The 121896-nt window shown below is 30.5% G+C and overlaps 1 protein-coding gene and 1 long non-coding RNA gene across 13 annotated transcripts; both read left to right on the top strand.

The window, feature by feature from the left end:
- Nucleotides 1-426: 426 nt before the first annotated feature.
- On the top strand, nucleotides 427-74944 carry LOC121130241 (uncharacterized). 12 transcript variants are annotated; one of them, XR_011783803.1, is made up of 5 exons: nucleotides 2672-2818; nucleotides 24155-24778; nucleotides 49051-49126; nucleotides 72821-73761; nucleotides 74540-74944. XR_011783803.1 is itself a non-coding variant. In XM_071893677.1 (4 exons), exons 3-4 carry the CDS (start codon nucleotides 49088-49090, stop codon nucleotides 73361-73363), a joined length of 582 nt encoding a protein of 193 aa, XP_071749778.1. In that variant the 5' UTR covers nucleotides 2656-2818; nucleotides 24155-24778; nucleotides 49051-49087; the 3' UTR covers nucleotides 73364-74944. The 12 variants fall into 12 exon arrangements, 9 of the variants coding, with proteins under 9 accessions (XP_040581938.1, XP_040581933.1, XP_071749778.1 ...); XR_011783802.1 differs by lacking the exons at nucleotides 2672-2818; nucleotides 24155-24778 and adding an exon at nucleotides 432-645; XM_071893677.1 differs by having other exon boundaries at nucleotides 2656-2818; nucleotides 72821-74944.
- LOC139907309 (uncharacterized) lies at nucleotides 49133-55233 on the top strand. Its single transcript, XR_011783804.1, has 2 exons — nucleotides 49133-50503; nucleotides 50563-55233. It is a non-coding gene; the product is annotated as an uncharacterized lncRNA (long non-coding RNA).
- Nucleotides 74945-121896: the final 46952 nt, after the last annotated feature.

Here is a 121896-nt window from a genome sequence, read left to right as displayed (position 1 = left end):
AGAACACTGATTTGGAGAAAAGAAGCAGAAACATCGACAACTGACAATAAAATATACTGTCTCTTTTTTTTGTGTGTGTGTTAGCGACTTAATGGGGGAAGCCTTCAATATTTTTGGACCACTACATTCCTATTAATGAGATTATAATCTATTTATAAGCAAATCGGAACTTTAAATTAAAAAAGTCGCAAAACCTACTTCACACATCACAAACTTTGAAAAGCTTTGTAAGTACTTAACATATTATCTTGTTCCTAGGTATTTTATTATTTGAATATTCTTGTTGAGTTGTTCATGGATTCTGAACTCGTTCTACTTACTTAATAATGTCAAAGACGCTCACTCCCCCCTTTTCTTTTCTTTTTTTTAGTCATCAGGAAGTGTATATATTTTTAATTTGCTGTTACGGCTGGCAGCCTTCTTTCTTCTTCCTCCTATGTAGTAGACTCAACTGTAGTTAGTTTTAATCCGTGCCGGTGTAAGAAAAAAAAAGAAGAAAAATTAAGAAAACACTTTCTTAGTGAGCTTTTTCTTTCTAACTACTAAGGGAATTGTGTTGTTTTTTCTTTTGTGTGTGTATGTGAGTTAAAGTGAAGAAAGCCAATAATAACTATGAAATCATTGTTCCAATCGACTTTATTAGAGGTAAGAATTCACAATTTGTTTATTAATTATAATTACCTTCATGATTGCATCATAATACTCTGACCTTTATATTTATTAGTTTAGCTAAAGGTGAATCTGCACCTTTTGCTGTTTATTTGTATACATATGACGTCACACTATCCATGACAAACCTCTTCGTCTTTTAATTGAAATAATTAATAGCATAGAGGGCGCTTCAAATACTTTCTTTTGGTAAGGAGAGGGAAATTTGTTCTATAAGTTTAAATTGCTTTATTCTTTGAAATTGCCCTACATACTAAAATGTTGTAATACTCATTCGACTCAATTCCATGAAGGTGACCATAACGATCCATGAGATATTGTATCCTGAAAAATCATACGTTAGAAAAGGAAATATGTGATGTTTCAATCATAAAAACAATTCTGAACAAAAATCAATTTATTTGTTTACATTGTATGTCGATACAGACCAATATTTCTTAGAGACATTTGAGTAAGTGATGTGGTAATTATTCAAATTTGGGGGATGAGACAAGATACTAAATAGTTTCAGCTATAGTTTAAACCTTTATTTTTTATAAGAAACTTATATTGACAACAATATGATCTCTATAAAAAATGAATCAATATCATTATTTCATTGTAGGCCCTTTCTGACATAATCAAAGGGTTAATAATTACAATTTGTAGATATAAATTCACGATAGCTCGTCGTTGTAGAATATAATTGAAATCCACACTCAACTTTGAAAAAATCGTTCGAGCTTGCCCTTGTATTGACCTACCACGTACATACATCCCTCTCCATTTTAAAGAGCCGTGAATTAAAGGTGAAAATGTAATTTAACCTTTTTCCCTGTGCAATTATGTACATATGTTGTTTCTTGAACATAAGAAAAAATCTTGAATAAAAATCTTTTTTTTTTATTTACTTCATATATCAGGGGCGTCCGCAGGATTATATATATTTTTTTTGGGGGGGAGGAGGAGGGATTGGCTTTTCAAGTTTTTTTGAAAAATTAAATGTTTCAGAAAAAAAATGAAAAATTCAAATTTTTTGTAAAAAAATTAAAAACATTTTTGGAATTTTTTTTTAATAACCGTAGATATTAAAAATAAATTCAATTTTTGGAAAAATCTTTTAAAAACCATTGCTTTTCTGAAAAACGGAATTTTTTTGGGAAAAAATTTCAAAAATCCAAAGTTCACAAAAAAATTCTAAATTTAATTTGAAATTTAAAATTTTTGTATGAAAAATTTCACAAATCTTTAGACATTCACAGACAACTCAATTCTTTGGAAAACAAATTTAGAAAATTTAATTATATTTTCAAGTAAACATCAAAAATTCATAATTTTTTTTTTTTTTTTTGGGGGGGTCTAAAGCCCCTCCAGCTAATTCTAATATAAGTCTTTTATTCAGAGATGTGGTATGATGCAAGATACTTAAGAGTTTTAGCTACAGTTTAAAACTTTTTTTCATATAAGATACTTATATTGGCCCTGATATGGTCCTTTAAAAAAATATTCAGATTCTCATACTTTTATTGTGAGGATCAATTGAGGCTAGTTTCAGGTCATTTTGAGGCCCTTCCAAAAGTTTAAAAATAATTATTTGAAGATAGAAATTAACGAATACTCGTACACTGAAATTTGGGGGAAATCCTTTTAGCTTACTTTTGTGTTGACGAGCCACATATAAGAAATATTAAAGGACTTAATTATTGTCTTCAAATTTAAAAAGAATGTAATTATTATTACAACACAGGCTTACCAACTACTTGTCTTTCCCTCTCTACCTCATAGTGATGGAACTTTATCTAGCTAGCTCCTAAAGAAATTTCTTTTCTTAAAATAACGCCCTCTATGTATAATTATTACTAATTAAGAACTTTCATCTGAACGTCTCACACACACAAATTAATGGCACTAGAGCGACTCTCTTTCTCTTTTACCCTTCTTCAGCTTCCTTCCTTCTTTCTTTTCATGTTCGTACAGGGTCGATTTTCTTAAGAACTACAACAGTAACTATTATTTTTACACACCAATCTACTACTACTACTACTACGATATAATAAGTTGCTTTCAAAATGGCGGAGAGTGTAAACATTAATGAATTTGTTTTGTAATTTTGTGTTTAAAAAGAACTTCATTGTACATGTGAAATTAAAGGAAATTTATGGAAATCAAGGTAATGTTTAGCAAATCAAAACAAATTGAATTATTTATGGGTCCCAGTTCGGTGATTTCAAATACTCCCTATATATTTTTGTTTTTCAATGAATGCGAATTCAATCTTTAAAAGGGGAATATTATTATCTTTTTTTATTATTATTATTTAAAAACCATTTATTTAAAGAGTTGAGACGTTTCAATAATATTTTCTTAAATATCATCATTCATTCACTGATCAAATTACAAAAATGTTTTAGCCTTTTATGTCTATATATATATGAATACTCTTTGTTCATTCAGGAATTTGACATTCACTTGCTTTTAAAAAAGATTATGTGACGTCATCAACTGCATTTTTTACTATGTATAGCATGTATGTAGTGTTTTAACACACAAACAATATTAAACAAAAATCAAGAAACAGCCAAACACCCATTATATTTATTTATTATCTTATTGACATGCCTCTTTCGGTCAATAATAGGCATTTTTTCAAATTTCTAGGATGTGTTGAGATACCCAAGAATGTATAACATAGTTTAAAGTCTTCATTTGGCTTATATTACTTTATTTGGCCCCGATATGATCTTACAAATAAAATATATCTATGATTTGATTGCGATGATTAATTTTTCCTAATACTAAAGTACAATTTATGTTAATTAATTATAATAATTTGTAAATAATAATTGATCATAAGTAATTATTTGTCGAATAATACAAATGTAATTCAGGGTATATTTTGAGAAAAATTATTCTAACTTGCCTTATTGTTGACAAGCCACTTATAGAAAATCTTCTCATGATTGAAAAAACTATAATGCAATAATTAAATATTCTGTGGTTGTCCTATCAATATGGAAAAATGTACGTCGGCATGGTTCTGCTGACGTTAGAGCTTTGATCAGTTTTGCATGGGTAATCGATATATTAATGTTTTAATTATTGTCTATTTTAATACAAATTACTAAAAAGTTAGTATTCTGTGGGACACATAATAAAATTAAAATGCCCACAGTTATATTACTCATAAATACAATATTAGGTGTGTCCGCAGGGTTATATATAAATATATATTTCTTGTTGTAGTTTTTGAAAGAAAATCAATAATTAAAAACTTTTCGGAAAAAAATTTCAAATATTAAATATTTGAAAAAAAATAAATCAAAAATTCACAGCATTACAGAAAAAAATCAAATTTCTTTGATAATATATTCAAAAATTCATAGATTTTCTTTAAAAATTAAATTTTTTGGAAAAAATTTCAAAAATCCATAGCTATTCTCAGAAAATTATAAGTAACCATTCTTTTGGAAAAACTTCCAAACTTGACATTTTTCAAATTATTTTTTTTTGTAAATAAATTTAAAAAATCAACAGTTCTGAAAAAGTTATATTTAAAAAAAAATCAAATTAAATTTTCTAGTATAAAGCAAAAATTCTTTAATTTTTGTGGCTTTTACAGTCCACCCCCTGCCTTCATACCTGATAATAAAATATTAATGTAATCTGGAGCCTTTTTGGATAAAAAATCATCTTAGCTTGCTTTTGTTTTGATTGGTCACATATGTCGAACAGAAGTAATTTCCATCAACATACAATTTACAAATGGACCCTAAAATTTGATGGGATTTTCTGTTTGATACTCTTATAGTATAATTCATATTTATATATTTGTAAGATCTGCGAGGAACCATATCCCTCCCTCTATATACCATATTATATGAAAATAATATTAATTAAAATAGACACATTGGAAAATAAAAGAAAGCTTAGTATTACTAGTAGAATAAGAAAGGATCACAAAGAAATAATGGTGGAGGGGGAGTAGATAAGTAGCCCTCTCATCCTCATCTCTCTTTGATATTCATTCTTCAGAAAATGTAGTAAAAAATCCGGTAGTAGTAGCTACTAGTGTATAAAACCGGCTTCCCCGGGTATTTAATCGGATTTTAGCGCTGGTAAAAGTTCCATGGGACCTGTTTTCCAGCCTAAAAAACTGATAATGATCTGCAGATAATTCAGTCACAGGGCCGTTCTCAGGATTTTTTTTTGTGCGGAAATTTCAATTTTTTTGAAAAGAAATCCAAAAATTTAAATTTTTTGGATAAAAATTTAAAAAATTATTATAATTTTTTTTTTTTAAATTTCATATATTGAATTTTCTTGTAAAAAGAAAATTCATTATTATTCCTTTTGTGTGTGTGGGGGCACTTCCAACCCACATCTACACACACACAATCCTTTGTTAAAAGGATATGCACTTTTCGAGTATATCAAAGTTTGCTATGAATATCTGCAGCTACGTTGTGTCAGTCCTTATTTATTTACTCCAGTTCAGTCCAGTCTTAGAACCAATCCTAATGGTCTTCGTAGCTGGTTCTTAGGAGTGTCAGTACTAGAATTAATTCGGCAAAGAAGAAATAAAGTTGAGTAATGTCATCAAAGACAGAACTTAATAAGTTTTTAGGACTGATAAGCAGGAATAAATTTGACTGGACCGAGCTTGAACTTGAAGGGACTACAGTTAATCACTAACATAACATTGAAAAAAAAAAGTAGTAAGTAACAGTTTTTAAGGCTGGCGTCTCTGGGAGTTCAAGTAGAATTTCTGCCCATGAAAGCATATACTGGTCTACATGGATGATCTGCAGAGAATACTGTCAAAAGAATTGGCGCATTTTGAGTATTTCAAAGTTTGCTATAAATATATACAACGTCTTTACCTTGCTCTTGCAACAATTCAACCCATTTTCGTTGAAACAGAACGCGCTTTTTGTGATTGTGACTTTTTTGAAATATTAAGTTATTGAGTTAAATTTTAAAATATGACTTTTATTAAAACCAATAGGAAATAAATCTACCCAAATATATTAGAATTAGAGGAACAATATGGAGTTTTATATATTTTATCAATTTCTTAATGATTATTTACTGAATAAGATTATATATAAATCTGTATTGCAGCTGAACTAGACCTTCTAGAGCGAAATAATCTTTTGTAAATGAAATCCTAATTATTTATGCTGAAAGTAAGTTCATTTACCGTAAAGCAATTGAAAAATTAAGACATTATATCTATTCAAACCAAACTCTTAAAATATGCTGTTTTTTTGGCCTTTAAATTATATTTTCTTAGGATGAAATGATCACATATAAAATACACATAAGCACATATTTGAAATCAACATACAATTTTGCAAAAAACAAAGTAATGTTTATGTGAGTTATTGAAATGATTCATTGCCAAAAGTTTACTAAAATCTATAAAAAACCTAAATATACCCGAAAAGTTACCATTTTCTAAAGCCAGATTTTATTTAAAAACACTAATTATAGATACGTAATCAACGTGTCAAGTACTTATAGCTTTGAACATTGAATTTGAAATATTTTTTAATTAACTTGTGCAATTATCTCCGACAACAAAGATGAACAGAGATTATGTTTTCGTCTCAGTTTGTTTCTACGCAGTAGTACTGAAAAATTTAGAAATCAATTTTAGTGAAACTTTGTAGGAATAAAAAAATGTTCATAGTACCCCCATTAAATTTGGAGAGGTCACCGTCGCACAATCTTTTTTTTATTTATTACTTTTAAAGCAGGATTACGGAAGTTACAAATCGATTTTTATGAAACATTGTAGGAAGGTTATGATAAGTGCCTCAAATAGAAATCCATTACTTTTGATGGATTTAAAAAAGAAAATAAGTATCATTAATATTTATCTTCTTGGCAATTAAAACTGTATTGATATGGATTTCGTACCGGACGATTTCCATTATTTTATTCAGATTTTGAAATGCATCCTTGACATCAAAATTAACTCAACAGAATTGATGAAACCAAAATACTAATTGATTGACTATTACAGTAATAGAACCATAAACACTATTCACATTTTCAGCGAACTGGCTTTTGTTTTCTTATTGTTTGTAGAAAAACTGTATAATATTGCATATTTTCTCTTTACTGGTATCCATTTTAGACACACGCTCAAATAAACCTTAGTCCACCATTAACACAAAACTAAGTTTTTTTGTACGAAATCTTATCTTTCAAACACAATCTACCTTAAACAGATTGTGCTTATAGAACGCGGATATACCCATTACTAAAACCATTTTTCTATATTTTACTCTATTTCTTTCAACAATTTAATATTTTATTTTGGTTGAGACTCTAATATATGTTTGAATTTACACCATAGTATAATTAACCTTATTCTATTCCTAATTTATTATTTGTAAATACAATTTGGAGGGCTTTTTATTACACCTGAACTCCCAGAAATTTGAATATGGGGATTTTTGGGAGAAATCTGAAATACTTTAAGGTACGTATAATAGAAATTAAACCTGTTCCAAACATCGATGCAAATGTTCCTGCTATAATTTTTTTTATCTCCCTCTCAAAAACTATATTAACCAAAAAAATAAAATAATAACCATCATTCAAGTAAGGTGCAATCATTCTTTCTGACATATTGCCCCCTCCCCGCCCCCTCATTTTTCGAGAAGCAATTGCATAAAATCATTAAAGCAAATTACAATGATAAAATATGCATTACATTAATATGTTATTTCCATTTGTATTTACATATTATTATTATTAATGTTGACAAGTCACTAACAAATCATCCTCCAATCAGCCATATGGGAGTGCATTAAGTTAATTAATGATGAAGAATTGAGTCTAATGAGAAAAATTGTAAATTATTTGGTAAATCAGGAAAATGTTTCTGAATTCCTATTGATTCCAATGATTTGTAACTATTTCTTTATACACAATTATTATATAATTTAAAAGTCGGAAAAGATTGGAATTTCAAGACATATTTTGAATAAGTTAATGAGTTAATATTACCATTTTTATTTACGTAAAAAAAGGAATTTTATCCAAAAAACTGTATACACTTAGGTCATAAGATCATTTGCCTTAATTTTGTTAGATAAAACAAATTATTTTCCATAAATGGACTATTGTATATATAGTCAGAAATGGACTAATGGATACATACTTCAAATTGCAATAATTGAAAGTAATTGCTAATTATAATTTCAATAATTTTCATTAAATTTAGTGGTTCCATATAATTCTTCAATTAAATGAATCATGGTCCTAATATTTTAAAACAACAAACACGTGGCATAAATAAGGTGTGTTTATATTTACCATTCCATTTTATTTTCTTATATACTAGCGTTGAGACTCGGTCCAGCACCTATTTTTTTTTTTTTTTTTGTTCGGTCTTCAGTGACTTTTCTAGATCATTTTTGACCGACTCTTCGGTCCAAAACGCAGTCTCATACCATATACAAATTTTTTGTCGGTCTCATTTAGTGGACCGATTTTTTCTATCTCATATGTTATGAAAGACCAAATTTCTTTTTTTTTTAGATGAACTAATTCATTTAAAAAAAAAAAAAAAAAAAAATCTCATAACCACACGATATTCTCAAAAACAAATACTGTATAAAATAAATTAAATATTCATTCGATTATAAAGGCAAATCAGTTGAGTTTTACGTAATAAGTCGTATAAGAAATAAGAATCCGTTTCCTCACACATTTGTTTGGATTTCTATATTCTCCAGGAGTTAGTACCAAAGGAGGATAGAGGGAATCCTACTACAAATAGTAAGCTCAAAACAGCATTTAAAGTTATATTAAGAATAAAGTAATTTATATAAAATAGTCATTTGTGGAGTGAAAGTAAGATACCTCTAACTTGATCATCTATTTCAAGAGATGCTCTAATTTAGAATTCTGTATTCTACGAGAGAGGACGGGATTAAAATTCATCCGAGTTATCTCTGTTTAAACTTCGTATGACGTCATTTTACATGAAAATATATACGATATCATATTATAAACAATTTATCTATAAAATTGGTCTTCACCAATTTTTTTGGCATCAAACTAGACCGAATTAGTTCGGTCCACCAAAAAATATAACAGTCTCAAACCATTTATTGTATTAGTAATAATATATATATTTTAGAATGTAAATAAGATATAATATCATACTCAAAGTATACCAAACTTCTCTCTCTTGGGCCACAACGTAGTTCTAATTTTGGCCTTTTGGGAGTTTGCATTTGGTACCCTTTCTTTTCTCCATGACGTCAAAGTCTCCCTCTCTTGCCCAGCATAACCTTGTAATTCTATTAACCTTGCTCCACTCTCTTAATTAATTGCCACATGGACGTACATAGCTAGAAAAAGTGCTCAGAATTTTCAATCGCCTAGGCACAGAAAGTGCCGTATTTATTCATCACTGCTGATTTGTTAGTGTAGAGTGAGCTATTCGATATTGGAACCCCTTTTGTTCATAAAAAGTAAAAGGTTTCCAAAACTATTTTCAGATCTCTGTTAAAGCCTAAGATCCCGACTCTACTACAGCGCTCCCTAACAATTGATGCACCATTGTCCAACCTCTGAGCTATTGCCATTCATAATGCGTCTCTCATTGTTTGTTGAGGTCATTATTGAATGATTTTTCTTCAAATTAATCTTGGAAATCATTTATATTTGTTGATTAAGTATCAATAAATCATTTTGATAAATCTTTTGGAGGCTCCGTAAAGTGTACTTATAGTATTCAAAACTCATCGTCTCAATGATAAAAAAGTATAAGTTAATAGATTCTATATGAAAGGCCATATCATATGATCGAGGTCAAACTAAGTCTCAATTTTTTTTTTTGATATTTTAACTCATCCCGGAAGTGTATTCCATTTCTTTCAACTAAAATTCTTGCGTTATTTTTAATAGATTGAAATCTCGTTCGTCTTATATTTTATGTAGGTAGACAGTTTCAAATATACAAAAAGTGTTTAAGCAGACTACAATTGGCGAGGAAGTATTAGGCGTAGGGATTGATCTAAATCAATTTGTTTTTCCAAAAATCCATTTGATATTTTTATATTTTATACGTTTTATAAAAGTTAATCCCGTTTCTAACAAATTTCCCATCATTGAATTATTATTTTTTATCTAAAGGACAAAATTAAATTATTTGTTTATTACTAAAGGAGACTTTGGATACTTGCTACACTGGAATAACTGATTTTGAAGGATAAAAATAATTTTTTAGAGAAACAATATTTTTCTAATAATACAGTCAATTTGTAATTTTTTAATATACAACTTATAAAGTTGTAATTATTGACTCAAGGATAGATGGTATATGGTATTGAACAAGGGGTACAATTTTTCACTTATTATAAGTTCTTCCTTGTTGTTTGTATATTAAAGCTTCAGAATATACAGAACAGGCCTCTGAAGAGGTTTGTGAGAGGTAATTTCATCGATCTGTAACTCTAATAATTGATTTAAAATATAAATCTCATTATGTAGGGCATTATAAAAAAAAATCAATTATTTTTTAAAACTTTGTAGTTTATTTTCTATTAATGTTTTTCTCCTTGGCAATCAAAACAATGCTTAAATGTCGTTCGTACTCGACGATTTTTAACATCTTTAACATCAACGAACTCGACAATACCAAAATTTCACGTGATTCGCTGTTACAGTATCAAGACAATAAACACAATTTACAATTTTAACCACCTGGCTTGCGTTTTAGCATTGTTAAGAAAAAAACTGTTAAATATGGCGTATTTTCTCTTTCCTGCTCTCTATTTTTGACTCTCACTCAAATAATACTGAGTCAAACAATCACAAAAATAAGTTTTTTAAGTACGAAATCTTATCTTTCTAACATCATTAGTGTAAACTGATCACACTTATACAATGTGAGATACAAATGGCTAAAGTCTTGAAATTTAATTATTCAAAATCTAAAAACGCCTACTTATTTATTTTTCAAAAAGTATTATTATCTAAATTTCTTCATTTCTGACACAAATACACCGACAATTGCAACATTGAACTGTTCGCATTTAAATGCAATTTATAAAAAAACTAAGGCCTATATAATCTTTAACTGGATTCATATGTCTGTAAATTTCGGCTTTTCAGTACAGTAATTATGGGGAAAGAAGCAGAAAATGCAGGAATGAGGGATCTCCATGAGAGCAGTTCTAACAAAATTGGAAAAGGGTGTTTCCTTATTTGTTTGTTGCTCGAAACAGGATCTCTGCGCTATCTTGTGGCTATTAATAACACATGGGATAAAAAGTCTTGTGCCTAACAAAGAAAATACGTTTTCCCCCCGTTCAAAATAGGGTTTTTAAAAAATATTATGATAATTTTTTTTATCCACTATATGGAGCAGAGTACCCATAAAACTCTAAAATTAAAACACAAATTTTTGTATCCTTACTTTTGGCATACAAACTAAAGTTACGTCACACTTAGCACAATAACTATCAAACTAAAGAACATATTGTTATGGACTATTGAGGGAGCCGTTCTTTTGAAGGTTGTTTCTAACTAGAAATGATGTAAATTGATAAAAAAAATCTATGTGTGAAGCCTGGGAGTTCCTAGCACATGTGTTATATTGTTAGCTTGTTCATGTTCTATGCAGCGATCCAATAAGGACTTCAAAACGAACCTTTAGACGCTTTTTATTGAGACCCCTACGTTTTTTTTATCCCCGTAGAATATACTAGTGGACCCTTTGCGTGTAGTGGGTTATGCACATTGACCATTAAATATTGTAAATAATATTGATTTAATATCATGTTATATTACTATTAAAAATTGTATTCTAATGTATTCATAGTTCAAAAGTTGAGAGTTTTCTTTGTACAGACAAATAGCTTCGGAAAATGTGTTCATTTTTCTTTCCTGAAGGGTTAATATTCTGTTTTGTACATAAATACTGTAATGGAAAAAAATAAAAGTTTTGCCGAATGTCTTATTCTAAATATTCACAAAAAAAAAAAGAAGAAGGAAAGTAGACTCAATTTCTTTTTATTTAAATTGAACTCTCTGATTCTCAATGTATACAGAGGTTTGTTATAGGTGTCACCTCTCGGGATTTAAAAAAATGAAGCATTATATTTAGTTGGTTATCTGGTTAATTGGAAGAATGTTTGGGAGGAGATCAGCGCAGCTGTCATGCCGTTTCATTAGATTATCTGCAAATGGCTATGAGAGGGCAAGGAAGGAAATAAACACAAATCACGCTAACTACCTAGTAAGGAGATCCGGAGAGTAGTAAAGCTTTAAGCCAATTGGTGAAACGAGGACCAACGTGATCAATAGCTTAAAAATGTCAGTGATGCATATAAACTTTTGTTCTTTGGTAGAGGTACTATTTAGTAATTAATTGGAGATATAAATAGGAGTTATGATGTTATCTAATATTGGCAATTCTTTTTAGAAAATACTCATTCGAGGTCAAGAAGTCAGACTTTTCTCAGCTAAAGAAGATTTTTATAAAATAGAATTTTGTTAAACCTCTAATTTGCTTATTCAAGTTCAAAGAGGATGAGGTTTATTCTGTGTTATTTTTTCACTTATAATTTATATAAAAAAAATATTTTTTATTATTAAACATGGAGTTCACGTCAAGTCTCGAGTCCAATTTTCCACTTCTGACAATAATTGACCATTGTATCTTAAATTGTACATTTATGATTATGCTATTAATGATTATAATAATAATCAATAAATCATATATGTATTATTAAAAATTCCTCTTCTCTTTGGTGGGATATTCAAAAAAGGAAAAATCCTACATTGAATAATTATAATTTATGTGTGTGATGTACGTCCCGTTTTGAAAAATAATGATAAAAATCTATTTACTTCAAAAAAGGAGACAGATACAGAATTTAGACATAAAATAAAAGTTGTTCAAGATTTTGAGTTACGTACGTAGGGATATGTTTAGTTCTGAACAAACCAGATTCCCGTGCTCTGGAGGGAAAGTTAGATTTTTTTCATAAAACAAGATAGTGTCCCAAAGTTTTTTAAAAGTATGTGTTGTCGATTCGAAAATGTACCAAAAAAATTAAAAATCCAAAAATCGAATTTTTGTACTAACATAAAAAGGCAAGTTAGCAATGACAATAAATAAATTACAGAATCATACATTTGATAAAAAAGCCTTATATTTACCAAAATCAGTATTTTCATATGGCCAATTATATGTTGCATTTTGAAGAGTTTCAAAAGGAGGTACAAGTTTGATTATATTACCATTGGACAGAAACAACATAAATTCTTATATACAAGGAGGGTTGACAATATAAATTTACCTATTATATAATTATAGTTTATATTAAATCGTTTTAGTTTAGAACTTTAAGATAAATATAAATAATTTTAAGATAGCGTTAATCTTTAAGATAGTGTGTTTGTTCTAATCAAAGAATAAAATAGTTTCTTCTTTCCCAAAACCAATTTTAGAGTGTGAGACGTGATTCATCAATCATCTTCTTTATTATATCCCAGAGACTTTCAGTAAGAAAAATAACAGACTGACTTCGTATAAGAAGTAACATCTTGCGAAACAGTGTTAGAGATTGCACCATTATACGGTTAACGCTTGCGGTTTTTGTAACTTGGCTTAAAGATTTAATAAGGAGATACTCCGATGTCGAGAATCAATTATACTCTGAGTTAACACGAAAATATAATTTTAACTAATGTCGTGTCAGTCCTTATTTATTCCATCTAGTCCAGTTCATTCATAGCATCGGTCCTTCGGACTTTCAATACTAGAACTAATTTAAGAAAATCAATGGACAGCGCCGCCTTCTTTTTAAATTATTCTCATGAACTCAATGTACGTAGGTTTGCCTCTCTGTCAATCCTAAAGAAAGAAATATATTTTATGTACTCTTATATGGACTTTAAAAAATTTTAAATGATGATGTGGGAAGCATTAGAGAAAACGATGTTACTTTTATTGTGCCTTGCAGACTTAAATATAAATTTAAAAAAAAAAAAGGCCAGAAATCAGTTGGCAGTTAGGCAATGCAGCCAAACTATAGAAATATGATTATACAATTGTAAGGAAATATTCACATACTTAACAAGAACAAATTATAATTCCACTAATCAACGTTTCGAACATTGATTAGGAGAAAAGAATAAGAATTAAACACATTTAAAAAAATATATACATTACATTTTGGGTTACTAAGGTTATGCCGTGTGCAATAACCTCCGGCACCGGTACTTAAGACTGTCGTTCAGAATGTTCAGAACATTGATTAGGGTTGGGTTAGAAGAACAATCGACAGCTGACAACAATATATGTAGATCGTAATTTTTTGTGTTTGTATGGTATGTCTACCATATCATTTTCATTCCAAGTACATTTGCTGTCCAATAATTTACTTATTAGCTTTCTTTAACACTAGAACGACGGATGATTACGACCCCTCTAAAACGACGGTGGATATCAAAAATGATACCCTTTTTTTTATGTTTTTAACGGTTAGTTGTTCCTAAAATTGATACTAACTTGTTACCAGTCACTTCTCTGTACAAGATAACATCATCAAAATCCACATTATTATAAAAAATTTGTAAAAAATATGGGTGAAAAGAGTTTTTGGTTGATTAAAGTCTTGCCATTGGATCTAGAATTTCAACTCCATATTTAATTTCAATATAATTTTAAATTGATTTTGGTAACCTTTTTTATCCATTTGAAACTTTCATATTTTTGTGAACAGAGCTCAAAATTGAAACAGGTTTTTTTTTCCTTGATAAGAAGTCAATTTTTGGCACTATTTACAAATTTTGCTTGAGTTAAGAGCTTGTTCGGTTGTGTTTTGTTGAGGAGGTGGTCCCCATTTTTCTTGACCAAATGACTTCAGTCGGTTGCCCTTTGGCTAAGATTCCTTCCGCATCCATTATAGCAATTTGTTGGAGTATTTCTCGTTTGGTGGTTGCATCATTCTAAAGCTTGGAAAGAACCTCAACTATTGTACATTTTATTATGTAATCGATAATATAATTATCGATCAAGAGTTCAAAAGCTGATAATATTTTATCTGTAATGATGTTAGGTTTGGAAAATAATGATGGACATTGGACTTCCTTCAAAATCTTTTTTTGCTTAAAAAGGGTTGAACTCTATCGATTTCCTTTTTGTTTGTACCAAATTGTGTTATCCTTGCCGACATACATTGGCTCTCATAATAAGTCGGTTGATTTATAATTCTTAGAAGAAGGGAATTGAGTGACTTGACTGCATCCTGCCCATTTTTAAAAATACTACATATACCAATTAGTTGTAAATAAATACATATAGCATCTACTAAAACTATCATCAGAATCAGAAGTACTTGATTGAGGTGGTTGGACATATTTTACAACTTGTTCTAATGTGAAATCATCCCCTTCTGGATCTTAGTACTATGTGGAAACAAGATAATGTTTTATTTGTACAATTAATAATTTTTTCTTGGATATCTTTACACTATAACAGGAAGAATCAGAATGGCTAGTTCATAAAATCTATGTTTATAATTATACAAGGAATGTAAACGATTCCTTTCTAGAGTTATTAATTAATTTATGAACTTACTTGAGCCTGTTCATACCCAGTTTTAGAACAAAAAATATTGGAAATGATCGGATATCAAATAGGATACCCACGTCTTTCTAGGTAGTATTTTCTACATTCAATTGTCTTTTGTATAAAAACAAATTTCGAAAAATCTTTTTAAATTCGGGCCGTGAAGGATTTTTTCTAAGAGAATCATCATTACATAATATATGAATGGGTGAAAAATAAAGCAAATTCTTAAATAGTTTTTAATTAAAGATAATATATTGAAATTTTTCAAAATACAAATTGTAGATGGTTTTTAAGTTCTTCATTCATACTTATCGAAAATTGATTTTCCTTTAACAATTCTATAGCACATTTTATGTGTTTCATCAAAACAATTACAAATTATTTAATTTCGGGAACTAAAATATAAAAGTCAACTCACGCAACTTACAATAATCAATGTTACACTTTTTGTAAAGGTATGAGACAAATGCAACATCTCATACTGCTTCAAAAACACGGATTATATTCAAAATATGGCAAATAGTTTATTTGATACATTAATAACGTTTTTTAGGGTGGATTCATACTCCATATTTTCTTTTTATAAGTATGAACATACATTGGTCGATAAACTTGTTTGTATCAATGTGCCATATTTAAATATGGTTTATTACGTATAGGACATAAAAAGATTTAAAAAAAAGAAATAAAGTCGGGTTACTACATCTATCGTGCGTGTACACGTATTGGTTTATATATATATTTTTGTAAAAATGATATCCCCAAAAACATCATATATACGCGTATTTATCAGGCTTGTGTACAGAAAGCAAAATTAAATGGTGTTCTATGCAACGTGCGTTCAATGAACGGAACTAATTATTATTTTTTGAACGTCGAAGCCTAAAAATGATATTTTAGTGTTCCATCCCAAAGTACTAACAAAAAATTCAAGAAATCAAAGTTTATAATTTGTTTTACTTTAGTAAATTTGATTTAAAGGACTGATAAAGAAAGACAAATGCTTGGGAGACTTAATTTATCGTATTGGGACATGGATGGTAGTGGTCAGGTTTAGTATATTTCATACCTATACCATATAAAGTTTAGTCCTTGATGACGTCACTCAACTTTATTTCTTCTTTTTTAATCACTTCTATTAATGTCAGTCCGAAGGACCGACTGTCTGTAAGATCAGTTTCCAAGTATCCTACAGTGGAGTGATTGTTTAATGTGTATTTAACCTTTAACTAATGAGTTATGTAATTAATTGAAGCTTACATTATTGAATAATTAAAAACGAGATTTCCATTAAAATACTGATAGATATATTTATAAAGAATACCGAAAAAACGGGATCCCGGGAAATATAACCCTGTACATACAAGGGGAGTTACAAAATACTCGGCCGGAGAAAAGAGATGGCGGTAGTTGTTTTAAGTAAAATCATAATAAGAAATTATACAATCTATAAAACATATGTTTATAGTTGGAAGTCACTATAGTTTTTAGTTTTTGTTTTACAACCATCAATAGTCAACATTATCAGTAATTTTGTGAAAATGCAGGAAATTGGCCATGGTTATGCGATACAATACTTTTCTTTGAAAGGCCACTACCCAACCAATATAAAAAAGATGAACTGGATTATGCTGCAGTGACGAGTATTGCAGTCGTCGACTAAATGAAGTGACGATTTCAGAAATGGTAAAGAAAACCCACAAAGTGTCACTGATTGATCGTAGACCGAAAAGTTGTGAGCTAGGAGATATTGTAGCTTTTCAAAAAGAAAGGTATATCGGATATTACAGTGTCTGGATGTTATTCAAAAACAAACTTTGAGCTCATGAGCAGATAGGACTTTTTTTTGTGGTTAGCTTTAAGTGTTTGGCGTCAATAAAAAAAATGGAATCAATCAACGAAATTTTTATTCCACGATCGTGGAAATGGGAGAGTGCCCTTGTTGCAATCCACGCCAAATAAAACAATTTGGAGATTGTAACTGCTTAACCCTAGAGAAATCCTTTGTCTGAAGAGTCAGGAAAGAAATGGAAGAGTCTGGAGCTGATTAGGAGATTATACTCCATGATTTTTTTTACATTGTTGAACCCTATGTTTGGCCTCCAAACTCACAGGATCTCAATCCCATGGGTTCCTTTATATGAAGTGCAGTTGAACGACACAGCAAGAGATCCTTCCGTAACAAAAAAATGTCCAGAATCTGGGAGGAATTTTATTATTTGCTAAAAAAAAGAAGATTGTCAGCAGGACCTGCTCCTACTTTCGTCTCGAATCGAGGCCGTTACCAACGCCAAACGCGATTATATTGAATAATATTTTTTTTTATTCAACCTTCATTTGACATTGGTGAGCAAAAACCGTGTTGTAAATAAGTTTCAATGGAGTGTTTAGTAAAGTTAGAAGAAATCCCATTTATCAAGGGCTGAAAACAGATTACCTTGAAAAATAAATCTATTTTGATTTTTTTTTGTGTTTTCTTTGTTTTGTGGAGAACTAGAGAAACTGCCTCTTATTTACTACAAACCTATTTATATAAAATGAAAGTTGTTTTATCACATGAATTCTATTTTTTAAGATGTTGTCTTTATTTTGATTTAATATACATACAAATAAATTTATACAACATGAAAATATTTGCTTCGCATGTTATTTTTACAAATTTATCAAAAGAAATGTTACATATTCTCTTGATACGAATTGACATTCAATTAAATGAATTGAGACAATTTATAAATGACATAATTATATTCTACATTGTACAGTATAAATGTACATATATTTTGTATTAGTGCCATATGCATCAAAGTTTTTTTTTTTAAAGAAGGGGTTAGATGTTGAGTACATATTGCATTTATAATACTCAAATCAAATAAATTGTTTTCCCTTAAAAAAGGTGTCAAAGTTGAACTAGACTCTTACTTTACCATCAATTTCATTTTGCTAGTGTTATATCCCTATATCTAGTGTCATATCATTCCTTATTTAGAACTGAAGAAGACTACAGTCCCGTCCAGTTCACGGTCCAGTTCAATCCTGCACATAACTCCTAAAACATATAAAGTTCGGTCCTTGATGACATCACTCAACTTTTTTATTTATAAATCAGTTCTTGTAACGACAGTCCGAAAGAACCACATTCTTAAGGACCGGCCCCCAGGACTTGTAGGACCACTTTAAAGACTGGATTGTCTACATAAGTAAGTACTGGGACAACATTACCCTTATCTCTGGAACTAAGGAACTAATTAGGAACTTATGCACGAACATATATTTCGGGGGAGACTTAAATGGAAGGGGAGAAAATCAAAATAATCCACTTTTTTGGAAAAAAAATTCTCAAATAAATACCCATTGAAAAAATATTATAAAATAACTAGTTTTTCAAAGAAAATTAAATTTTACAGGTTTATTTTTTTTCAAAAATTCATAGCCATTCACAGAAAATTAAATTTTTTCATAAACATTTCAAATATTTTATTTTTTGAAGAAAAACAAATTGAAAATCCACAGCTATTCAAAAAAATTTCAAATATTAATTTTTTTCGGAAAAAAAAAAATGAAAAATTCATATCTATAGAAAAAAAAATCCAATGATTAATTTTTTGCTTTGCCCCATAATTTGCCCCAAAGACAAAAAAAATTCTAGTAAAAAGCTAAATATTTTAAACTGCAGCCCCTCCAGCCCACCTCATGGGAAAGCCCTTAACTTTATTAGTGAATTATAAATCGCGGAACCTCTTACTTATTATAAAAAAACTATGATGTAATTTATTCTGTGTACCAATGAGTACACTACTGTTTATTTAAATACATACAATCGTTGATAGAAGGGTGAATAAGCGGTGCAATGTAGAGAGGGGGAAGGGGATCAAACTTTGTTGTTTTCATGCATGTATACACGCATACATTACATATATTGTGGATCCTTTTTATATCTGTACATATACGCCCCCTTATACTTTAAATAAGGATCTAGTATATATTATGTGTACTATATGTATATATTTGTGATGAGACGGTTTGAAAAAAATTCTGGATGCCGATTCCGATTCTTTAATGTTTTTAATTATAGTTAAAAAATACGATTTTGCTATCAAGGGTTATTTGGGACGAGAACCCAGGCTTGGTTTTTGGAATTTTTTGAACAACAATACAAAATATTCAAAATTGAATTTCAAATATTACTTTTTTTGGAAAAAAATAAATTAAACAATTTGATATTAAATTTTTTTTTTTTAAATCCACAACTGATATTAATTTTTTTGGAAAAACATTTCAAATTTTAAATTTTTTAAGAGACAATTTCAAAAAATAAAATTTTTGAAAATAAATTTTACAAATCTCCAGCTGTTTTGAAAAAAAATATTTTTTTTCTGGGCAAAAAATTTCAAAAATCCAATTTTTCTTAAATTTTTTCTAAAAAAATCAAATAATTAATTTCTTGGAGAAAAATTTATAGAGCTATAGATATTGAGAGAAAATTAAATTTTTGGGAAATAAAATTTGAAATTTTTAATTAAAAATCGAATTTTCTAGTAAAAGCAAAAATTTCTTATTTTTGGTTTTTTTATATACATAACATAGAAAAGTAAAAAAATATTTAAATGCCTGTACTAAATAAGAACTGGAATTGCAATTCAGCATGATTTTCCGGATTCCGATTCCAGAAGAAACACTTGAGTCTCCGATTCAACTAATCACCCCATCACTAATATGTATAGTAATATTCCAACATTCAGAGTAGTGATGTCATGTATCTCGGGTCAAATCGGTTTGTAACCCAATAAACTGAGATAAGCAAGTATCCCAAAACTGTTTTTCAATTTGCGTAACAAAACGAGTTCATGAAGCACAAATTTGTAGTAATTAACCCAAAAGAATAAAGTGTCATCATCAGGGTAGTAAATCTTAAAAATTGTGTAACGTACAATTTTTTGACAAACTGAGCAATATTTTTTATTTCCTGAATCTCAATATTCTTCAATCGTCGAGTAAAGAATATTATAGTAGAATAAGCGTATGTTCATGAAAGCCAGAGACTAACACTAAGTATTTTGCAGAAGTTATAAGTGCAAGTCCTTGTTTGGCTCGGTGTAGAATTGAGGATCGACATCTGAGACATTCCTTGTTATATTTGTATGTATTTCCGTCCTCTCAGTGTATCATGCAGCTAATATAATGAGACTTCATGACAGTTAAAATGCTCTCATATCAAAAATTTATCAAATTACCACTGTTAACATGTTGATTTTTTGTTTCTTTTTTACTTATACACCAAAAACGCTTATGATTTCCAAAACTTCGTTATCATTCATATACTGCATGCTCTCCTTCTTTCCTACTTATAGGATAAAAGTAGTTGAAGCCCGTGGCTTTTTACCCAACACCCCCTCCTCCCTGCTAATCAAATTATAAAATTCACTATCCTAAAATGAGAATTACTTAATTTAAAGGGATTTCATTGCCACGCCTCTGGAGTTCTAGCGTAGGTTGCCAACTAACTCACTTATAATAATATGGCGGACCTGTATCTACCCCTTCTTTATCGTCCCTGGTAGTACGTAGATCTATTTATAAAGAAAATTGGTTAAGAAAGAGACAAATCTCCAGCTTAATAGAGGAACCTACTCAGAAAATTTAGATTATGAAGCGTTAAGAACAGGGAACCGTTAGAAGACACAATGTTACCTGGTATATTTAACACAACCTTTTTTCAAAAAGAAATAGGATAAAAAAGGCCACAAATCAGTTAGTAGTTAGCCAATTCTTGGAAATTATAGAATAAACACTTTAATAAGTGTTGAGGAGTGTTCACAGATTAAAAAAATTATTATAACTCAACCAATCAATGTTCAGAACATTAATAATGAGAAAAAATGGAGAAATATCAACTGTTGACAACAAATTTCAGGCAATTGCCCTACACCCAGTAATAAAATTGGATATTCATTGTTTCGTAATCAATAATCAGTAAAAATGTAGACGTAATCCGGATCCTATTTTATAAAGGGACGAAGTTTTGTGAGACAAGTATCAATCTAATTTTGTTTTCGGATCTGGATCCGAAAGTTCCCAAAGTAACCGAAAAGTACTAGAATATTTACGTCTAAATATTCAAACTGACCAAAATCCAAGAAAGGGAGATATGTCCTATCTATACGTAGAACCCGGAACTACAATTTAAGGGATCCGTTTATCACTAATTCAGACGTCATACATACAATTCATTTAAAGAATTGAGGGGCTGTACAATGTACATAATATATACTACACATAAACATAAATATATTTGAGGAGAGGGGAACAGAGATTCAATCTTTCTCTGACTATACTTATATATATTATATTATATAATTAATAGATGTTATTATTTAATGTATATATTTATAAATTTCACGCTAGTCTGGTTTTAATCTAATGTATAAGTATATGTAATACTCTTCATGGCCGCAATGTACGTAAGGTAGTAGTTTCTCATGATCATGTTGATGATATACTCCATGTAGTCACGACTTTAATCCTCTTCTTCCCATTACCTATTATATAGATAAATACACGTTAGGCTGTCTCGTTTTCGGCTATATGTTTTCTTCCCTTGTACAAATACCTTTTTTGCTGAGTACAATAAAAAAAATACGTTGCCAAAGTGACAGGCCTCTCAAATCATCTGTGGTGTGGTCATTTTAATTTTGGAAAACAAATGGATAGGATATTTAAACGAGAGGTTTTCTGAGGACATTTATTTAGCAAAATCATATAAAAATAGTGCTCAGCACAACTTTTATTCAATATGTGAGCCCTCCACTAATAAATCCCTCAATAAGAGGACTTAACCCTTTGAAGGCCTTGACTATATAGTTAGACTCGACCTTGGTCCAATCATTCTGGATGTAAGACTGTAGAGACTAGAAACTCCTTTGAGAAATAGGACACACCATCTCCTCTAGAAGTGCATACCTATAGTAGTCCAAGGGGTTCGTGTCTGGAGAGGCGGCGGCTACATGTTGAGGTTCCTCTAGTCCAGAAAGTTGTCTCTCAGGAATGCCTTAACCTCAGCGGTGAGATTACAAGGAGCTCCATTTTGAGTGAAAACAAAGTTGTCCTGAATTTTTCCCCGGCCCAAGGTAGCACATTTTTCAAATAACCGTCTCTTTCAAATATTGTCTTAATTTACCCCAGTTACCTATATTAAAAGTTATAAAAGTTAAAATTTTTGACTCATAGTATCATAATCGGTGTAGTAAAAAGAAAAATATTTTCTTTAAAAAGGGTATATTTTTTCCATTAATGAAAACATTGCTTACATGACGGTTCGACTCCACGATTTCCATTACTTTATCCACATTCTCAACAATTGGCCTTCCAGAACATGGCGCATCTTTGACATCAGAATTACCGAAACGGAATTTTACTAAACCAAAATATCATGTGATTGCCTGTTACAGCATCAGGACAACAAACACTATTCACATTTTTAATTGACTGTCCTGCGTTCTCGCCTTCTTCAAAGAGAAACCCTAATATATGGTGTATTTCTATATGCTGGTATCCACTTTTGACTCGCCCTCAAACAATGACGAGTCATATTATTACAAATCTGTCCCAGAAGTATTTAGTGCGAAATCTATTCTTTCTTACGCCATCTAATGTAAACCGATTACACTTATAGAACAAAAGATACACATTACTAAAGACACCGACTGCTAAAATAATAGATTTATTTTTATTAAAGGTATTATTTGAGACGTTATATGAGGTCTCAAAATACCCTTTTTCTCAAACTTTGCCAGATAAGTTTTTTTACTGCCCTAACAGAAAAGGTTTTTTATGCCGGGTGATAATACAAAATACTAATAAAATACGAAAGCTATTATTTGCCACGCTATATGAGGGCTCAAAATACAAGTATTTCAAAATATAGTGGCTTTTATCATGCCAAAAACTGCATAAAAATCCTCAAACTTAGTTAGAGTAATTTTTTTTATTGTGTCTAGTAGAAGATGCCTTTGTATAAAGGAAAACATATTAAGCCCGAAACGGGACAGCCTAATAGATAAAATTTTAAGGTTTATCTGATCATCCTTAAAGTCAGGCACTGACGAATGAATTTCTCTTTATGTGGATGTGTTTTTTTTTGTTTTGACTCATTGTAATATTAATATTATCTTAAATCCTCTTATTTATATTTTATTAAACGATTTAATGTAATCCTTGGGAAATTGACATTAGGAAATGAAATCTCCGGATACATGTACGTACAAAGAAATGTATAATATCTATTGATCCTTTTATGTGTAGAACTATCTACCATGTACTATTAGATTAAATTACGTTGCTAAGGCTTCTTATTTGTTAAGGGAGTTAGGGATCAAAATCATTCATCAGGGTTGACCTGTCTTCTAAATGCATATTACAGTAATACCTTGAAAAATTTTAAGGGAAAATAAATATTGAATTAATTTTTGTTTGTAACCTATTCATTACGATAAATTTTTAATTTTTTTTTTTTTCATATACATAGAGGTAGTTTATATTTTTTACAAATCTATAAATACTGTATATCTACATGTTAGAAATGGGTTACCCTTCATGTACTTTGCTTCAAAAGATTGATAACAAACTTTTCAAGATAATAGATTTACAGATATTTTAATGTCCACTATACCTTTTGTTTGATCCATTAAAAACCATCGGTAATTTTGAAGGTTTTTTTGTGATGACTTATTTTCGAAGAATATTCATAAGTATTGAGTAGCTACGTGTGAGTATGCTCATGAAAAAAGGAGAGTAATATTGAGGATTTTTTGGGGAGTTATCTTGTATATTATTAAATTAAGATTTGTCTTTCAGCCGACGCCTAATTATTCATGAGCGCACGCATTTTATACTTACCAGGTATGTGCGTATGAAAAGATACTTTTTAAAACATTTTTGGACGTTTATTGTGAAAAAATGGTCACAATTTAATTTTTAAAGTATGCACCATCGTTAGCCATACATTTCCCCCATCTTTCAGGGAATTTATGGATGCCTTTCCAAAAAAAAAATTGCTTGTCTTTGGCTGCAAACCAGCCAATCGATCCATTTTTTGGCTTCAACGTGAGAATAGAAGCTTAAATCATTGAGTGCTTGGCCCATCGATGCAAACAAGTGATAATCGGAAGGCACCAGGTCAGGTGAGTAAGCCGCATGAGCAAGAGGCTCCCAATTGTGCGATTCAACAAGCTGGTGTGTGGCTACAGAGCTATGCGGTGGTGCGTTGTCATCAAGGAAAATTACCTTGTGTTGCCTGGCTTCATATTTTGGGTCTTTTTGGCGGGTTGTACAAGGGCATACCATATGACACCACACTTGGCCGTGAACACACCCAGTGTTAATTTCTTTCATCTTCATTTCTCACGTCAAAATGACAATTTTGGAATTTTTCAAACCACCTGAAGCACTGTGCTCTGCTTGGAGCATGTCCACGGTAAGCTTCCACAAGGATTTGATGTGCTTGAGAAGTGTTTTCTTCAATTGGTAAGTGAATATCAATGATGTACGTACATACTACTTTGTAGGCACAAAATTAAACATTTTTACGAGCGAAAAAAGTGCGTTGATGAATGAAACTATACAAACAATGATTTAAATACCGTTGACACATGTTGAAATAAGCATTTAGATTTTTGGACCTATATATAATGTCTAAATGGCGACACCTAGGGACCAATAGCCGAAAGTTTCATTTCATAGGCGCATACCTAGTAGATGTTCCCTCCTTAATAATAATGTTAACATCTTTAGAAAATAAAAATATTTATTTTTGTTGTAACCTTTTGTTGTAACCAGGTTGTAACCAGGTCTGTGTATTCAGTACATAAAATATCCGACTCAAACTCCAGTATTTTGAATGTCAACGGTTACGACTCCAATATATAATTTTTTAATAATATGTTTTATAGCCAATATAAGTACTATTGACTCATTTAAGTCTACCTTATACTTTAAATATAGATTTAATTTATAAGTATAGCTAGTTATTAGTTAATAATTGTGCTATGTATAAAGAAAATATTTGGAATATAAGATATTTAACTAAATGAACAAGAAATAAAATGGATCAAAATTTATCTATTGTTTCTACATACATTTATAAGATTTGGATAATATACAATAAACACAACATCTTACTGGAATGTTACACTTTTCTCTGATGACACAAGTCTAATTAATGAACTAATACGGCTAGTGGCTATGCTCTACCCAAAATAATAATTTAGACTTTAGAAGTGTTTGAGAATTGTGATTGTTTGGACTATAAAGCATGTTAGAAATTTGTGAAGTAGATTTATAAATTATTTAACTTTATAAGTTTTAAAATTTGTATTGCTTAATATCTATAGTTTATAACCACTTAGAAAATAACTATACGAATACTCTATATAAGCCTTAGATTATAAATAAGTTTTGTTTATATACATTATAATAATTTTTGGAGCTTGAGTCGATACAAATTTTCCAACTCCACCAAAAATGGGTCGACGCTGACTCTGCAGCCCTGGTTTTAACTAAAAAAAGTATCAGACTCGTTACAAGTAATATTTTCTATATATATGCGTATTCTTTAATTGGATAGACTAAATGTATTAATTAACTCCTCTTAATCCTGCCATATGGTATATATAACATCCAATTGGAAAAATAAATATATTAGATTCGTGTTTCACTCATAAGAACTAACTAGTGCTCAATGTACCTAGTATATCTGTTTTTATATCTCCGAAATATTAATAACAGATAAATATTAGTTTAATACTTAGAGCAGTGCTTCTCAAATCGTGAAATGTATTGCCGAGAGTGGAAATCTATTGGCCAATATGAACAAAGACAAAAAAAAAAAAAAATAGATGAAGAGTAGAATCAGCTATTCAAATATGTACTTATTAATAGCTTTTATCGTTATAATGGCAAAAAGTTCATAACTAAAAAGTTGATATTTAGATACCGAATGACATATATATAATTTTTTGATAAAATTTCAAAATATAATTATTCTACAGTGTGCGAGGTAAAATCGTGGACTTGACTTTAAATCAAATTTGAATTACTTTAGGATGAATATTTTAAAATATTAATTTTATCATTAAAAGTAGGGACTATTCTGGTTATTAATAAACAATAAATTAACTTCAAAAATCAACAGTTGTTAGCATGGAGGCGAAAATGTAAAGGGTGTCTGATTTGCCACATGCCCAAGTGAGTACGGCCTATTAGGCTGTAGTCGAGAAGAGAGCCTGTGCTATCCTCATACGAAATTCGGATGACCTCAAGGCCTCTGTCGACCAGCAGTGGACGCTGATGCCTTCATAAAGAAGAGCTGGGGTGCCTTAAGGCCTAGCTTGGAGGTAGTGGTAGTAGACAAAGGAAATCATTTTCAAAGATGGAAAGATATAACATTAATAAAGCCTCAAATTCATTTTTGGAATGGTTTACCCTGTTTGTGTACTACTAAAATGTCCACGATTTTATATCGCACACTCTACCTTAATTATTCATTTTGAAGCCTTTTAATCATTTCTATTCATTATCTTTTATCCGTTGTATCACTTAGTTTTTTGCCATTATCTCACAGCAAGCTCAATTTCTGACATACTAAACATAATGGGTAATGGTCATTTAACGCATTCTGTCATAATTTTGGGAGAGTCCGTTCTATATATTAGATTATATTGAAGTGGGATATAATCCAGTATTAAAGGTTGTTGGATTTTAGGAGTAGAAATGCGCAAAATTTAGCCGAAAACATCCTTTTTGTGATCAGAAAAAAACTCGGTTTCTTCTATATATATAAACTCATTCTCGAATCAATCGTCGTTATGTTAATATCTCGCTCTTAATGATGAATTTCCGCCTTCTATTGGTGTTATTTATTTGAATTTCATTATAAAATAATCGTATAAATAAATACTAATTTTAATTTTAGATTTGATTCATACCTATATTTGTATATATATATTTTTTTTTTTGGGGGAGAAGAGGCTTTGTTTGTTTCATGGTATAAAAAAAGAAACTAATTAAGAAATTATTTATAATTTGAAAAAAAATAGAAAATTTTTCGAAAAAAATTTCAAAAATTTTCAGCTAGTCACAAAAATTAAATTTTTTCAACAAAATTTTGAGAAATTAAATTATATTTCAAATATAAAATTTTCTAGGAAAAATAAAATTTCCTTAATTTGGGGAAGGGGATACAGCTCCTCCAGTCCATCCCCTGCGGACGCCCCTGATTAATCCTTTGAGAGCGAAATCTTAATATTTTATGCATATTACAATTACTCAAGTGGGAAATGTAATTTTGTTTCCTCAATTTATTTTTATTTCCGCATGTCGTCATAATCGTATTGTACATATTTCTTATTAGAGTGTGTTAGGGGTAAAAAGAAAAAAGATGGATCGATAGCTAGCAGTAGAAGAACACTATCATACAAGATAGATTGGCATCATTTTCATTCTTTATAAAAGGTATAAAAAATTTACTACATATATGAAGACGATTTTTTTTTACTCCCTCCTCTGTTGTGTTTATTATGAAAAATTTGATTTTGATGAATCACGTCGGTATAATAGACTTGAAATGATGATTATGAAGAAGAAAGAAGCGATGCCTTATCAAACAAATTATATTTGAATAATAATTGGATAGGATATTACACTTCCCCCTATCTCCTTACTTTACTCTATGACAAGTTGACTGAGAGCTCCATTCGCAAGTTTATAATTAGTGTTCATAGGTGGCCCTTTAAATTAGTTATACAAAGCTATATCTCCCTGTGTTTCAGGGTTTCTTTATGTGTGTGGTATGTCACTAAACAATCTTTTCTATTAAAAATTATGCGAGTCTTATATACAATTAGTTACAAAACGAAACAAGCCTGAGCTCTTTAGCTTACGTACAAGTCGAGATTATGACACTTGAACAAGTTCAACAAATTTCAATTCGCACCTTAGAAGCAGTTGGGCGTTTAGGACCACCACCTACGCCGTCAGCAAGTCCGAAATGTTGCAGAGGAAAAGTGAAAGAAAACAGCCCAGGCCAATCCCCTCAAGTCCATGAGGGCCCATGCAAGAGATTTTGGAGTTTCACACCAGACTGTAGAGAGAACTTTTAAAAAAAAGCTGGATGAAAGAGCCTTGTGAGGGGTAACATCCAAATGTTGACATTAACAATGAAAAAAACCCATCTCCTTTGTTTCAAGACTCTTTTGAATGAGTCTTTTGAACTGTTTTTTGACACTTTTGCCCCCCCCCCAACTCCCCTTTTATGTGTATATCAAATGGAAGGCCTGCAATGTCCGTCATCCAAACACTGTTATTGTTTGGAAACCTTCATTGCCGGTGAGAGGAGCTAAATTAATGATTAAGAGGTTTCCTGTATTAATGGTATTAATTTTGTTGAAAATATATTGTTAATTAATCAATTATATACCTTGTGGAAGTTCAAAATTCAAAGTGTTCATATTTTAATGGACAATTTACTACGAGGCACCATGCATCAGGGGCTAGCCCACAGGAGAATGACCCCGCACTTTTTGAGAATTTACAATTATCATCAGAAAGTTCCTTACAGTTATTGCTCGAACGGTGCGCTGAGCTTGCTCAAAAAGGACTCAATGAATTTAAAACTATTAAGGTAGGATTACAGATACTCTAAGGAGAGAAGCCACAAAACAGAGGAATTAATAACACAGGCCATATAATTTTCAGCAGAAATAATTTTGTGTGTATCCTATGTTATTTTTAAGGTTAATTCTATATCTTTCTTTATATTTCTTCTAGTACTTACAGTTTTTAAGATTAAGCTAATTTTTTTTTATAAGTTTGCTTATTTATTTGTGATAAATCAATAATTCGATAATTTTGATAAAGCATCTTTATATTTAAGTGATTAAAAAAAAAAAAAAATGGATCTACGAGTCTCAAATAAATTCTGTTATTCTTTTAAAATATTTTGTTCTTCTGCATAATAGCAATAAAATGACACTCATTCCCATTGCTCATTTTTCCATTTAAAAGAAATATATGACAATATGGAAATACTGCTAAAAGCAATTAAATATGACAGTTATCAATAGAACATCTGTGGATATCTCAAAGCTATAGGAATGCTTATGGGTATACAATCAGGATTAACATTTTTTTTTGTTTCTTATGTCTTTTGGAAATTAAACCAGAAGTGACTTGCGTCTTAGGTCTACATATGTCTCAGGGACAAGCAATGACCAGTCAGTCTTTCTAGTGGATCTCAAAAATATATTTATATTTCTTCTCAGCATACAACTTGGTTTAGCGCATAATTTTGTAAAAGTATTGTGTAAAGTCAATTCTGAAAGGTCCAATACCTTTTGAGTAAATTTTCGAAGGTTAGTGCAGCAAAATTGGAGGAGTGAATTTTTGTTGGATCACAAATAAGGGAGGATTTTAATGATACTGAATTGTTGTGACCTCTCTCTACGTGCTACAAAGAAAAATCGTATTTTTTACTGAGCGCAAAAAAGTGTTTTAGAAAAATGCTATATAATTCGTAATTAGAAAAAAGTTTAATTTTGTTGGCCTGTTTAATAAAATAAATTAATATATTTTACCAAATTATTTCTCATCCACTTTATATTGTATAGGGTTGTAAATAATAGGCATTTTTTGAAGTTTTTTTGTTGATGAAAGGGTTTTTTTTTTCTAAATTCTTTAAGGCCATTATAATCATTCCTTTATTTTTGAAGAGAGACCATCCAAGTACAAAGTCAGATTAATTGTATATATGCTCATAAATGACGGAGAGTAACGCTAAGGTGTTATAAGTCCAAGTCACTGTTGCTTTCAAAGTAAAACTGATGATCGAAAATGATGTAATTACTGCTTATGTGAGGTTTGTGGTTATTTCCTTTATCTAGCAGGCAGACGAGGCTAATTTAATAAAACGTTTTGGTATCTAAGCTCCTCTAATACACTCTTCAAATTTTCAAGGTTTCTTTTGTATTTCCATAATGAAAATTATTACTGAGGAGCAACTATGGAATTATTATGCTGAGTAAAAAGTTCTGAGCTTTTTTTTCTAGATGTCTTTGGTGAGCTGTATCTCATGAGTAATATATGGTATCAAAAAAAGCTTAAAGTATGCTTGAAAGTTAAGTTGTCACTTTAAAAAATATTATTGAGAGTTTAGTGCTTCGTGAAGCAAGTTGTGTGCTACAGTGTTCCAAAATGGAAGTAAAAAAAGAGAAAATTCGATACATTCTTCATTATTAGCTGAGTAGGCAGGCAAAAAATATGAGCTGTTTTTGAGTACAAAACAATATTGAATGCAACAGCAAAGCGGTGGATCAAACGATTTGGTTCTGGTAATATGATGTCAAAGATGTCGATAAAATAATGCAAATCATCGTGTTGGAGCAGTAATTGAGCACAGAGTGGAACTTGACTTTATTTCCTTCATCTTTCGGCTGTTTTTAGCTATTATTTTTGTTTGTCCCTTTAATTGGTTAGAGGGAGTTGAATTGATTTTATTTAAGTAAACATTATAGTATTACATTTACTCTGTCTAACTTAGAATTCTTGTGTGAAGTCCCTATATATTAAGTATATTTCTTCCTTTAGAAATGACAGGGCTGCGAACCTTGAGTTCAAGAGAATAATTTCTCCAGAGTCCATGAACTGTGTTGATTCCAGTCTGTAACTAATTTTATGAAACGTCATGACAGCCAAGCTCCTCTCCTCTCAAACATTTTTCAAATTGGGGGGTTACCATTTCAATTTTCCGTTTCTTTTGTTTTTCCTAACAAAAAAGGATTGCGATTTAAAACTCTAACGATAATGTCTAACCACGAGTGCGTGTTTCCTCATGAATGACGTAGAGTAACGCTCTGTATCTAGGGGGGAGTTATAGAGAATCAGCGTAGAATTGAGCATCGAAAACGGAGTCATTGCTGCCTATATCCATGCTTCATACATAGTGGGGGTTAGTATTTATTTAACTTTCCTCATAGCTGCTCTCATCTGACACATTCTTCAAATTGTCTGGGTTGCAATGTTAATTTTGTTTTTTTTCTTTTTTTTCATACCAAAAATGCTTATGATTTACAATCCTTTATATCTATGACAACACAGAAGCAAAATAAAACCCTGTCAAATTTACATATCAAACAAAGAAGAAAAAAACATATATAAAAACAACAAACATAACCCAAGCCACCTCAGCGCTTAAATGTTTTCAATAACAATACTCCTAAAAGAATATGTATATTATCTTCGACTTTCTCAATATTCTTCTCACCGGTGATTACATGGCATCATAGGTAGAGAGATACAAGCAACAACCTACAAGGAGATATATTTTTTTCACTTTGTATAGGTATGTATAATGTACATATTGTACATATCACGGTTCTCTCGTAAAGGATGTGTTTTTAATGATGACTAGCGCTATGGCTCTCTATGAGAATGAAACTTTTTTTTTTATCCACAGTCAAACTTCCATTTAATAGTTATTCTATTTATATATGTATGTATTAGACTGTTCTGTTTTTGAGTAATATTTGACTTCCCCTGCACAAAAAAAACTTTTACTTGGGAAAATTAAAAAAAATGGCTCTGCCAAAGATTAAAACCGCCCAAGACATTTTTAAAGTGGTTCAAGCCATTTTAGTTAGAAAAAAAACAACTTAAATCATCTTGTACCGTTCCAAATGACATATTATAAGTCAAAAATTGCATTTTTTATAACTTTAAGTGTTCGGTGTATCAGTTAAGTATATGGAGCATCTTGTTCTAATCATTTAAGGGGTCTTAGATGTGCTCAATAATAGGGCAATATTTGTTACCTCATATAATTTTATAAGTTTTCTTGTACCGTCTGAAATATGAATCAAAAGTTTAACTTTTATATCGTTTAGTGTTTGGTGTGAGGGGCGTTTTTTGTTGTTGTTGTTGCTAATGATACTCAATGATTGAGCACGAGTTGGGTTTGCTCATAATTGTATTAGTTTGTAAGCAAACCAACAAATAGTGGCGCCGTCTTGCGGTAAAATAATATACCTCCCTGAAATATAATATTATTGAAATAGAAGTTCCCACATAGAAGGCGCTGCGAAAGTTCTTGTCAGTATAGAGGATTTTTATAAATCAGCTAGTTTCAAGAACAAGCTGCAAACTGTCAGAGCACCTTGCAGATAATATATTTGCTTTAGTTTGCTAATTTCCTATTTGTGGATTCCTTATTTTATTAAACACTAGACGGTAGTACCCGGCATTGCACGGAGTAATTGAGTTTCAGCTAAAAGACAAATTGAGCTGCAACGATATAGAAGATAACTCTCAAAGAAATCATCAGTCTCACTCTCACTTTTTCATGAGTACAGGTAACTACTCAATACATATATAAATTCATATAACGTGTTCTCCCATCAACATTGAAATAGTTATAATAAGTGTTTGAGAAAAAAATTATAATATGTTTTTGGATGATGGATGAGTACTTTAGTCTTAAGAGCGTTCACTAATAAAAACAATCAAAATTCATTAAAACATAACAGTGTTTATATTTGGTTCAAATCTTAAGAGATACGTGCATTAATTATAAGAAAAAGGAAACGGCTGAAATATTTTATAAATACGAGTACATTGTTATTTCTTTCATCAAAATATATTCTTGACGTACATCATGTAGCATTCGGGTACTTGTTTAATATGTTTAGACATTAGGACAAACAGAGCAACAAACTTAGCTATAACAATATCTTCTATAATATAATATTATAGTTTTATGTTATTACGCATATAAAAACGAATAACAACGGTATTTATTTCAAAAACAGAGACAGATGCAGTCCTTGGAATTAACATAAAAGTTATTCAAAATTCTAAGTTACGGACCTGAGGCTATGTATAATTCTATGGAGACAAGATTCCTGGGCTCTGGAAGGGAAGTTTTTTTAAGCTAATAATTTGATTTTTTTTCTATAAAACAAAATCGATTCCCACGTCATAATTTTTTTTTAAAGGTATATGTTGTTGATTCCAAGATTAACAGGTTATACCATAAAGTGCGTACGACTGATTTTGACTTCCACCACGCTTTTAATATTGACGTCATAGTAGATGAGTGATTGCGTGTTTTGTCAAAATCTGCCTGTCTTGCCCAGCAGTCGGTACAATACATCAGATTGAAAATTCTAGCAAGCCCGATTATATGGCGGTCTAACCTTGTATTTCTATTAACCTTAGTTTATGCAAAAAAAGAATTATTGTACAAACGGAAAAAGCGAGAACGAATATTGAATACAAACGGAAAAAGGGAATTTAAAAGAGAATTAGCGATGTTGTTTTTGTAAGTATTAATAAAATAATTCGAAACAAAATCTATAAAGCGTGAGCATCCAAGTACAATATAAAATATTAGTACATGTTACTCACATATAGGACACTATTAAAACTCTTTTCATGATGCGCCATTTTCTTAAATCAACTACTTTAAACAACAAGCGACAGCCTATAACACCACAATGAAGAAAATATATTTTAGGTTTCTTTTGCCCTATTTGCAGGATTCCTTTTTGGTCAAGCATCACATATAATAATTAAATTCTTATTGATTATTGTCTTATGTTTTATAAAACAGGGAAACCTACAGTCATTGAGTTCTTTTAATTTTGGACTTAAAGAAAGGCCTAAGGATAAAAAATATCTTCTTTTTTTCAAAAGAAAAGGGCTTAAAAGGCTTCATAATTTGCCAAAGTTTGTTTTTTTATTGTTCTAAACAAAAAAAGTGTTGGTATTGTGTAAGAAAAATAGTATCCCAAAAACGGGACAGGCTAATATTGTACGACCATATTTATGTATAGAAGGGAGTCCATATATATATAATCATCAGGGTGACCATATAGCATGGAAAAAAATAATAAAAGAATAGACTATCAGCAGCAGCCCATATATGGGAATGACGTTGTAAATTTTAACTAATAATGAGGCATTTAAACATCTCGTACCTGTTGGGGACTATTAATAATGTACTTCTTTTTTCATCTTTTCCATAAAAAACCCTCTAACATAAATCATATATATATATATTTTTTTTTTTTTTGGAAAATGGAAAAGATAGGTGTGATTACTTCTTGCCTTGTAAGATTTAAAAAAGAAAAGAAGAAACCATCTTGTAATTGCTCTGTTTATTCACCCTTCAAAAAAATATATTTATCTAAACTATTGTAAAGAGCAGCGCACAGGAGTACCATATTAATCATAATTTATCTTTAAAAAAACAAGATTAAAGAGGCAAAAAAGTAAATTACTTTGCCACCTTATCTGATTGGTTTCCATTGTAGTAGAACATATTAAAAATGGAAGCAATGAGGATATACGATACATAGTTATATTGACTGTAACGAAGTAAGGAATTCGTGTTTCATTATCAATGTGTGTTCCTCAACGGGTGTGTTTGCGGAGAGCTGATCAAAAATGATAATCAATAGTTTATAATTTGTATTTTTGGGACTCAAAAGAAGAAAGAAAAAATAAAGTTTGAAGTGTTGAGAATCACACTAAATATATTTTATATCTAATTATACTGATAGACGTAAAAAGTCATCATTGTCTGGGCTGATCGAACGTCGATCGAACTCAAAAGGAAATTTGGTAAATAAGTGTCGTGAAGGACAAATTGTAGAAAATGAGAATAAGAAAGTGGAGACCTGAGTGCTAGACCACCACAGTTGAGAGCCCCTGTTGAAGACTTTTGTCAGGGGGGAGGTTAAATCAAAAAACTACTAAAAATTTTAAGAGGTCCAAAATATATAAAATATGGGTATTTTTCCATAAAAAACCCTCTAACATAAATAATTGTTTATTTTTTTTTGGAAAATGAACTTACTTTACGGACTTAACACGTAAATGGCGCTATTTTTTCTATTAACCTCATTTTCAGTTAGTACCAAATTAAAAAAGACAGCTGTCAAAATTTCATGACAAATGTTCTCTTGTTTGTGAGTTATTGTGCTAAGTGTGACGGTACTTTTGTTATTTTCTAAACAATGTTTCCAAGCAATTTCGTGTTTTAATCTTACATTTCTTATTGATGGGGAAAATATACTTTTCTAGCTAAGCCATGTCTTGAAAAGTGTTATGGATACCCTGCTCTATAAAGCAAATAAATAAATAATAATAACTTAAAAAAGTACAATTTGGAAGAAAAAAAACGTGTTTTCTTTGTTATTCCCGGGACTTTTAACCCATGTCTTAATAAAAACACTTTGTTATTTGGGAAACTTTATAACATATTCATCAATTTTATTACGGATTAGTTGGTCAACATTCTAACACCGTAAACTATTTTTCTTTGATCTATTTGAGGAAAGTGAACAAAATATATATATTTAATTTCAAATCCAATGAAGATCACAAAGGTAGAATATGAATAGGATTATTCTTTTAGAGATGGAGCTATTTAGTAATCATGTTTTTATATTAGATATTTGAATTATAGTTTATTGCACACCTTCCTACTTCAATTACACTAAAATATTGTTTTTATAATTAATAGCAGCAAAATCTAAATTAATATTAGAGGTGATACAAAATTATATACAGTATAAACATGGTTCGACTGACATTAAAATTAGCCACTAACCAACAGCCAATTTTTTTTATAGCAATGTAAAAAAATGACTAGTCCAAAATACCAAATGTATCATTTTTTTTACTAGTATAGAGGTACTTTTCTTTAAAAATAAAGTACGTTTCGGGAGTACAAAATGAAAGTAATATATTTTCTGTAAAATACAATTTATATTTCATAAAAGTACAATTAAAAATTGAATTTGTAATATAACAAATATTATTCATGTTTGATAGAAAGTAAGTCTTTTTTCAAACTAGCACAAGCTTCAATTTCTTCATTTATAAGTAAGTAAGCTGCTCTATTTACCTCCTTTTCCTCAGAATAGTAATCCAAATTCTCTCGAACTGGTCTATTTGACGTTGACAGAAGGTAATACTTATGATTTGAAGTCAAAATTGCTTGTTTAAATGCAGTATTTAAGGTACTACATAACGTAGCCATACGGGTAAGATACATCCTACTTTGCACAAACCCGACTGATTTTTAAATATAGCCACGGGCAAGTGTGGCTGACAAGCCCTGATTATAAACCACTAACATAAAAAGAAACACTCTGTATAAAAATAATTTTTCGTTTTCATTGATATTCTAGTTGCTTTGGTCTTTTTTTTTGTGTTCAAGATCAATACACTCATTTTTTTTTGTCTCAAGACTTAGGTAAATATCGATTTTGAGAACTGCATAAATATTGAGGGGGATTACCAGCTCCTTTGTAAAACTTTGCAAGTATTTGGTTGAAAACTACTTTTAGCTCATTATAAGTTTAAAAATTAATAAAAAGACAAGTGATTGACATTTTTTTTGTAAAGGATTCTACAAATTACTCCTTTATGTCATTATAAAAGTGACTCTAAAAATGGTAAATTGATAAATAGGAAAAATCTACTAATAATGGAATGAGACATTGTCGCATGTTCATATGCAGAACATATATTTCTACACGCAAAAGACTGAATCAATTAAGTTGTCCATTTCAACAACTCGTGGATTATGTCACGAATAACACGCGGTGCTAGCAAGTTCTCTTAAGGTTGACATGAGTGAGCTTCATAAACATGTAGGGAATTATGTTACTGAGACAGGGGCCCTTATTTGAAAGTCAATTAGTCCTTAATGTTCATTATAGGTACTAAATACTTGGTCTATCAATTCTTACATTAATATAATGGTGAGAAATTTGCCGAACTATCAAAAATATAAAATCATGTTAGTAGTGAGGTAACTCCAATACGTGTTCTCTAAACATGAAAGATTTTGTGTACCAAATGTCAAAATATGACGTCATAAATAATCAGGCGAACTACTTTGTTGAACTTTGAAACCTTGATCTTTTTTATACACGACTAGTTAATAAGTTTCAGCTTTTACCTTTGTATAGACTCAGATATCGGTTCCCCCGAGAGACAAGGGCATCTTCTTCCTTTGTAGAGATACAGCTGTAAAATCAATCTTCATTTTTTGTAAACGAATTTTCCGAACTGAAATATGATTTTCTTATATTTTTATGTAGTAAATTAACATAAAATCTAAAAATATCACGGAAGCATTAGTTCACAAGATAAATCAACCTTTATTTAAGCTCAAGCTAATTATCAGGCTTAACTGGATGATATTGCACGAAACCTCGTAAAAAATGAACCCTAAGACAGTAGTTCCAAAACTTTTTTGAGCACTAAGCCCACCAAAAGACAAATTAAAATTGTACGGCTCACAAATTTTAATTAAAACAATCATTTTGGATTATTATAATCTTTTGCAAATAACGTATGGTTTTCAAAAATATAGTACTACTGAATTAAAGCTCTTGTTAATATCAGGTGCCTGTTATATGTTTGGGGGAAGAAATTGAATTACTGCCTTCTTCATTTAAAATAGCATTAGAGTAGGTAAAATATTGTAATTATATTTAATTTATTTTATTAACTATTTTAAAAGTAATTTACACCAAAGGTAAGGGGAAATGTTCAGAGAATTAGAAGTACTTCAGCGTACAATTAAGTAACGTACGTTAAGTAAACCTTAAAATATTTTATGGTAAGATAATAGTTTTGCATTTTTTTAATTTAGGCATAATAAAGTCATTTATTATTCTTATAAACAATGGAACATTGTTCGTAAAGAATTATTAATGATGACGTCATTGGATGATATCCAAATTTTGGGAACACTGCAACCCTAGCAATTATTCAAATTATTGGATGCGAATAAAAGAGGTTTGAAATTCAAACTTTGTCTTTTCACAGCCGCATTAAAACTTATTCAAATTTATATTTATAGGGAAGCCCACTCTTTATGACAAAATTTTGATTTGTTCCAGTTCTTTTAATAAGAACATGTGAAGTTGTATTAAATTTATCAATATTAGTGATGGGTTTCGGTCTGAAAATCCTAGACTTGTCATAGTTCCTTATAATTTTTGTAAAATTGTACTACTTTGCTGCCCCAAGTTTGGTCGCCTAGTAATATGTGATCTACACTAAAAATCAATCTTGATCCGTCCCACAAGAAGAAAAAAAAGAAAAATTATGTAATTATGTTCTATGAAATAGTACAGCTTGTTTTTTGTTTATATAAGCTGATTTTTTATATACACACGTGTATGGCGAAAATTTCAAAAAAATTTAAGAACATTAATCGGCATACTCGAACAAGATAGGAGTTGGACCTTCTGTCAAATCCGGATATCTCAATTTGGGAAATCGGTAAGAGGTTGCAGTAGCAGAAACCGACGGTGGTGATGGTCCTCAAATATCTTAGGGAGACTTGTACTCTTGAGGACAAGCCCAGAGGGAACATAACAAAGACGCTGATACACATCAAGTGCATCAGAGCAAAGATCCGATGAGACCCTAACCGTAGTATGTAACCGATGGCCAAGGACCATTGTTTTCACCGGGAGGATATGTGAAGTATTCTCAAATTTGGGTTTAAATAATGCAGACTCCTCCTCCTCATATCCGGAATACCATGAATTTAGTCGTGTAGGATATTTTAGATGGGGAGGTGTACTAAAAAATTGGATAAAATCACTGAGGAAGACATCCTTTTTATTTGCAAAGCGATACATTGTAGTATCAGGGGTGTGCTAGCCAACAAAGACGACTACGTGGGAAAAAATATGTATATTATTTCTAGTCAATATAATCAAAAATATTTATTAGAAAATGAGTTCTGCCATGAGTATTTATGATAAATACGTCATTTGAGTTTCTAACTGATCCATTCAATAGGAACAACCCTCCTGGCCATTTTTGTGGAGAAGGAAATTTGGCTCCAACAATTCAGACTACAGTCTGAATCGAAAAAGGTTGATCGACGGAATACCATCACTAATAGAGACTATTTTTCTAATTCTCCAGATTGTTGCGTGTTACACTTTAAATATCATGATGATGGGTACATATGAAGAATTTGTTATAATATTCATTTTTTTCCTCTCAAAAATAAATACTTTTACCATGTGTTATTGAACTAATAAATCTTCATGTTCTTATGCAATATTATTTTTACTTCTCTCTTAAAACAGATGCTACGGCTCATTTCATAAGTCATTTATATGAGGATTTAATCCATGATTATTAAGAGGGGGAAGGGGTAGTCGTTTTGCACCTTACATAAAAATCCTTTCATGATTTATTTGAAACCCCATTTGAACCAAACTTTGCAACATTTTTTACTATTGTTTTTATTCCCCTCAACACAGAATTTAAAAAAAAAAAAAACATTTAAAAACTTGTTTTCTTCTTTTTAAACATAAATCATTTTTTTTTCTTTTTGTTAAAGAAACGAGTCTTTTTTTACATTGTAAATTTTTAGTGAAATTTTTATACATTCAGGATGGGGCCAAATAGAGGAAAAGCTTTAAAAAAAATCTTTATTTTATATTTTTCTTCTTCCAAGTATATCTCACACACACAAATACACACACGATACAAGTATCTCTTTTACGCGCCTATAACAATAAAATTCATGTTCTCGCGTAGAGAAAAAGTTTTGTTCTCACGCTGAGATACGAAGGTTGTTTTTTTTTTCTTTTCATTTTCGTTTTTTTAAATTTTTCTTGACGTCTGATGAAAATGTATGATAAAGTATAATAAAAATATATATAATCATTGTCCGGTACATCACTAAAAGAAAGAAAAAAAAGAGATAAAAAGTAGTGACCATCTTTTTTTCTTTGTTGTTAAAAGGAACAATGTTGTAAACAAGTTATTAATAAAAATAAAAAAAGACTTCCAGAAGGGCTTCATCAAGAATTAAGATTTCTTCTTCAAGAATTTAAAGGGTTTTAATTACCGTATCTTTTTATGTTAACATGAAAAAAGTATGTGTTTGCTCATTTTTTTTTAAAGTGTTTTTGGAGGAGTTGAATTCGAGACCAATTTTTATGCGTCTTCATGATCTCTAGTTCAATAACTCACTGTCCAGAGGTTTTGCTAAACAGATAAACTACTCGTAACTGTGAACAAAATGACATGCCTCTTTTGTTCCACAAGCATTTCAAATACATCGACAGCCATGTTAGCCTGTAGTTAGCAGCCGAATTAGTGTAGTGTACACTTTATCTAGTCAGTTTGGCTGCGTAATGTCATACCTTAACTAACATATATAAAAAGGTAGTTTTGGGTTCAAATCATCAGTATTACCTTGTCCTCATACGTCGAATAGCCATTGAAAATAAATATTAGGGATTATTTTAAAGTAAAATATATTTTTATATGAGAAATTTCGCAATGTTTTAATTTTGGTATTCTGTGCTAGTTATTTTGTTTTGTTTTTTTATCACAGGACTAACTGTTTTACTAGACCTGTTGAATAGTAATTAATTTTAACAAACGTCGAAAACTGTATATTAAGGTGGAAAAAGTACACCAGCTATTGAATTAGATAAACTCTGATCTTGAGTTGTAGAAAATATGGAACAACTGTATGCTAAAAAATGAAATTGCACATGAACATAGTAAATCTCTCAATTTGAAGAATGTTGTGGAGGAGAGCTGCTGTCATGACGTTTCATTTCATTAAATGCGAGAAGCTATGATATCAAATCCCACTCTGTATCTTCCAAAGACAAAGGCAGGAATTAGGGACGTATGCAGAATTATATGTTGGGGGGGGAAGGTAATTTTTTTTTTTTTAAATTAAAATTTTTTCACCGTCCCTTCAATTTTTTATACCAGTCACCCATTACAATTTTTTCCACAATACAATAAATTTTCCTTATCAATACAAAAACTCCTTTTTTGGGAGGGGGGTATAGCCCCTCCCCCTACTGCAGATGCCCCTGGGAGTTACCCCGATATCGATTTTACTCTGAATCCAACAAGGACTTACACTTATGACTCCCCAATAAATCTTGAGTGTTTCTCTTTGTATTTCACCTACTAGTGATTACTTAATACTTATATGCTCTCTGTTCAAGAGTAAAATAAATATGATCACAGCTTTGGAAAAAACACCATTGAGATTGCAACAAAAAGTCTCGAGTATTATTAAATATTTCGATGTATAAAAATTTGATAATGAGCTGCAATGTATCATTTTTAAATGTTCAATATTAATATATTGCATTTTAGGCACTGTGATGCAAAGTTCCTTGAGTGGGGCAGCTACTTATGCATATATGTAAATACATACTTCTTAAATAACCTTTTGAAATATTTTTATTATGTATATGTAAACTCACTTTTACATATTTGGATTCCTTCTTTTTCTATTCTTGCAGAAGGAATGTCTCTTAAAATATGTTTTATGTTATGTATGTAGTTATATGCCTTATCTGATTCCTACTCCATTCTAAAATCATTTGAATATAAAAATGTACATGTATTTTTCATAAGATATTTTTATTTATTTTTGAATTACGAGTCATATTCGTCACTTGCCTATTTAAAACGACATACTTATGAAGGCCAAAAATAGATTCGATTACGATTAACAAATCTTATACCAATAACAAAGATCAAAGAACTGTAGCGTTACATATCTACTCTGAAGCATGATCATATCTATGGCTGTATAAATTTTGTAGTTGACAACTTGAACAATACTTTTTATTTTCAGAAGCTGTTATCGTTATCCTTATATGCTAGTACGTGGCACTGGCAATCAAGAAAGTCTGGATTTAGACAGTCTGGTATATTTAGGGAAGTAGTAGTCTTGACTTTACAAGGCAATTTGCTATTTTTTTTTTTTTCTAAAGTTGCTTTCAATTACTGTTGTATCAGTCTTTATTTTAGACAGAAAACTGCAGTTCCGTCACGTTTAGTCCTGCATATCTGTCCTAAAACTTAAAAATTTCGGTATTTGATGAAGTCATTCAACTTTATCTCTAACTTTTTTTAAATCAGTTTTAGTACGAAGGATCGACATTCTTAAGGACCGGTTCTAAGGCTGGACTTGACCGAATAAATAAGAACTAACACACCACAAAGACTATATACCGTTACCAAGTGTAGCTATATATTGCCTTTCTTGACTGTTATTGTTAAAATACCCTATTATACTCTATGACGTCAAAATTTGTCCGTCTTGACCAGCAGTCGGTACGGTACATCAAATTAAAAATTATGGCAACCCAGATAACAACGTAACCTTGTATTTCTATTAGTGATGGGACGGTTAATCGGAATTGTAGAATTGGGTGTTTTTTGTGGAATTGAGTTCGGTATCGGGAAAATAATGTTTCATTTGCGATACCGATTCTTATATATGATTATTTATCACTGGTATTTAGTTAATTATCACTTTTCTAAGTGATGAAAAAAAAAAAATAGCCCCAAAAATTTTAGAATTTTTGCTTTTGTGAACAGCTGTGGATCTAAAAAAAAAAATCCAAAAATTAATTTTATTTTTCTTAAATATAGTGGACTGTTGAAGAAGTTTTAAGTGTCATTTTTAATTTCTTTTCAAAAAATTTAATTTTTCATTTTTTTTATAAATTTCTATAAGCCTTGTTATCAGTATTCTTTCATCCTTAAGGTAATCAAATTTAAGTATAAATTAACCAGGTGTGTGCAAGCTCGAAAACTCTGAATATATGTTGGAAACATAAAGGGTAGAGGATGTTGGGGGCGTAGTTGCGTCACTTAATATGGATAATAGCTAAATTGTCGTTGATGTAATTATATGGTAACATTAAGAGACAGTGATATCTATGAATAGGGTTGTAGATCCTGATAAATTTTTAGCTTGCGAGTTTTTTTGTTTTTGCAACACGAGTGTTTTTTATTTTTTAGAGCGTTATTCCTTATTTTTTAGAGCGTTATTCTTTCATTGTTGATGAGAAAACATCTAAGTATAAAGTATAAATACGAGGGTGTATACTCATTAATTATGGAAAGAAACGCTGAAGGTTTGTTCAGGAGTAACAACTGTTGTCCCTGTTGGCCTCCTAGTAAAATTGAGGATCTAAAACGGAGTACAATCCTAGTTATGTCCTTGCTTGATACGAAGAAGAAAATTATACTTGATAAAACAAATAAGAAGTTAAATTGTCTTTTATATCGGTATCAAATTTCTGAGCTAGTATCCCAAACAAGCTCCTTTGAACGCCCTAGAAGTACACATGCATAGCCATTAACAACATTTTGGGTTCATATTTCTAGTAGAATAAGTCCAAAAATCGGGAAAACCAGTTTCAAAATTACGAAGAACTAATTACAGATTCATAATCCCAGCGCCAATTACTATGGTATTTTACTACATATGGAATTTAAAGGATGAATTACATATATAATCCTGTAATGAATATTTCCTTTACTTCATAACTTCCCGCAGCTAATCTAATAAAATGTAATAAATTTTATGCTGCTCTCCTCTCAAACATTATGGTGGTACTCACTTTGGAAATCCTAAACCAGTATACGGCCAAACTAATTCGATCCAAGTTCGGTCTGGACCGTTCTGGTGTCAATGAATTTTATATTTGTTCCTCCCATATTACTGGTTAGGGAAAGAGATCGGTCCACCTTTTGGAAACTGCAGTCTGGATCCATATTTTGTATGAAGAAAAATCACTTCATACTTAAGCAAAAAAATATTCGATATCGGACCGAATCTCAATTCTTGATACAACCCTAAATGTAATAAGGAGAATATAATATACCTATAGATCTTATCTGGGATTTGATACCGATTAGTATATATGATTGCTGGTCTTAGTGTAGTTTTATCATTTAATCAGTCTTAGTGTAGTTTCATCATTTAATCTTGTCTCATTTCTTCTGTAGATGATAAGTGTATCTAGGATTAATATACCGATCAGCATATAGGTGGTAATAGTTGCTGGTCTAAATGAAGTTTTATCACTTAATTAGGTGGATATTTCCTCTATCTACAAGTGGTTATTTTTGGGTCCTTTGAATTCTTTTGAAGGTTGTTAAAAACTCCATGTTAATTTGTCTATAGAACAATTTATTCACGTATTTTTTTGTTATATAAAAATAATGATTTCAATTTGTCCATCTGAACAAATTATGATTCTTTGATGATGATCCCCACTAGTCTAGAAATATGGCCTCATTTGAATAGTATCATTCCTGTAGTTTCCTTCTTGTTATTATTTTTATTCGTCAGATTGGAGATGTCAGGTTAGATCTTGATATGAGTGAATTGATGAATACGAACAAAAAAACCTTTTATTACGAAACAACTATGTACATAGCGGGTGCGACACTGAAATCTGAACTCTAGAATTGAGAGGTTCTATTGAGCTTTTTAGAAACGGGCATATATTAAGTTAGGCACGTTGAACATTTGATAATCCTCTGTAGAAATTTTATTAGATGTCTTTTCTAAGTTATCAAGAAAATGGCATTAGAACGTGATACTCGCGTGAAGATCCGTGCATTTTCTGATGCAGGAAATAAAATCTTGACGAAACAAGACAGCGCTCCTACTCACTCTGCCAAAGATGGTTCAGTAATACCACCATTAATTTAAAGGCAAAAAATATATGGCCCCCGTATTCGCTCTACGCCCACTTTGGACTACGCCTTCCGGTTGCGGCGAGAGTCACAGGTCTGTTCCTTTTAGACGGAAAAACATTATGGTAATGAATGCCACCTTAAACGAACGCCGGGCGAATATGTCTAAAGAATACATAAGAAAGAAGTGCCAATCTTCAGGAAGTGTCTTGAGGCCATTGTGGAAACCAGAGGGATATTATCGAAGATTAAAAGAGATGATATAGCGTTATATTCAGTCTCCAAATATTTTTTTGTCGATATCTAGTAGCTACGGAAATGTATCTCCTTAAAGTTAATAGTTATTCAGATATTCAAAATTGCACCCGGTAAAGAGGAAAGAAGAACTTTATAATGTATATCAAAAATAATAATAACTCAAGTCTGTATAACACACATGTATACATATGTATACAATATTCATAATAAAAAAACACACAACTCAACAATGAGATATTTCCATGTGGATGAATATCTCTCCTTCGTCTTTTGACCTGGTTGCTGTTCTTTTAATATATATATAAAAGTATATATTATTTAAAAAGTTCAATCTCAACATCCTTCATTCTGATCTCTCGACACCCCATGATGTTTCCTTGACGTTTCACCATCAGCAAGGGGATGAAAAATCTTTTGCATGAGTTTATGCCTATGTGTAGAAAATGTCAGTATTCTTGGAAGAGTCATTGAAGAGTTTTGTTGAATATATATTCATGTCTTAAGAAAAAATATGTACCTGTATTATAATGGCATTTCCATAGTGTCCAAATGGAACACATTTTAGGAATGATGTAATGAATTGCATTCATTATGACCCTGCAATAGTGTTGCACCGGTCTAAAATAGGTAAAAATACTGGAGTACCTCTAGTCCGGTCCTAATAAAATTTTTCAGTCATAAAACCGTTCCTTATTGGTCTTTAATGGTAACTACAACAACTGAAATGACCTAGTTACTAACTATGTCCTCTCAGCTGTTCAACTTAAACTCTTTGAAGAGCAAAATACCTTAGGTTTAAAGTAGGAAGTGTGTGGCTAGAACTTACTATTATTTTCTTTATTTAATATTATGAGTGAAGAATAACTATAAATATAGCTAGAGTCGTACGTCTGAAGAACTGAAGTATGTATAATCAGTTACTTATAGGACTAATCCTACACTACCCTAAAATAATTGGAAACGAATGTGAGAAAGTCCAAGTCCTTTATCTCACATCGAATCCAGTTTGAGAACTTTAATGTCTTTATTAATTCAGGTTTGAGTTCTCATATTCCTGTAGAGCTCTTTTCAAGTTTATAATCATAATATATAGTACATAGTAAGTTTTAAGGCTTTTCTTGAGTTCAGTATAAATAACTTTCGAGTCCATGTGGAGTCATGTGGTGTAGTTCTAGTAGTCTAAGTCAGTCAAGTGGTGAGGTTTAAATGTGGCCCAAATCTATTCGGGGTTCTTTGATTGTGAGATCATCAAGTCGAGTAGCAAATCTGGAATCCAAGTCATCACCTCTCTTTTGGAATTATGTATAGGCGGATAAAAATATCAATAAAGGTAGTTTATAAGAAAAGGGTTTTGCAAAAAAATGCATATAAAAAATATGTCATTAATCTGTGATTAATATTTGGACAAAGTTGAAGTCGTCTCCTACAACATGCTTGGAGTAATATACTTTTTATTTCCGTTTATCTTACGAAGAGTCTATATTCAAAATAAAATAGTACAAAAATATTTAACGTAACTAATGAGAAATGAATCATAGGCCATGCTGTAGGAGTTCCCTTACTCTACAGTGATACGATGAGACAATGTTTTATGTTATTACAGTAATATCTTGAGATATGAGTGTCTCAACATACGAGTTTTAAGAGATGCAAAATGTATTTCGAGCAACAATTTGCTTTTACATATGTCTATTTAATGAGATACGAGCTGGAGTTTGCGACGGCACGCAAGATCCCCTTCAATCGACACTTTTTTTAAGTTATTTATTATGGGATAAATAGTTTTGAATAACAAGGTTTTTTACTAATGAGCTCGGTTCCAGAACAAATTAAATTCGTATGTGAAACTATTACTGTACATACTTCCTTGTTCACTAAGAGTAGAGTGACCAATCGTTTTCTTTTTCTTACACCCGTCATCTTTTTACATCCTCAACATAAATTCAATATATGCTCAGTTGATGAATTATTTGGTGCATCCATTTTCCTTCAACATAAAATAAAAGTCAAAATTAAATTTTGGAAATACAAAACTTTAAAATTAAAAAATCAAGATCTACATAAAATAAACAAGTATCCAAATGTATTAATATCTTAGGTATGTATTCATAAATTTGATTAATGCCAAAATATTAATATTCTCCATTCCCAAGCCCTAAAATTGTTTTTATTTCCTGTTGTATGAAATCAAAATATAACCATATTAACAATCAGTTAATTACATGTTATTTAAATTACTATAACTTTATTCAAATTAGTAGAATATCTGTCCATATTAGAAGAAATTTAGCCTAAATTAAAAAATAATATTTTTACTTGAGATAAGTAAATTTAAATTTTCCGTAAAGAGGAACATTTAATGTTACCACGTATATAATAAAGTTAATCTGGTTCACGTATATATATTTAATAGTTATATTTTAGAACATACTCCTAACATAACATTATCTTATTACGCCCATGATATAGCCTTTAGAAATGTGAAAATGGTCCAAATCTTTAAGAGTGTACATTTATGTTGAAAATTCAAACGTTTTAGCGAGCAAGGAGCCTATAACTTGCATAATGCTCTCTGTCAGTACTCTGTAAACATGACATCCTTCAAAGTTACCAACATATGCTCTAAGGATTTCGACCATTTCCACATCTTTAATAATCATATCATATCCACGAACATGAAACTTCATAATTTGATCGTTAGGAGTAAAATTTACATTTAAATGCATTAGCAAAAACAAAGAACATTAACTTATTTTATAGACTATTAATATGCCCTCAATTCATTTATGAATTGATCATTAAACTATTTAAGTGTTCACTTAAAAAAATAATTCCAAAGTTATGATCGGAAACGAAGTATTAGTCTTATTTGCAATGGACTATATGAACAACTGAAGTTTCAATACAGGCCCTACTTCAAATCCGAATAAAGAAGTAGAACCCTCCTGCTATTGGTGCGATAAAGTGTTAATATCTATGACGTCATTCGCTCAAAATAGTGATGCAATGAGAGGTGGTATCATCTAGTAACGCTATTGGCCAAGTTTTTTCTTATAAGTTTATAGCAACTTATATGTATATGATTCTAAGAAGCTTTTCTCTTTCTTGCGGGGATTTTTTGAACACTAGAGAGCGTTTTAAAAACAATCTCCTATTTCGAATGTTTATAATACATCTAATATTATAGAACACTCATTTTACGTAATACAAAAATATGTACTTGTTTAGTTAAAAGTTTCTTGACTAACAAATTCATCATCGCATGGGAATAAGTTTTTTAAAACATTGTTTGTCTGGTTTTGATGACATAATATAACATATATTTGGCGGCACTGTTTGTTCGTATATTTATATTAATAAAGCCTGAGGTTATTTTAATATAATGAAATAATTAACGTTGCAACATTGTTGCGATTTTTTTATCAAATAAATTTTAATTGCTTTGTTGATTTTCCCCTGCATTTTATATATTTATATACTGATGGGTGACATTCAGCAAGTACCTATGTACATACTAAAGAGATAGAAAGAGAGAGAGGGAGAGAAGTAGCCATACATGACTTGTGTACATATGTAAAATACTTGTGCCGCCTTGCTTGAACTGCGGCGCTTTTTTCGCTAGCTCGCTCAGTTCCTCTCTCATTTATAATAACATATGTATACGCCGTTAAACGATGATGATATTTAATACAGACAGAGACGTGGATTGTTGTTTTATATTCTATTATTATTAAATCTTGGATACCTCAATGCTGTTGTGAAATATACCTGTGCAAAAAAAAAAAAAAATCACAAAAAAAATACACTCACAAAATAACAAAAATTTAATTGTTGATCATATATAAGTTTTCCCATGAGAAAGACAGGAGTGAATGTAGATTTTTTTTGTGATTAGTGCCTGATAAAAGTGTGTTCGTCTGACGACTGATCTTATTTATTATTCATTATTCTATTTATAGTAGGAATGAAGTGATGATCCGTGACATATGAAACAAAATGGGCAGCACAGCGTCATCTTTTTTGCATCGAGATAAGGTAAGAAGGAGTATCTACTTATGAGAAAGGTGTCGTTTTGAAATCGAATATATGTATAGTTCATAGCAACAAATTGAATAACAATATATATGCCGTGCACAGCTTGCAATTTAAAAAAATATAACTTGTATAAGGAGATTGATCAAGCTGTAATCCAAAAATGAGCAAAATTAATTATGATAATTTTTAAAGTCCTACTTATATTGACAATAATAACATTATGAATCGGCCTGGATTTATTTATGATGTAATTTTTGAGTATTTAAATGAAAATGTCTAATTTATTATAAGTATTATCTGGTATATTATGAAGTTATTTCCTAAACGTTTATACATAATTAATACCTAATTTTAATAAATGAAATAAATACATCAATGAATATAGTTGATATAATTAAAATGATTGATTTCGAATTAAATAAGGCGTTGTGAGACGTAGAAATGGGTAACTTGTACAATATTCTTCTGAGCTTGTACAAATGTTGCAACCTGTACAGAGTATATACATTACGGTTTTGTTTGGGGACTGTTGGAGTGACTATGGTTGATTCGCCATCAATAGGACGATTAATACCCCAATCCCCAGGTGATTGTAATTCGCACACACCATATCCATTGCCCCAATCACGGTTTTGTAAAGGGACAGGGGACTATTGGAGTGATTATTGGTTGATTAACTATTCATAGGGTAGATAAATACCCCTTTCCTCCGCTGATTGCAACTTGTATATGACATATAAATTGCCACAATTACGGTTTTGTGAATGGGCGAGGGACGTTTGGAGTAACTATGGATGACTCATCATTAATAGGGATGATATATATCCCTCGCCCCTGTTGATTATAGGCCTCATGTATAATTGCAATCAATTAATTCCATTATTTCCCTTAAAAATATACAAATGCAGAATATTTATCTATATATTAACCGATGCAGTTCACAGGTGATGGGGGATAGATTTTTTGATTACTTGCCTATAAGACATATATCATATATGTATATAAATATGATATACTCACCTGCTACTATAAAAGGAAAGCAAGGTAAGTATACTAGAGCCATCATTAATTTGTACAGACACATACAATATCTCTCATTTACTTACAAATGAAAAAATACAGCTTTGATATTTAACATATGTTGGTGAAAAATACAACGGATCGTATGTAGAGAATCTTTTGTTTGATTGCATCCACTACAATAATGAGAAGGGGGCCCTTCTCCGTCATCTGTCGTTCGTTACTTCCACCTTGTTCTCTTGTAGGGAGTTCATATCTACAAAAACTAATTTGGATAAAATAATATTCATTATTATAAATAATATGTAATAGCTGATTTGGCCAGTTGGGAAATGTGACTCATTTCATAGGAATAAAGTAAATATTTTTGTAAAATTGTGTATATTTTTTGGACATGTTTTTTTTTTAAATTTTAGATCGTGACATATGCAGTATGCATATGTATTTGTGTCAAATCAGTCATGACTTTGGTTTTTCTTAGTTATTTATGAATAATGATTAACTATCACTTTGGTTTATTTATTCAAAATGGGGATTGTGTGGAGATGATTTCGAGAACTCTTGACAACATTTTTTTTGTAGATATTGATTGTTGTATTGTAAAATCTGTTTGGTACTTGAAAAACGTTCCAAATTATAAAGCGTCCTCTACAAGGCAACCATTTCACAAAGATCATAGTGAAGTATCTCATTTTAACAATTAAATTAATTTATTAAAACTTTAAATATCTTTCATTTACGAGAATGGTCTGCCATTATTTTAAATTTAGGCACAATGAAAGTATTAATTATTCATACAAAAATTTGTAAACTTTGATAACTAAGAATTGATTGGACTCTTAAGTTATTCGAGTGATGCAAAAATTATGAATACTTTATGTTTTGTGTCTTTATTTCAAGCCTTTTATACTTCTTTCATAATAAGTTATTTATTAATTTAAAATACATATTTTTGTTAATTAATTTGGAAAATATGGATGAAATATACAGTTTCAAAAATTTATACAGAGTTAAAGTTTCTATAAGATAATAATAATATATTCATAGTTGTTCTAAATCCTTTTCGAGATCATTGTGGATATCTAGTTATCCGTAATAACGACTTATAGAATAACTAACTATAGACGTTTCTCTGTATTTTTAGATAGGTTGGAGGTCTTGCAAAATTTCAAAATCCCTAATAAACCTTCGGACAAGCAATCTTCAAGTTTTGGTTGCCTGAAATAAAATGAACTTGGCTATTTTTTGCTTTTAATGTTTTAATGCAATGGATTACACATTTAAACTAATGCATATTTTTAGATATCGGCTATATTTTTAAGTAGTCGCTTAGGAAAGGATTGCCAATTTTTAGTTGTCAGAGTAAAAAAAGTAAATTGATCCAACTGGATTAGTGATTTTGCGAGCGCTGAGTTCTGTCGGCATACAGTATTGACTTTCAGAATAAGAAAATTTACTTATTTAATAATGTTATTACTTCATTTTTGTAAGTTTAAAAGATGTTTTTTAATATTATATATTCACCTCTTACAAAAAAGAAACTTTTATTTTCCATTTCTGAATTCAATTTTCGTTCGATTCCCAAATCAAATTTTTATTAAGTTGCTAAGCATACCCACAATATATGTTGATAACATCATCCCTTTTGCATAGTTACGTTTGTTTTTGACGAATAAAAAGAAGTGACGTCTTTTGGGGATTTTCTCTTATTCAAAAAAATAGAAAAAAAAAACAATTTAAAAAAAAATTCTTTAAAAACTTTTGAAAGATTGTTTAATCTTCTAAAATAGTTATTCTTTACATAAGTCTAATTTTGTAGGAGTAAACAATCTTTCAATAGTTTTTAAAGAACTTTCATTATTTTTTCTTTCCGTTTTTATCATAGTATAAAATAGCGGAGCACAACAAAAGATGTCTAATATTTTGATTGGTCAAAAACAAAGCAATCAATGTAAACGTTGTGCAAATGATATTTTCCTCTTCAAAAGTTTTAAACCTTCCGAATCTCCTGCAATGATAGGCATTGTTCATCCAGTTAGTCATACGCCATATCTTTTTGAATTTTTAAAAGCACAATTTTTGTAAATTTCCTCTTCTTTCCTCGCATTTTGTTGCATTACATTTCATTCTGTCTTTGCCACATTTAGTATCGTCTATATTTCGTCAAAAAAATAAATTAATAGATTTTTTCAGACAAAACAGTTGTTTCATATGTCTCGTAATTGCGATACAAAAAAAACAAAAAAAACATTTGTTGACGAATACATTTCGTCATGTTATTGCATATGACTAGTGAAAAACTACTTTTGACAGACATACATAATTTCAGCCTATTTCCTAATAGACTCTGTTACTCATTTTGTCTTCATAACTGAATGATTATTCATTAAAAACAACGACCTTGAATACATGTGTGTTATTCCTTCAGTGACAGTAAAGTTCACACAGCATTAATCGACGTTTTACTTAGGATTCAACTATGTACATACTATTATCAATACATACACATTAGGGTGTTCTCAGTCCTATAAAGTAATTCTTTTTGTTCCTTTAAAATCTGACATGTCATATTTGATCTCAGCTATACAGGATTATATAACTGGAAAACGTCGAATCTTGAGTCCCTTGGCTTTTATGACTCCTGTTAGAAGGTAATATCTGTTCTTAGTGCATGAAGAAAATTCTAAGTCGCCCTTCACATCCCTCTTGATGATCCTAGTAGTCACGGATAATTCGTTGCCGATGAGATTCATCGATTTGCTGGGGGACTCCTTGATGTTTTTCTCCCAGTTGAACAGGAACTCTGAATCCCTCTTTAAATTTTGCCCTCCACTTCCTCCATTCCTGGAGAGGTATTCAACATAATTGTTGTTCATCTTGGCCACCTTGAAAACCAGGCTCCTCTAGCACTTCACAAGGTCCATAATCCTTGTCACTTCAACTTCAGCATCTAGGATTGCTATATTTTGGTTGGCTTTTAGCTCACTCATGATGACGATATGACGTAATGTTTAGTATAGTTTGTTTATGCACAAACGATGGTTGAACAAGAATGTCAAAAAATAATCACTAAAGCTTTACATATGAATAAGGAAATTAACATTTATTAACAATCACGTTTCGTTGCTCAAAACTGTACAAATGTGAAAAAGATATTACTTTAGCACAAGCTATAGCGCTTACACTTTAAATTATGAATTGAGCGTAGGGATGATCGGAATTACAAATTACAGAAAAACAACAATAAAAAGTGTGTTTTATTTAGATTACCTTTTTGTAAAAAGACATAAATCTGTTGTATAAAAATTTGGTATTTCGAGTCCGAATCATATTTGAGAGTGTAATTGAACAAAACGTGAAGAGTTCTGTATCTGACCTTCTCTATAGCATAATAAAAAATAATTTTGGGTTGATCATATTTTATTACAAGTCTTTAATTACAAAAACTATTCAAAGATAGGTGATCCATGATTCGAATACGCTTCTTTTGAACACATTAATACTTTATCATTAATTAATTAGATTTAATATATTGCTAATTGTTAGATTTATCTTTGAAAACGGTTAATCTTGTTCTACAGGCTCTTGCACGACAATTGGAACACACTTTGACCTCATCCAGATCCAGAACAAATGCATTGTGACAAATTTTGTGGTTCTATTTAATAGCATATTAATTTTCAATAGGACCTCTATGAGCCTCGATTCTCCCACGGAGTAACCTCTTTACTTCACAAAGAAAATAGTTATCTTTCATTAACGGTCCTAGATTTTTAACATTTTATCTTATTTCAACTTTTACATGCCAATATTTGCATTTATTAGGGGCATCCGCAGTGTTATATATATATTTGGGTTAGCAATTTTTTGAAATTTTTCCTATTCTTAAATTTTTTTTTAATAAAAATTTGAAAATCTACAGTTTTTCATAAAATATTTAATTTTTTGGGAAAAAAAAACCAAAAATTCAATTTCAAATATAAAATTTTTTGGAAAGAAAATTAGAAAAATTAAAATTAAACTTCAAATTTCAAATTTTCATAAAAAAAATGTTGAAATTGGTGTTCCAATTACTTGATCTGAAACAACTGCACCAAGTCTTGAACAAAAGGAAATCAGAGGATACTAATTATATCACTTTAAAATAAATATTTCTGAAGGTTTTTGCGCTTAAAAAATTAGGAGAATTTCAAATTAGCAAAACATGTATATAAATGATTTTTGATATTAGTGTAGCTGAAATTAAATAAGAGACAAATATGTAGTTATACATTGTAAAAAGTGACTTTAGTTTTTTGGGGAACACCCTAATATAGATAATTACGTCATATCTGGGCTATTTTATTTTTCAAAAATACGTACATACTTGCAATAAGTGTTAACCCCTCCCCCAGCTAAATCAACACGTTATCATTTCATAAATATATGTGTATAAAAATTACTCATTATTTGAACAGCTATTATTAAACTTTTAATATTTTATCAGTATCATGAGGCTATACTTAAAAATAATGTACACAGGTAGATATGAGTGTTGGGTTTTGCTCTGAAACTGTTGTATTTTGACTTGGACCGAACTCATTTAGTTCTTTGAAGAAGTTATGTTTAGACCCGTAATATAGAAAAAAAGAGCAACTCATTCACGACTAGTTCTAAATATTATTTTATAAATGAATTATTGATGACGTCATGGGATTGAAAGTGCACATAAATTTAACAATGATATCTGGCACTTTTGATCTATCTATTTTAGATTAAAATAAAATGTTCATTTTTAAGATGTACTCTAAAAAAACAAGAACAATCATTGAGAATATATGTATATAGTACAATGTAGCCTCTGTTGGCCTCTTTAACAGTCTCGATTCGGATTCTGAACGACTGCAGGTCCTGGAAACTAGAACTTGATCTAAATTCTTGCATTGTATAACGATGGAGTCGACCCAGGACTTCTTGGTGGTTTGAGGACCTTGGACTTTGAATCAAGGTAGCTCCGGGCAAAATAATCTATCGGATTCAGGTAAATGAAGCTAGGAGTCAACAATTATTAGTACAGCACACCTGGATTCCAACAATGAAAAATAAAATAGCTTAAAAAATTATGTGAAATATTTGATACACAAATTTAAAACGACTCCATCTTCAACAGCTAAAATGACATAGTTACTAACTATGTATTTTCGGTTGTTCAAAATAAATCCTTTCTCGAAACAAAATACCTTATGTTTAAAGTATGAGTTGTGTGGCTTGAACTTATTATTAATTTCTTCATTTTTATATTACTCAATCCTAGCTATAAGTGAAGAATATATATAATGATAACTGAGAATGTAGGACGGAAGGACTTACATATCGTCCATTTGAGCCGTTGAATAGTAAAAAATATCGGACCGATAAAAAAAAAGACGGAAAAGTGTGCAAAATTGTTTAAATTGAACCTATTAAAAAGTTACTTAATTATTTATTCCAAATCGTTCCAGAAAAAAAAAAACTCTGACGACCGAACTGGAGAAAAAATCGGCCTCGGACAAAGTATCAATACTAACAGGACGTCGTTTACCTTTAGTGCATCTCTCAACCTTTCCTCTAACAAGGGAAAGAAAATAAGAACGCTAAATCCGTTGGTAGTTCCCAACTATGGGGTTGCTATTTTATAATTTTTCACATGAGCTGATTTGAATTCAACCAATCAACGTTCAGACTTCTGATAAGGCTATAAGAACGACACATATCGACAGCCGACAACAAATACACACGTTAATGTGATGTAAAGCCATGTATAAAGAAGATTTGAAAAAATTGCAGAAGATTTCTCGTCAAATGAGATTCCTTCGTCATTTTATTTTTTATTGAAGCATCATCATCCCTTTAAATTACTCCATTAAGTAGATGAAGTTGTTTTTTTAAGTGGTTTAAAAAATAGGAAAAAGAGGGGGGGAAGGGGGTTATTTATTGAATGAGAAAACGCTTTTCAAATCGATTTTCTCATGGTCCCTTCTGCTTATATTATTATTAGGTAGGTTCTTACCTATTCATTCACTCAAAAGGAAAAGAACTTCTATAATCGTGATTTACTTTTTATTCTTCTTCTTTGGGGGATCTATTTTTGAGCGAGCATATACATATTGTTATTACTTACTCCCCTCTTCAAGAAACTACAAAATATCTAAGATAAAGAAGAAACGATTTCCAAATATTATATAGTAAAAACCATCAGTCACGCATTAAACCGCCAAGTCTTTATCATCTTTACATAGATAGATATTAGTGTTGGATTCGAGCTGTTGAATATTGAATCGAGTAGAGTTCAAATTTTTGATCATGGAGTCTGGCTTGAGTAACGGAATTAGGAAAATAAAAATGTGTTTCACAAGGGCGTTCCCAGGATTATATATATATATATATTTTAGAGGGTGGGGGGAATTCTAGGAAGTATATTTGAAACATTAAATTTTTAGGGAAAATAATTCAAAAATTCACAAATATATACAAAAAAGGAAATCCCCCCCCCCAAAAAAAAAAAAATCCACAGCTATTCACAATTTTTTTTTCTGTCTTCTCCATGATAAAGTCAAAAATCTGCAATGTTGAGTCTAATAAAATTTAATTATTGATTGTATTCATACTTTAAAATGAGCCATATATTTTTGTGTGCCACAAAGATATGATTTTAGTTTTGTATTTCAGTTTCTTCAAAAATGATTGTCTTATTACGTTATTGACCTTTAATCTTGATCTTGTATTTTTTGTTGTATGAAGCATCTTTATTAAACCTACATAATGAAACCAATTTGAAGGCGCAACCTCAATAATTTTTAAAGATATTGTCGATTTTGTATTTTTAACGTTTTGTGTTGCCTTGACCTCTCAAAGTACATGACCTCTTGCTGTGGCCCTATAGGTGTAATTTTTGTATAAGTTAGATCAAAATCGATCTGTACTTTTGGCCTAATCGTGGTGACCAAAAGACAAATAGTGGTAAAACATAACCTCAATTCACATTCGTGGAAGGAGCTAACATACAAACGGAGACAAATACATAAAGACATGATTGATCTACATTTACTCGAACATTTCGAGTTCAAGTATTTTGTTTTTTTTCATAATCAAAAATTTATTATCAAATCAAAAAATATTATAGACCAAAGTATAATTGTACTTAAAACGCCAGTATAGTTTTTTAAATATTTATCAGACACACGTCAAGCTTCCTTCATGGCGTAGATGCAGAATTGAATTTTCACTCTCATTGCGTGATGATATATTATTTCATTAGAAATTAGTGTGAAATAGTATTTTCTGTTCACTGAGTCCCCGAAGTGTTCCTTCAACATCTATACCATAGTAGACATAACTAGTTTTAAAACTGGACACTTCTCCAGAAGGGGTGAAGATGTCTCCTTTCTGTATAGTAGATATAACATTGGGGATTATATGATGGATAGCCTGATACCTCCATCTTTCCTGTCCATACTTGACATATACACCATTCATGTGATGATGTAAGGCAGTGGTTCCTAAGCCGAGGGTCTCTACCCCAATGCAATGGGGTTCGTTAATTGATTTTGAGACGAATCAGTATATTATATAAGACACGGTGAAAAAGCATATTAAGAAATTTTTAAAAATTCAAGCTATGAGATTAAATGTAGCAGTTTCGTAAGTCACTCAACAAGACGTCTGGGCAAGTATTGAATATATTTGGTTTCTGTTTTGTTATGGTCACTCCAACGCCGTTGTCCTCCCACCAGTATTGCCGAATTAGCTTATGCATATGGGCGATTTTTTTTTTGTAAGAATAGTATAAGTATATCCATGGCCGAATTTACAAAAGAAGAAGACTCTAGACAGTTATACCTTATTATCAATGGTGGTCAAGACTACTGGGCAGAAGTCAAAGTGGTTTGAGGAAAATACATTCTTTACTCAAAAGAACACATGTATTAATCAACAGATATTTTAGGATCTGGGGTCACTTCTCGATTGTTTTTTTTTTTTAAATAGGTATTTTTATTTGAAAGCATCGAAGTCATTGGTGTAAGGAAATGATTTCCCTAGCTCATACAGCCTTTAGGAGCGAGAACATTGACGTTTCTGTAATTGAATAATGATTTTATATTATCCAAAGAGGAGTTTGTGTATTATGTAGTTTTCCTAATAATATATTTCGGGCTATTCGGAATTATTGTCAGAAAATGTTCGATTTGAGAAAAATAGAGTGTTTTTTTTTCTTTCGAGTTGTAGTAACACTCCACTCCATCACCAATAAACTTATATTTTTGAGCATGACTATCGTTATTACCTACCAATTCCAAATATCAAAAATGTATTATAATAAACCTACCTACTACTTATGGGTATATCATTGTTCATGGTCTTCTTGTAATGCTTCTCTTTTAGGTATTGATCTTTCAAACCATGGAAATTATAGCAAATCCGGAAAGTATCTCTTCCTTGAGTATTGCTTCCTAATCACTATTATTCTTATAGCTCCTAATTTCCCATATATGGAATTCCCTATGGAACATCCTATTTTACCTCATACCTTAGTATGGTGTATACCTTTTTTATGTTGTTAGATGATATAGTCTGATAAAAGTAGCACACACACACACAAAAAAAAAGAAGTTTTTATTGAATTAAATATTATATAGTCAAACAAAAAAAGAAGAGTGTTTTATTGAATATTTCTAGGAAATAAAACAGGGCAAAATACCATGTATTTGCCCTGGATTTCATGCTATTGAGAGAGCATCATCTCATATTTTTTAGTAAAGCATTTTATTCCTTGAAGAAAAATAAAGAATATTTATGTAAATAAATATAGTAATAATGCCTATGGCTTTTAGAAAATGAGACTCATTGCTTCTTTTTTTGCATAGCTGATTTGTATTATATGGGATATGCGTGATATCCTTGACTCTTTCAGAAGCTCATTTATACATACTTTTTGGTTTTCTACTCAAATACACATGTAGTTTTTATTAGGTTTAACTAAACGTAGACTGATGTATGGGATTGAAATCGGAGATCTGATACATTGAGTAAAATTTTCCTATCGTATCGGTAAGTGATTTTTTAGAAAAACTTACAGGTATTTTTATGTTGCAAATTAGTAAAAAATAGAACATATTTTTTATTCATTATCAAGTTTGGTCATGGTTTTATACTATTTATTAAACACTAAAGGTAGTGCCTAACATTGCCTGGAGTTATTAGGCGTTGACAAACAAACGAATTTGCCTTTAATATACATATAAATATAAATAAGAAGATAACTCCCCAGATATTGATGATAAGTGTACTTATTTTGAGTATATTAAAAAGAGGACTCGAAAATCAATATGGCAACCTTGCCAATTTGAACAATGTTTTCGAGGAGAGCAGCGTAGCTGTCATGACGTTCCATTATATCAGCTACAATCAGCTGGGGGAAACGGAAATAAAAAAAGGACATTAGCAAGGATCACTCCGATTTCGATCCTCAACTCTACTCTGAGTCCAACAAGGACTTATAAATATAGCTACTCAACAAATCTTCAAGATTACTCACCGTCTATTATGAGCGCAATCGAATGTTTAATTAGGGTTTGGATATAATTTAATATAGCAGGAAAGGAAGTTCACTCTCATGAGTTAAATAATCATGACAATAGCTAAGGAAAATGAAATTTATTCTTCGGATTACCAATTCTAAAAAAGGGAGCAATTAAAAAATATACATGATTGACATCACTTCCCCAAAACATCCTCAGTGTTACTTACCTTTCTCCATGAACACACACACATAGTTATTCGAGGGAGTTTATGCTTTTGTTGACACCACAAACAGTGTTTTTATTCTATAAAGCTTTATTGTTAAGGAGAGAACATCTAAGTATAATGTAATCACTAGTGCGCGTACTCATTAAAGATGGAGAGTAACGCTGTGGATTTGCTGGGGAGTTTTAAGCAGTACTGCAAATCTGTAGTAATTTGGGTATGCTAAAAAAAAGGAAACGAATATAAATCCTTACCATTGAAGAATGTTTGGAAGGAGAGAAAAGCTTGACTGTATTGATGTTTCATAAGATATTCTAAAAGTAGCTGTGATGAGGAGAGAAGGAAATAAATAAGACACAGCCAAGAACTACTCCCATGATATCGGTCATTAATCCTACTATATGTAAGTCCAACAAAGCCTTAAAATGATAACTTCGCAACAAATCATCAGTGTTACTCTCCGTCTTTTATGATATTTATCAATGATAGCTAGTACGTAGTAGTACAAGAAATTCATTCTTTAAGAATTAAATCATAATGATAGCATCTTAGAAAAAGATTCTTCACTTTTCAGTTTTTCAAGTAAAAAAACACTAGGCAAGCTAAAAAAATTCAACTAATTAGCATCATTAATCGTTAATAATGTAATTCTCTATTGAACTCAGAATATAATTGAGGATTGGAAACGGAGTAACTTTATGGCTGATGTGGAGTGGGAATTGTGTTGATTTCCAATTTAGAACCCTAATTATGTCATGTAACAAAGAGTGTGTATGTGCTTCTAGGTATAAAAAGAGTAACGCTGGCAAATAGTTGCGGAGACATACGTGTGGGTCAGACTCAGAGGTAAATTGTGGATGGAAAAAGAAGTTATTCCTACGTATTTCCTTACTTGATACAGACTTGGATTTATCTTAATTATCTCATAACTGGATGGAAGTCACCAAATAAAACGGCAGGGCAACTCAGCTGTTCTCTTCCAAAACTTTCTCTTAATTTGTATACCAAAAATATGTAACATTTCCAAACCTACATATAAAATTAGTATAGCGAATTTTTAAGATTACTATAAGTATTTTTTTTTTTTTTCATTTTGACAAATGAGTGATGTTATATTTAGGCTGCATTTTCTAGTTATTATTGTTATGCTATTTGCGTAAATAGTTAGTGAACAATCATTTATTTCTTCAATAAAGAACGAAAAATTACATTTTGTAAGTGGTTTGTTCTTTCTTTATATAAAAAGGTTTGAATCTCCCTTTGGTGCCCTCCTACATCTGTATAAATACATCCTATTATGAATGCCCATTTATAATGTTTGTTATAATATATGAGTAGGTAAAATATATCTCTTGGTGTTTTACTGTGAACAGAACAAATGCCAATTCTCATTTATCATGGGATCGTTATGAGTGCGAGAAGAGAAAAAAGAAAGAAATGAGACTTTCTATGTATATAACACTTGCATCCCCCTCCCAATCTTCGTGTGTGTGTGTGAAGTTCTTAATGATAATGACGATGTACTTATGTTAATCCATGTTTTGGCAACTCTTTCTCTTTTCACTCCTCTTCTTCTTAAGAAGAAGAAAGAGGTGTATGTGTGGTCCAACTATCTATTTATCTTATAAGTTATATGATTGAGCAAGTCTCTTTCTAACAAGAAAATGATGTGTATATGTATATGTGGGCACTAAATCAAGAAAGAATGATTTCCCCTCAAAATTGAGTCGAGAGTACATTTGTATTTTTCAACTAATTATCTTTTATTTTTGTTTTAAAAAACCATTCTAATTAATCCGTTGGCTCGGCCTTACCTTGCATACACAAAAATACATCATGGATTGACTTGTCAGCTGTTGATTCCCACGTCTCACTTGATACGTACTGATTATTTCATTTTATAATGTAATTAGTTACAATTCGTTATGGCCTACATTTATAACGCTGCAACCAATCCCCAAGGTACGCTCTGTCTTTTATGAGCACGGGCGAATGTTCAATCAGGTTTGTAATATAACTGAATGTAAAAGAAAAGGAAACTCACAAATCAGGGGTTAAATTATTATGGCAACAGCAGAGAAAAAGAAAATTCATTCTTTTGATTACTAATTAAAACAAAATAAAAAATGGCAAACTAAAAAATACATTAATTTTTATAACTAGATATAATAAACTTTTGGTTTGTCTCCAAAAGGACAGGATTACAATTTGTTGTTGATCCACCGTAGTATGTATATGCTGGGCATAAGTTGCGATGTCTGTACCAGCTATAACTTATATAAGAAATTATTCAAGTTGCAATTTTTTCGTTTTTAAATGCATTGGTAATCATAATCACCAACTATTCATTTATACTATCATTTCATTTTGATATATTCCAATTATATGGATATTATGTATTTATGAATAACTTTTTAAATTTGATTACACGTTATTTGGAGCGTAATAGCATCTTTAATGGCACAGAGTCAAGTTTTTTGATTTTGCATGGATATTTTTCTTTATCTCCCAATGAAGGAAAAATCGATACAAATCTAACTTGTACATTTTCCAGAGACTTAATCAAATAGTTTCTGGAATCTCATCCGCGCATTTAGATCAAGACATAACATTTGTAAAGTTTTACAATGCACAAAGGCTTACGTGTTTTGAAACTTCTTTTTTTATTATTCCCAAGTTTTATAATGTAGTGTACATGCTTCATAAATCTCAAATCATGACAGATGTAAGTTCATAAGTCAATGTAATAATCTACCACCTTAAGACTTGGGTGAATGAATTTTCTTGTATAGAAGAGAAGCATGACGCATTTATTAATACTTCAGTTAAGAAATCTATTATAAACATCACGGACAGAGTTAAAATCAGAGCAGATGATTTTCGTATCATCAACTTATAAAAATATGTCTCCAGTAAAATTATTATACTAAACCTTTTATGCAAACCTCAAAGAGCATGGATTTAAGAAAACTTAATCGCGCTTCAGGAAATATTTTGCTCAAAATCTGGGGCAGTCTTTCAAGGCACTGGTTCTTTTTAATGAGCCGAGCCGAAAGGGCCGGTTCTCTAAAAAGACCCGGAATTCCCATCACTAGTCCGAAGAGCTGACAGAACCAAGTCTAAGATAGAACTAGAACGAATAAATAAGGTCTGACACGACATTAAATCATGTATATGATTATATATATGATTGAATCTCTCATTAGTTGATGGATCTTTGTTACAGGTATATTGTACATAAATAGATACACTCAATAATTTAATGCTTTACATTAATACATACATAAGTTAACAGCTTTAGAAAAGAAAACAAAGGGTTTATTTTGTCTCTTTAGGAGAATTGATTGTGTACAAACATACACACATATGACATATATTATGTAGAAATCTCCTTTTACGGAGAAGACCTTTTTTGTTTCCAGAAAAAGCAAAGATAAAACTGGTGGAAGGAATATAAATCGGTAAAGATACCTTGTGTATTGTGTAAGCACAAAGAAAATCAATTCATTGTTGAAGAGTTTATATTGTATTACCTATTATAGGTAGTCGTAGTAGTGGGTATGTTCAGTCTCACACACACAAATAAATAGTTTCTTTTCAAGGAATTCTTCTTATTTTATACTGTACGCACAAGTATTTTCAAATACCCTTGAGGGGAAACTTGAACAAATTGTAACTATAAACAAGGAAAAGAGTGGATTTAGAGTCCTTATTATACATATACAATATAGATACTAATGATTATACCCTGTACACATAATAAACTAGTGTTGCGTCGGTCCTTACTTATTGGGTCCAGTCCAGTCCAGTCCAGTCTTAGAACCATATGATATTGTTACTTAGTCATATAATTTATATTGTTATATAATGGAATAATTAAAAAAGGGGAAAAACACCCTCATTGATGTAACGAAGGATCCATTTTACCGTCTCTAAGGACCAACAAGTGGACTGGACTGGATCGAATCTGACTGGACTAACCCACGGTCTTCGGTCCTAAATAAGGCCCCACAAAACTCTGCAATAGACTGCCAGTTTTCAGTTTAATATTGTTTTTCCTTGCATAAAGATATGCTCAATGATTTGAAAGTTATTCATTGTATCAAAGAATAGCAGGCAGGGGCATCTGCAGGGGTGTGCTGAAGGAGATGTAGCCCCCCCCAAAAAAAAAAGGGATCTTTGATTTTCACTACAAAATTTAATATTTGAAATTTAATATAATTTTTGAAATTTTTTCCCAAAAAATTTAATTTTCTGTTAATAACTACGGATTAATTTTTTTGTGAACAAGTGGCAATTTTGAATTTTTTTTTCCAAAAATATAATATTTGAAATATTTTTTTTCTTCATCACCGTAGCAATACAGATCTTAGGTCGACATTTTGTGTAATTATGTTCTAGAAATGGTTTTCTGATCATTTTTAAAATCCTGGAGTCAGTTGATGTTAATTGATACTCGGTATTTTGATACATTAGTTTTTATTAAAAGGACGTCACCATTCTTAAATTATATTAATTTTCAGGATAAACATAGTGAAATAATTTTAAACAATGACCGTAGTGAATTTGTAGTCCTATTTGGCATTTTAATGATTGAGTAATTAAATACATATATTGTCATTTCTTTTTTGTTGCAAATAATAATTATATCGATATTTTTATGTTAATAAAATTGGATCCCATGTTTGTTGGGATATAATTTAAAACTCTAATACGTCTTATTTAATCCGTCGCTACATGTATTTTTGATATTGATTAATATGAGGTCATAATCCTATCGGGAATTATTATTATCTAATGATCTCTTTCCCTCTTACTCGACATTTAATTAAATTAATTGTAATAACAATAATTAAAAGTCTTTTTCGCTATGATTAAAAAAATTGCACATACTCATTCATTCATTCATCCATCTATTCTTGTCTCCACTCTAATTCCCTTTGGACTCTCCCCTATAACGTGGCTAACCCCTTGTTTTTTTTTAAAGAAGGGGTAAGTAAAATTATAGTCGTAATCATGTGCATATGTGGGTCAAGGAAAAAGTATATCAGATTTCAAGTCATACAATACCTAGGATTCTACAAACTCCACCACCACCATTCTTTGTGTGAATAAGAGGAACAGGAAATCTTCAGAATGATTTAAAGAAAGGATGTCCTACTCCGTAATGCGGGCTGCTTAATGTTTACATGCGGTCTATTACTCATTCTCACTTAAAGTAGTATTTATTATTCATGGAAAAATATTTCCCAAACCAAGGAATTTTTGACAAGGTTATTGGTTAAAATTTTTTTTGGATCTCTTTCCTAAATAAAAGTAATTAGATCATATTATGCATTGGAGCAGGACTTTTTTTGAAAACTTAGATATATTGCCTAAAGAGTCATTAAAATGATGTTCCGATGATAGTTTCAAAACACTGTTTCATCCCAGTCGTCCACATATTTAAAAAGTGTTTTTACTCCATTTCAGTATGAGCTTTTACCACTTAACAATTCCAATCTATTTACACAAAAACTTCCACTTAAGAGTTACATGTTGCCCCTGAGCTACATGTTGTAGAACACTTTTGGACTATGGCTCTTTGGAACTTGCTACTAATCCATATAAATTGAAAAGTACACCACTCACTTTTAAGTTATTCACGAACCAAGTAGCTTCGTAATCCGAGATAAACTTATTTAGAACTGAAGACTAGTGTCCCGTCCAGTTCAGTCCTGCATATCAGTCATAAAAAATATAAAGTTCAGTCCTTGATTATGTCACTCTATATTATTTCTTCTTTTTCACGTCGTTACTTTAATTTTATCATGCAACCTTTTCGCCAAAAATAATATTACTAAGTAATATTTTATGAAAAGCCCAGCTATACATTTGTATTTTTATATGATACCCAAAGCTTCTTCATAGAAATATTAAAGTTGCCAATATTTTAGGAGGTCCCCACTTATTGCAGTTTTTGGGAGCAAGAAATATCCGCGTTCTACGGAGACTTTTTTCGTACTACGAAAATTGTTGTTTACTTCAATATATAGTTTTTTGTAATTCATTATCATAATATAAAGAACTTCCATATGAGGGGAATATACCAAACTATACGGGGAGTCAGAATAATTCCAACCACTGTGTTACGTGATATCCTCGGTGTTTGAAACAATGTATTGCGGGTATTTATTTATGACGAGAAATTGTATTCTTGTCCTTTTGAGAATAAAAGTATTAAAACTTATTTATCAAAAAGAATAAATTATTAAACTTATTAAGTGACATGAAGTAATCGACAGCTGAAAACAAAATACATTGAGTAATTTTGCGTTAGCAAGGTAACACCGTGTTTTTAATCAGTTCTAGTACTAACAGTGCTTTTGACTGTCTGTCAGTCTTAAGGACCGGTCCAAAGAATGTACTGGACCTAAAAAATAAGGCCTGACACAACACATACATCATTTTTTTTAAATACCCACTTGAAAGGTTAGATTTCATTTAATAAATAATGAACTAATTAACTATTTCACTCCTTATATAGAGAGTATCATATTGAAGAGAGACGCAAAGTTAATTGATTAAACTTTTAAAGCTATAACCATTTATAAACTGTCCAGTCCCATATATATATATGTATAAAGATAATGTCTATATTACATATATAAATCTACCTAGTCATACATAGCAGTAATAAACTTGGATATGTAAATACCCCACTGGCAATAGTAAGTAAGTATTTAAGTAGAAGGTATAAATAAAATAGACACAATTAAGCAATTAGGGGTTTATTTTAAATAGTATGTATCTTTGTTTTAAGACATTTATGAGTTGGTTGAACGGAAGATAATAATATGTACATATATATATATATGGATGAGGCAAATGGGAAAATAATACTTGGTTTTTGTTATATTAAATGATAAGGATAGCTTGAGTAGAGCCATAATTTAAACATAAAAAAAGTTATATTCTATCTACGATAGCAGAAAATTAAGTCATTTATGGTTGTATATATATATATATACATAAATGACCATAGCGTATGCTAAAAATAATGGTTCAATGGAAGAAAAGGGATCTATGTGCAGTATACCAAAAGTAATGTATTTAAACCCCTTTTCAATTTAATAAAGCGTATTTTTTTACAAATTAAAATCATTATTTTCATTTGTTAAGTTGTTAAAGTTCATAAATAGATAACTGTATCCTTTTCAATTTGTGAACGACTGTACTGCAACAAAAGGGCTCAAGTGACGTTTTGGTAGTTTTGAGTTATTGAAGGAAATGTGATTTGTAGAAGCCTTTAAAAGTATTTCAACCAATGTTGTTATCTTGTTAGGTGTCTCTTACATTACCAAAACTTGACATGTGTGAAGTTTATCAATTAAAAGATTTAAGCAATTGGGTCCTTTTGTCATTGACTATGTAGTTGGTTCCTTTTGGCTTACTAATCACTCAGTAATTAGAGTTTTCTAAACATGATTCTACGTTTCATATATGCAACATGGTGCGCTTTATTTAGTCCTTTGTGTTGTGGTAAGGAGGTGTGTTGCAACATTGTTGTAAAACTATAATCAGAGCATCATTTAAAGAACTCTTTCTCTAATGAATCATTTTCCATTACAATAATCCTTCTTTATTAAAAAAGAGTTTGGGTATGGGCAAAAATGAATGTTATTGAATTTCTTAACCTACAGAATAACAGAAGAAAAGAACCTAAAATTATTTGGTAGTAGTCAATTAAGTCATTCTCAAAACTTTTGTGACTATTCTTTATTTTATAAGAGGGATACATTCACAGCGAAGTTTAGTAAATCAATGATCGGTTATTAATAATTTTGGACTGGGAATTGCAGTCCCGTGCAATCTTCAGTCTGGGTCTGTTCCAGTTGAAACCTTCATATCCATCTTAAAACTGATAAAGTTCGTTCCTTGGAGACGACACTCAACTTTGTTTCATCTTTTATAAAATCAAGGTTCCAGTTCTGAAAGTTCAAAGGACCGGTCCTAAGACCAAATATATATGAAGACTGACAACACTACTAATAAGAGCAGAAGTATCAACAGCTGACAAAAATTTAAACAATAACGCTTCGTTAGTTAACTAGGATTTTCTGTACCTCAAATTTTATAAGACTATCTTTAATTCCTTTTAAATTACATTTGATCAACGTGCAACACTTTTTAGGTTATTCCTGAACGTCTAATCAGAAAGAAGAAAAATCATCTATTTTTTTTTGTTTTTAACATTGGATTTTCATATAATTACTTGGAATAGCTATGAATTAATATAACTTGCTCACACGCAACCTCATTAAATTAAAGTCCCATAAACGTGCACATAACACTCCTGACTCCTTGTGGGCTTCTATTCTCGAGGTAGTACCAAACATGTTCCTCATCCAGGGTTGTTCCAGGTTCAAAGCCAGGTTCAAGGCTGTTGTGGAAGCTGGAGGTGGTTGGTTCGAGGGATTTACTTCACTATGGACCCCGTCATGTAAAACAAAAGATTTTTGAATAACGAAAGGTTTATTATTTTATCAGCTGGTGATCTCTCTGGTCTTATTAGTGCTCTGATCTATGCACTATAGTATGTACTGAAAATTCGTTCAAAATATCGAATATTTTATAGAATTTCCTATTAAAAATGAAACTAAAATATTTTAACTATGATGATAAGAAATTATATCTTCTTGATATCCCAAAATAAGACTATTGAGATTAACTTTTTGTATTTAGGATATATTTTTCAGCAATTCTTTAATCTTATACAAGTATTTTTATGAATTTCACGAGAACTTGAATATTTCATACTAAAATATTGTAAAATGGAGTCTATAGCTATTGTGGATAGTGTAATTAATTAAATTTACCTAACTTTAAACCTGTAGGATTATATGTATATTTATATATATAATTATTTTATTTAGGGGGGTGAAGGGCTTAGTTCTTGGAATTTTTTGGGGGAAAAATTCCAAAAATTAAAATTCTAGAAAAAAAAATCCATAGTCCTTCCCAAAAAAATTTTATTTTTTTTCAAAAATCCACAGCTATTCACAAAAAAAATCGAAAATTCATAGCTATTCTCAAAAAAAAATTGAAAAATTAAATTTTAAATATAAAATTATTCACAAAAAGTTTTCAAATATTAACTTTTTTTTTTTTGAGAAAAATTTCAAAAATCCATAGTTATTCACATAAAATTAAATTTATTGTAATTTTCTTTGAAAATTTATTGTAATTTCAAATATTAAATATTCAAGTCAAAAGCTAAAAAGTAACTTAATTTGGAGGAGGGGGAACAATCCCTCCAGATTACCCCTGCGGACGCCCCTGATATGAATTTTTTGATGTATTGGGAGTAACCATTGTTGCTCGTAATCTAAAGTATGTTTGTTTACATATATTTATTTATATAAATAAAGTTAGTCAGTTAATGATATTATGTATTTATATAGATAAAAAAAATGGTTGGCATTGACTTAATACATAAAACATTTGTGAGTGAAGTACGTACCTAAAAAAGAACAAACTTGTTTTATTATTTTTTTCTTCATTTCTTAAAGTAGATATCAATAAAATATGTTGTATATAAGGAATACATAGATATCAAAAACAATCAAATAATCCTCTTCTTTCGTTTTTTTTTATATAAATTTGGCTCTCTGTTAAGATCTATATATCACGATCTTTCATTTAGAACCCCAGCGTGACTTCACCTATTTACCTACCAGCGTTACCATCATTATCTTTCTCCCTACAATATGTACTTAGGCTTTAGTAAAACAACATTGTTTATAGTGATTTAATTTTTCTATTTTTTTTCTAAAAAATTTAGCTTTCTATGAATTTTTCAGTTTTTTAAAAAAATTTCTCCAAAAAATTTAATATTACATTTTTTTTGTAAAAAAATTTCTACTAGAAATTTAATTTTGGAATTATTTTTTTTTAAATAGATAGGGATTTTTGAAACTTTTTTTCGAAATTTTTTATATTAAGAGAATAGTTGTAGATTTTTGAATAAAATCTAATATTAAATTGTATATCTGTAATTTTTTACTTTTTCCCAAAAAATTTCCAATTTCCAAAAACCAAGCACCTCTCTATCTGTAATCTTTATCTCTAATCTGTGGACGCCCTTGATAGCAAAATCGTATTTTTTAACCATTATTTAAAATATTAAAGAATCGGAATCTGTGGAGATTTATACTTCTTACAATTTATCCATCGTGATCATTTATAAATAGCATACAGCCCCATATTTATAATTATTGGTTTTGTATTCAAATTTATGAGATGAGATGAAATATTCAAGCGTGTTAACTATAGTTTAGAACCTTCATTTGTCACTTATAAAACTAAATTCGCCCTCTATTAACTAACAAATAACAACGCTTTTTTACTAGTACTTTAAATACCACATTTTGCGATGCCTGCGAGGGATTAATCATGATATTTTGTTCATAAAAATTGACAATAATTAAATATTCATCAATTAAAAAATATAATCAAGACTCCATTTTGGAAAAAAATTATTCTTGCTCGCTTTTGTGTTGATGGACCGCGAATAACCAATTTTTTTTATCGTATATATATATAGCGAGTGTTGTGTAGGTCCTTATTTTGGACTAAAAACTGCATTCCCGTCAGTCTCGAACAAGTATCTGAATACGTCACTCATTTTAAAAAAAGTCAAAGGACTTAAAGACTGGCCTGAAGGACTGATAGAACTGGTTCTAAGACTGGACTTGACCAAAGAAATAAGCACTGACGCAATCCAATATTTTATACATATATTTTGATTAGTTATAGGTATTTTGTTCAAATTTCTGGTATGCGTAGAATACCCCAGAATAGTAACTATAGTTCAGAACCTACTTTTGACTCAAGGGACTTACCGAGGCCCGGATTTGCCTTAGTCTTTCCAACAAAATCTATCAGTTGCTAATTTTTAATTGTGACAAAACATTTTTTTGACAATTATGTTAAACCCACGACGCCTCTAAAGGATTAATCAGAATAATTTGCTAATAGAAATGGACAAATAGTTAGTTATTCGTCGAAGACTACAGTTGTAATCAAATTCAATTTAGAAAAAAACAAAAAGATTTAAGGATTCCTTTTTTTCTTTGCTAGCTATGTAGTTTTGTATTTGTTATTTCGTTGTTGATCAAAGTTAAGTTACACCAATTTGATACAAGTTGACATTGTAGTACTAAAAGTTAACTACTATCAGACGTAAAATTAACTTTTCCGGAAAAATACAAAACTGAACTTTTAAAAAAAAAAACTTGCTTTTATGTTGACGGGTCGTGGATACCTAATAACATTTTTTACAGCATATACATAAATATAAATACATATAACCCAATATTTTATGCACATACTTGAGTAAATTATATGTTTTTTGGGCTAATTTCCGGGATGAATTGATATATCCATGAATGTTAACTATTGTTTAGAACCTGTATTTGATTCACGGGACCCGATATGGCCCTCCCCTTTCATCCCCCAACAAAATCTATCGGTTGTTATTGTTTTATTGTGGCGATTAATTTTTTGCTTCTAAATGTTGTGCAGTTTGTTTGTTTTTTGAAGTCACTATCTTTTTTTTTTAGAAAGAGGAAAGAATACTCATTTATTTCACTTCCAACTATGTTTATAGATCTGTTAAATACGTTTTGTATCTACATAGATTTAGATGATTGAGAAATTAGAGCGGAAGTGTTAATTTGTTTGAGCTTGATGTGTGATGTACATATGTATGAATGTTTGTAGTTGGACTCTTTAGTAGTCTTTTGGTACTGCAATGGCGGATGTGTGTTGGATACTAGGGTTTATTTTTATTTTTTAGTTTTACGAGAATAGTAGTGTCAGAGTGCGTTTTGAATATTATTTATTGTTTGAAATCCGAGATGTGGTTCTAATTTTTCGTCTTTTTTTTATTTTTTTGTATTTGGTTGATATGAGAAATACCGACTGAGCATTCTACATACGTAGGAACACTCAGTCTGAGAATCTCTTGTGAGAAACATGTTGTCTTGTATAAAGAAATCCCTAATACGTATTCATGATTACTCCCGCTTCAGTAACACTGTAATTACCTCTCTACTTATTTTTGTTGTATTTTTTTATTATTTCCCAGTGATATACTCATAATGTGTTGGGGTCATAACCTTCTTGACTTATTCTTTATGGGGAAGAGGGACTTGTATATAAATATATTTATATATGCACGTTAGGAAGGTTTGTTTCTCAACTTCTTTCGAATTTTCGATTATCGATAAATTGTCATCTGGTAAGAAATAAACCTATGCAAAATGTAATATTTAGGTTGCACATCTCTGTCAAAGTTTAAAAAAAAACCAAATATTATTTATTTTGTCAATAAGTTCTAAAATAAAGCATTATTCTTTATGTTGCAATAATGATTCTGTTAGACAATTTTCTAACCTATAAAAAATATTATTAAAGTTTTTTTCTTAAATCATTCCATTGAAGAGAAAAAGGGAATTTTGAACGATTTTTCCTTATATGATTCCCTCTTTTACTTTAGAAAGTAAAAACTTTATTAATATCAATTATATATTGGAAAAATTAAATCAAAACTTTGTTTTTGCAACCGAATAAATCAAGCTTTATTGACTAAATAAATAATTTTTCCTTTATTTTAAAAACTTTGAACGAGATGTGCGACCTAAAAATGGCATTCTAGCAAAATTGAATTTTGCGAATCACATGCTAACTTTTCCGCACTAGCCTGTATTAAAATTCGGAAAAAGTTGAAAAACGAACCACCCTATATTGCACATTACGTTATTTTATTTTTTCCCTCGCTTTTATATATATATAAATATTCAATTTCTTTATCCGCCTGTGAAAAGTTACAAGAACATTTTCTCAATTCATTTTTTCTTTCCTTTTCAGGCACTTTCCCTTCCGTCCGACCTTCATGAACTTTTAGAAGAGCCTTCCTCCAATTATTGGCTCCCCAAATTTCGTTATTACCTTCAAAATTTGGACGATAAGAATAAACAATCTTGGCGGATCACTACTCTCGACTTTATTCTCAAACTGCGTCAAATCTTAGAGTATGATAAACTCGAATCCTCTCAAAAATTTATGAATGAAAAACTACAAAATATAGTCAACGAACGGAATCAATTAATTGGCGAGCTCTACTCCGAGTTCCTCAAATCTGACTGTTTACATCCCATTGCCATGTCGAGTGCTTTTAATCGTGAAAGACTTTTAGCTCTCTGTAGAGATATTATGAATAAAGGAGCTCCAAGGCTCTTTAATGAAAAATTCGATGACGAGCTTGAAAAACGTAGAAGACTGTATACGATATTAAATGAGGCTCTAAATGATTTCAGTGTTTGGCAGAAAATGGAGAAGTTATATGAGAAATATATACGAACGAATCCAAGTCCCTCCGGTGCCTTGGCGGTTTTATTGAGCATTTTATGATGTTCATTATTTGATTAATAAATATATATTTGTTATTTATTCTGTTTTATATTTGTGGGGCTTTTTGGCGAATTTTATGCACACTGCTTAAATTTATGTACAACTCAAGATATTAATATTATTTTTTTCTCACTTAGTGCTACCATTGTTTGGCCTCACTAAAAAAATTACCATTTAAACATATGTAAGTTTTCACATGCCATAAAAATCTCCCGTTTTTCTAAGAGTTATTTCTTGAGCAGCTCTTTTGTAATTTGTTGTCTGGTATGTTTATGTAAGACATACTTCCTATAAACTTTAGTTGTGCAGTTTTTCTGACACACTCCCCACTCCCCTTACCAATTATTTTAGCATTCATCAATTCAACAAAAGTCTACATAGTTACCATGAGTGAATATGTAAGAATATTAGTGTTGTGTCGATTCGAACAATTAGTTACTCCACATGAGTGGATGTCTTTTTTATTCCACATATTTAATGATTCAATTTTCCAATACTAAAAAAAAAAATCCACTACATATATTTATTAAGTCGGCTTGATTTTTATCACTACACCTAATTTAATGATGCTCTGAGTTTTATGGCGCTGCTGTTCCTAAGTGAAGCTCTAATCAATCAAAATTTATATTGTGATTCTTCTTATACCTGAGGAAATAAAACGAATTGCATAGTATCACAGTTACTACAAAATATTATCCAATACAGGGGTGTCCGCAGGGGATGGGCTGGAGGGGCTGTAGCCAGGGGAAAAAAAATAATATGGAATTTTTCCTTTTTGCTAGAAAATTGAATATTTTAAATTTTATTTCATTTTTCATGTTTTCATAATATAATAAATAATATTTGAAATATTTTCCAAAATTTTATATTTAACATGTAATTTTTGTAAGTTTTTGTGTACAAATGTAGATTTTTGAATATTTTTTTCAACAAAATTTAATTTTTGATTTTTCTTTCCAAAAAAATGTAATTGTTTATAAACAGCTGTTGATTTTTTAATTTTTTTTAAAAATATTTTATATTTAGAATTTAATTTTTGAATTTTTTTTTCCGAAAAATTCCCAAAAAAAACAATTTTCATACAAAAAAAAATATGTGCTGGTTTATGGACTCAAGTCAATCCTTACCGACTTGAATCAAGACGACACAATACTAATGTTCAAACTGTTTAAAAAGTCAAGCAGATTCAGCGTATACTTACAAGCCCAATACTTACTTCTTACATTGTATATGAAAAATGATCTCATTATTACTAGTACTATGGTATGTTATATATACGAATGTTGTGTATATATAGATATAAGAAAACAAATTATATGTCTCCTCCCTCGGTTCATTTGTCATTTTGTATATGAACAATAATGAAAACTGTAACAAAAGTATACTTCTGTTTTTTAAATATATATATTTATCTAACTAAAAATTGTTGTATAACCATTTAATTGATATGAGGATTAATGATGAATATGACCCTCGTTTTTTTGAGAGCCTTTAAAACTCTTTTATATATATTAAAATTTTGTTAAAAAAAATAATTATTCATTCAAATAATATTAATGAAATATATTCATTTTGTTGAAAGATTTCGTGAAAATTAATATTTGCTCTAAATATGGTACATAAAAGTCATATGGCATTATATACAGGGTTCTCAAGCTATCTATGCCCCTACTTGAGTGTACTTTTTTGGGCAAATGTGGGTACTTACACAGCTGATTTTTGAATCATTTGACGAATTCGTTTTCCCAAATATTTGGAAAAGTCAGGGAGCTCTCCTTGGAATACGGTCGGGAGCGAAAACATAAAAGTTACTCAAACTCTGGGTCTCAGTGAGACGTTCGTTTGCAAGGTTACAAGAGAATTTTAGACCTCTAAAGGACTCAGTTTACTACCACGTATTTATTTTGTAAAGAGGTAACCTTTCCTACTAAAATAACTTTTAATACATTTTTTGGAAATTGTTTGAGTGCTAATTAAAAACCAGCAACGAAAAAATACGCCGTATTGTGCATTTTTCCTTCGATAAAGAGTAAAACGCAAGGTAGGTGATGGAAAATGTGATTAGCTTTTATGATTCTGATACTGTAACAGCCAAACAACCGATATTGTAGATTCGTTGATTCCATTCCAGTAATTTTGATGTCAAAGGTGCACCAGGCTCTGGAAAGCCAATTATCGAAAATGTGGATAAGATATTAGAAGTCTTCGAGTCCGACCGTCATGTAAGCACTGTTTTGATTGTCCAAGTGATAAACAATATTGAATATAAAATTTAAAAATAATGTATTTCTTTTTACTGATCTTATATATTTTATCTCACAACCTTTTTTCCTAAAATAAAAGAAAGAAGGCGCGCAATCAGCTGGTAGTTTAGCCAATTCTTCTCAACAATGAATTTATTGAATAATAGTCGGAATTGTTCACATCTTAACAAAAGCGAATTCTAATACGACCAATCAACGATCCATAAATCCGATGAAGGAGGAAGTAGCAGAAAAATCGATAGCCGACAACGAAATGTAATTTATATTTTTATTCTCCTCGCAACCTTTCCTCTAAAGAAAAAAAAAAGTAGGTCTTAAATATGTTAGTAGTAAGCCATTTTCGTTCTAAAAAATGAACTATTCTTCTTTTCATATTAGTCATTAATACTTAATAATTCAGTTAACTTGAGTGCAATTGATAATTTTTTATGTCGTGATGTGGGATTTATTTTTAAATATTATTCGTATAAATGACTTTTTTCAGAGAGTTATAGTTTTTTCCTTGAATATATCAACCCCATTTTTCTATCAAAATAAGTTTAATTATTTTAACGACTCATTGTCGTATTGTATATTCATGTACCTTGTATAATATTTTTAATGGAAAATTACTTTCACGTATTATCTTATTAGGAGCAACCATTTCCTTTGATTATACTTTCAGCTGTAACTATAAGAATACAAATAGATTATGGCAATATTGTGTTTCTCTGTTGACAAATTTGGAAAGTCATTGTTTGAATATATCATAAAAAAGATGTTATACTATTTTAATATAATTTTAACCAACATCTAATTATAATCAACCAATCAACGTTCGAAGCACTAATAATGGGGAAGTACGTAGAAAATTTGGCTGCTGACAAGAAAATACATTAAGTAACCAATCAATGTACAAAGTACAAATAATCGGGCAAAAAAAATTAGAAAATCGAGAATTGCTAAAAAAATAACTACGTTCACGACGTTATCTCGCTAACAGCAAAATACCTTATGTATTTTGCTGTTACCTGTCGATTCCCTCATCTCACTTGATACGTCATCTCTATTGTATAATTTATTCATTTTGATAAATAAACGAAGTAATAAGTCATGCAATACTTATGATTCGTTTCCAATAGGGCAGGAATACAACTTTGTGTTGATCCCTCGTAGCCGTATATATATTTATATATTGACCATTTTATTATCTCTATGAATAAATTTTGGCTATCATATTTAAATAAAATGTATAACCATGCTTTTAATAAAATGTTATGTATGCCAATACTTTGATAAATAGATAATTAATATCGTATACATACTTATTCGCCGAATAGACGAGGGGCAGGAGCATGGGGGGGGGGGCACCGTGGGAGCTTAAGAGAGGAAGGAACAAGAAGAAGGGGATGCAAGGAAAGAAAGAAACACTTATGATACAGAAATGTATTATATTAATAAAATATCGTACTATACAAGAGACTACTTAAAATATGAGCTCACACAGCTAACATGTAGATGCAAATTATCCCAAATCCCCGAGATTGTCGAGGTCGGAGTTGATTATATGGTGTTTCAACTCTTAGGTGCCATGTTAATTTTAAATATATGTACCTAGTTGATCACGTGGTGGAGATGATAATGCATGAGAGTTATTTAAAGTTTCTATTCCCCAAGTTAAGGTTCCATACCTCCTTTCATTGTTTCAACAAAGAAGACTGTCTGATTTCATTCAAACTCAAACTCATAAATCCAATGCAAGCCTTATTTTGTTTTAACACTTTAGCCTTGTCATAATAAATTTTATAATTCAATCCAAGACCAAATATAGTCAATCGAGATATATTATAATTACTAATTTGTATTGACTGTCATTTGTTGGGATGGCTATCAATTATCAAAAGCTTCCTTCATCAAATAGAAGATATTAGATAGAGACTACTTATAGAGAGTGTGGAATTGAATCTAAGCAAATATCTGTGTTAATTCTTCACTCCGGTTTTAAAGAAGAAGTCATTACGATAAAGTGTAACATAATTACATATATTGATCATTAAAATTAATTGTAAATATTCCTTCAATTTCATTCACCTGTTAACATATAGTGAGCGTTTTCATTGATAAGGATACATAAACAAATTCAAATATGCACTATGTACAAGGATTGCTTAAAGCAATCAACTTTTAGGATTAAGGGTAGTTTAAAACTTTCATAGTATATATTGTAATGTAATGATTTAATGAAAGTCAAGTATCTTAAAACTAAGACTTTATTGAAATAAAACCGACAAAAAATTTAAGAAACTGAATTTAAATTAGTAATTGAACCAAGTCTAATCATCTTTCTTTTGTCATATGTATGAGTCTTTTGGTTTCATTGATTATTTTTTTTCCCTCTGAAATTTAAATATGTTAATGCAGCTCAGGTGGGAAGTTTGTATAATTACTCACGTGTAGGAGATCCATCTGCTTCTGCTCTATTTTTTCATGCTTTAGATGTGACTAGATTTTATTTACAGATGCTGTCGCCTTCATGTTGAGGTCGGAACCTTTTCAGACCACCCTAATAGGTATATATGTAATTCATTTTAAAAATTGTGTCTAATTAATATGAGAATGATAGTGAGGGAGGACCTAAAAGATAAATAGCATACGGTATGCTCAACTTATTTGACTAACTAACATTGGATTTCCGGCCACTTTTCTCTTTCTTTGTTGATGAAAAGTTGCGTGATCAATAAATGTAGCGACGTGGAAGCAGTCTCTATAAGTCAATTTAAGAAGTTGATTGACTCTTTTGACAATATCCTTTATAAATATGAAATGACTCAACTTATTCATTGAAGAAAAAAAAAAGAGTTCCTGTTTAAAGCATTAAATAATGATTACACAAACATGATTTTCACATTTCTTACCCACCTCCCCTCCTCCCCCAAATTTGATGTGTATGTACATTGTAACAGCAGTTTCTTAGAGTCTGAATGCATTTATACAGAAGAAAAGAAGAAAATTCTCAAGTCACTTACTTACTATTTTTCTATGAGTTTTGTCGTTGCGACCTTTTAGCTTTGTCTTCCTCCTTTTTCTTATAGAATAAAAAAATAGGAAATTGTTAAATTCGTGGGAAGTGATCCATCATCGTTGAAATGGCTTCTTTCATTTTTAAGAAGCAGTGTAGATAATGAACTTTTTTTTTTCTGAATGGAAAAAATGATCAAAAACCTTCTCAAAAACCATAGGTTTATGTGTGTTTGTTATTATAATCCTTATCAGCAGTGATTTTCTCAGAATAAGAGGAAGCAACCTTTAGTAGTCAACGATATATTAAGTTGGATTACAATGAATTATATCTTAATAACAAAATGCGCCTAATTACATAACATGGTGCTACCTTGCTCACACAAAAGTACCCTATGCAATTTGTTATCAGCTGTCGATTCCGTCTTCTCTTTGGAAATGTTATGTTTATTTCATAATTTATTTTTAGTAATTAATATTCGAAGTAATAAGTTATGCAAAACATATACTCCGTTTCCAAAACGACAGGAATGAAATTTTTTGTTGATCGTATATATATCACGTCGGCACCTAGATTGTATAACAGAACTTTTCCTCCAAAATGAAACAGATAAAAGGCCCCAATCATCTGGTAATACAGTATGGAATAAAATACTGTGAAAGGTTTAAATATTAAAAATATATATATGTGATTCATTTTAAAAAATTTGGGAGAATCATAACATTGGTATTCCCGGAATACTTAGAAGATAAATTGAAATAGGTATGATTGACTTATTTTGGCTAACTACCACATAATTTTTGTTTCATTTTCTAGGAAAGGTTGCGCGATAAAATAAAAGTAAAGGCTTGATAAATACATTTTTAATTTACCTCATATTAGGTTTTCCTCCATAAATATGTTTTCATTTTACATCCTATCCTGGAGTTTCCAGGAACTATTTTTTTAATTCATGGTATGCCTGGTTTTTTGAAGGTATTGTTGGTTTTTTATTCGACTTAAAATCAAAATCTTATCAAAAATAAGGAAATACCAAAGTTGAAAAATTTTGAATTAAAAAAACAAGACCCAAAATATACAAGTAATTTATATTGTAGGTATTTTTAAATTCTACCTAATGATTTATTTTAAAAACTCACCCTCTAAGCCAGTAAAATTGGAACATGTATCCTTTTTCGGAAATCAAAATATGGTCACCCTAATACAGGGATTCTCAACCTTTTTTGAGTAATGTACCATTTATAAAAAATATTTTTCCATCAAAGTACACCCTAACGAGCGCAAAGCCTTTTAAGTTGAAACCTTCTTCACCTATAGTAAATGGTGTCTTTGCTTTAGCTATTAGCATACATTGAATAGGAGGTCTATAGGCTGATGTTGAGGTGGCTTTCCGTGTAACGTTTTGAGACAACCTGAATTCCAGGATTTTTCTTTTGACAAACTCAGGTTCCCCTTTTTTTTTTCTTGAGATGAAGTTGGAGATGCACTGGCTGCATTCCACTCTCAATCAACGTCTCTCCCACAGAAAAATTCCATCGCCATGTTATGATTGGAGCTGGTTGACGTGAATCCAATAGGGAATGATTATTGTTTAATAGTATCAGTGCATAAATTAGAGGACAGAGAGTGGCCCATTACGATTATGCTTACATAATACATACTTTTTAGTTTACTTATGTCCTTTTAAAACATATTCTTCCGAATACTATCTAATTTTTCAGGGACCCTATTATTTTTACCTTCTTGGTCACAACTCAAATCCTCTGTTTTCCCAACAACTCACCAAGACTCCATTTTTGTGTTGTCAAATATACATATTTTCTTAAGAGTACGAACACGTATGTATGAGTCATACCCATTCTTCTTCTTTCGCTTAATTCCCTTTTCCCCCAATAGATGGCGAGAGAGCCAGATCCTAGATTTATGACCGGAAGACGTTTGAATTGATACTATTTCATATATATATATATATATACATCAAAATCTCAAGTACCTCTTGAGTGCCTCCAAGTAACCTAAGCGTTAAGTGCACACTAAGGCTGGTACAGTAGGTTTATACAGCAGGTCGGTTCGGTATGTTTTTAACCTTGTTGCGGTATGTATATTCATACATTAAATATTTTGAAATTATAAAATTTTAGTTATTTTTTTACCATTCTATATTTGGTTGATATATTGTACATGACAAAGATAATAAACAGAGCAATTGCGTTAGTTATTATTTTTGTTACGAAATGGAACATATATTTTGAGTTATAAATATCTATTGCGCCTAAAATATTTAGGCAAACACTTATAAATAATTATTCGGTTTTTTGTTCTTAGTTCCTTTACCGAAATAATTTTTTCAATGGCAGGGTATATTGTGACTGCTAATCGGACTTTTTTATTACTGGAAATGTAGACTAGCTCATTTTTTTTCCAAAAAAAAAATCATGAATTCATGAATGATATAATTAAAAAAAACTGTTTTTATATCTAAATTTGTTTTAAGAGAAGTTAAGTATATTTAAGGATAATTTATTTGTACATAATATAAATTATTGCATACAAAAATCACCAATTGAAAAACTATGTTAATTATATTTAAAAAATACATTTTACTATTATACCGTACCGAAACATATACTGCAAAGGGTATACCGCGATTTGTACCGAACTCTGGGTTTAGCGTATCGTCCCAGCCCTAGCGTAAACCTATTTGAGAACCAATTCCCTAAGTAAATGTTTACTGGAATATTATATCTTGCCAAATGGGATCAATAACCATAAGTAAAATATGTAATGTAAAATAAAACAAATTGATTAACAATTATTTAAAAAATATAAATTGAGTACGTTCATTAATAATAAAATACCAGTTTCAATGCATAATCAAGGGAACCGCAGGGCCAGGGTTAGAGAAAAAAGTTTTTCTTTATTTTTCCAAAAAAATTAATTTTTCTATTTCTGTTTCATAAAAATTAATTTATATTGATTTTTTAAAGGAAATTTTATTTTTAATTTTATTTCCCAAAAACTAAATTTTTCAAAAATTTAACTCATATTAATAGCTATAGATTTTTTAATTTAAAAAAAAAATAATAATATTTAAAATTTAATTTCTACTTTTTTTCCAAAAAATTAATTTTCTGTGAGTAACTATAGATTTTTCTAATTTTTTTTCAAAAATTTGTCATCTGGAATTTATTTGTGAAATCTTTTTTCAAAAGTTTAGTTTTAAATTTCTCTAAAAAGTTTAATTTTCTGTGAATAACTATGGATTTTTGAAATTTGCCCCCATTTTGTTCACTGTTCCCATCTGGAAACATTTTTTACAAATATAGAAAAAAAATGCGTTATCTATCTATTATTTATGAAATATTAAATCATAAAATGAAAATTTACAAGTTTTCTCCTTTTTATACCATCAGATATAGTTATTTATTTGAATGAGCAGAATTTTTTGAACAAGAGTTCAATGAACTTTAGAGCTGTATTTAGAGTAGACAAGTGAAGATATATGGGATTAAGCGATAAACTCATTGAGGACGAAACTATGATGTACATACAATGGAAGGATATTCATTAGAAATATACTACTTTGGGGGAAAAAGTAGTATCAAAAAGTATTTCACTTATGGGTTTATTAACTTGAAAAATGGATGTATCATTTGAGATTTTCCTGAGAAAGTACCATTTGTATCTTTGATAGTGAAGATTTTATTGGTTTCACGGTTAATTTATTATACTTACAATTGAGGGGTCTTATTATCAGCTTTTTTCGAATTTTGATTACGGGTAGTTCGAAAAAGTTGGTATAAAAATTTCCTATGTACAATTGCACTGTTCTACGAGGTCATATTTAGGTATCACATCTCGATCAAATTATAAAATTATCATTTACTAATGAATATAGATACAAAGAAGACATTTTTTAACCTGTAAAAAGTGTTGAAATTTTTTTTTTTCTACAATTGTCCAATAGAATAAAAAAGAGAAAAAAGTTAGGAAAATTTGATGATCCCCGTATAGCGCGCATCCTTTTTTGTGTATTTTAGAAAGGAAAGATTCAAATATTGTTTTCATTTTGCTCCTTAGGTTAGCTTTACAATAAAAATTTTATTGTTTTTTATAGGTTATAATAATGTTTATCATAATTAATGAATCCAAATAATGATTAATCATGTATTTTAATCTTTTTTGAGTAAAAAAAGAACTTTGGTTCCCTTTCAAACTTTGAATTAAATGTGCTACCTAAAGATGACATCGTAAAAAAAACAACAAAAAAACATTGGTTCCCTTTCAAACTTTGATTTAAATGCGCCACCTAAAGATGGCATCGTAGGGAAATTAAATTTAACATAGGTTATTGTTTGGCATATCACAATTTTTTCGAACTAGTTGTAATTGAAATTCGAAAAAAGCTTGAAAAAAACTCACTCTTATCTACAACCTTATTTAGTTTGGGTACCGCTGAAGTGCATTATTTAATTTCAAGGGTATTTTTAGCCATAAAATCCGTTTTCATACTAAATGAATAAAATAATGTATAGTATATTCAAAACTAGTTGCCGAGGGACGTATCTGAGACTAGCTAGATGCCTTGTGCTTTAACGTAAGTAAAACGGCATTTGGTGCCTTGGAAATTTTGATTATCACTTATGATTGAATAAAAAGTTGATTAAATAAAGGTAAGCATCTGTAAATTTAGGATAAAAAAGTTGTATTGAATAAGTTTATTAAAAAGAGATATATAATAGATAAATTGAAAAGTTATGAGCGTTTTTTCACTTTATATTGACAATAAAATTAACATAGAAAGGATTATCCGATTTAGATGGTTACAAACAGGTTTCTAGTTAATCTTCAGTTCCTGGGCAATGAAATAAGTCCAAACAATAAGTTTTCTATTATTTTATTGACATTTTTCAGGTTCATATTAACAGAACGGAATCTTTGGAACCAATGCTTTGCTGTTGCATTCGATATTGTATTGGGTCCATAAACAGCACAACTTTTTTTGACCACCTGTTACGCCTCTTCACCTTTTTTCATAGTGATACTTAAGAATGTATCGAAATTGTTCTTTTTTACTTTCATTCTGGAACGTAATGTTTCACTCAACTTGCTTCACCAAACTGTAAATGTACCTTACTTTTTTAGGTACACGGCTTAACCTTTAAGGATACTTTAAACTTTTTTGGTGCAATGTATTAATCGTGAGATATAGTTTACTAAAAACATCTGGCAAAAAAACGCTCAGAACTTTTAACTTTATCTAATACTTCAAATACAAATTCAAATTATAATTTAAAAAAAGTAGTAAAATTAAACTACCAACTTGGCTTTTAGTATTGAGAAGCACCGAATGTTTTCCCGATTCGACCTTAAGTGACTTTTTTAAAACAATTCTTTTGACCATACCGTACTCTCAGACCGTGCACCGATATTTTTCGGTATCACTTTATGAACGGATATTTTTTGATAAGCATTTTGTACAGATATTTTTCGGTTTCCCTTTACGGAGTGTTTCTTTGGCTGAATTTTATGATCCACTTTTTTTTGGGTATCACTCTATGGATACATTTTTTTCGGTCTTATACATTATGAGATACCATTTTTTTATGTTTTCATTATATTAAAGAAAGATTTGAGAAACCCGACTCTAGTGTCTCCATTGGATATTAAGCTCTTCCCCTCCTTCTTGATGGAAGCTTCTAGAGGCTAGATACTCCTTTGAGAGTAGCACACACACTCTTCTCTAGACGCGCTTGGCGTCTGTTGGAGTACAGTCACATGTTAAGGTCCCAAAAGTCTGTAATTTTCTCTCTCAAGAAGGTTTTTGCAGCAAGATGACATGAAGCTTCGTCTCGAGTGGAAACAAACTTGTCCCTGAACATTTCTCTGGCCCAAGGTAGCACATTTTTATCTAGAAATTCGATGTAAGTATTTGTATTGAACCGCTCCTTCCTCTTTACAAAGACGGGAGGCCATACTCTGCCTGAGCTGGCTACTGGATTTTTGTTAATGATATTTTCTTTGAAAATGAGTCATTGTCTTAATTTTCAATTTTGATGTAATGGCTGTTCTGCTTATTCACAGTGGCATCAACGTAAAACAATTTTACGAGAGAAAAGAGAAAAATTTGGCCGAACTTTTGTTGGCCTTCAGAAAATTTAGAATCTTCCTTGCTTTTTCCAGTCGTCTCTGTTCAGAGATAAGATGTATTGTTGACCTCCTCCGTGAATTTACACTTATGTCATTCCCGATTGAAAATAATAATTTGCATAACACTAGATAAGATCAACTAAATGAACATTTGACTACACAATTATAGCTCTGTTATACATTTGAAACTATATTTCCTTCGATTGGTATTTGAGTCATTTTTAAATGGCACTTAATTTTTGTTGTACATGCTTTGATCTGGAGAGTAACTTTATACCCTCTTAAAAAATCAATCCCATATTTTTCTCTTAAAAAAAGAATTCACTCGGGGCATTTCTAAGGATGGGAATTGATGCGTGATTTACTTACAAAAAAAAAAAAAAATAACTGAAACAAAAAATCATTCCTTCAGGCAGACATATTCATGTACATCAAATGTATTTGTAAGTATTATACATACATAAATGGATGAAACTCAAGAACTTTTTAAACAAAGAGTCCTTCAGGACCCCAAATATCATATTGTATCTCTCATGTTCGTATCGCTTCAAAGTACAAATTTTCTTTAAGAAATATTCAGTGTTCAATAACAAATCTTATCGTTATTTTATTTATGTTTTTCACTTAAAATATACTTATCTTTGTCCGAGATTTTTCTTTGATAGCAACCCGCCACCAGTTGTACCCATGTAGGTATGCACAAGTGTGGGAATGTTTCTAAATATTTTTTATTTTTTTGCAGGTAAAGTCATGAATGAAACATTGCTTATTCACGTAGGGGAGACTTGTAACATTGTAATAGTCCCTCCTCCTCGAAAATCAAAAAGGTCAGCTGTAAAACTTATGATCACAAAATTGTATAATACAATGTCGATTATTATGGAAAGAAATCAATTATTTTTGGTGTAATGCCCGCAGGGGGTGGGCGGGACCCCTTTCCAAATTAAGGAACTTGTGCCCTTAATTTAATATTTGAAATTTAATTGAATTTTTCAAAAAAAAAAATTAAAAAAAAAATAAATTTAATTTAATTTTTCAAGTTTTTTTTCCTTCCTCGCACAGCAGCTAACAGCTGATTTGATAAAAGGTCATAAAAGCGAAGTTGCTTTCATTTCAAACATTCTTCAAATCGCCAGGTTAACCTATTTGATATTTTTAAAATTTTTACAGGTCAGCAGAAGATGTTTTATACATTACTGGTACAAAATAAAAATTATCTTGGACTTTTTACTAAGGTGGGAAAATTTGTGTCGCACTCTTTTTAAGAAGTAGTTATGTACCTCATAACAGATGTATTCATTCACGGAAGTGTGATTACTCCATGTTCCTTAGCTAAAAATATAAACATTAATTTATTCTCCAATCCCTTTTTTTCTGATTGCTTCATATAAAATATCAAAGCAAATATCAAAATTTCGAAGAATTTTTAACAATGGGATGGAGATATTGATTATTTTGCCCAATATATCAGCCCACATCTAGTTGTAACCTCCCTAACTACTAGGACAGCTGCAACCTTTGACAAGTTGCATTAAAATGTAATTTGTGAAAAATACTATTTATTGGTAAACTCGGCTCACTATCAAAAAATTGTGGTAAAAAGGTTGCAGATAAAGTCATCTGCGTAATATAGTTGCGACGTAAAATAATTGTATACAAATCCATGATAATACAAAATTGGTTTGACTAATATAATGGTGCAGTTGTATAGCTGTAAGCAATATAATTGTGAATAACTTCATTGCAAGACCATATCATGTTCGATTTTATTATATTCGGGAAATCAAACTATTGAATGATTAAAAAAAATTTAACCACTGGTGCTTCCATAAACATTTAAATTCCTTCTAATATCCGAAAATATACCTATTCCTCATGTTGTATTAGGGAATTGATAGGCCAAAAAGTAATTTAAATTGTTTCCGTCGTCACTTTCCTAAATATAAAAGAACCATGGTAATATCCAAAAATACAGGTCAGCTCACAGATAGTACAGGTGAACTACTACGACCCAAGGTAGGTTAAATTCTTTCACTGACGCTTCGCTCAGTATCAAAATTTACACCCGGTCACAGGTTGAGCAGATGAAACACTCAGATCCAAGGCCAAATCCGTTTTATATCTTTAAAAAAAAAAACTTTTGAATTTATTTTTCAAGCTCCCCAGCGGAAGAATTTAAGCTAACTTTGGTGCCAGCAGGTGCACCTGAAATACCCGTGAGACGAATTTATTTTTAGGGAATATTAGAAGGGTTATATGATGTTTAGGGAAGCAGCAGCGGATACATTTAAATTACCTCTGGGCTCAGCAGTCTTCACAGACCGAGGGCCTAGGGGTATTATAGAAGGAGTCTTTGATGATTAATAACGCAGTGTGGGGGTAGTTTTATAGCCTTGGTACCCAGGACTACACCTATACATCTTGAGTTTCGGAATGTATTTTATGGATTTGGGGGATTCAGATGGTCAAGGAAGCGACTGAGTGGATTTTTTAAAATAATTAAATACCTAGTCTGATTGCCTGAATATAATATTATTGCAATAAAATTGTGCATGCTAATATTGTCTTGCAATGAAATTACACAATCATATTGCTGAAAGCAATTTTGTTTCGCAATAATTATGCATGCTAAGATTTTAGCTTGGAACGATATTACACGAAAGATTTGGTCTGCAATCATTTTACCGCATTAATTTTACCGAACACCATACTTTATAATATATTCAAAGTTCTTAGTGCATAATTTGTACTTAGTTTTCATTTTTTGTTGGTTATTCTTTGGAAATAAACATATTAAACGATATCTATGTTAAGTAATGAGTTTTTTTAAATTTTTGTCAAAGATAATTTTTAATATTAAAGTTTGTATTAAAAATTTGGGGAAAGACCAATGATTGCTGAAATTTGTAGTTTTACTTTAAAAAAATGTTAAGCACAATATATTCAGACCCTATTTTACTCTTATATATTATTGTATATATACCATATCGTCCATTGAAATCGGAACACTTACTAATTCAATAATTAATTAAGCTTGATTCTTTGAAGTTAATTCATATTTCGACATATTAAACCACAAGCAATGAGTACCCACTTTTGTCATCAACAATGAAAATAAACCATTTCCTCCGTTGATAGACTCTTTTGAATGAGTCTTTAAACTCTTTCGGCCCCCTATAGCCCTGATACCAAAACCCTAGACTTAACCTTTTGAATACTTTTCAAGAGAAAGGCCTATAGTGTTCATCATCCAAACACAAATGCCCTCAAAGCCTATGCCAGCCAGTGCTGAGACGCCATGAAAAAGGAATACATCCACAGTGGGGCCAGGCCTTCCACCGCCGCCTGGAAGACACCATTGTCGCTAAGGGCGGCTACATTAATGATTAAGAGAGGTCATCTATTTAATGTATTAATTTTGTTGAAATTCTATTGTTATATAATAAATTCTACCTTGTTGAAGTTTAAAAATCATAGTTTTCATATTTTAATGGACCACTGGGTAGTAAAAGATTTCAAGTATCTAGAGTTCCATGACAAAACTAACTGAGAGTAATTGAGGCAAAAACATATAGTATTGCGAATATTTTTGGTCTTCCCTACATAAGGGTGAGTTTGTATTACCATTAGGATTCTCTACAAAGGATGTGAGACTTCATTGTTCAACCCCTTGTACCAATGGAAATGATGATCCAACTGATGGTAAATATCTTTTATTATACGAGTACAATATGTTCCCCCATATTGTATTTATGATGCCAAACAACAAAAGCAAAACATGTATACAAATTGGTGGTTTCTAAGGATATGTCCTGACATACTTAATGCTTGAACAACTAATAACATATCTATGTAATATGTAAAAAAAAAAGAAAAAATTCAAATTCTTTTCTCTATTATAATAGTAAATGAAAATATGCATCTTAGTTTTAACAAACACTTTCAAAAACATTATAACGTATGTAATTTCTTTAAAATGAAAAAGATATTTTTGAATTAGTTTTTTTTTCCCTCCTTCTTTTTCTGCTTTGATGAAATTATAGATAAAGTTTTTTTGGTCTTCGAAAATAAATTTGTTTACTTATTAAATATATACAAATGTAGTCCACTCTTTAATGCAAATCTTAAATTTTGTTTATCATGGATTTAACCACTCACATCAGTTTTCTTCTTTCCTTTGTGTTCTTTACAAAATTGTTTTAAATTTGAACTAACCTGTAAACCATTCCGATTTTGCATATATATATTCATAAAGCAATGTTTGTCAGAATAGATGTTTCCTGAAAAGTCATTTTTGTCTAAAATAAATAAAAATTTAGCAACACGTATTTTAGGGTAGTGCCAAGTGTGTAACATTTAAATGAAAAAATAATAAGAAAAATAAACAAGATATGTGAAATTAAAAAAATATTTAAAAACAATAAGATAAACAAAAAAATAAAACTAATCAAAAAATAATTAAGAAATAAATTTTTTTTAGAATAATGGAAAAAAAAAAAAAATAATATACAAATCAAAATAATCAAAAATACAAAATAATTAAGAAATAAAATAATGTTAAAATAAAAAAATGAATATAATCCATAATATTATGTTTTAGAATAAAAAATATAAAATATTGTGGAAATGTCTATCAATTTTTTTTAGTATTAAATATAAAAAATTAAAAAAAATGTTTAAAAAAACTATAAACTAAAGCTCTGGGCATCGTATTAAGAAAAATAAAAGAAAAGCTCAGTACTTATTTATATTATAAAAGTAAAGTTAATCGGCATTTAATAACTCCCAACAATGCTCGGTACTCCTACTAGTAAAGAAAATTCACCAAATGGGAAAATTAACTTAATTAATAAACTGTAATTTTGGTTAGGGTTGTATTCGATTATTGCTTGTCCTTAAAATTTCTTGACTTTAATAAAGTAGAAAATTTCCTCAGAATTACACAAACTTGCCTAAAATATACCTGTTGGAAAATTCGACTGTACTTGAACTTAAATACCAAATATACTAACTCGAAAATTGGTATATTGTCTTGACCCGAATTGGACTAGGCACAGAGCTCGAAAACTCGAACTCAAATTTTTTGACTCGTTACCAACATTGATTTTGGGTATTTTTTTTTCCTTTTTCAAAGTACAATAAATGTCGTGTGCGGACTTTTTCCACAAACCTTATTACTCAAAGCCGATTTCCCAATTCCCATTTTGGCAAAAAGGACAATTTGCCGGACATATATGTACTGAAGCTCTCACATTAGGACGTACCAGCGTATATTAAGCCAGACGACTATTTAAACCCGCCAATATACCAGGCGATTATTTCACACCTGGTGTATGTGTTCAAAGCTAAAAATCAGGTGAATATGGTGGTTGATCGATGTTATTTATTGTGTATTCGCTCCCAATCGTTACTTTTTACGATGGCGTGTTATCGTCATGTATAATGCATTAGTTGTTTTTCCATAATTCTGATCATTTTTTACGTATTTTCTCACGCAAGCGCCTTAATACGCCCAAATAGTATTCCTTATTAATCGTTTGTCACTTTGGAACGAATTCATGGTTCACCAGACTGCAGATATCAATGAAAACAATGAACATCACCTTGAATTTTGAGTTACGATCTCACAGCTCTCCTTGAATGCCTTGTACTACTCATTTGTACGGCTTTTCGATAAAACTAATTCGCCAAAAGTTTTTCTAACATTTTTGAGAGTCAGCTTATAAAATTTTAAATAACTTAGAAAAGTAGTAAACAGTTAAACACCAGTAATAAATGAAATAAAATAAGAATCGAAATCGCAAATTAAACATAATTTTCTTCATGCCATTTCCAGAAAAACACATGATTTTCCACTTCTGATAAATAATCCCATCATTAAATAAAACCATTGTAACAAAAATCATGACATGACTTAGCAGTTGCCATTCTTATTTGATTCCAGAGTAGTGAAAATCAATTTCTAAATAGATTCAATTATATCCAAAATCTGATTGAACATTTTTGTTTCTTCATTCTTCATAAAGGATTTGTTGTTGAGCTATAATTGTAAGTGCTTGTGGGACTTAGAGTAGAATTGGGAAGCGATATCGGAGTAATTTTCGCAAATGTCCTTGTTTATCTATCCTTTTCTCCTTCATCCCTTGTCACAGCTGATTGTAGCTAATAAAACAAAACGTAATGAGCTTTATTATTTTTCTCTTCCAAAACCTTTTTCAAATTGTCAGGATTACCATGTTGATTTTCGGTTTCTTTTTTTAACATGCCATTCCACACTGGATTTTCAAAATTATATACCTATATAACTCCAGACTCCCTTGAAACAGTTTATTATTATTATTTAATAAGCGGGGGGGGATGGTGATAACTTGGCTGTCTCAAGTAAGCATTCTCGGCCATCTTTGGTGCCAAATTGTTTTAAAAATGCACAATAAAAATAAACATATCTGAATTTAAATATAATCAGGATAATTTCCTTCACTAATGCTATTATTATTATTAATGGCCCAAAATCATATAACAGGCAGCTGATATTAACAATGTGTTTACTTAAGGAGTACTATATATATATCTCTCTCCTGAATTCTCTTTTTCCCTTAGAAATATTTCATTTCTTGTTATGAGTGAAAAGAATTATGTTACTGGCAGGAAGATATTTAAGGTGGAAACTGAACGTAACAAATTAACAAATTTTCATTTTAAAAGGCTTGGTTTTTCTAAGCAATAAGCTAGATCAGTATTATTAATTGTTTTAGGTATACCTCCATATTTGTATTCAAATGAACAATGTCTAGTTGTTAAACTTTTTGGATTATACGAGTGTTACTTTAATACTAGATAAAGTCACATTAATAAACCATGGATGGAGCAAAGTATATTCAAATGCACTTATTGTTTTGTCTTAATTCCATTTTATGAGTTAGTCTACTTTTAAAGGAAATAATTTACTTCACTTTTCCTTGAAAAGAAGACAATTTATCGTCGGAAATGAGATGACATCTTAATTTGAGATTTTATCTTTGCTATATTGTAAGATGAAAGCCAATTTTTATCTTTCAACCATTCAATAACAATTGAAGATTTAATAACCGACGCATCTTGATAAAACGAGGGTGGTCTGAAAAGTTTCCGATCTAACAAAGATACGATACATTTTTTTCTTAACTTTGTATTTCATTTTTCAACATAGTCTTCTTGTAGCTCTAAACACTTATCCCAGCGATACTCCCATGTCTGTAACTCGTCCAAATAGTACTTGGCGTTTTTCTCTGCAATATAACTGTTCAAAAGGCACTTTTTTATTTTTGGCTTTGCCTTAGACGCATCAAATTTTAATGTGATATGCACTTATATGTCTGCCATTGTTGGAGTCTATTTAAAAGGTTACACTTTCAAAAAAAAAAAAAAAATATTACTTGACGATACTCGATTTTGTTTATTTTCACAAAAACACTCAAACCAACTCACTCAAACGACCATTACATAACAATAATCCATCCAAAATGGCTGAAACTTTCGTTGATTACTATCAACAGATGCTATATATATATTTGACTATATTTTATTTATGCTGCCATCTTAACGTCGAAGTCAGACACTTTTCAGACCACCCTCGTATACATCCTCTAATCATGCTTGATATTCCAGGAAATAAAACTGTCCAAGCTCTCATCATTAATGATCCTGGCCATAAAGAAATTTGAATGAAGATGAGGGATTCAATGAGCTTTCTATTCATAATACCAATGGAAACAAAATTCTTGAAAAATCTATGATAGAAAACGACAGTGACAGATTCCAAAGATTTTAAGAGACACTTGTAATGACAAATTCTTATGAGAAGAAATTACCAAATATTAAAAATTATTGATGAAATAAAAAACCGTAAAAGCCTCATTTGAACGGAAATCTAAATTAATAAAACTCTTTTAAACTCAAATGATCTTTAAATGTAGTTAAAAGACTGCTTAATATGCATTCAATTTGCCAAATGGTAATTTTATTTGTTTTCTAATGACATATCTCATTTGGACTTCAGAGCTCATTTAACATTTTATGTATTCTTTATTAAAAGCATAGTCAGCTCAAAGTATGGATATGGTTTCAAATTACCTTTTTATATTAAATGTTGACATACATAGGAAGACCAAATACATTTGAGGTTGCAACACTCTCTTTTTCTCGAACGTCAAATAAACTATGATTACAAAATTTAGATTATAGTTGAATACGATTATAAAAAATCCATCATTTTTGTTAACTTTTCTTTCAATTAACGGAAAAATAATAAAATCTGATTTGGTGTGGTAAAAGTATTTTTTTGAAAGATTAACATATTTTTTTAGTAATGATCTGAGGAGAATATGCAAGGGATTGGCTGGAGGGACGAGGGATTGGTCCCTTCTTCCTTCAAGTCAAAGAATTTTTGTTATATCATTTAAGAAGTATCACATTTTAAATGACATAATTAGCAAAAAAAACACAGTTTCAAATTTTTTTCTAAGCGTCAAATAAGCTTTTGGGTTGTTTGGCCAAATTAACGTCCCTGATAGATATTTTGTTTATTCGTTCATTAAAATTAAAAACTCACTTATTAAAAATTAATTTTAGTTAATGCAGAGCTAATGACCGAGAGTACTTTTGCCAGAAGCAAACATAGTCCCTGTTATAATGTAATTGAATAGAATAATGAAAAATTTCTTGTGGAAAGGACATGTAAAATAATCCCTAGTGTGTGTGCTCATAATAGACGTAGAAAATGATGACGATTTGTTGGTGAGTTATAAATCTAAGACCAGTTTGCTAGAAATAACACCTCGAACCATGGTTTGGACTGGCTTCTTCGTTTTCATGAAGGTGTGAACCTCAAAAGGGTATGAAAGATCCATCTGTCGTTCCAGCGGGTGGATGAGGTGTCAATCGTGATCAGTGAGGAGATGTTTGACGCCCCTGACCCAAGAGAGATATCCCAGGTCGACACTGATGGTTCTCTTGTGCACGTTCCAGGTCTTTACGAGCTTGTCAATGGGGGTGGTCGGATTTGAATAAATATACTTTTTTAGCCCCGCCACGAACATGGAGGATTGTTTTTTGTCAGCTCTCACCATATGATATTTCCTTTGGGTCTTCCCATTGGCCTCTAATTAATCAGAAATGCAGTAAACTGTACTTTTCGAGTACTTAATTGCCTTAGTAATCTCCTGTGGAGACAATCCGGCGCGTCGCAATTCACATATAACGGTTCCTTTGGTCTACTCCATCTCTAACTGTTGACTGATTCTTTTAATTTTTAGTTTATTTACTAACAACATAAATATTAGAAATAAAATAATTTTTATCACACAACCTATAGAAGCCGGAATGTAAAGGGTTGGAAATTGTTCCCCAAATATACTGGATAATCTCGTATACATGGAGTTGGAAAAAATATAAACTTTACGTGTCCAATATATTTTTTTAGTTTGCAATATATGTTTAATTTTCAAATCTGTTATCATTATTCTTTAACTTTTTACAGAGATAATATCAAAGTAAAAGTAATCACTAGTTCATATGTTCCTGAAAAACGGAGAGTATTGCTGAAGATTGGTGGGGGAGTAATAATTGTAATACCTTGTTGAACTCCGAGTCGAATTAATGATCGATATGGGATCAGTGATATGGGAGCATATGGCTCCGTGGCTCGCAACATTTTTGTATTTTTTTATAGTTAAAACAAAAACAAAAAAATTGTCTTGCCCATACAATTATAAATATCCAAATTGTTTAATTAAAAAAATAATGTCTCTTATAAAAGCAAAGGTTATTTATTCAACTTTTATCTTCTCCAAAAAAAAAAAAAAAACCGAAGCAATGTGTCAAATTTAAAAAAACAAACAAGCATGACATACAAATTCCTAGTCACAGCCATGTCCTTCTTCCAAAGAAAAAATCCTATTCACGGTCGTGTCCCCTTCCGAAATAAAATCCTGTGATCACCTTTTATCACGTCATCTTATGTAATTTGGCCCCCTTGCAAATACATTCCAGTGCCGGTGCATCAAAGTAATTTTCCGCTATGTTCTTGCTAGATACGGAGTGGGATTTGTATTAGTTTGTTTTATTTCATAGATCATCGCAGCTAATCTAGTAGAACACCATGACAGCTAACCTGCTCTTCTCCCAACCATTCTTCAAATTGTGCTATCATGTTGTCATTTTTCGGTTTCTTTTATTTTTACATACCAGAAGATCATACTTTATAAAACTCTACATATAGATATACGTTATATAATGCATACACGTAGTGATGTCAATCCTGATAATTTTTTAGCTGCCTCGATTTTTTGGAATTCATCATTTGAAGAATGATTTTTCTTTTCCTTAGTAGTTGTCATTATTTTTTGATTCCTGAGACGTGAACTTCCTTTCCTAAATTGATTAAATTATGTTCATACCCTGATTGAACATTCGTGTGTTCTCGTAAAAGATGCTGCGTAACCCTGAGGATTTATAATTACGGAGTTATAATTATAAGCCCTCGTTGGACTAAGAGAAGAATTGGGGATCAACATCGGAGTAATTCTAGCTAATGCCCTTATTTATATCCGGTTTTCCGTCCTCTTTTGTTGGAGCTGATTGTAGCATACCTCCTCCAAAACATTTTTCAAATCGTTAGAGTGATTATTATGATCTTTTTTTTCTTTAACTTGCCTATTATACACACAATTTGCATCAGTAGTTGTTAGAGTCCCAATGCACTAAAACGAAGATCTACGACTTATCATTATAGATTAAAATAGTATAAAATATCAGTTTGTTAAAAAAAGAAACTGAATATTAACGATGTCATTCTGACAATTTGAAGAATGTTTTGATGGAGAGTAGCTTAGCTCTCATGAAGTTTCATTGAATTAGTTTATGGTAGTTATGAGATCAGATAAATAAACAAAACCCAAATATATGGACTGATTAGAATGATGTCGATTCTCAATTCTACTCCGAGTTTAACAAGAACTTACATTTATAGCACCATAACATATTATTATAGTTATTCTTCGTCTTTCAAGTGCTAGTGGTTACTTTATTGTTCTCTCTTCAAGAATAAAAATAACCTTTGGAGATTAAAAAATCCACTTCAAATTGTAATTAAAAAAAGAGATCTTCAATTTTCATATTTTTCAAACCTATATTTATGATACTGATCAGGTATAATTTAAATCTTATAATATCCAATCCCATCTAATTTTATTAATTTATAAGTCACAGGGACATTTTCAACATTTGATGTGTGACATTCTATTATTATTTGAGTAAAAACTACTGACTGGCTTACCCTATTTAATAAGTAACATATATGAATTGATATGTTGTAGTAGATATTGACGTGTCTAAGTGAAACCAAACCCGGTCTGCCCTACTTACTATATATTTCTACAACACCTTTAATGAATGACTAAGATGTATAATCATGCTTTAACAACAACTGTATTGCATATTCTTATTTTGATTTATGCATAAAAAAGAATGACGTTTGAAAATGCAATGTAACATTTAATATATGTTACAAGATGATCGATTTAAAGTCACACGACACTTGCCTTATTGTTGAAAAAGCTTAACTCATGATGATTCTCTAATTTAAAATGATTTGCTGTATTAATTGGGCAACTTTTGTTTAAATATTGCTCATTTTTTTACTACATTAGTAACCCAAAACTTGCTGGAGCATAAAATTACAATTTTATCAATATTATTTTTAATAATGAGGTTGTTTCAATAAAAATGAATTTACGGGAAACTGTATCGAGGCAAAATAGTTTAAGGCACAATTTCATAGTGTCATTTAATATATAAAAAAATTAGTTTTGAATGGTCTTATGTTGATTCCAAAAAAATCCCATTTTTCGTAATTCAGTTATGCTGCTACAATTTTGGCCGCCACTATGCATACATTCGTACTATCTACGGGGTGAGGTCTAAAAAATAGAAAATTTTAAAGCCATTTTCACTTCTTTATATATGTTTTTATTTGTGCCATTTTTGAAGCAAAAGTTGTAATTCCTCAATTTTTCTACATTTTTATTCACTAGATCTCTCCAATCTGAATCATTGCTTCAATACGGGGATGAACAAAAGCACGGATGGCCTAGATGAAGTCTGAGGACAAGTTATTCCACTCCTCGTCCTTCGTCTTGCCCTCAAATATGCACAAAATATCAAAGTCTGGGGGGTTCACGTCGGGCGAGGACGAAGTCTACCCGCCAGAACACAACCATGTTCTCCCATCAGAAATGCCGTATCCTTTTGAACGTATTTGCTGAGGTGCCGCCTTGGGTAAACACATTGTCGTTCTTGGGAACGTGCTCTTGTAACATGGCTAGATATGGTGCATGAGGACCTTGGAGCAGACGTTCATGTTGACTTTCTCGGTGGGCTTGAAAAAGTAGGGAATCATCTTGCTCCTGTTGGACGGCACGACGCCGAAGACCATGAATGAGATGCATGATCTCTCGACCTTAGCTCTTGATTCAGCAAAGAAACGATTAGAACAGCATTCTCTGTAGAGATCTTATTGGAGATTGACTTGTTCACAGGGGAGATCCCCCCATCTCTGCCGTGTTTCTTGTTTCTCAAACATTTTTGATCGCACAAAAACATCAAATTTCAGCTTTTTGTCTGCTTTTTTGAATGGCACCAAGTACAAAATTGTCAGACTTTTAGAACTTAGGATACACGACCTAAAATAGTTAATTTTTGAGTCCTCTTCCTATATAAAAAGCAAATTAAATTACTACTGATTAAATGCTTATCAAATGTTGTACAAGGACATTTAGTTTAAATGAATATAATTTTTATACACTAGATGATGAATTATAATTAAATATTCATTTTTAGGTTTTTGATAGGCGCCTCATTTTTGTGGATGGAATTGCATGATCATTTGCATACCATAAATCTTCAATAAACACTCAAACTTTGTCAAACAGCTACCTGTTTTAAGCGTATGACCACGCGACGCACCCATATTTAGTTTGCAAATTTAGATTTTTTACAAAAACGGAAACCTGGTTTAAAAAACCTCCTGCACTAAGCCTTCGTTTTTTTGTTCCCCTTGTCTAACCGCTTAGTACAGGTTTAATTGTTAATATAAACATATTATAAATCCCAAGAAATAGCTGATATGATAATATTTGCTAACATCCTTCTAAAAAAATAAAGTTTTTACTCTAAGTCGACATATTATGTATGTGTTATTTCTACTCAGCTTAAGCACCTTATTTTTCATAAATTTACACAATGTCGCAGAATAGGGTATGATCAAACTTTAAAAAAATTAATTTATTAATTAAATGGGGTACGTTTGTTTAACGAACAAGTATGATAAGTATACAAGTTACTGTTAAAGAATAATAAACGCAACGTGGCGCCACGTTAATCGCGTATGTAAACAAACCACTAATAAGTAAACAAGGAACATGCCTCGTATTGTTGATCACAAAGGGATCATTTCAAAATATAAAAAAATATTTTTGTCAAGATTGACCTGCAAAACTTAACTATACATTGCTTTGCGGTTGATACTACTACTAAATAATGAAGCATATTCCATGAGTTGGAGACGACATCAGTTCATTTTTGTCTCTCTGAATGAATGACATAGGAATGTAACTAATATAATCTTATGAGTTATGACTTATGGTATATAAACAATATAAAGAAGACCTACAATTACAAAAGCGTTCATAAAATACAGATTTTCAAAGTAGAGGTTTCGCGGGCTCACTTTGTTGCATAATGAATTTGTTGCGCTCAATTTTAATTGAGCTTAATAACAAAATTATACCAGTATCTATGGATTTAATAATTCATCTACTAATATATATATACCTACTTTAACTAAGTGTTAAATTCGGAACTGAAATGCTATCTAACTAAGCTTTTAATATGTTGACTAATAATAAAAAATTGTCCAGTAGCTACAACGCAAGACTATAAATGAAAGATTCGCCTTCATATAAGGAGAACGTATGATAATTAAAAGTTATTGGAAGGGCTCAGGACCAATCTATGCACATATCATGAATTGGTTTGGAGGTTTTCCAGATCCCAGATGAAATAATAGTAAAATATAATTTATTTAAATTGAAGTGACAAGTAAATAACGTCAAAAGAAGTCCGATTCAAAATTAATACCTACGTCATTAAGTTGAATTAATAATTACATTTTTGGGTTGTTTAGAGATTGAATATATATAAAGGGACAAAGTTGTTTTTGAAGATGGTGTTATTGTGTAAATTCACGCCAGCTGTTTCTGGGGGGATATAGCTAATATTTATGCATATAACGGCATTCCTTCTGGTAACACAAAAATATACAGTGTATTTTTTTGTATGCTGCTAATGTGACAGCTTCTTTTCTCCTAATGAGTGTACTGAACGTTGATTGGTTGAATTATATGTAGTTTTATTTGAAGCTGTAAACAACCATTGAAAAATAATTTGATAATGGAGCAGAATTGATTAACTACGAACTGATTTTGCACCTTTTTTTAGGGTTCTTTCTGGAGAAAAGTTTAAGTGATAAAATAAATATGAAGACATCATATAAAATGTATATTTTCTACATAAAGAAAAAAATATTTTCAAGTTTATATGTGAACATGTTTCTTGGGCCTGTTTTAGCGTGAACTCGGTGTCAAAAATATTTTAAATATGCAGGTCCTTTTCCTTGATTCATATTGGAAATTAAACACTTAAAAAAAAATTTATAATTGAAAAAAAAGTTTAGGGACACTTTTTTTTATAATATGAAACTTTTTTATAGTCTTGTTTTTAAGTACAATATTTTCGGTAATTTTTAAAATTCTAACTAGTGTAGAACTCCAATCAGAAGAAGTCCTGTATCTCTCTCCACCAAGGAGACCCCTAAAAAAGGGCCTGTATGTACTGTATAATAAAGTTCCCTTACCTATAGCTTATGTGAACTTATGGGATATCTGCGTCCTCGAGCAATTTTTACCTATCAATGATTGGCATCCAATAACTTTTTTTTCCTTTTACTCAGCGTTATTTTAGGTTGCGTGAGATAAATTCTATATTCGTAGATCGAAAAAAATAAATTTAGAAAGACAAGTATTTGAATATTTTATATAAATATGCAGGGTTTATAAGCTAAAATGTCCGGTTTTTCTTTCCGGAAACATTGTATCTAATTTAAGTCCCAATATAATATTAAAATAACGTCATTGGATGCTTAATTAAAAAAATACATCAGCTATTCTTGTTTTCAGGTCATTTGATCTATAAATTTCGGGGAGAGAACGCCAATGACAACAAATAATAGATTTACTTCCCCCCTAAATTCGACATTCAGAAATAGCAAGGACATTCGGCATGTTTTCTTAATTCAAGTTCTCTCTGACGTTGTAAAGCCTTGGATAAATGTGAATTACCCCAATGGGAACTATATTTGGCAGCATGACGAAGTTTCATATCATACCAGAAACAATTCCCGAAAATGTGTTAAGAAAACCTTTGGAGATTTTGGTATAAGAAGAAATGGCCACCGTCATCACCAGATTTGAATCCACTGGACTATTATTTTTGTTGCAACTTTGAGATGTAGACTTGTTAGAGCCACAACGACAATCATACTTATTTAAAGGCTTCCATTCCCTGGAAATGGGCTTCCATTGATTCTGCCGCAATTTTCAGAGCATACAAAAGATTCTTTGTGGCAACAGATGAATAACTGCAATAAAAACTTGTGATATCGTTTCCTCTGTTCCTGTTTCTCTCAAAAAATTATTGGGCGTAGACCTTAATTTTTTGCTTATAATACCAAAATAATATACTGTTAGCGGAACTAGGAATAATTTTTGGAAGGTCATTGGAAATGGAGGATTTTTTTGTCCATACATGAAAAGATAAACTAAACCTACTTGCTGTGGTCGTAAAACATCAGTAATTTTATAAAGGCAAAAAAAAAAAAAAAAAAAAAAATGTTAATTTGTTGATCTATCCTAAAAATTTGTGCAATATTATTAAGACATTTTTAATGAACTAGACTTTTGGATTTTTCTTAAATCATTGTATTGTTTGTAAATCATTTACTTGACTATATTTTTTTGTGACTTTTTTATGCTTTTACTCTTGATATATTCTTATTATTTGGGAGCCAGAATTATAAATACTGATTAAAAAAGTAACGAAATATTGTAATTCGTTAAACATCTCAAGATATTACTTGATATATAATTTACATAAATAAATTGATTGTTTAATTGTGATCGGTGATTGTAAATGACAAGTAATGGATTCACTAACCTCAACATTTTTTTTTTGTACCAAAGACATTGTTACGTAAATGTTCTAATTTCACAATCCATTCAAGAAAATCGTTATAATTAAAAGTTTATTTTTTAATAATAATCTTTTTTATTAATTCAGACTCATGTTTGAATTTTTTTTAAATCAAAAGAAACAAAAAACTTTTTATAACAGAATCCTTAGCAAATTAAGTAAATGCATTCTTTTGTTTTTTAATCCGTGTTAATATAATGAATGAATTAGCAAAACGATAATCATTATAAGAACAGTATTTCTACAGCCTTTCCTTGTATAATCAATGTAAATAAAGTGTGATGTACATAGTACAATTTAGTTCAAAATAAAGAGGCCAGGAATTAAAAAATATTTATGTATACTTATGTAAATATCTAACATTATGCTATAATTTGATCAGATGTTCTCAAAAAAAATTCGGGATCTAAGCCAAAATGTTAAAGAAACCATAATTAGCTGTCGATTGCTAAGAAACACATTGGGCTAGTCGCCACCATAAGCACACAGCACTAGAAGAGGATAAAACAGCTCTGCACAGGATTTTCCCAGAAAGTTATCGGAAGGTAGGCTAGGGCCTCCTTCCAGAAGATTTACAATGTTATCCATGAAAGGATGAAATCTCCAGACATGAATGAAATTGTAAATCGTCTCCTCGAGTTTAAAATTCGGTACGTATATATTATAACTCAAATTACTATAATTTGCACTCTAAGTTATTTTTTTTTAAATTCCCATCCAGACTAGTTGTAGCAATCCTTACTATCTGCTCTAAGTGCTCATGAGCGAATTTAGTACAATTTTTTATTTTTCACATTTATTTATGAGAAAACAGACTCACACAATCAAATTGATAATTGGCTTCATTTTCCAACAACCAAGTTTTAAATTTGCTATGGCGAAGAGCAGACTTCTCTCTTATATTATTTTAAATATTTATAACTTTTTTCATAGTTCATATTTGGTTTTATTGGAACAGACACTGTTGTGAATAAAACGTATATAATTATTGCTAGAAATCCCTAAATTAGATGGCCGTATATAAATTTATACAAAGCATCATTCAAACGTTTGGGAAGATAATTCAGTCTTAATTTCATTAAAGAACCCACATGCAAAGTATAAGCTTCAAGAAGGTTTTTTTATGACGAAATGTTTTTTCTTTTGCAGATGTATAATATAGATTTTTTTCTTTTATGATATTTTCAAAGCGATGCTCAAAAATATCACTAAGTTCACTGAGCGTATATATTGTGAACATTTCTTATGTTCTTTAAACTTAAAAAAAAACTGATCGATGGGTCAAACTTCAAGAAATATGAGAAAAAGATATATATTTATTTTTTGTCATAATCCTGATGTAGCTAGTAAATTCACTTGCTAAAGGAAATAATTTGTGTTCAATTGTTAAGAGCTTTAATATGCATTTCTTCGTCAACCCACCGACACCATTCTTTTTTTTTCTTACTTGGGACAATGATCTCAAAAACAATAAGGGCCGCAATGCATATGGCAAAATCTCAGAGGTTGGACAGTGGTGCATCAATTATTAGAGAGGGCTCTACAGTAGACTGGGATTTAATGCAATGACGGGGATCTTAAAACAATATTGGGGAATCTTTTTACTTCTTATAAAGAAAAGTGGCTCCGATATCGAATGGATGGATCCTCACTCAATACTAAGAAATCAACAGTGGGGAATAAGTACTGCACTTTCTGTGCCTTGGAAATTGAAAATTCAGAACAACTTCTCTTCCAATGTCTGTCCGTGCGAAAATTAATTAACAGAGTGGAGGAAATAGTAAAGAGAAAATGACTATGCAGAATCACGAAAGGTGATCGGCGATTGTGTAGAGTGTGGAAATTTGTACATATAATTTTTTTTTTTGTGTATTTTACGTGAATAAATTGCAGTAAAAAAACAACACACATTTATTTCTTTTTTTTAACTCCATATTACTTTTTGGGGTTTCGGGAAATCCCATTTTTTAAACGTTAGTATTTCTTTATTATTACGTGATATTTAATTATCCTTTACCAGAAAATCCGGACTTGTCTTCATTATTATACAAATATATAGTTATTTTTGCTTTTCCTTGGATATTCTAGGAGTTATTATCGATTACTCATTGGACAGCTTTTTCTGATCAATGTTTTTATGAAGAAAAAGTAAGAAATGAATTATAATTTATGTTGAAATATAAAAAAATGATCGTAAAAGAGCAGAAGAATATTATGAACACATATATATATTAAACCACCAAACCTCTTCACATATTTTGAAATGATTTTTTAACTCACAAATTTTGCTTGTTTTTTTCCACAAAAATTAAAATTAAAGACTCTAATTTCAATAGGTATATTTATTTTGTTAGAAAGTTATAAAAATCAAGCACATTGTTAATTTGTATTACACTCTGAAAAAGATATGTTCATCAAAAAATTGATACAATCAAAAATTGAATTTGATATCAGTAATATCTTGTTGGGATAAATTTATTGTCAAATGTTCATAATCAAGGACGGAAATATTTGGAAAAAATAAAGTGCGCACAAATTGAACATTTGTAAAAATATTTGATGTAATTGTTTTGTTTTTAATAAGAATACGTCAAACTACTGCTGACTTTTTATATCAGGTATTAATATTACTATAAGACTACTTATTAATTAATATTTAAATATTAATGTTGAACTGCATGTACACAAAGAAGCAAAGATTGGCAAGGTCAGACAGTCCTTTATGTGAAAGATCATCCACACCATCAACGATCCTTCAATTGAAGGAGATGATAATCACTAAGGGACAAAATCCCTTGACCAGAACATTAAGTCCAAGAGGTATTAAGTAGTCGAGTAAATTGGATATCTTAATAGCCAAAATATGAACTAGAAAGGAAATCCTTTTATCCGGATACTTCTTATCTCATATTCGTAATATCCCTTTTAGTTGAAAACACTCTTTAAAGTATTCACTTAGGATTTCAAGGGAAACGTAACGCAAATTTACATAAAAATAACCTTGACAATTATTAGGTTAGGGGGGTAATCCCAAACCAAAAATGCAACATAGCACTTTAAATAGAGGATCTAGTCTAAAAGCACAACTACCCAATTGCAGAGGGAGGGGGTTAACTTAAAACTCTGTGGACTTGAATAACGTGCCAAGATGCCATAAATGACGTCATGGGGAACATGGGATAAAAGTTTTAATAAATTGTTGTCTAAAAAAAGTAATTAAACGAAATTGTAGTTTTTTAAAAGGCGATAAAAACGTTAGTCGTATCTAAAAAAAGATTAGTTTAAAAAAATGGAATATAACATTAATTAAATAAATTATACAAAAAATTGGGGTCCCCCCCATCACACAATTGTGTGTGTTAATTATGTCAAAAAATAATCACGTGTTTTATGAATGATCGTTTTATCCTATTTCCGTTTCTAGGTATATCAATGAGGTCAAGCATTTGACTAGAAAAATGTATCATACCATAAATACATATATTGTATCCTGAAAGAAACTTCTATTTGGCAATGGTACTCTAGATCCCTTAAAAATCTACTTTGACTAAATATTGATTATATAGTTAACCTTAATACAGCTATATAAATAAGGAGTTTTATACAAGTAGGTTGTATATTTTTCAAGTAAATGGAACAATTGTAAGGTTCTGCCCTTATGGGTCAAACAGTTGATAATATTTTAAATGAGTTCAGAATTACACACACATATATAATATATATTCATTTGATTAAAATCTCCCCTTCACCTGGTCTTTCTTCACGGCCACCACTTTGAAAACTATTCTCTTAAGCAACCTTAGATTTAGAGTCCCTGCTGGAACATTGGGAACTTCACACACTGTGTATAAGGTAGCTGCGGCCAATGTTTGTATCTAATATCCTTTCCTGGCCCAAATTTTCTAGCGGTGCCTCCTTTTTAAGTGTCTGTTACCAAACTGAGTATGTATAAAAAAGAACTGAGGCCGATAAATCTGAACCGAGAACAAAACTGTTGAAATGAAAGAACTGATAAACCTGAACCAGGCAAACCTTGTACAATTGTATCCTCACAAGCAGGACGTTCCTAGCCTTCATCTTATATTTTGTTTGTTTGTTTGTACAAGCACTTAGTTGTCTAAATTTAGACTTTCTAGACTGCACTATCATGCAAGAATAATGATAACTTAAGTAAATAAAGGATATTGTTCAAGTTGCAAATAACAAAATTATCGCCCTCTAATATAGGCTTAGGATTAAAGCCCCTCATAAAATCATAGATCATGTCTAATGCTAAAGGACCCTCGATCATTGTTGTTGGTATAAGATTTGCTAATCGTTATCTAATCTATTTTATGACTTCACAAGTATGTCGTGTTGAATAGGTAAGTGACGAATATGACCCGTAATTAAAAAAATAAATCTTATTTTAAATATATGTTCATTTTTTTATTCAAATGATTTTATAATGGAGTAAAATCAGATAAGACATATTGGTTCATAACATAAAATATTTTTTAAGAGACATTACTTCTGCAAGAGTAGAAAAAGAAGGAGTCCAAACATGTAAAATTGAGTTTACAAAAATATTTTAAAAGGGTATTTAAGAAATATGTATTTACATACGAAGGTGGTCTGAAAAGTTTACGACTTAAAAAGATAAAAGATATTTTTCTGAATTTTATTTTTTATTTTTCAACATAGTCCACTTGTAGCTCTACACACTTATCCCAGTGATACTCCCATCTCTATGACCCATCTAAATAGTATTCGGCGTTTTTCTATGGAAAGTAATTGTAAAAAATGTACTATTTGGTTTTTGGCTCAATTACTCTGAGTTGAATTAACTGAGAGGCGTCAAATTTTAATACAACAAACTTTTATATATTTGCTATTGTTTCAATCTATTTCAAGGTTACAATCTCAAAAACAAATATTTAATGACAGCTCGATACTCCATCTACTCCATTTTCACAAAACACTCAACTCAACTTACTCAAACGACGACTGTTAAATAACAACTGCATGTCCAAAATAGCTAATACTTTGGTGAGTAACTGTCAAACGATACTACATACATGCGATTATGCTTGTCATCATCACGTTGAGGTCGGAAAATTTTCAGACTACCCCAGTATGATGCAGTTTAGTATTTGCACAGTATGAGCGAATCTTTTACTGTCTCACTTATAGAAAAGTCTTGTGAATAATTGAATAATTTTTTCGATCACCATAATTGTTTTGACGGATTTGTGCTGGGACCGGGGCACTGGTTGTCATTTTAACATTTTATTTAATAAGAAAATAAAATGAACAAATAAGGCCTTTATTAATAGAACACAGTTATTTTTTTTTTTCTTAACATGATTAAATATGGATTGCTTAATATCTAGATAAACTGTTCAATTTTAAAATCCGGAAGCCTCTTTATTATAACTGTAGTGTCAGGACAATCCTTTTATGCATTTGGCTTTTTTATCACTGTGTACCTTGAACATTTTATGCAATCATGATTTTATCTCGTCACTCCGTTTTTACCTGTGGATCGGCTAACTCCCTTGTGTTTTAGCTTCTCCATTATTTACCCGTTTATTTTAGAGAAAATGCATAACATACCCTTTTTATACCTGGTCCGGAGTCACATCTCTTTAATTCAATGTACTCGATGGGTTGGCAACAAGTCGGGTTATTAATATATTCATTATCTCTTAGGTAAGAACAAAACAGTAACCATTACTGTTTGGATTTAATCAACCATTTTATTTTATCGTCAACTAGATATAATATATATTTAGCGTAAAAAGTAATGATTCTTCATAGACGTGAAATATGCCATCAACTTGTGTGGTTCCTTGTTGGCACACCAGTAAAGCAATTGATAGAAAATTCAAAGATAATAATAAAGGAACTTTTTTACACGAATTTCCAAGATTAATCATGAAAATTCTTAATAAATGTACAACAGCTATGCGAATAAATGAGATAACTGGTAAAAGTGTTTGATGCAATTCTAATCATATCTGTTGAGTGCTTCTATACAATGATTATTGCATGTTTAGTAATCCATACATTAATTAATAATAAATATAAATAGATTGTTTAACATAATTTGAAGGAGTTATCCTAAAATAGACACTTAAAAAATAAATAAAAATTAGTCAACAGTAAAATTCCTTAGAAGGCCACACTCCCATTGGGTTATATTCATAACTTATTTTAACTCATATTACGAAAATTAAAAAAAAAAAAAAATACAATAAAATGTTTGGGAAAGAGAATCATATTTAATAAGACAAAATCCAAATGAAATATCAGTCAAAGACTGAATTATGTTAAAGTATTATCTATATTGCCTTATATAAATCCTCCAAAAAAAGACACATCTATTATGAGGAAGGCTTAGATGAGCTTTCTGGTAAGAAAAAAGGATCAATATCTTCACCAACAAGTCTATTTTTTATAGGAAGATAAAACCAATATCCGAATGTTTACCCAATTCAAATATACATTCATATAATATAAATATATATAAAAAATTTATATACATCTTAAGACAAAAGTAGGTTACACACTTTATACAAAAACTAAAAAAATTAGATTCTCTATTAAACTGTTACTACGTGTTTTGTTGATATTATTGAATGTCAAATTAAATTGTAAGTCCTGATGATTAAGGATACCATAAATTAAGGAGCAATACAAATTATAAACATAATTCTTCTAGAAGTAATTTTATATTAGTTCTATTCAAACCATTAGTCCAAATCGAGTCGCAAGTCTTCTTACATCGAGTCCTAGAAGAATCTGTTGTGTCCGTTAGGCTAAATAAAACTTTAATAATTGTAGAGAAGGTTGTGGCCGGTTCAGGTTCAGCAGTTCTATTGGTCTCAGTTCCAGTCTAAAGTGTTGGTTCTTCTTTAAACAGGCTCAATTTGTTAACAATCCCTTAAAACAAGGGGCTTTGTGAGAAAATTTGGGCCCAGAAAAGGATATTAGATACAAACAAGGCCGCAGCTACCTAATACGCAGAGTGTGTAGTGCCCCATCTTCCAGCAGGGGCCTGGAAAACTAATTTCCTTAAGACAATGGTTTTCAATGTGTGTCTTGAGGAGAGGCTAGGAGAGGGAGAGGGGCTGGGTTGCAGGAAAATAAATGATTGAGTTTACAAAAACATAGTACACATTTAAAGGCGATATAGCTACATTTTTAATAAAATATTATAATAGAATATGGATTAAAATACTTTGCATGATTTTAATATTATGAAACCTGAAAAGTGTTTTTTTAAAAACTTAAAGAATATCTAAGTATAAAGTGAACTGTTAGCTGTCATGATGTTTTATTAGATGTAGATATTAGGGGACGGGGGGTATAGGTGTCATGCCATGTTGGACTTAGTTTAAAATTGAGAATTGGCATTGGGGTACTTAAAAATTTGAACACATTGAATTTTAAACTTTAACAAGATATGATTTATTGATTAACAATATAATTTCAACAGAATTAATACTATAAATATATGTAGGTCTGAGCTCTCTAAATCATTAATGTAGACATCCTTGGAGGCAATCATGGCTTCCAGGTGGCACAGAAGAACAAGCACCCACTGCAAATTTAGTCCTTTGACATGGATGACAGTGACTTTGAGGGCCTTAGTGTCTGAATGACGGGAACAGGCTTTCCCCTCGACATGCACCCTAAAGTTGTAGTCTCTGGGTTTGAAAGGCTGTAGAAAGGGGACCAAAAGTGTCAAAAAAAGAACTCAAAATACTCATTTAAAAGAGAATTGCAAGGGAGGAGATGGGTTTCTTTCATTGCTGGTGTCAAAAGTGGCCTCTCCACCCTCATAAGGGTATTTCCACCTACTTTTTATACCTCTCAGTACAGTTTGGTGTGCAACCCGAGATCTCTTGTATGTACCCTCATTGACTTTAGGGTATTGGCCTCGACTGTTTCCCTTAAGTCCTCCAGATCCAGTTTTTACTAAACACTTCTTCTTCTCCAACGTTTCAGACTTACTAACAGTGTAGACGGATGCTGGTACTCATAAAAGAAGTCTATGTTTGAATTGGAGTAGAATTGAGGATCGATATCGTAGTAGTACTCAAGGTTAATAGAAATATAAGGTATACAATTACGCGTGTACGACTAATGTTTGACTTCCATCACGCTTTTAATATTGACGTCATAGTAAATGAGTGTTTGCATATTTTGTCAAAATCTGTCTTTCTTACCCAGCTGTTGCGCGGTAAGATACATCAAATTGAAAATTCTAGCAATAGTGATGTTATAGGTTATGAGTGGTTGCGTGATTTGTCAAAATCTGCCTGTCGTACCCAGCAGTCGGTACAATACATCAGATTGAAAATTCTAGCATGCCCGATTACATGATGGTCTAACCTTGTATTTATTTTAACCTTGTTAGTACTATTCTTATAGTTATTTCCCTCTTTTTACTTACTGCTGCTTGCAGTTAATCTAATAAAACGTCATGACAGCTAAGCTGCTCTTCTCCTAAAGATTCTTCAAATTGTCAAAATAATCTCTTGGTTTTCTCTTTTGTAGTATTCGTGAAGATCATGTTTGATGCAAGTCTACTCATATTTTGAGCCTCAGAAAAAGTACTCAACTCGGATTCAAGGCAAGTTTTTTTTAAAACTTCTTATCATTTAAAATATGCAAATAATTTAATTCGTATTTGCATTGGCTTCAGAGTTACAAAGCCTTTTTTTTATACGCTTAATACTTATGATTATATCTGTGTACTCGTACATTATGAAAATAATTATATACAGTTACAACTTTATACAAAAACAATAACAAAGCTGTGTTGTAATTGAATTGAAATTGTTATTTATTTTATAGTGTTTGTATTTATATTTTTCCTTCAATGTAATTAAATTTGCTGCTATTTTCAAATTGAAATTTTAGGACATACCCAAGTTTTTATATGATTATAAATGTATTTGTATATACAAATACGTACAAAAAAAATAGAAATAACGTTTCAAAAGTGCATACATAATTTAAAAAATAATCTACTTACATAATTGGTTGAGGTATAAAAAATTTGTCCTAGAGAGCGAAAGCAACTTTTTGAACAGGTTGTGACAACATAACTTCCATTTTCCAAAAGAGAATAAAACAAGTGTCATATGTCAGAAAAGTTAGATTTCTTTTTCATCATAATCCTAAATATTTAAAGTTTTGACTAAAACAGTTATAAAAATTATATAAAATATGTGAAGTGTCCTATTTTAATATTCGTTGATTTTTTTCATTACTCTTTAAATGACTCTATTGAGGGGTGTCAGACCTTTATAATTATTTTAAAGATGCAAAAAGAATTTATGATAGCTATGGCAAATTCGTTGATAAACTAATTAGATAACGGCGATTTCGCAAAGGTATTTAAAAGCCGGTTTCAGTTACCTGATCTGAAAAAATTGCATCAATATTAACTCTCCAGTGACATTATTTATCCAGTTATTCACATTTATAAAATTTTGCAGATTTCAAATTATGATAAAGAATTAAAAAAATCTTATTTTGATATTAAAACTTTAACTGATTTTCATAAATTGTACCAATAAAACTCAAGTACTAAATTGAAATTAGTTTGATTTTATTAAATATTAAGTCAAACAAGTTTTGCCAATATTATTTTTATTCATTATTCCTCACTATTTCAAATCATAATAGGAAATTATTTTATTTCCAAGAAAAAATTAGAATTTTGCCTCTAGAAAAATACAACCCCCACTCCTTTACTACTTCTACGGAACAGGATTTTACATTTTATAAAACGGTTATCATTAATTTCTTGATGAGAGAACACGGAAATATAGATAAATAACTGGTGTGTGTGTGTTCATGAAAGGTAATAATAGGGTTTGCTTGGGAGTTCTAATTGTAAGTCCCTGTTGGACTCGGAGTAGAATTGAGGATCGACAGTGTTGTAATTCTTGCCTATATCTTTGGTAGATACGGAGTGAGATTTCTGTTTATTTCCTTCCTAACTCGGATGCTTGCAGCTGATCTAATAAAACGTCATGACAACTAATTGCTTGGCTTATACTAAGTCATTGAGAAACAAAGTATAAAAATCATGATTCAGTCATAACCTAATAAATTATTATAAATAATTGTATGTGTGGAATGACACTGTTTGTATATCTACATTAAGTTTTTAGGTGGAGGCTTGCATTCTCCTGATTACTTATTTTTGTTTGATTCATATTTGTCTTACTGTTATTTAAATTATGTGGAAACATTTCAGGGCTAGTTGCACATACTCGACCAGATTAATCGAATTGACGTCATAAGTCTCAAGTGTAAACTTAAAACGTCCTTAAATATTTTTCCTATGTATCAAAAAATTACCAGAAGTGTACCATAGTACAAAATTCTCAAAACGAATATATCCAAGACCTTAAATAATTTCATCGAGTGCAGTTCTTGGATTTATTTTGAGCTCATTTCAAGTTCATAATTATAATATAGAGTCTGAAGAGCCCATAAATTTCTTGAGCTTAGTATAATTGGTATTCGAGACCAAGTCGAGTCGCAAGTCTTAGCTATCGAGTCCAAGTCAAGTTGCAAGTTTTTGATTGTGAGATTAAACCAAGTCTCAAGTCCAAGTCGTCTCGCATTTCAAAATTACAAGTCCCAAAATTTGCAAATTACAATAGAATCTGAATCCTGATATCTCGAACCTAATGGTGAACGTGTCTGAAATTCCCAATATTACAAGTACAGGTAGAAATTTGTTATTGAACCTCTGCTCAAAAGTTTGATTTTTTTACAAAAAGTCCATGCTTATTTATTTGTGGATTTCAGTCTTAAGGATTTTCTTGAATTCAGTACATATAATGTTATAATTAATTAACTTTTTAAAAATAAAATCCAGATTTTAATGAGTCATTTAATAGAAAATAATTACATTAACATATTTTATATACTAGTAAGAGTATTAAGATTATTAAAATAAATATGTAAGGGGGTTGGTGGGTTGATCGGAAATTAATCTTCAATGTACTCAATCAATTTCTAATTATTTGTATATGAACATTAATAATTCTAAAATATTTTGCTTTAAATGGATACGGAACATTTCAAAATCACATAACCTACTTTGAAAACTCCCAAAACAAAGTTTCTTGGAATGTTTCAGAAACTTTCCACCCCTTTGCAACTTTTAAAGTTATATAGGGTTTAAAAATAGCAAAACCTCAAGAGAAACATTTTGCCATTTTTTTATTTTTATAGAATCAAGTAGTTTCCCATCTTTTGTAGTAATTAAAAAAATCTCTTTTTTTAAAATGACTATATAGACATTTTTATTTTAATATGCTTTATAAAAATTGTAAAGTCTGACTCCTATATCTCCAGTACAGATAGATGAGGATGACAGGATAAGAGAAGATTATTGGATACTTGAAAATCAAAATTGAATGTAAGTTATCATTGTTATAAATACAAAAGTTTAAACTAACAATGACTTACATAGTCATGAACTTGTCAGTTATATTTACAACATAGGAATTCAATAAATTCATGCAATTTAGTTATCAGCATTATACAATTAATTAATCAAATATTTTAATAATAGTAAATTTTCGATAAGAACCTTTGCTAGACTGTGTGATTTATTTTTTGTAAATGTACCGGCTCATTTATAATTTCAAACTAGTAAAAACAGTGCGTAGATAAATCTATGTTCTACTTTTTTCTGATCTAAGGTAGTAATTTCTGGGGGTCATAATGTGATAGGTCTTGGATTTTGTATCAACAAAGTTTTTAAATGTTAATAAATTTAAATATTTACTCCAATATTTTATATGATGCAATAAAAAAATGAGGGAATGAAAAATAATTCTTACCTTGTAGCCAGGTACACTAAGTACTCAAACTTAGAGAAATGAATGAATGCCTTTGTTAAAAACTTATTTACTTCTTAAAAAACATCCAGAGACAAAGTTTGCCTCCTTAGTAACATAACATTAGGTAAAAAAATCCAACATAATTTGTATTCATTACATGGGCTTGTCAAGTTTGTTTTCCATAAAAATCGCTTGATTTTTTATTGTATAAACTTAAACTTATAAATCAAATTAGTTTAATGTGATAGATAAAATTGATTTTTGCGTTAAATACATCAAGGACACTAAAAGTTTCTTTTTAATGGAATATTTTTCTTAGAGTAGAGGACGAAGCAGAGTTTACTTTCAAGAATTTCAAAGAAGGAGATATGGATGGAAGATGGGAACTATCTTTGCTCCTCACTTGATATCTTTGTCGATTATTCCGTCGTTTTATAGAACTCCTTAGTTCTTATATGTAGAATATATACAATGATTCCTTGGAAGATCTGGATGAATTTATATATAGGGACAATAATTAACGAGATCAAAAGTCTTTATCACATACCTGATATGAAGAGACACGGCCACATTGAACTAACCCTCCTTTGAAGGAGATGAGATACACCAAGTGAATCACTTATCCATTGGATCTCGACTTAAGATTCGATATCCCTTGAGCAGACCATGACATTAAAGAGAGTCCTATGTCAATATCATCCACCACCTTGATAAATTTATAATCACGTTGTGATATTGATATTAATATTTTCATTTCTGAGTGAATACATTAACCATGTGCACAGTCACTTCTCAGCAGCTCTCTCCGGGAATTTTCTCACCAACTGAACAGTCCAGAGTTTCTAACAGAGTGCTTTGGGCTCTCTAATTGGTTGACAGGCAATATTCCTAAACTGACAGAGTTTTCATCATGTGTTCAGTGAGTATCATATTTTGACACTTCTCTCAAAATCCAAAGGGGGCAAAACATTTCATTCCGTAGAATTCTCTTTATCCTAATAAGTCTAAGTAAAATATGTAAATTCAATTTTCTAATTCAAATTATACTTTTTTTAAATGGAGGCTCACGAGCATTTCGACAATTTTCACATACCTATCGATAAGGGTATTGCTCCCCCTCCTCATTTGCTAATCACATAGTTAATTAAAACCTGCAATAGTTTTAATTGACTTGCTGATTAACTCATTAAGGTGATAATTATTTAGAGTTACAAAGATTTCGGGGATATAAGGTCACTCTTTTATTATTTTAATGAGAGAGTTATATGTTTATTTCAATCTTGAAACACCTCTGGTGCCTCGATAGGAGGCGGTTAATTAATTAATCTATTGCCAGTATTAGTAGCATTTGGATATTTTTCAATTTTGCACAAACAAATCTGTATATTGAGCCTCAGAACAATATAAATAGTGATGTAAATCGTGTGTATTTTTTTGAATTGGTAATCTTAAGAATGAATTTTCTTTTCCTTAGCTGCTGATATTATTATTTTACTCCAGAGTAGAATTACTTCCTTTCCTATTACAGTCAAAATCTTATTGAACATTCGTTTGTGCTCATAAAAGATGAAAAGTTACATTGAGAATTTGTTGGAGAGTTATAATTGTACGTCTCTATTGGACTTTGAGTAGAATTGAGGATCGACATTGGAGTAATTCTTGCTAATGTCCTTGTTCATTTCATTCTCCTCGTCTTCCCTCGTTACAATGGATTCTAGCTGATCTAATGAAACATCAAGTGAGCAAAGCTACTTTCCACCCAAACATTCTTCAAATTTTCAAAGTCCATAATCTCTTTCATTTATTTTTTATAACGGATCCACGGATTTACCGTCCCAAATTAATAGAACGCTCACTTTCCATAATATCTTAATAAGGCTCATATTTGTGTAATATTATTTTAAGAGCTTAAATAGATGAATCAGTTCAGTTTGATGTATACTCAAAAGATGAGTCTGATATCACAAAACCTTGACGAGCTAAAGACAAATATATTTGAGATTACCCTAAGTTACGTACACTCTGTATAGACTGGGTGGCTAAGATATATCTGAACACTTACTAGTTCAATGAAAAATGAAAGTTGAGTATTTGAAATTAATTAATATATTAAATTATCAGCAATTAGTTACATAACAAATCAAACCCAAGCTCTATAGCTTATGTACAAGTTGAGAAAATGACACTTGAACGGGATAAACAATTTTCATTCGCGCACTCCTTGACACTGTTCCATAAAGAACAGGCAGAGTGACAGGTACTCGAGCTTAAAAGATATTTATGAATCAATGAGGACACTTAGTACCATTAAGCACCCTTCTTCCGACATGCCTTGGGCTTTGTGGCCTCTGATGGCAAGGCAGCCCTTCTAGTATAGTTTTCGGTGGGGTGCAGGCTCACAGGGTCAGACTATGTGACTGCCTCGGAGGAGAACCTATTGTAGTGGATGTCATGGAAGCCAGCATTGCCACTAAGGGTAGCTACAGTCATGATTAATAGAGCTCAGACATACATTTATTTCTAGAATTAATTTTGATGAAATTATATTGTTAATTACTAAATATCTAGTTGAACTTTAAATTTTAAAGAGCTCAGAGTTTAATGGAGCACCCAGTATTATGTGATGTACGAGTTGAATTTTTGTCTTAAGACATAACTTGTACATGCTGATTACAAGAGATACACCCTTGAATTATTAATTATATTATATTTTAATTGAATGTTTACTTCTTATTTATAATTAGAAATTGAAAGTCAACAGTTACTCAATCAACTTATCACCGACATCTTATGAAATTATTATTAGTTTTTGCCAAGTTTTTATGATTATTCTATATTTGCTTTTATGTCGAAAAACGGATAAATTACATTTTAAATTAAGAATTCTACTTTTGTGGTCTACAAATTGATTTTTTGATTATGTAAAAATAATTATTAAACTGTCTACGCCATTGGTTCTTAAACTAAGAATTTGTTCAAGGCGTTACCTCGCTAACAAAAAATGTAAACTGTATTTTGTTATCAGTTTTTGATGTTCCTGTTTTTTTTTCCTTCTAATAAGTTTTCTGAATGTTGATTGGTTGAATTTGAATTGGCTCTTGTTAAGCTGTAGAGAATTCCCAACAATTTTTTAAAAACTTATTGCATTTATCTTCCTAAGCTCTAACTTTACCTAAGAGTACTTTCCATAGATAACAACTTTTGTTTTTATGCTTAATCTTTTGAGTTTCACCATGAAACAGCATGAGGACAAACTCACTGTTATTGCATAATTGTTTGATGCCAGGACGACTTTGGCTTGAGAACTACGTCAAGGGAAGGCGTCGCCTTCTTACCACGAAGATAAAGGACGTCGGTCATAAAGAAGTAAGAAACTACGCTAAATTTGTGAAGAAATAAAATCCAGGTATCATAGAGCAATTCAGTGATGACTCAAACTTCCCCATGGACGCGTTTACAACTCAAAGAATGACTGCTGACTGGCAGAGGACAGAGTTAATGTTCGATGAATACCATGTTTCCGTTAAAGATAAGGGTAATTTGACTTGATCACTAGTGACGGGAATGCCATGACGGCTCATATTATTCACAAAAATCTCAAGTTGATCTCCTTGGTGTACTTGGACTTTCTTTAGAATGCCATGGTTGGAAACCTATACCCTCCAGACGCAAAGTTCGTGTGGATTCAAGGCTCAGAATCTTGTCAAACCCCCTGGACTCGCTTTATATTATTAATGGGGCACTAGTTGACAAGAGGAAAACTATTTCCTCATACAACTGGGAGTCATTAAAAAATATATTAAAGCACTGCCCCATGATGATGAAAGATTCAAATACATCACTTTGAAATTTACAAAACTTTTAATTGCGAAAATCAAGGGTTGTGTATTTGATGGGCCAAAAATACAAAATTCATAAGGTATATTTATTTGTTTTTAGCCATCTTGCAACCTTTCCATCATAATCATGGTTATATAAGTTATGAGCAAATTGAAATACATTATTAATTTTGAATGAGAATGGAAAAACGCTATGGAAGAAGACAAGATTTGCATTTGCTGATAGACTATTGCTGGATCATAAAAATAGATTATATTGAAGTTGAAGCAACAAAAAATGTAATAAAATAAAAGTTTTACAATAAATTATAAGATATAAATAATTAAAATATATGTACTATGTTTAAAATTATATTTTGTATTGCTATGAGTGCATCTGAGATATTCTTCTCTTCCTATTATAGATTTTTCTTACCTATTAACTTAAAACATAATTACTAAAGAGGATTTACATAATGATAAAAGTTACATCTAGTATCAAGGGATCAACAAGAAATTGTATTCCTGTTCTTTTGGAAACGGAGCATAAGTATAAAGTAACTTATTACTACTTGTATTTATGAAAAATAATAAATTATGAAATAGTCATAAGTCATAACGTATCAAAGGAGAAGATGGAATCGATATCTGGCAACAAAATACATAGGGTATTTTTGTGTTAGCGAGGTAAGGCTGTGAGAGGAAATCATAGGAAGATACTTCTAACTTGAACGTCTATCTCAAGAAACACTCTAATTCGGAATTCCGTATTCCGCAAGGGACTATTCTAACCGAGAAAAACACAGTAGGTCTTATAAGAAAATAAAGTCTACTCCTTCCTTTGTAAAACGAAAAAAAATCCAAGATCGAAAAAATGAAGAGATCAATTCACAGAATGTAGGGATTTTAATTTTTTACATATTATTCATACTTATTTTATTTGAAATTGTACGAAGCGGGGTATTATCACGGCTCGCCATATTTAAATGTACAAAGTTGCAGTATATTTTTCTTTCCCATGTTTTAATTAATTTCCATAACTTGACTCTTGTATGATTTAAAGCAGGGGACTCTTCGTTTTATGAACTCAAGAAATCCATTATAAAGGATTTGAACTTTATATTAATTGATATTAAATAAGGGGCTTTGTTTTTATTTTATGGTGTTTCATACTCTTTCATTGGTAACATTATAATTCAATGTATCAAATAAATAATATCAATTCTTTAAATAATTATTAATGGTTGGCAACAAGAGAAATACAGGAGCCTAACTAAAATAAGCTTTTTTTCTAATTTTTCCTTTTCCTTCTGATACTCGAGCTTGAGAGTGAATGAAAAAGCCAGTCGTGTATATGACATTAGTTATTATTATTTGTAAGGTGGTATGACGTCATTATAAAAAAAAATGAAATCGTAAATAACATTAAGATAAGCCTCCAACAGTACTTCAACTAAAATAAATGTTATAGAATCACTATTTAAAAAATTATCACAAAAAAAAAAGTTTATACACAAATTTCAACACTTTACTTCTTTACATATATTTAAGCAGTTTCCTATTTGTATCAAAAATGTTCATCAGTGGTATTCATCTCTCGACCATCTTCTCCATCCTTTGAGGTATTGCCTCTTTTTAGTCCTTACCACTTACATGACTAACTTAATTTTGCAATCAAAGCTTATATTTTGAATTGACGCCGTTGAGACTAGCCAATCACCCTTTTTGATTCTACAGTTGTTAATAAATTGATGTACGGGCAGACATAGGAAGAAGTGGTGTTCTGAATTTTCAATAGATAAGGAACAGAAAGTGCAGTATTTTTTCACCAATGTTGATTGCCTTGGTCCTTATTTATTCAGTCAAGTCTTAAGACCAGTCCTATTTGTCTTTGGGATCGGTTCATATGATTGATAGTACTATAACTGATTAAACAGAAAATAAAATTGAAGTGACATTATCGAGTACCGAAATATATAAGTTTTTAATATTATTTAGTAGGACAGATTCAACATTAACTATGAATAAGTTATAAGGATCTAAATAACAGTGTCGTTTTTAAACTAAAAAAGACAACATCTCGTGTTTTTATTGATAGAGAATCAATAAAAACGCTTTTATAATCCTAAAAAACCTTTTAAAAAAAGTTTTATAAATTGTATTTGTAATTTTTCTTAATAGTAAAAAATGATTCTGAGCGTATATCATCCTAGATTTTTATAATCTTAGACGTTTCTTAAGTTTGTTGTGTCAAAGAAAACGCTAAATTAGATTTGGATTCTGTACTCAAAGATAAATTTCAGTCTTGGCTTAAACAAATGCATGACCGGATCACTTTCTAACTCCGCCATCAATATATAAACAATGCCTTATTAAATATCCAAAGAAATACAAAGTTAAAGGCATATTAAGATACTAAAAGGCTAAGTAGGACTTGTAACAAAATATAAATTCAGAAAAATATTTTATAGCATCGTAAAGCTTCTTAGTTTGAATAAATTTTATGACTAAATAAATAAATCAATATACATATTTACAGTATGTTCGTAAAAATGCCAATTTTTTTATTTTTTACTTTAGTATAAAAATGTACTTCTTAGACAAACATTAAATCATGCAGGGCTTACTTTGAACAGTAACTTTTTGACTACTCTTACTACTATAGCTTTTATCCATGTCATTTAATGTGGTAAATATAATAATCATAACAGAAAAATTCAATTTTTTGTAATTTTTTTTATTTCTTCTGTTTGTTTTTTTAAATGTCCAGGTAAGATATTTTTACTTTAATTTAACGATTTGGCAAAATAAATATCAAAATATATGGTTACTATTAGTGTTGAGACTCGGGTAGCACCGAATTTTTTTTTTTTTCGGTTCGGTCTTTAATGATTTTTTCTAGATCAACTTTTCGGTCCAGACCGCGGTCTTAGATCGGACAGATCTTTTTCGGTCTCATATATAATGGGAGACCCAATTTCCTTTTTTTCCTAGCCGTCTTTGATTTTTTCAAAATATCTCAAAAGTACACGATATTTTTTAAATAGAGGTCATATATTCAGGGTGATTTTTTTTTAATCAGGGCTTTTTTGGAGCACTTCTTACAGCACAGCTTTTTTCATCGTGCTTCTTTTTGGCATATCTCTTTTTAGTGCAATCAAAATCTTCTTTATTTATGTTGACTTTCTTGCATTAATGAATTCATTACTACAATATTATTAACTTAAATCATAGTTATATCTATTTTACGTTACTTTATTTCCAAAATCTAGTCAAAATATTCCATATTTTGTTCCAATTTTAGCTAGAAAATGGCAATATAATCCGTTTGAATTTATCAAAATTGCCATTGTATTCCTAACATTGAAAGAAAAATAAACAAAATGAAGTTCGATGGAAGGTGGATCTTTCCTACGAAGCATTCGATTATACTGGGCCTCCATTCCCCCATTTTTTCACTTCCCAAGAATTATTACTCTTTTGTTTGGATATCCTAGTCATATGCTTTCTGATCCTTGCTTCAGCTTCATTTCTGTTCAAGGGATCTCATCTCTTTTAATGGAGGGATTGCTCATTGTGCAGATGTCCCTTTACATCAAGATCTTTGATAGTGACTTCTGATCTTGTGAATCAAACCTCTATACTCAAAAATGCATCAATTCCTTCAGATCTTGTAAATAATCATCGTATACTTTTATAAAAACTAAGGAGTTTCATAAAAAGACAGAATAATCAATTGAAAGACCTATGAGGAATACACAGATTTACCATCTTCTACCCACCGCTCCTTCAATTGAAATTATTGAGTCAATTCCTCCTTAAGTCAACTATGATTCGTCTCCTACTCTAAGAAAACATTCATTGATAAGAGTACTTCAGTGTCCGATCTATCACATTGATACATCTTCATTTATAAGATAGAGTTTGTGATGTGCGATCTATATGGATAATTATATAACCTGAACATTTCAAGTTCACCCTTGATTTCTTTATTACTTTTGAGTATATTTTGTCAGTGGAAAACAAGTGAAAGATATTTCTATACTCTTGAACATAATATCTTTCTCGAACGTTATGTCTGTAATGTATATTCTTTTCTGCTATGTTATTAGATATAAATTGTTATTGGAAACTTTTAAGTGATTATGTGTTTTAAAAAATATAAAAATAATGCTTATTCCTAGCTAAAGAAATATGTTGAATATATTCATAAATGGGTTGGATGCGGTCGATCAAAGTTATATTGTAACTAAAAGTAGACTACCATATTAATAAACGTTTATGCAGAATAATTACTTTATACACAACTTGGTACGTCCAAGGTATTTACCTAGGCTAAATGAGGTGTTATCCCTTCTGAATGAAGATAATGAATATAAATGCTATCACCTCCCCAAGAATCCTCTTACCAAAATAATACATCATAGGTGCAAAAGGGAATATATATTACTTTGCAGACTTTCTTTTATTATATAGATTGAAAGAATGTTGTTACATCAATGAAATTTTTTAGTCAAGCTCAAAATAGAGAATCTTAAAAAAATATAAAATATATCATAATTGAAAAAATGAAATGGTTGAAGTTGTATTTGATAGCCAGAGACAATGCAGCAACTGTATAAAGAGGTAATTGATAGCAAGAATCCATGTAATGATGTCTTAAGCTCGATTAATATAGAATATACATAAATGAAGGGAGTCACTGTAAGCAAAATTTTTGGTAGAGTAAAAACCTATTCTTCATATAACCGGTCTTATACTCTAAGACTGTTTCTTTAAATTTGATTATCGTAATTCATAACTAATGTTTCATTCTGAATAAGTCCAATGGTATGTTTAATACAAATCGTTTAAAGTCAAAGTAAGGTTTTAAATATTTGTCGCATATTTAATATTTTTTATTATTCTCTATATAATCCACTAGATGTTAGTCATTCACAATAAATTGAAGCTAAGACGTAAACTATATATATAATTAAATTATTAATTTGTTATCCATTTCTCACAGCACATCATCAAGTCAAAATCTGTACCATAGAGTTTGTACAAAGCAGAGGGAATCAACGCATTTGCACTTTGAAGGATTCATTTACAGAAT

This window comes from Lepeophtheirus salmonis, chromosome Z (assembly GCF_016086655.4).
Source record: "Lepeophtheirus salmonis chromosome Z, UVic_Lsal_1.4, whole genome shotgun sequence".
In the NCBI taxonomy this organism is placed as follows: Eukaryota; Metazoa; Arthropoda; class Copepoda; order Siphonostomatoida; family Caligidae; genus Lepeophtheirus; species Lepeophtheirus salmonis.
This window is presented reverse-complemented; position numbering and strand designations above follow the sequence as displayed.

What these genes read in the sequence shown, in the direction of transcription:
- LOC121130241 (XM_040725996.2), top strand. Translation starts at nt 71,927, where the DNA reads ATGTTGTCTTGTATAAAGAAATCCCTAATACGTATTCATGATTACTCC. An exon ending in ACTCCCGCTTCAGTAACACT is followed by an intron (nt 71,990 to 72,820) that starts GTAATTACCTCT and finishes TTTCCTTTTCAG; the next exon opens with GCACTTTCCCTTCCGTCCGA.